This window comes from Camelus ferus, chromosome 36 (genome assembly GCF_009834535.1).
Source record: "Camelus ferus isolate YT-003-E chromosome 36, BCGSAC_Cfer_1.0, whole genome shotgun sequence".
Classification (NCBI taxonomy): Eukaryota; Metazoa; Chordata; class Mammalia; order Artiodactyla; family Camelidae; genus Camelus; species Camelus ferus.
The window spans coordinates 11,808,179-11,950,859 of NC_045731.1; the positions used below are offsets into that span (position 1 = coordinate 11,808,179).

The window sequence follows — 142,681 nt, forward strand, 5'->3', positions numbered from 1 at the left end:
GGGCCCTGCTGCTGTGAGAGCCTTCACGTCTGCGGGCCCCGCCCTTGGCTGGCATGTCACCCAGTGCCAGCAGCAAAGCACCCCAGCACTCAGTGGCTTCCAACAACCCTCCCCCTGCCCCTCGTGATTCTGAGTCAGCTGCCTGGGTGAGCCGGGCTGGGTGAGTGCTGGCGCGGGGCTGGGACACGTTTCCCCAGCAGGTTCCTTCCTTGGGATCCAAGAGTAGAAATACTGCTTGATCAAAGCAAGTTACTCCTGGTCCCCACCTGGCAGTGGGGGGCAGACTCCACCTCTTGACAGAGGGACAACAGAAACCACGTAGCCCTTTACAATCCGCCGCACAGGATGCTTTTCCTGAGCGGCTCCCTGTCTCCCCTCCTCCCGGGGCCTCTCCTCGCCCCCGTCCCCCACCTCACTGGGCCGCCACCTGGTTCCAGGTTCTTCCAGTCCTCACGCTCCCTTCTCACAGAGCAGGAACTTGTTAACTCTCATCTTCATCTTTTCTGCACAACGGGGGAGACAACCAAGTTCAGAAGCCGGGCGGTGCAGAACACTTCACTCGGCAACAAGCACTTGAGCAAAAATGATCTAAATAGAAGTGAGATTTTTTTTTTGTCTTTCCTGTCCAGACAAAAAAGTGAAAGATCTACTTTGTTAAGTTCAAGGGAGACAGTTACTTGAGGCTTTTCCAAGTTAATTAATTCAGAGCTTCAGTCTCCAACAAGAAGATACCATTAAAAAATTAACTTTTTCAAGATCACCCCAAACACAAATAATCCTTCAACCAAATCTGGTCAGTTATTTGTCAGGAAAGCTTACCCAGGATAAGGCTGGGGGGCCCGGGTCTCCCTGTCTGGAAGTGCAGGCGCACTCAGTGAGCAGCCCTGCCCATTAGGACCCGCGTACACGGGGTGGCTCTGGGCACCCACCGCTTCCAGCAGGGGCCAGGTGTGGCTGGACCGCCAGGATCAGGCCTGACCCCAACAACCCAGGTACAGAAGGTGGTGCTATAAAGAATAAATAACACTTTCCATATAGTCTACTCATAAAAAGACATCAAGGCATTAGAGTGTTTTCCATTTTATTTTTTAAGAATGACAGACCTACTCCAGCATTTTACTCATTTTATTTAAATAAGGATAAGGCTACTTGAAAGCCTTTACATACAAAAATGTACATTACAAGGTTAAACTTTCTGTACTGAGTTACAAAACTTGCACAAGCATTTAATAAAAGAGCACACTTGAAAACATTGACCATTTTGGAGCCTCTAAAAATGATGAAGTTCCACAGCAGTACGCAGAGGAAGCTCTGACACACATATGACTTAATCTACTGGCAGTTTTACTTAATGTAAGTTTTTAAAAGGTCGTTGCTATTGAATGAGTCTCTAGATCAGTTTCAGAATCATCCCTCAAAACTGAAGTCAACCAGAACACTGCTGCGAGCAATGATTACAGCTGTGAAGAACTTTAATACTAGCAGAAACGTGATGGGCTTCTAGTCGTGGGAACCAGCCTTGCCCAGTGCCGGCAGCCACCCGGAGCAGCAGGCCGCCCGGGAAGGCGCGGCGCTGCACAGCCCGGGGGCAGGCCAGCGCCCTGGTGCTACGGGGCTTCTGCAGACCCGCCGCGTCTGTGGTTCTGGCTCCAGCCCCAGGGAACCAGCGGGCCAAGGATTACAATCTGCAAACCTAGGCCTGGGGCTGAGGGTCTGCAGAGCAGACAGTGGAGGAAGGAGGGGAGCAGAGAGTGAGACCACAGGAAAGGGGATAGGAAAAGGGGGAACCGGGGACAAGAGGGAGCGGCAGGGAGGAAGGAGAGCACGGGCCACGGGAGGAAGGGACTCGATGGCCCCCCGCGCTCTGCCCCCAGGAGAGTCCAAGCAACCAGATCTGCCCACATCAGCAGGCGAGGAGCCGTCCGGGTGTTTGCTGCTCAGGTCGAGGCCTGGAATCTAAAGCCTGCAAAGCGACACGCGAGATGCCACCGTCTGCGGAGCCGTGTCCACGCCCCTGGCGGGTCGGTGCCCGGGCGCTGGAGTTCGTGACACAGCACTCGACACAGGCTTTTCCCACTCAGAATAGCTCGGGAAGGCGCTGCGTGAGCACTGACTGAGTGTTCATAGGATAAACTTCAATTTGAAGCAACGAGGTTACACAGTACAGCTGTTATTACCAACCTACTCTGTAAGTTAAATACGCAAATTAAAAATTAATTTCACTGAGTAACTAAAAATAATTTTCCACTGACTTAAAACCGTCAAATGGCTAACTCTCTCAACTAAGAGAGAAATGCAGATGGAAGAGAAAACTGAACAGAAAATACAATTCGGCATTCTGCCCTAAAACCTGCGCTTTTACAACCTTCTTCAGTGCACAGTATGTACAGGATGACGGCTGTCCTTCAAAAATGTTACAAACGCCAGCCCCGCAGACAGCCACACGTTTACCACTTCACCATCACATGAACAGTTTACACAGCCTTAGCGCCTGTCAGTTTTGTCTTAGGTGTACAGATTTACAGTCTGGATAAAGGCAGAGAAGCTAAAAACTGCAGGGTTAAAGTTTTAGTACAGTACTTACCTGCAAGGCTGAATTAACTTTTTGTAAGGCTATTCAATAGCTGAACCAAGAAGCTTGTTTTAACAAATCAAAGGCATGAATTGCTGTAAAAAGTACCTAGAAGCCAGACCCCAATGAGAAGAGCAACCACACAGGGAGGCATGCACGCTGCCCCCGCCCTTGGTTACAAACACCGGCAGAAAGGTGGGCACGGAACCCGTGAACACAAAGACCCTACTCCCCCAACTCTCATTGCCCAAGGGGGTGACGGCACATGACACAAACGACACCTCCTCGTGTGACAGTGCCGGAAGCCCGTCTGGCCGCGGGGATCTGACTCAGCACCCCCTCTTCGCCGAGTCCCCTCCCCGCCAGGATTCCTGGACTCTCCCGTCCCAGAATTCTACCCCCGTTCCTCTGCTGTGACCTCCCTGCCATCAGGGACCACCTCTAACGTGACTGCTTCACCTGGAGACTTTAAGGACAGCTTCACTCTGAAAAGGTTACGCTTCCAGGAGCTGAGGGAGCTCCCAGACGCGCAGGGGGCGCGGGCAGGGCAGGACCGTGTGGGGGCCGGTCTACTCTCAACAAGCCACCTCTGTTATGACTGGACAGAAGGAGCAATGGCAGGCACTGATGACCCCTTTGGATTTTTCTGGAAAGAAGGACGGGAGCACTTCGAGGACAGCAGCGCTGCCTGCCAGTCCTGCCTGGGCGACTGGCAGCACTACAAGCACGCTTCCTGTGGTGAGCCTCGAGGATGGGCTTGGCAGGATTTATTAAAATATTGCGATGAACTCTTATTTCTTTTGCATGGGAAACGAAAGAAAGCTTCTAAAAGATTTGATTTTTAAAAAAATCTCAAATTTCCCCAAAGACCAAAACAGACTAATGAAAATAATTCCTAGAATTCACTGAATGCTTTATACCAGACTAGCAGCTAATTATTAGACTGGAGTCAAATAAATGATTTCTACTAAACTGATTGTTTAAAAAGAAATTTTTTCCTAATCAAGGCATGAAAGGCAAGAATTTTTTCTTTTAAAGGAAGGAAGGGAGGGAGAAAGAGAAAGGAAAGGACTTTATTTTTTGAACCTAATTTAAACCTCTTAAGAAAATTCCACAATAATCAAGATCTCTGTAAATACTGTCAATATATGTGAACTTGTGTGAAAAACTACAGTTACAGTTATATTTACATTTTTGGAAACTTCCGCTCATGGCCACGTAACGTGCTGTATCTTCCTCTTTGCTTCTGGGGGCTTCAGGCTATTCTGAAAAGACATGAACAGAAATCAGCTTAGCCTTGCAGAAACGTCAGAGGATGCCCGAAGTGAACATTTTAAGTCACCAAGGCTGGCCACTCTGCACCTGGTGGGGCAGCTCCCGGAGAGAGGAAAAGGGGCCCAGCCCCACTCCCTTTTCCAGCTCTGGTTCCCAGATGTCTACACAGCGGACTCACCCAGGGCTGGGCGCTGATGATCATGCCCTGGCCGGGGCCTTCTCCCAGGGCCAGCCCAGTCAGCACCCACTGCAGGTGGCTGAGGGGCTCTGACCTCTGTTTGGGTTTTCTGGAAGCCCCCCCAGGTGAGCTAAGGTACAATCAGAGTTGAGAACCACTGACCACTCCCTCCCTGCCGAGCTCTCTTCTCCCCCAACTCACAACCTGAGACCTTAATACAAGACTTAAAAGGAAAAAAACCCACACCTCTGAAAGAGTAGTAATTTTCTAAGTAGAAAAATATGTTTTAAAGAGACTGGAAAAGAAAAAAAATCATGGAAACTCACTTCCAGCAATACTGGAGGTCTGGCCGGCTCCCGGCCCCCTCCTGCTCCCACAACCGTGACGATGCTGGACCAGTGTCACAATAAGGCTGCGCTCGGGGTCAGACAGGCCCGCACTCAACTGCAGACTGGCTGCTGCTAACCATGGAACCCGCGTGAGTTTATTTCAACAGCTAAGCTGCTGCTCCTGCACCCGTGAGGTGGGAGTGATGACTGTGCCCACTTGTGACGGTGGCGAAAGGAGTCACGGAGCTGCTGAGGGCCCTGGGCGGGCCACACACACAGGGGCTGCTGTTTTGAGTGTCTGAACCACTCTGAGTTGCAATTCCTCTGACACACAACTTGAAGATACTAGAGCGCACGGGCAGAGGGTCCGTGTCCCCTCAGACTCTTACGCTGAAACCTAACCCCTGAAGTGATGGTGTCTGGAGGTGGGGCCCTTGGGAGGCGATCAGGTCGTGAGGGTGGAGCCTCATGACGGGGATTACTGCCCTCATGAGGGACCCCAAGAGCGCCCCGCACCCCCTACCACGCGAGCACACAGTGAGAAGCAGGGGACCGTGACCCAGGAAGTGGGCCTTACCAGACCCTGACTCTGCCGGGGCCTTGGTTTTGGGCTTCTGGCCTCCAGAACTGTAGGAAATAAATGTATACTGTTTGAGCCATCCAGTCAACGGAATTTTCTGTTATACCAGCCTGAACAAACTAAGACAAGGAATAAAAGCTATAAAACTGCCGGGCGTTTAAAAGAGAAACACTTCTCTGAGAAACCCAGGGAAAGATTGAACACATACACACAATCTCATCATCAAAGCGAACCGTGGACCCACACGGGTCTGCGTGAGAGAGCTGAGCGCTGAAGTCTGTGGGCGCACGAGAGGGCCGCACCTGCAGAGCCGCCCCGTCCTCCCAGGTGGTGAGGGGCGCATGCTGAAGACCCCGGTGTGGCTTGGAGGGGAGTGCCAAACAGACAGACTCAAGGTCAAGCTGTAAAACACGACTTAATCCACGGGTGACCCTGGACACCTCAGTTAGCATTCTGAGCCTCACTAACAAAGGAATATTCCTTTCAGCTCCAAGACAGATAAAGGATCTCGATGAGGAAAACTGAGAAAAAGTGCCTAAGAGACTCTCTTTTTACACACTCTAGGCAGAAATAAACCGAGTGCACTTTAAAAAGTATTAGCATATCATCATGGATTTTAAATTCCAGGGCCTCAGTCACATGACAAACGAGAGGTAAAAATAAGAGACAGATTATTGAAGGCTTCGAGAACGGCGTGAGGCAGAGCGGACCGACGGGCCTCCGCCAACACATCTCCCGTTGGCATGGAAACCCGACACTCACCGCGGCCTCAGCATCCTCCCGAGGGGCAGCTGCTCGCTTTAACTTCACCGGGGTCGTTCCAACGGGCGACAAAGGTGGCGACTTCACGGGCCCCGGAGGGCTTTTCCTATGCGTTAAGTCATGGTTCTGCTTAGTGTCATTATTATTGTGTTCCAGTCTTATTGTTCGTAGGCAAATTGGAAGACAAAATTAGGGGTGAAACACTTGCAGAGGAATCTGACAATTTCCGAAAGGCACTGCTGGGGGCACGTGCCGGTGGCGGGGGCCTGGGCCGGCCGCTGTCCGTGTCCTCCGTCCTCCTCACCTTGATGCTCGCGCTCGTGGAGCTTCCCTCAAGCATGACAAGGGCTCTCTTTCGTAGACCATCGACGGTGCCACTCCTGAAACTGAAGAGATGTGTTCCTGAAAAATACCTGTCTGGGTGGTAAACCAGTCCCCTGGAACTCAAAAGCTAAAACAATGACCAGAACAGACTTCCTGGTGAGACTCAGCCACTGTAAGTAGGACCACTGGAAATAAAATTTTCCTGTGTTTACCCTAAATGAAATGATACTTGTCTAGTGCTCTGAAGTTTAAAATATTTATTTACAAGAAATTTAAAATTAGCTTTCATGTATACATAAGATGCAGGTACTTTTAAAACATCAATCCACCAACTAACCCCAAAACTTAAAACATGATTTCCTAGTAATTAAAAAGTTTTAATTTTTAAAAATCACCATTTATTGATAGGGTTATCCTGATGTATCAGTGATTACTTAGAGAAGGTAACAAACTATGAAACTATACCAAACTACTGTAGCAGCAGTCTGCAGACAATGAGACTAGGACACTCCATTCCATTCATTAAAGGCCTTTAAAGCCAAGGCATTTTCTAAACTAACTGTAACTGTAACATCTGTGTAATTTTAATTTTGAAATTTCCTGAAATTTAAAACTTTTAAACAGTGTACCGGAAACTGTATGACCTTTGTCTTCAATTCTGTTTTGTTCAAAGACCTCAGAGTCTTGCCTGACCCTACTTTTTTTCTCACAATTCAGTAAACTCTGTTGATTCTACCTCCAAAACATGTGCCACCCACTGCTTACCAAGTCCACTACCTCAGTTAGTCACCTCCGTCAACCGCCTGGGTTATAGCTCAGCCTCCCAAGTGGTTTCCCAACCTCAAACCACTTCTCAGTACAGCAGCCACAGTGTCATCACTCTGCTTAAAATCCTCCAGTGGCCTCTTGTCTCAGCACCATGCCAGGGTTCTTACAAGACGGACAATCCTCTGCACTCACTCCAGGCCACATCCTCCCAGACCCTCCCTTGATTCTCTCGCTAGGCCCTGGCGGCCTCTTTGCTGTTCCTGGTGGACCGTGTGGACGCGCTCCTGCCTGGGCGCCCGTGTTCCGCCAGGAGGGCCAGCTCACCCCCTCCTGCCTCAGGTCTGGCTGAAGTGTCCTTTCTCAGGGAGGTGGTCCCGGCCACTTCACCTAAAACTGTAACCCCTCTCCCTGTGTCACTTGTCTCCTTAGCACTGATCATAAGGTAACAGTACTATGTAGTTTACTTTTTAATTATGTTTCCCCCAATCAAAACATAAGCAGGGAACTTGTCAGTCTTACTCCTGCTGTAAGCACAGTGCCTGGTGCTCAGGAAATTGCGGCTGAGTAAATCAGTATTTTTACCTACATTTACCTGGGAAAAAAGGAAAGCAAAACTGTTCAGTCATGTAACATGATAATCAGAACCACCAAAAAGTACCTTTTAGTCTCATTTTTTGTCTCATGTTGTTCCCTTTTCTTTTCCATCATTTTCCCCCATCTGTTCTTTGGCAGATCTCTCCGAGGCAGTGGTATCGCGTGCTGAACGTAAAGATCAGTAAGGCTGTCTTTGTTTACTCTCACGTCATTTTCAACAGCTATGTTCTTCTGTGGAAAAGGAAACAAAAGTAATTTCAAAACAGCATCCTTCATTTTAGTAACGAACTCACGACCCACCTAACAGGGTAACAAATACTACTACTGAGACAAGCAGCATAGAGCACTCTCAGTGCTGGACACGAGCCTAGGATCCTACAGGAGACGGCAAGGAGCAGCGCTGTGAAGGGGCTGCGCTCTTCACACACTCAGTTCAGCCTCATCTTAAAGACAAGGCCACGTGTCCTCGGTATGACAAGGGCTGCTGTCCATCCTGCTCAGCCCACACACTGCGCACAAAGACTGTCTCCAGTAATGTCATCTTAAGATTTGGAGGGAAATAAAAATGGGGGAGGGTCTGGGGAGACCAGATAAAAGAAAGCGAATGATGACAATTACTACATTCTGTGAAAACCTTGCCTACAGTGCTGCCACCGCGACCAGGTGAATGGGCTGGGGACTCGCCCTGTACACTATTCCCCTTCCTCCCCCAACAGTGCTTCTTAAACTGAAGTTAACCACCCAGACTTCAAATAGCCCTGTGGATGGGAACTGACGACGGTCCTGACAGCAGCACATGGTCAGAACAAGCAGCCCCTCACATCTGTGCCGGCTCTTTCAAGGAACTTCCAGCCCTGCCCAACCACCCCTCTCTGCAACACTTCATTCCTCCTCATCTTCCAATTTGTTCTCAACGTAACAGAAGACATATAGCACAAGGCACAGGAGCAGTCACAGACATAATTTGGATTTGGGAAGGAAAATAAGGCTGGAAATGACATCATGGGCTCAAAAGCAATTCAGGAAGGTTGGAAACATTTACGTTCAGTACAACATAAGCAAATCAAATCCGCGTCCTATGATAAACTTAACCCTGTTCTTTTTATTCTTCAGAATTTAAAAGCACAAACTTGTTTGTTTCTGATACTGGACCATTCTTTGTTATCAATTTTCACCCTGTACTCACTCAGAGGTATGGGGAAGCCCCGGGGGTCCTCTTGGACAACAATCCTGGAGAATCCACAGGCACGTTAGTTTGGGAAGCACTGCTCCAGGACAGTGGCTCTCAAACTGTGGTTTCCAGGCTAGCAGCAAGAACTTGTTAAAAACTGGCAACTTTCAGGCCACACTCCAAAACTCTGGGGATGGAGCCCAGCAGTCTTGTTTTCACAAGCCCTGGGATGATTCTGATTTACTTAAAAAGTTTGAGAACCACAGAGTGAGAAAGGGAACATTCCCTATAATAATCTACTGGAGGGAGGGGTGCTTGAGGAAATCAGAGAAAGAGTACTGAGGCGAAAACACAAGGAAACCAACAAATATATGCCACCTAAAAGCCCCAAAAAGCGTTCAGTAATTCTCTACCACTTTAAACAGCACTTATCGCTGTTCTTGGTCGCATTTTCCGTCTGCTGTCAGAAGCCACATCGGCTTGAAAACGAGCAGACGCTGCATGGAGGGCCTGGAACCCCGAGCTGTCCTGCTGCACCCCCCTCGACGGTGCGGCCTCAGGTAGTCACCTCGCCGCTCCGGGGTTCAGCTTCCCCTCCTTGAATGCGGTGAGGGCGGAGGACGGGAGGCTTCTCCGAGGCCTCCCCCTTCATTCCTACCGCACGACCCTCCCTGGCCCCTCTCCTCCGCAGGCCCGTGCTCACAGCCAGGCCGCGGGGGTCGCCAGGGACGCCCCTGCCCGAGCCGTCAGGGCCCCAGCAGCTCCTGACCGTCTAAGGACGCGTCCTTCCTGGCTGATCGGCGGCGTGGGGCGGCCCGGCCGGTCCCCGCGCGCTTGGCAGCGGGCGTGTCCGGCGCCGCCGCCGATCACCCGGGCGAGCTCAAGTCCAAGCACCTCCGCCGAGCAGGCCCGTCGTCCCCGCGCGCCGCACCTGCTCCAGGGTGAGGAGAAGGAACTCCTGGGACAGCAGCTCCGGGTGCAGCAGGAGCTCCGAATCCGCGCAGCCGCGGCCCGCCACATCCCCCGCCATCGTCGTCGCCAGGAGACCCCGGCCAGCTACCCACAAGGCCCCGCGAGGAAGCGTCCCGGAAGTGACGCGCGCCGGGCGGGGTCCCGGGTGTGTCGTCACTCAGGTGCGCCACACGCCGGGGAGCACCCCGGGAGCGAAACAGGTAAAAGGGCTGTGTGCCGAAGACCGGATTGGCGTTTCAAGTCAGGCAGGAAGAGAGGGAAAGGCGACGTCCACCGAGCTGGCCACGATTGGTTGCGCCTGGTCGCGCCTCCTGTGACGTCAGGGGCAGAGACCAATGGGAGTCCCAGGACTGTCTCGCGGGAAGGAGGTGTGGGAGGCCGAGATACGTTACCTCAAATATATCGCTTGTCGCGTCTGGGAGCTTCTTGGTTTTTTCTTTTGAGCGTTTTATGGCTTATTTCCTAATCCTCCTTCGGTATGAAGTAAGGCCGGAGGCTCTGACTCCCTGACGCCCCGGCGCCTCGCACGTAGTAGGCCCTAAGGTGTGTGTTCCCTGAAATAAGACTCCGAGTGAACCTGCTCACGTAGGGAGATAGCGGCCAGCCGAGGAGCCGGCGACACGGCCGCTCTCTCGTTCGGTTCCGCACCTGCGACAGGAAGATGACAGCGCCCCTCCCAGTGCTTCGAGATGGGAGCCCAAGCAGGGGGCGGCCCCCCTGCTGCCAGTATCTGGGGGTTTGCGGTAGCTGTTGATGGTCCTCCAGGGAGAGAGGTGGCAAGATGGGGGGGCGGGGGGAAGAGCTCGTCAGAGCCTGGAAACGTGGCTCCCCGTCCTTGCTGTGTTCCTTCTCCCTGTGGTTTCCAGGACCAGTCACCTAACATGACGCCTCAAGCTCTTCATCACCAAAAATGTTTTGCGGCAGGTAAGATCTGTACTCCCCACCAACTCAGTATTTCCCAGTTTAAAACTAAAATCAGTTCCCTGCTTAAAACTAAATCCATGTAGATAATTCTTGGTGCCGCTGAAGCAAAATCTCAGGGTAGAGGCAGTGTCCCCTGGGCAGAAGAAAAAAATCAAAGAGTCAGAGAGGATGGAATAGAATAAGGTTCTGACAGCCCTCCCCACTCCAGGGGAAGGAGAGACTATGATTTCGGTAACGCCTACCCTCACTCCTTCCCAGGCAGTGCCTTGGAGAGTGGAGCCTCAGAGAATATGCGGTCTGCTGACTGTGTGTGCGGGTTTTTAAAATTTTTATTTTTATTGAAGTGTGGTTGATTTACAACGTTGTGTTTCAGGTGTACAGCAAAGTGATTCAGTTGTACATATGCATATATTTACTTACTCAGTTTCTTTTCCAATATAGATTATTACAAGATATTGACTATAGTTCCCTGTGCTATATAGTAGATCTTTGTTATTTATCTGTTTTATATACAATAGTGTGTATGTTAATCCCAAACTCCTAATGCTGACTATTTTAATCAGAGTTTCCAAGTAGGAAGTAGGGTGGGGGAGAATTTGCATTTCTAACCAGTTCCTGAGGTGATCTTTCAAATACGTCTAGGTAGAGAGGCCACCTCACAGAGACTCCTGCAACATGGAAGGACAAGAAAGACACAGACATCCCTGACCCTCAAGCCAGGCAGTGATCGGAGGGGCCAGGCTTGTCAGCACGGAAACCAAAAGACTGAAAACCAAACACCAGAGTGGACAAAGAACATCTCAGATTTTGTGTGGGGGCCAGTAATGTAAGGATCTGATGTCTCCTGCTTCTCCTCATCTTGGGACTTCAGAAGTTCCCTAATCTAAGCACAGCCCTGAGGAAAGGGGCTGGCCTCCACTGGTAAGATTATTGTCACTGTAGCGGAGTGGGGGCTAAAGTAGAATAAAGTTCAGTTACAGAAAAAAATTCTGTTACACATTTGAGTTTGTAGATTAAACTTTTTTCCTGCTACGGTATTACCTGTGAGTGTTATATAGTAACCATAAATGTTTATGTTTAATGATGCGAATTTTCCTTCACTCAAAGATCATGAGGTTTTTATTAACACTTTGATTTGGTGCCTGTAGTTGACAAGTCAAAGCTGAGGGAAACCAACAAAAACTGCCCTACCTGGCATCATCACCTCACTAGGTTATGAGTTCCTCTAGGACAGGGTCCGTACACTTCCTTTGAACCTCCCAGCTGGTCCCTAGCATGCCCCAAGCTTGCACTTAGTGCCTCAGTCAGTGTCTTGAATGAGAGAATCATGAACAAAATTTATACTGAGAACTTGGGTGTTGATTCTCCTAGTTGGTGGTGTAATATTTAAGATATTTATGTTCTGAATATTTTATCCGATATATTGTCAACAGTACATCTGAGCATAAATGAAATTAAGGAGCTTCAAAGTGAATATAATAATTTAGAAAACACTTCACATTTTGGACCCGTGTTTTTAGCTATTTAAAACTACAGTTCTGCTTTGAGTTTCAAATAATTACCTTCAGTACCATGATAGTATTTTTTGTTATTGTCATTTCTCATTCTTTTTACAATCAGATCATACTGAAGATGCATTTATGTACTTAAAATACTGGCTTTCTTGTGGAACCCATCTCAGAGCTCAACTCTGTGATGGACTCCTTGAAACAGTGTCTCTTTCATCTTCGGGTTCTCAGCACGTAGCGCCACACCTGGCACATAGTATAAGAATAGGAAGTGTGTGCTCACTGGATGTGAGTAAGCCTTTCCTGATCCTCAGACACGTCTGATTAAGGTGGGTATGTTTTCCACATATCTTATTAAATCACTGGTTCTCAAAATTGTGTGAGCATTAGAATTACCTGGAGAGCTTGCAAAAATAGTTTACTGGGCCCCACAACCCAAGTTTCTGACTTAGGAGGTTTGAAGTGGGGACACAGGAATTTGCATTTCGAACAAGTTTTAAGGTGATGTTGACACTGTTGATTTTGGAACATGCTTTCTAAACTACCGCACTAAATTAAGCTGCTTGAAGGCAGGGGCTGTGTTTTCCGCATTTCAGAATCTCAAGCAGCCTCTGCCCTGGTACCTGGTACATGGAGCTGCCCAAGAAGTGGTTGATTTGAATAACAGTTCCAAAAGCTTATTGAACTGACTCTAGATTACAAGTATATGAATATACGTGTATGTATTATTAAATGAGCTAATCTTCATAAAAGCTTTTAAAACATGGCACGTAATAAGATGTGTCTGCTTTAAAAGAAAAAAAAAACCAAATGTAACCTTTCTTTGCTTAACCTTATCTTGTAAAATGGTACCCAGATGTGCCAAATGTGTACTCTAAATAAAAGAGCTTATAAATTCAAGTAACAGAATCTTTGCATTAAAAGCTTCTTTTAAAGATGAGCTAGTTTATTGAGCATCAGAAATTTTAAAAAGTAGTTGAGTGCCTCCTATTTGCAGACAGACAGCAAGAACCTGAGGGACACACTTGTTGCCCTCGGGGGCTTAGAGCCACCAAGGAAGTGAGGAACCCAGTGTAAGTGTGAGGATGTTAAGTTTTAAGGTGGCAACTATTAAAGTGTTCTGTTGTATCTGTTCAGCTCTTAATCCTCATTAGTCTATTAGAACACACTTTTTCCATATTCTGTAAAATACTCTTAACAGGATTAGTATGGGCCCATGGGATATTTTAACAAATATTAATAAATAAAGTTAACTAATAATTCCTTTGAAAAACATGACTGATAATTCCTAAATGCAGCCAATTGAAACAACGAGGAACTTAGAAGCAGCCTGCTGCTGATCTTTGCATGTTTACAGAATAACGTGGAGGGTCCTGCCATGTGTGAAATAGACACCCCAGAAGGGTCAGCAAGAGAAATGTTTGTAGATGGAATAACATGCACAGGTGGGGTTTGCCATTTTAAGAATCTCACGGCAAATCCTTTCAGAAAGGAAATAGTTATTTCTGAATGATCTCCTGTCACTCCCCTTTTTGGTTAACACATTTTCACGCCTAGATTTTTAAAGCAGAACTCAAACGTGGTCATGAACCATGTGATCGATAGAACTTAACGTTATACGTGAAACATTTTACGGAGTTGTTGGGCTCTGGGTTCTTATCACTGCTCTGTTCTTACTACCGTGGAATTTGGCAGAAGTCTTTCCCTTCTTGACTCTGTTCGCCTGGGTACACGTGGGGGAATTAGTGGTGCCTACTTTGTAAGGCTACAGCAAGGTTTAAGTGAGATTACCGCTGTACGGCGCTCAGCCCGGTGTCCAACAGTCACTAGGTGTTAGCTTTGCAGCTAATCTCACGCCGGGGCATGGTAAAAAGTGCAGAGTGGATCCTAGGCCCAGCTGGCCAGTGATGACCTGACGGCCAGTCATGTATTCTCTGGGGCCTGGACAAGTGGGGAGACGGGGCTGAATTTACCCCGAGGTCCTCAGCTCCCTGGCTCCCTTGGCTGCCAGCCTCCTTAGACCTTAGTCGCAGGCCCCTGAAGCACAGGTAGCTCTACACTCAGGAACCCCGTTCCCTGCCCAGAGGCTGGGCAAGGGGCACAGGTCCTACTGGGTCAGAGCTGATGCACCATCTGGGGCTGGGTCACGTGTGTGGCCATGAACTCAGAAGGGAAGTGGGTAAAAGACAGGCCACGAAAGAGTAAATTCCTTCATTCAGCTTTTTTGGGGGGTCATTTCTTTTTCTGTCTTTGAGACAGAAGCCCACAGAGTAGACTCTGGTATCTGCCTCCGGGTGTGGGATGTCATCTTTGTTTTGTAAGCCCCAGGTGCAGGGGGAACCCTGAGGCCACAGGTGGGTTCCAAAGTCAGGGAAAATCATTGGGAAAAATAGGCTTTTTATGTGCTAATAATCGAGCTCTGACAGCTCTGGAGGGAGCTTTTGGGTTTTGACTGTATTGAAGCGAGGCTCATGGATTCACCCTGACTAGGACTTTTCGCTGCGGCTTGATCCAGGGGAATAGCTACCCACGGGTTTTCTTTCCTAGAAGGGGTAAAGCAGTGCCAGGCCTCGGCGCTTCAGAAAGGACCCCCGGATCCTGGGCCGCTGTGGGCCCAGGGGGCGGGGTGGCCGGACATCTCAGCTCCTCAGGGGCCACCAGCTGTCAGCTCCTTGTCCGACTGTGTCAGGCGGCAGCGCGGTCCAGCCCTTCCCAGGCCTGATGGACGCGGGGCCTCGTTCACTCGCTGGTTGGGCCGAGCTTCCCGAGCGCCGGCACTGCCCAGCGCGGCCGCGGTGCTGGAAGCGGGCGGGGAGCAGAAGGCACGGCCCGCGGGGGCCCCCCGGCCGCGTGACCGACCCCAGCGCGCGCCGGGCAGGCTTGCAGCGAGCGCGCGGCCGGATCGCCCCGGGCGGGAGCGCCAGGCCTCCGCAGATCGGGCCGTGCGGCCGGAGGAGCGCCCCGGGCTGGCCAGCCCAGGGCGGGGTCTCTAAACGACGCGGGGCCGCAGGCCGGACGGGGCCCGGCGCTCCCGCCCTCGGCCGCCCACGTGACGGGAAGCGGCGGGGCCGGGCCGGAGCTGGGGCCGGGGCCCAGGAGCGCGCGGCCCGGAGCGCCGGGCCCGGAGCGGCCGGAGCGCGGGCCGGTGAGTGCGGGCTGGGAGCGCGGAAGGGGCCGGAGGGCGGCGGCCTGCGGGCAGGTGCGCGGGCAGGTGCGCGGGCGCGGGCGACGAGGCAGGGACAGCGCCCGGAGGCCCGGCGGGGGCGCGGCGCGCGTGTGTTTGGGGCAGGGGAGACCGGGGACCTCGTCCCCACTGGGCTGGGCGTTTAGTGTTCTCGGGGAGGAGCTCAGAAGGACGGCACCCCGGGGCCCCTCGCCCCTCCACCCGTGTGCGGACCGGTTTTATCGCTGTGATCGACGTTTCCTAGAGCTCTCGGGATTGAAGAGCCGATTCCGGGTCACTTTCGGGCCTGAATATCTGGCCTGAGCTGGGAGACTGGGCAGGGTGTGACGGAAGCAGGGAAGAGCGCGCCCCTGTCCTCAGCCCAGGGGGCGGCGGACAGCTGTCTCCTCTGGCATGGAGGTGCGGGTGGAAGTTGGGTATTCCACCTGCCTCCCGAGTGTTAAAGGGATGATTTAAAGACCGAGGCTGTAGTCTGCCGTTGTGCGCACCTGTCATTGCTTCTGCCGGGGGCTGTTGGGTGACTCTCCCAAAGCCCCCCAGGCCCTACCTGGCTGCTGGAAGTGGGGGTTCACCCAGTGCTTCTTATTGCAAATGGACTGGGTCGGTGCCTGGGTCAGCACCTGTGGGATCAGGGTTAGTCCTGGCCCAGGTGCTGGCAGAGGGCAGGTAGTGGCACTAGGGCAGGGGAGGGCACTGGGAGCTGTGTGAGGGGCGTCTCTGCAGCGGGAGCTGGTCAGCCCGGGCTCAGAACCCAGGACTGGGGCCCTGCCGTATCTGCCAGCCCCTCCTCTGGCCACCTTTCTCTGTTGCTCAGCGAGAAACTCCAGCCCTGTGGTCCGATAGGAAGGAACATCTGGCCAGCTGCTTCCTTTTCTTTTTTCCTCCATTTCTGCCAGCCACGCAGCTCAACGGTCACTGAAGCGGCATCTGGCGTGTGGCCCTAGAAACAGTGCATTCTGGAACCCCCGAAGGTGTCTATCCTTTGCCTTCCCAGGCCCGGTTCCTCTGTGCTGCTCCGTGCTGGTGGTGTGGGTGAGCATGGAGCTGTGGGTTCAGACCCTGACCCGGCCCCTTTCTAGCTGTGAGCTGTGGGCAGTTTGCTGGACGCTCTGCGTCTCAATTTCCTCAATCAAAAGAGGGGAAAATACGAGAAAAGATAGATGCGTCCCTTTAAGAAAATGTGCACCTGGTGCAGGGCTGGGACTTCACAGGCGCTTGATGAATGATCGTTAATAAATACACTGAGGATGCAGGGCTGGCTGTAGCTCTCTCAGCCGTGAAGGCAGGGGTCTAGTGCTCCGAGTCACTGATAGCCCGGTGAGCGCTGTCCTCTGACGTTAGCCCCCTCGCGGGTTCTGAGCTCCAAGGCTGTGCGCATCTCTGTCTGCATTTTATGGAGACACAGCGGGAGAGGTGTGGTAGTTGCCCTCACCTGCAGGTATGCACTCTGCCTTTTCTCTTCCACTCAGGTGGTGGGCGGCAGTCCCCTGGGCCTGGAGTCGGGGGCTGCCTGTCCACCACTGTGGGCTCCCAGGACACCTCCACCTTTGCCTAGACCTCAAGCAACAGGGATGTGCGGGGGCCCATCTGCCCCCAGGCAGCCCTCGCTGACAGGCTTTGAAAGCTCCTAGCTCACTGTTTAAAAAATGCTCAGTCTGTGGGGTGGGTCTATCTCAGTGGTAGAGCACGTGCTTAGCATCCCTGAGGTCCTGGGTTCAATCCCTGCTACCTCCATTAAAAAAAAAAAAAAAAGCTACATTTTTCAGGCTTGATTTGCAGCTGCATTTCTGTTCAGAAAAAAAAAAAAAGAAAGAAAAGAAAAGTCATTATTTTGGCTTATTCCTTCATGCCGATATTAAAAATTTGTGATCCTTAAAGAAAACTCTAGGAAGTTTTATTTAATGGGTTAAACATCTTCATCTTGGTCCGAATCCAGTCCCCATTAGAAATACATTAAAGTGATTATTTGTGGCAGCCAGGTGTTTGGATACTGCCCAGTAATTTGGCCCAGACTTTACAGCTCATCTCCTCTGTGGCCACCCTGACTTGTCTTTATTTAAAAAAAATACTGTACTACTGAGCCTAGAAGTCACAAGTTAATTTGGGGCGCCCCAGCTGAGCTGGAGTGCTTCGTGCAGGAGAGCAGGAGCGGCCATGAGCGTGCTGTGAACTCCTGCAGGTGATTTGAGATCCAGGTCTTCTGGATAGTCAAGTAGCTGCTGTTGGGTGAATTAAAGATTTGAGAAAAATAACGGATGCAAAAGAGGACAATTGCCTAGCATCGAGTCTGCCCTCAATAATTCTTATGGCTGTTTGAGGGCCCAGTGTTGAGGAAGACGTTACAAAGGAAATGCCCTGGGGATGCATGCGCCCCTCTCCTCCCTGCCCACCTCCCCTGCCCTTCCCGAATCCTGGCTTCTGTTAGAACTGCTAATGTTGTTATTATCGGATGTGTGTAATATGTACAGAGCAACACACATACACCGTGTGCATGTATGTGGTGCATGTATACATGTGCTGTGTGTAAATGTGTGTATGTGTGTACAAGTACATACATGTGTATTTAAATAGTTCTGATTAGTAGCGCCCAAGAAAAGGGTACCAGCTCTGAACAGTTACCCACAGGTGTGTGCTAAGATCCAGATGACAGTATAGCTATGTATCGTTTCCTTCTTTTGTAAGATACTCTTTCAGGTCGTCAAAACAGGTTTGTGTGATGGAACTAGTCTTATGATGTCTGTCACGTGAGTGCAGAAGATGACATGAAATGGTTGTCCAGCAGTGTCTTAACTTGCAAAAGAGGGGAGAGCTGTCCTTGGTACAAGTCAGTGAGTGTGTGGTTGCTTCCTGGCTGAGTTCCAGGTTGAGTTGTCGAGCAGATGGCTGTGAGGACTTGGAGGAGAGCAGGGGTTGCCCGGGCTAGGGGGCCACGGATGTCACATAACGTGCTGCCTGCTTTGGTAAGATGGCCGGGTTAGGGGAGACGCATGTAGACATGTCACTCTCTAGCTGAAGTTCAGCGAGGCAGGGCTGACGCTGTGCTCCGTGAGAAGAAAGCGTTCATTTGTGGCAGAAGTTGTCTGTGGGGCGAGGGGAGGGGTAAGGCATTTTGGCAGCAGAGAAACCTAATGAGGCAGGACGAGTTTGGGTACCAGGCGTCCTTGTCTAGATTCAGGATGGAAAGTGGGGCCCTGCTGGTGACCAGGGCCGCTCGGGAGGAGCTGCAGGAGGACCTCGCCTGTGGGCCTCACACCGCAGGGCTCCCATGTTTGGAGCTGTTTGATTCTCATCAGGGATCTTAAATCACACTTGTCCCCTCATGTCGATGGAGTGGAAAGAACATGGTTCAGAAACAGAAGTTGAGGTCAGGTCCCCAGTTTCCTCACCTTGCGTCTGCGTAACCCTGAGCAGGCCACCCAAGGTCTCTGCGTGTCCACAATGATATCCACCCCTCAGAGCGAAGCATCCCACCACAGCCAGGGCCCAGGGGCTCTCAGAGAGGGCCGTGTCAGGGCCACAGTCAGTTGCATAGGCTCTCAGAGGCGGCCAGTGTCAGGGCCACAGTCAGTTGCATCCATCCTTCATCCATACCTGGAGCAGCCTGACCCCTGGGCAGGCAGTGGGCTCCGCAGTTAAGGGCCTGGCTGGACTCGCGCTGTCCATGGTCCTTGAGCCTGTCCAGAGCTCCGTTTCCCCAGAAAATGAGAACCCTTGACAGGGATCCTGGCACGGGAGGAGCCTTCCAGGATCCGTGGTTTCCCTGGGGTTGTGTTAGCACCACCCTGTCCTCCAGAGGAGCCAGAGGATAACAGAGGAAGCGTGTCATCCGCCTGGATTCCTGTTTACAAGGAGCAGACAGGCCGGGCCCAGAGGCTCTAAATGACTTGCCCGAGATCTTAAGCAGGGGACCAAGCCACCGGAGCTCCGGATGCCAGGTTAACAGGGTGGAGGTATACTCTGCCCTGCACCCACTCTCCCGGGGCTCGCCGAGTGGCCAGGTTCGCTCCGGGCCTGGCCCTTCCAGAGGGCACCGGGGAGGCCTGGGCTCTCCCCCGCTGGCCAGGGCTCCCCTGTCTGCTCCTGGGGCTTCCTGTGTGCGGCGGATCTGGGCCTGGAGGGAGTCAGCTCCTTCTGATCCCAGTGCAGCCTGAACCCATCTATGGGAAATACTTCAAATCGGCAGAAGTCCCCAACTCTCCTCCTTGAAATGCGTTCTCAGGAGGAAAGACTTAATTTGTAGGTATTGTTCATGCCTGTAATTTTAAGCTAGGATGCTCAAATTGAGAAAAATCACCTCCAAAAGTAACTCAATGAAGAAGGACCATAAAGTCGCTCCTGGGGCACTGAGTCAGCCAGCTGGGACCTCCCAGGGTCCGTCTTGTACGCCTCGGTGGCTGGGCTGACACTCAGACAGTTCTGAGCATCTCCCTTCCTGCTAGAAAAGGAGGTTCCCAGCTCCGCTTTCTCTTTTTGGTCACCGTAAGCGAGTTAATACAGCAATAAGCTGTGATAACATTTAACTTTTTATTGTAACTTTCTGTCTTGAGGTCAATGGCCTTACTGAAGAGTCATTAATACTGCAGCTCACAAAGGCCCCCACCCAGCCTCCCCTGTGATTAGGTTCCGTGTGACCACAGCACAGTGATCAGAACCATCACGGTAGCATCAGCACCACTGACCAAAGGCCCCGGGTCTCTGCTGGTGGGTTTTTTCACCACGTGCCACTGTCCTGCTTCTCACTCAGTCCCGCATGTGGCATCCAGGGCTGTGCCTGCATGGCCTCTGGTCTGTGACAGTCCTGTCTTCCCTCGATTTTTATGAGCATGACACCCTCAAGGAGAGGCAGGGTTTTATAGATGGTCCTCAGTTCGGGTTGGTCTGGCGTTTTCTCGCCATCAGGTTGTAGGGACAGGTTTTTGTCAAGGATGCCGTAGTGGCAACAGTGACATTTAATTTAATTTAATGTTGGAATGTGTTCCGTGTCCCCCCAGACAGCAGGAGCGCCTCTGAGGAAACTGCGCTGGATCCCAGTGGCTCTCGTGCTGGGGACGGTCGCTGGCCCGTCCACCCTGCGCCTGGGCCAGTGGTCCTCTTGTCCCCTGAGAGGGGTGCTTCCTCTCCCTTCCCCAGGCCCAGCCCCTAATTACCCAGTTATTTTACCTTGAAGAGTTAAGAGGGATTCCTTTTCCACCCTGGAGAGGCCAACTGCAGTTTAAACAACAAAAATTTCAGGGGCAGGGGGTTAATAGCTCCATGGTAGAGCACGTGCTTAGCACGCATGAGGTCCTGGGTTCAGTCCCTGGTACCTCCATTTAAAAAAAAAATTCGTCTTTCAGATGTGAACTAAGTTTGTGAGACACAGATGTTGTTTAAGAGTGTTATTCCTACAGCCCATGAAGGCCACGTCAGAGCGCCCATGGGGTCTCCCATAGGAACTAGAGGAATTGGACGTGGTCAGCAGCTTGCTTTCCGTAGAGGGACTACCATTAGCCTTTTATTTTGCTAGTTTACTACCAAGAAAGCCCCTGAAGGTAGCTTGCAGTGAAAGAACTTTTGCTGGCAAGGTTTGCCTCTTCATAGCCCAGAAAGAATTTTGAGGCTGTGATTTGGCTGTTCATTCATAGGACATAGAGGTTTCTGGGCCAAAGAATAAATGTGTGTCCAGTCACACCTACCTGTCCTCCTCTGTGCCTACCTGCAGGGTGGCCAGGGGAGCACGGGCCGGCGTGGGGTAGGGCCTGTGTAAGCCAGGAGATGGGGATGGTCAGAGCTGGTGTGTGGGGCCGAGGGGGTGCAAATACAGTGGCTGGACACTGGGCAGCAGGCCCCTTGGTAACTGGCCACGCTGTTTCTGCTTTATTTAGCAAGCTGACCTGAGTGGAGCTGATGCCAGGATGCACTCTCCATCTGACTGAGTCTATCCCTGACTTTCCCAGACTCCCCTGGTCCAGCACCTGCTCAGCCTTCAACGCTGGGTCTGGGAGAAAACCAGCCCCCGCACTTGCTTCTCAGTTTACCCAGGAAGTAAGGCGAGGTGTCTGCGGTGCTGACAGCACCCCTTTCTGTCCGGCCCCTGCCTCCCAGCCCCATCCTCCGGGCCCAGGCTTTCTCTCCTGACCCCGTGGAACCAACGTAATGCCCTGGTGACATGGAGCCAAAAACAACTGATTGAAGCAGGGGCGGTTCCGCGTCCCCCCAGCCCTGCCCAGGAGGGTGATGACTTCGTTAGTTCCCCTGTAGGCTTGGCTCTTAGAACTCACATTTTCGGTTTTCCCAAAGAGTTCCCCCGTCTTGGGTCCTGCTATCTGTCTGTGGCTTCAGGTCCTCCCTTTTGACTTTATGTCTGGGTGATCTGTTCATTGCTGACAGCAGGGTGTTGCGTCCCCTACTGTTACTGTCTCGTCTGTCTCTGCCTTCAGGTCTGTTTGTATTTACTTGTTGTATTTAGGTGCTCCAGTGTTGGGTGCACGTAGATTTACGGTTGTCACACCTTCTTGCTGTGGCACTTCATCATTCTACAAGGACCTTCTTTGTCTCTTGCTACTGTTTCTGGCATAAAGTGTATTTTGTCTGTTGTAAGTGCAGCTGCGCCCACTTTCTTTTGGTTTCCCTTTGCATGGAGTATCCTCTTCCATCCCTTCCCTTTGAGCTTGTATGTGTCTTTAACGCTGACGTGAGTCTCTTACAGGCAGCATATCGTTGGGTCTTGCTTTTCTAATCTGCGCAGCCATTCTGTGCCTTTTTACTGTGAATTCAGTCCGTTAACGTTTAGAGTCGCTGTTGATTTGGGGAGACTTCCTGATGTCATCTTACTAGTTGTTCTTTGGTGGTTGTGTATTTCCACTGTTTCCCCCTCTGTTTCTCGCTACCTGTGTACCGTGGAGGGGTTCTCTGTATCCCCTGTACCTTCTGTGCGTCTGCGCTTGGGTTTTGCTCTGAGGTTACCCTGTTGCTTACACAAGGCATCTCATAGATAAAACAGTCCATTTTAAGCTGATAGAAACTGAGATCGTCCCCAAAGCCTTACCCTTCACTCCCGCCTTTTTTATTTTTGATGCCTTTTTTTCCTTCTTTTTAATTGTATGTTAACACATTAGGGTAGCTGCATTTTTAATACTCTTTCCCTTCATACTCTAGTTAAGTGATTAACATACCTTCTATTCCTGCATTCCCCTTTCTGAGTCTGACCAGCCTTCTTCCCGTCTCCCGCAGACCAGCCGCAGCCATGATGAACACCAAGGCCTTCACCCTGGTCCCCGCTGTGGAGCGGGAGCTGCTGCAGGGCGACAAGGAGCGGGTCTCGCTGGAGTGCGTGGAGTGCTGTGGCAGGAACCTGTACCTGGGCACCAGCGACTGCTTTGTGCACCACTTCCTGCTGGAGGAGAAGGTCTTGCCCGCTGGCACGGCCACCTTCACGGCCACCAAGCAGCTGCACAGACACCTGGGTTTCAAGAAGCCGGTGAACGAGCTGCGGGCGGCGTCGGCGCTGAGCCGGCTGCTGGTGCTGTGCGACAGCTCCATCACCCTGGTCCACATGCTGAGCCTGGAGCCCGTGCCCTCGGGCGCCCGCATCAAGGGCGCCACAGCCTTCGCCTTGAACGAGAACCCGGTGAGCGGGGACCCATTCTGCGTGGAAGTCTGCATCATCTCCGTCAAGCGCAGGACCATCCAGGTGTTCCTGGTGTACGAGGACCGCGTGCAGATCGTCCGGGAGGTGTCCACGCCGGAGCAGCCCCTGGCCGTGGCGGTGGATGGCCACTTCCTGTGCCTGGCGCTCACCACCCAGTACATCATCCTCAACTACAGCACGGGCGCCGCCCAGGACCTGTTTCCCTACTGCGGGGAGGAGCGGCGGCCCATCGTCAAGAGGATAGGGAGACAGGAGTTCCTGCTGGCGGGCCCCGGGGGCCTGGGTGAGCAGGACACCGCGCTGCGAGTGCGAGCGGAGTCGGGGCGGCGGTGGGGGGGGCTGCTGGCGAAAACTGGGTTCTCGTGGGGGCGGCAGCCAGCGTTGAGGCGGGATGCGGGCGTGTTTCCTTCCTCTTCCTTGGATGGCTTTGAGTGTCGTCTTGTGGAACAAAGGAAGACGAGCATGGAATCACTTCCATGTTGAGCTGAAGAGGGGCCAGGAGATGGGTCCGGGGGAGAATTCCTCCAGGGGGTAACGACCGAAAGCAAGAATCTGTAAGGCTACTGGGTCAGATTCTGCCCGGTGGGCGGGCTTCTCACTGGGCGGCTTTCACTCTTCATTCTAAGAAGGAGCTGAGGCAGCTCACATAGACGTACTTTTCAAACGTGGAGGCGCCAGTGTCGTGTCCCCGATATTCTCTTACTGGCTGTGACTTCATTCCACCGAGTAGTGCCCCGCGGCCAGCTCCTCGGAGGGGCTTCGGCCGTCTGGTGTGGCCTTCCTGAGGCTCCACACCGGCTCAGAGCACTCGGAGCCGCTCACTTCCTCGGTGGCCTGTGGTCTGGGCAGTGCGCAGTGTGTGTGTCTGTGAAGTTCGGGGGCTGATGAGAGTGAGGCCCCCCAACACCCGCAGTCTTCAGCCGGGGAGAGTGTGTGTGTGGGCGTCTCATTTCACAGTGATGGCACATACGTATTTCTGAGAGTGACAAAAATTGACGTCATAAACTGGGTCCTGTACGCTTCTTTTTAAAACAAATTTTTTTAATTTACTTTTTGTTTTTTTGGGGGGGGGAATTGGATTTAATTATTATTTTTTATTTAATGGAGGTACTGGGGATCCAACCCTGTGCCTGCTAACCATGCACTCTACCATTGAACTACACCCTCCCTGCCTAGTGTGTACTTCTTGATTTTTATTTTTTAAATAGACTAGTTTCTAGAGCGGTTTTAGGGTCACAGCAGAACTGAGCAGAAAGTACAGAGTTCCCATGTCCCCCCCTCCCCAACACATGAGCACCCTTTGCGAGCAGCACACTTGTTACGGCTGTTGAATCCACACTGAGATGTTATGCTCTCCCCAGGTCTGCAGTTTACACCTGGAGTCACTCTTGCAGTGCCCATTCTGTGTGCCCGTTACTGCGATATCGTTCAGGGGGTTTCACTGCCCTGAAGCTCTCTGTTCTCCACCTGCTCACCGAGACCCCAGCCCAATCCCCGGCGACCACTGATGTGTCCGGAGCACACGTAGTGGGAATCACAAGGCGAGGCCTTTTCACGCTGGCTTCTTTCACTTAGTCGCGTGCATTTAAGGTTCCTCCATGTCTTTTCGTGGCTTGATAGCTCTGATTTTTACTTTTTGGGGAAAATAAAATTTATTCCACTTACCTTTTTCTTTAAAAAAAATTCCAGTTTTCATGAACATTTTTTATAATGGGAAACACGTATACATTTTTTAGCCTTGTGTCTAATCAGAAGGAGAGACAGGTCGACATCCTGGGGGAGGTGGTTCTCTTCAAAGAACAGTCACGCAGGGTCCTCACACACGTAGCATGTTATTACCTTGTCTCTCCCACCTTGAAATGCAATGAAGGGGGGTAGTGTTCTGCACCCAGACACATCTACAAAAAGAAACAAAAAGCAACCACGGCTGTGTAAGGCCCGCCTGACTTTCCTGTTTCGGCAGGCATGTTCGCCACGGTGGCCGGGATATCTCAGCGCGCCCCAGTGCACTGGTCGGAGAACGTGATCGGGGCGGCCGTCTGCTTCCCGTACGTCATCGCCCTGGATGACGAGTTCATCACGGTGCACAGCATGTTGGACCAGCAGCAGAAGCAGACCCTGCCCTTTAAGGAAGGACACATTCTACAGGATTTCGAAGGTACCCGTTTACACGGAATGTTAACCACTCTTAGCTGTCCATCTCTTGCGATGGTGTTTCTTTTCTTTTTTAAAAAATCTTTTTCCTTTTTGTTTTTATTTTTTTGAGAGGGAGGTAATTAGGTTTATTTACTTAATGGAGGTACTGGGGATTGAACCCAGGACCTCTTGCATGCTAAGCATGCACTCTATCCCTGAGCTACACCGTCTCCTCTTTTAAAGCTTTATATGGGGCAAATCCTCAATCTTACTGATAATTTTCCATGACTGAGCTCTCCAGCCTCACTGGACTCTACTGTGTATCTACTCAACTGGTTTTCCATTTATCAGCACTTTTGGGTAAAAAGAGGCAGAACATTTTTATATCTTATACTTTGGAAATGTGTGGAGAGTTCACCCTTCCCAGACAGTGGACTTCCTGGGAAGGAGAAGAGGGGAGTGTTAATGACGGCTGCAAGGGCTCTGAGTCGGGAGAGCGGTGCTGAAACTGGTCTGCGCACCAGCCCGTGCTCCCATTTGGGGTTCGCCATGTGTTTTCTCCCCTTTCCAACGGTGTTACATTTCTCCCCAGGAAGAGTGATTGTCGCCACAAGTAAAGGTGTTTACATCTTGGTTCCATTACCTCTGGAAAAACAGATTCAGGACCTTCTAGCCAGCCGCCGAGTGGAAGAGGCTCTGGTCCTGGCGAAAGGCGCCCGGAGGAACATTCCAAAGGAGAAATTTCAGGTGTGTAATCAGCCCGGCCCCAGGAAACGCACCTCCCTGCCACCAGTCAGAAAACGCCAGGGTCTGAGTGCACCAGCCCCTGCAGACTGCTTCGTGCTGGGTGTTCAGTTTCTCTGCCCGTCCACGTGGTTCAGGGAGGGAGGCAGGGGCAGCCCGTCGGTGGCTGGAGGAGTTCCCACTGCAGGCAGAGGTGAAGTCAGGTTTGGAGCCTCTGACATAATCCCGGGCTTAATTCTCCAAGTCGTATCTCTAATCAACGTTCCTCTTCCAGAGAAGAATCAGGGCTGGTTGTTACCAACCACAGGAGGAACCTCAGGTTCATTCATCTTCCAGTTAGGAATTTAGATTTGCTGGAATGCAGGTGAATTTTTAAAGTTCAGATTTGCATTATCTACAGGAAAAGCTTCGTGAACTATACCATCTCATATCGCTGGAATTAACTTCCCAGGGACAAAACTTCTTATGCATTTGAGAAGCACTAACCTGAATGGAGTTGGTATGAGAAATATAACCAATAAAACAACCTCAGAGTATTCTCATGTTTCCCTAAAAATCGCCCCTTGATCAGTCACAAGGTTAGTTCAGATCACGCTTTGTATCTGAGAATAGAAAACATAGTGTTGGTGTGTGCACACTTCAGATGGACATCTGAATTGATCATTAAAAGTTCTCATGAATTCAAAGAAAGAAGGAAAGAAGGAAGAAAAGAGGGGGGGGAAGGAAGGAGGAAGGAAGGGAGGAAGGAAGGATGGAAGGAAGAAAAAGGAAAATAAAGCTCTCATGAGCTCGTAGAGATTCCCTCATTGTTACCCGTTGGTCAGATTTTCACGACGTGTGACAGTTGCAGATGAAACCGTGCTTTCTGGCCTCCATGGGGGTAGATGTGGAAGCTGAGAGCAGTCGGGACGTGTAATTTATGGTCACAGGGTAGAAGCCGGTATCCCGTCTATATTTAAATATTGATAAATTTTGCATCTTTGTTCCTCACTTTTCAAAGTGAGATGATCTGTGAGCGCTCAGCAGAGGGCAGCATGAGCAAAAAGAAGAAACCAGTGGATTGAGAACCCCTTGTCTTCCGAGAGCCCCTCCTCCTGCGTGTTGTCCCTGCAGGGTGGGTGGGGGCCGAGCTGAGAAGGCCCAGGCCCACGAGAGGGGTCCGAGGGTCCCTGCTCTGCCTGGCGGGGGTGCTCCAGCCCCCTTGCCCCTCCTGTGAGTGGGCCCGGGAGCTGGATGTGTGGACCCTCCTTGCGCACCCACAGGCTTCCCTCAGGTGTGTCATATTTTCTTAAAGAAGCTGTCCGAGTTCTTTGCTTTTTTCCCCCCATTTTGCCAAGAGCAGACACGCAGTGGACATCAGATGATGTCAGTGGTCGACATGACCTCTTAGCTGACATCTCAGTGGGGTTTTTCCTTCTAACACACTCCCTGCCTTCCTTTGTTCCAAACTCCCACATCGGCCCTGGAGACACACCCCCAGTGTGGCCCTCGTTCTGGGTTCAAGGTCACGGGTGGCTGCTGGGGACCCTTCTCCTGTTTTGCCTGAACTGCTTTGACAGCCTCCTTTCGGTGTGTCTGTCGTCCACCCTCCACACTGCCACAGAGTGATCTTTCCAAAGTGTCCCCCGACCCTTAGTGGGCGCCTGGGTGCCTGCAGTCAAGCCTGCACCTGCAGCCTTTGTGGTCTGGCCCTGCCCGCTTCCCCAGCCTCTCCCACCGCCTCCAGTGCCCTGTAACCTGGGCCCGAGCTGCCGGCTGCCTCAGAGGGCGGAGGACCAAGGAAGCCCACAGCTCTGCGGCACTGCACTCTGCCAGGGTCTTAAGACATTTTTAATCCTCAAAACAAGTCAAAAATAACCATGGCCGCAGCCCAAAGACAGGAAGACACACAGCGGGGCTGGTTTGCCTCTGGGCATTCGCTGGGTAGATCCGGGCCAGGCCTCTGATGTGGTGCCCACCCCCCCCGCCCCCCGACCTCATCCCCACCACCGCCTCGTTTCACCCCCTCCCTGCCCTCCCTGTCTTGTCTACTGTTATTTACGTGCTTTCCCATCACTGGAGGGGACTTCCATCAAACACGGCTGCTCCTCCTCCTTGCTCAGACATGCCCTCTGCTGAGCCCTTCCCGCCCCTCCAGGCAGCCCCGGGCCCTCTGAGCTTCCTCGGTGTGTGTGAGCCCGTGACTCGCTCCGTCTACCCCTCTGCTCCTGTGTTCCCAGCCCGGTTCCTGGTGGTTGCCTCCTGTTTTCCCCCCGGCATCCTGCTCCTGCCTGGGGCTGGACCACGGAGGAGTGATGGATATGCAGTCAGAGCTTTGAACTGGTCTTCAAACGGAGCCGGGCCGTGTGAACCATGAAACAGGAAGGTGCTGTTTAAAATAGATCCGTAAGAGAGAAAGAAAGCAGTATTGACAAAAGAGGTTCAGAGATGACTTCTCATGCGTATGTATGAACATGTATGTGATTTTAAGGGTGAGATGTGACTCTTACAACCATCAGGTGCGTGGCTTATTTTACTTTAGGACGCTTGTGATGAGATGCTAGACCCCAGGCTCAGAAAGACCAGAAAAGCGGAGGAAAGAGACCAGACGTTCGGGAGACGGGCTTTCCACGGTTCGCCTTTCTCTACATTAGAGCAGGTGTTGGCTTTGCTTCACTGAGTTCTGAACTCGGGAGGGATTTGTCAGGAAGCCTCACCGTGGGGCTCGGATTAAAGGAGGGCACCTGTCCGCGTGCATCTGCCACGTCTACATGTAGCGCCCCTAGACCAGAGCACAGAAGGTGACCCCCAGTCATGGAAATCGGGCGTGTTAGCAGGAGTTTCTGTTCCCCTTTCGGAAGGGACGTGTAGGTGGCATCTGAGTCCTCCGGCCGTGAGGGAGTTGTCACCCAGCGGGTCTCTCCCTGCAAGCCTGGGTGTGGATGAGAGTTCTCCTCCCCACCGTGGGGGTCCCTTCCATCCTTCAAGCTGTGAGGTTGGCCTCTTGTCTCTCCTTTCAGACGCGGGACTGGCCTCTCTCCCGACTGATCTTCACCCCGCTCCGGTCTGCTCATTGCTCGCAGCATCGATAGGCCAGTTTTTAGGGGAGGAAAGTGATGAGCAAGCTGTGCCTCCCGAGGCCTCGCAGGGATTTCTTGGGGGCAGGGAGGCCCTGCTGGGCTTTCGAGAATGAGCCCCTTCGAAACTGAAGGGAGGGAGTGGCGTTCAGGTGCCCCCACACTCTCTAGCCCTTTTCTTCCCGGGGGAACAGCACGAGATCTGCCCGGCCCTGGACGGGCCTGTGGGTGGAAAGAATGAGGCTGTGGACTCAGAAAGATCTGGTTTCGATCCTGGCTCAACCACTTACACGTTAGTAACTTAGGGCTAGAAACCTTAGCCTCTCTGAGCAGAGGGTTCCTATCTGTAAAATGGGCGGAGCGAGTGACAGTGGAGGGGGTTTTTGTGAGACGGATCAGGTGTCTGAGAAGGACGGGTGTGAGCCCTTCATGGCACGTTTGGTGGGATCCCCAGTGAGGCCGTGTGGCCCTGGACCTCTGTCTGCAGGGAGGGTTTTTATTGCTGATTGTATTTCACTTCTGGTGACCGGTCTGTTCAAATGATCTATTTCTTCCTGATTCAGTTTTGGTGGACAGGATGTTTCTAGAAACTTGTCCATTTCTTCCAGGTTGTCCAATTTGTTGTCATAGAGTTGTTCATAGTATTCTTTTAAAAAAAAAAAAAAGGCCCAAATGAACTTATTTATAAAACAGAAACAGACTCACAAACATAGAAAACAAACTTATGGTTACCAGGGGGAAAGGGGGTGGGAAGGGATGAATTGGGGGGTTGAGATTTGCAGATACAAACTACTATATATAAAGTAGGTGAACAAGTTTATACTGCATAGCAGAGGGAACTGTATTCAATATCTTACAATAACCTACAATGGAAAAGAATATGAAAAGAATGTGTGTGTATCATGATGGCTGAAGCACTGTACTGTGCACCAGAAATTGATGAAACATTGTAAACTGACTAGACTTCAATTAAAAATTTTTTTAAAATAATAAAAATAGAAACAAAAAACAAAGCAAAAAAAAAGAAAATAATAAAGGCAGTTCGTTGCTTAAAAGTAAAACCTGACAGGTGGCTATTCAAGTCAGCAGCACTTGGTAAAGGGCAGGTGCCCTGCAGGGTGCGGGGGTCCTGGGGAGCATGCTGAGCTGGATGGTGGGCGTGCCTGGCCTTCAGGGAACTGGCGGCTTATAAAACAGCAGGCTGGGTTGGGAAGGGGAGGAACTGAAGACTGAGGGTCTTAAACACAATTGGAGTCTTTCATTGTGAGGCGATGAGGGCGTGGGCGGTGGTGATGGGAACCGGTGAGGACGGAGCAGAGACGGTGCACAAGGCCCCTCAGACAAAGGTGGACCAGGTCAGGCAGAGACAGGGAGCAGGTGGATTTAAAGACACCACAGGCATCTTCTGTAAGTGTGTTGCTATTTCTGGAAGTTCCCGGAGCAGAGGGCTCTGTGGTCAAGGTCATGTGGGTAGGACTGGACCAAACAGAGGCAAAGGGCACTCTCAGTGCCGGGCCTGTCGGATTGTCGGATCGGCGCGGGCTGCGCCTCTCAGGAGGGGTGGGAGGGGCGGCGCGGCTCCGGTGTGGGCAGGAAAGCCCGTTTCTTTTCCTGCTTGTTATTAAATGGGGTCGACCTTGAGCTCTGAGGGACACTCAGAAATGCTGCTGTGAAGATTCAGTTTCACGAGAGTGGCGAAGGGCGGGCAGCTTCTAGACTATACGAAACCGTGATGTTGTTAAAATCGACCTGAGCAGCCGGAGATGGAGGTGGCCCAGGAAGCCACTGGAATTCGAGAGGAGAATACGGATGGGACGTTGGGCGAATGCACACAGAAGCAGGAAGGCTAGTGCACAGGGGGCAGCTGTCTCCCAGGAGTGAGGGGTCGATGGCCATGCAGATGTGTGTACTGAAAACGCTTTCCTGTAAGCCTTGTTTTGGCCTTACCGTGGAACTTCAGGTTTGTGCATCATCATTAGCACGCAGCCTGGATGGCGGTGAGACCCTTAGCTGCTCCGCCATGATGGCTCTAAGGCACGTCCTGTCTTTCCTTGCAGGTGATGTACAGGAGGGTTCTGCAGCAGGCGGGCTTCATACAGTTTGCACAGCTTCAGTTCCTGGAAGCTAAGGAACTCTTCAGGTAATTGGAGGTGTGGGCGGCAAGCCTTCTGTTGTCCCTGTGGTCAGAGATGCATGGTTCTGCGGCGCCATGGTGGCGCAGCCGCAGCTGCTGTGCTCTGGGGAGAAGTGGTTGTGCCATGGGCCGGGGAACAGCACCAGCAGCAATGGCTGAGAGGCAGAAAACGTGCAAACGGACAAGATAATTAGTTAGAGCCGAGTATCTGGTGTGGACGGGGGTTTGACGCTGGGGTCGGAGGGTAGCTTGGGTTTGGTTTAGGAAGCATCTTGGAGGCCATGTTAAGAGGTGTGAAATTTATCCCATGGGTCACGTGGAACCTTTGAAGGTTGGGAAGGGCAAGGGTGTAAAGATGAAACGAAAGACCAGCGGCAGGAGTCTGGGCGTGCAGAGGAGAGACATCAGAGCTTCAAGGGGTGGAAGTGGGAACACCATGGGAAGCACAGATCCCTGTCCTGCCCCAGAGGTTCCCATTCGTGAGTCTGAGGGGCCCTGCCTCTGTTCCTTGAGAGGTTCGGTGCCTGGCTGGGCAGAGAGCTGGAGCTCAGAGATGCCACCACATCTGTGATCATGTCGAGAGGATGTGCAGGCTGGGCAGGAGGGGACAGGAGAGGGGCCAGCAGTGACTTGGAGGACGGACGTCCCTGAGGATGGCTTCCTGGGCCTTCCGAGGTTAGGACACCATGCTGGCCATTTGAGTTGCGTCCTCATGGATTGCCCAGAAACCCTGTCCCACTCGCCCCAGAAGAGACAGCACTGGTGGCTGTGTCTTTTGTAGGGTCACTGATGAGGAAATTGTCAGGTGCTCGAGTCCCTCCTTGCGGACCATTGAACAAATCTATAGATAGTGTCGTGCCAAGAAGAACGCTGGCCTCGGAAGGACCGGAGCCTGCCTTTGATCAGACTGGGCTGTGCTTTCCCTGGGTTTCCAGGGAATTGATGTGCCCTGAGCACCGGCTATGCGAGGCTTCCGGCTGCCGTGCCCCCATTCCATCTTGGGGCCGGGTGGTCGGCACCTGGGTCAGTGGTGTTGGCTGTGCGTGCAGCCATGGACGTGTGTGCAGTGCCCGCTCCCTGTGGGCGTGTGCAGGCATGCATGCCCGTCCGGTGGCGTCTTGTGTGCCTGCGTGCTCTCTCTCCATCTGCCGCATCTAGTCCGACACTGTAATTGCAGAAGCGGCCAGCTCGACGTGCGGGAGCTCATCTCCCTCTGCCCCTTCCTGCTGCCTGCCTCCTCGTCCTTCACCCGCTCCCACCCTCCCCTGCACGAGTTCGCAGACCTAAGCCAGCTGACCCAGGGCGACCAGGAGAAGGTGGCCAAGTGCAAGCGCTTCCTCATGAGCTACTTGAATGAGGTCCGCAGCACGGAGGTGGCCAACGGCTGCAGGGAGGACATCGACACGGCCCTGCTCAAGCTGTACGCGGAGGCCAACCACGAGAGCCTGCTGGACCTCCTGGTCACCGAGAACTTCTGCCTGCTCCCCGACAGCGCCGCCTGGCTGGAGAAGCACAAAAAGTGAGTGTCCTCCCCCCCGACGCCCCCGCCCCTCCTCTCCCTCTGAAGCTGATGTGCAGCTGACGGGCTAGCATGACGCCCGAGTCCCGGGGACCCGTCACGGGACAGCCGTGGCGCAGTGACCACCAGGCACCCAGGTTCTGCCAGCCTCATCACGGTCTGCAGACCAGCCGAGGGGTCTTGGGGGCACTGATTCTTGTACCAGTGCCTTCGTGATGGGACGTGTTCAGAGGCCTAGAGAGTCACGGGAGCGATCATTATATGTCCTTGTCCCCGTCTGGGTGGGATTCCCTGCGGGAGATGCCACGTGCGTGTTGGGAAAATGAATAGGGCACTTCAGCCACTGGCGACCAGGTCAAGTGGATGGATGGACATCGGATAAACAGACAGAAGGGGAGCCTTCTTGGTCTTGTCGATGAAAGGTTGCAGACTCAGACTCTGCCTTCCTCGCCCGAGTGAGCTGGTCGGCCCCCACCCCCTCGCCCGGGCACGTGGGCCGTCCGTCTGCAGGGATGGCTGGATGATACCCGGCCGCATCCTCCCGGCCAGTGGTCTGATCCTTCTAGGCCTTGGTGGGGGCGGGGGTCTTTAAAAATGAAGGGACTGGGTGCTCCCTGAACTCCACTGAGCAGTAAGACTCTGTCTGTGGTTTCATTACACATTCGACAGGGAGGAAGTGCCGGTGAAATCCCGCGGAGACCACGGGGGTTGCGGTCCAGACCCCCCTCAGATGCGTGTCGTCAGGGGCTTGTGGCCGGTCTCCGTGTGGGAAGTGGCTCCTTGAGCTGTTCCCCTCAGTTTCTCGAATGCACTATGGAGTTACTTATTTAGGAACCAGAAGAGACACTAAAAACGCAGTGACTGGGGTGGGCGGGTCAGTGTCACTGTCTGAGGGCTCCAGGAATAGTTCAGTGTCTGGAGAGTTTGCTCTCCAGGGGAGGAAACCTGACGTCCCCCTGGGGCAGCTTGCTCTTGTCACCTGCTGGGGAGCAGGGGTCTGGGAGAGGACACACCTGTTGCTGCCCAGGCAATGCCCGTGTTACCCTGATCCTTTCCACTTTTAAGTGAGGAATCAGGGCCAGGGAAGGTCATCTGCTTGCTCGAGGTCATACAGTCCGTAAGTAATGAAGCCTGAATTGAACCTTGGGGCCTAGACCTCGGGGTCCCCCCAACTCTGTTCTCTCTGATGCTGCAGACAGTGGCCTTTGTTGCCGTCCAGACTCCAGACTCCTTACCCCTTCTTCCTGCAGGGGCTCAGACAGCATCCCTCCTGAACCGTTCTTTTACTACCTCGTGAGGAGGTAATAATGGTTAACTGGAGAGAGATGAAAGTATACTGATATTTGAAGCAAATTGTAAAGCAATTCCAACTGTGATTTTCCATAGTATAATTACAGTTTTATTTTTTCAGCTGATCTCAGATTTGAAATATGCTCTTTTTTGGAAATCGAGAGAGCCTACATTTTAATACCAGAAGTGAATAAACAGAAACGAGGATCTTTGCGTGGCTTGAGACTTACTGCTGGGCTGAGTGAATAGAACACAGGGGGCCAGGGCTGAGGACGGTGCCGTGGGGGTGCCGCCCACAGTGCGGGTGGGGAGCGGGCACCCTTACCTCGTGCTTTCTTTCAGATACTTTGCCCTGGGACTGCTCTACCACTACAACCACCTGGACGCCGCAGCAGTTCAGGTGAGTTCCAGAGCATTCGATCATTATTTGCAAATCACTGCTACTTAATTCAGTGCCACTTAAAAAGAAATCACAAGTTGATAAGAGACCACTCTTGTCTGAACTACCACCTTTTTTTTACAGAATTTAAAAATAATACTGTTTTACAGAAACAGACTCATAGACATAGAGAACAAACTTACTGTTACCAGGGGGTAAAGGGGGTGGGAAGGGGTAAATTGGGAAGTTGAAAATCGCACGTCTTGGGGAGTGGTGGAAATGTTAGCTGTCTTCATTGTGGTGGTGGTTTCATGAGTGTAGACTTGGAGTCAAAGATAAAGTTTTTATTTCTTTTTTTTTTTTAATGGAGGGACTGGGGATTGAACCCAGGACCCATGCATGCTAAGCATGGGCTCTACCACTGAGCCATACCCTGCCCCCCAAATTTTTATTTCTTAAAACACCATGTTCTAAGAATGATATAAGGGTATTGATAATATTAGCCGAGCTGTAGAGAGAGATGTTTACAGAATTGAAATCATATGGAATAAATCTCTGAACGGGGCAGAATTTTTTTAAAAAAATGACACATTTCAGTGGTTGTGTGAATAGTTTGGGGAGTTCTGTGTTGAAAAACCTAGTACCATAAAAAAACATGCGTGTGCTCATATCAGAAGGCCAGTGTTTACACTGCCCGCCAGCTTCTTGGGCCGCCTGCTGGTGGTGCGGTTCAGAAGTGCCATGTGGATGGGTGGGCGAGGTCTGCAGCTCGGGGGATGATGGCAGACGGGCTCCTGGGCAGCTTCCATTTATTCTGCCCCGTCGTGATGCCGTCTCATCCAGAGGCTCCGAAAGTCAGCCTCGGTGACGCGGCAGGGAAGAGAGAGCAAAGGGCTTCCGCTGCCAGAGTCTGTCCTGAGCCCCTGGGCAGAGGGCAGCGGGGCCACCAGGAGACAGGACCCCAGAGCTTCTGAGAGCACATCAGACCATCAAGGTCCAGAAAGGTCTTCAGAATCAAGACGCCCGGTGCTGTGGGGATGCGGGTGCCTTTCTTCCGTGTCCACATGTTCCCAGTGATTTTTTTTTTTATTTCATGGAGACATTTTTAATACCTCCACGTCTTCCCAAATATTATATTTACTATTTGTATGACTGTGACCTCATTAAGAGGGAAAGAAAGAGAACTTTGTGCTCTATGTTCTTGATTTCCTGAACCATCACCTCCATATTATTTTTTTTTCTCTGAAAAAAATTAAAATAGATTTAAGCATTTAAATTTTGTCTTACTGGGGGGAGGGTACAGCTCAAGTGGTAGAGCACATGCTTAGCATGCATGAGGTCCTGGGTTCAATTAAAATAAGTAAACCTAATGACTTCCCCCGTGCCAAAAAATGGAAAAATAATTTTAGAAAATGTTGTTAATTTAAAAATAAATAATGGAATATTATTTAAAAAATTTTTTTGTTCTACCATGTTTGCATACTAAAAGGCCATAGAAGTAAAGCCGTGTGCCCTTTCTAAGTGAGTTCTCAAAGGTGTGTAGCCCTGCGTTTGTGCTCTGCCCTCGTCTGCAGCTCTGGGTGAACATTGTCAATGGGGACGTTCACGACGCCACCCGCTCAGACTTGTACGAGTACATCGTGGACTTCCTCACCTACAGCCTCGACCCAGAGCTGGTGTGGAAGTACGCCGACTGGGCCTTGCAGAAAAGTCAGGAGGTTTGTGCTGCCTAAACGGGTTCTTTTAGGGGCGGCAGTAAGGGGTGGGGAGGCTTGGTAAAAATGGGCAAAAAACTAGATTTTAGTGGGAAAACAAGTTACGTTCAGCCCCTCTCTCTGCCTTTTTGTCCCCGTCTTTCACAAGTGTCCCGAGCTGGCTGGATCCCAGCTCTCTGGGAGGCTCCGTGTCTCCGCGCGGGGCGGCAGCCTTTGAGGGGAGCAGACCGCCTTCCTGTACGCAGCGTCTGCACTGTTTTCTGTGTCCTCATGCTTTGGGCAGTGACGTTCCCGAAAGTGGACAGCACTCGGAGTGAACAGAAGACGGGGACTCTGAAAAGCACGATGACTAAATTGCTAACCCTTCTTCCAGGTTGGAGTTCAGGTTTTCACCAAGAGACCCTTGGACTCACAGCAGAGCAGCTTTAACCCGGCTGATGTTATCGCTTGCCTTAAGAAATACCCTCAGGCTCTGGTTAAGTACCTGGAGCATCTCGTCATGGACAGGAGGCTGCAGGTGAGCCCTCAGAGCGCAGGCTGCCACGTGCCACCATGACCAGAACTTGGCCGCGGGGCCGCCGTGACCTTCCATGTTCCCAGCGCTCTGTCTGCGCTGGGGCTTGTGGGTGGTCCGAGCAGGAGCTGGTGAAGGAGACCCCAGGCCCACGTAGTGACTTTTTCCATCTCTTGTCCCCTCAGCACACGTTCTTCTCTTTTCCTTCCTCATGATTATTCTTAAAGGAAATGAGAAAACGGTCCCTTTTGGGAGAATACCTAAGTTCCTTACTGCTCAAAATGACAAGTGACCCTTTCTGTTTTCCCGTGGATTGTAAATTAAGCTTCTCTGTGAGGTGGTTTCTGGAGCCATCGCTGCAGCCCATGCGTTCTGTCGTCATCCTGGGGTCCCCCCCCAAAACCTCACACATGTGGTCTGGCTGGGGAGATCTCCAGGCTCCCCCGTTGCAAATGCTGAGTGTCCGCTTGGTCCCTGTGTCCTGCAGAAGGAGGAGTACCACACGCACTTAGCTGTCCTCTACCTGGATGAGGTGCTGCAGCAGAAGCCCGGCGCCACCGGCCAGGGCACAGAGGTGACCGAGACTGCAGGCGAAGCTGCGACACCTGCTCCAGAAATCCGACCTGTACCGCGTCCACATTCTGCTAGGTGAGCGATGTCTCCGCAGCTCTGTCTGGATAAATGTCACCGGGGGCGGGAAGCGGGGCAGAGGGCTCGATTTGGGGGGTGGGGAGGGTGGTCCCTGAGCCTCTGCAGCATGAAGTCAGCCTCCTGGCGGGCGGACAGGGCTCCTCATCCGTCCTTCACCCTCTGGAAAAGGTCACGGGCCCTTCAGCTGATAACACAGAGGCCGCCCTGGGACATCTGAGTATCTGCTGGGCAGACCTTTGTCTGAACTTCCCTATTCGACTTCGAAGCACTCGGGTCAGTTCCTCCAGCTCTGATCACAGCTCCGCCCTCGCTTGGCCGTTCCAGACTCAGAGGAAAGCAGGCAGAGACCCGGAGCGGGTTCTGCTTTTCATTTCCCCCTAGGACAGAGACCACAGTTTCTATGTCATGTGAGGCCTGCTGAGCGGCACCCACTGGGGTCCGTGTGTCTCTTGCTCCCTCGGACCCCACAGACTTTCCTGGGGGTCCTTGCTGGGTTAATAACGTATTTCTCCTTAGGAGCATTGAACATTGCTTTCTGACCATTAGCTGCAGTCCATTCTCACTGGTCACAATAGTTACATCCTGTAAAGTCTCCACAAACTGCATCCAGGGACCCAGACCCATCACACCCAGAGAAATGCAGGGTCGGGTTCCTGAGAACCTCTGGTCACCACGTTTCTGTCGACTGATCAAAACGTAACCTTGTGGATGTGTTTCTGTTTAAAGACGCCTCATTTAATGTACATTGTTGACTTGCTGACCCCAGGCTCAAGGCCAGCAGCACAGGACTCAGGCCTGAATGACACTTGTGTGACACGTGTACTTTCTCTAAAAGGCACATCACAGCCCTTCCTGTGCTTAGGAACACGGGACGGCATGGCGGCCCCACACTTGGGGCCATCCCAAGTGGTGAAATCACCGCCGAAAAGCACAAATGCAGAAACGGGGCACCAGGGGTCCCACGAAAAGTACACTTGTTTACAGGATGAGCCCCGCCAGGAACACATGGCAGGCAGCTCACATTTCTCGCCACCGAGCACGTGTCCACAGGGACCACAGAAGCACCTGGAGTATGACTTCCAGGTTACAAATGAGCTTTGGCGAATCTGCGGACAGCGACCCTGAATGCTGAGGGTGGTCTGATCGCCAGGCACAGGTCACAGGGCTCAGCTGACATCCTGACTACTTCCTTTTGCAACAAGCCTGTGACCAAAGTCCTGTGATTTGTCACCATTTTCACAGGAAGGTGCATTGACGCCTGGGGAGTTGCATCCTGCCCCCGCCCCACAGCTCACGGGCTGTAAGGGGCAGGCTTGGCAGTGTGCCCAGACAGACACCCCCAGGCCACCTGACGGACCCAGGGTCAGCCATGAAATTGAAGTTGTAATCTGGACTAGAGGGGTTCAGCACACCTGGGGGGTAAGGTGCTGCTGTCTGAGTTTAATGAGTAGAGGGCTTTCTGCTTTCGTCAGAAGCTACCAGAATTCCTGGGAAGACAGCAGTAAGGGTGGGCCAGATGGGGGCCTGGAGCTGTGATGCTCAGTGACCCACCGCAGCCTCTGAGGTCGTGGTCATTGGTTTTACTTATTCTCCAAACTCCGTGTCGTGCACTCTGAGTTCTGGCCATGCCTGTGAGTGTTACTCACACCTAGAGGCGAAGCATGAAAATACAAGGAAGCCTCTTAATCGTCTGGGAGGCAGTTTTGGGGTGTTCGGGTGCCTGAGTTTGGGGGAGTCTGGGTACCCAGGAGGCAGAGCTTGGGGGTGTCTGGGTAGCCAGTCTTGCTCTGCTCACACTTAAGCTAAGGGCCCCTGGCAGGACTGACACTGGGTGGCGGGGGCCTGCTATTTCTAACTGGCGACTCCCCCGGCAGACAGGATCCGGGGTGCCGGGCTCCCCATGGAGCGGGCCATCCTGCACGGGAGGCTGGAGCAGCACGAGGAGGCGCTGCGCATCCTCGTGCACGAGCTGGGGGACTTCGCGGCGGCCGAGGACTACTGCCTGTGGCGCTCCGAGGACAGGGACCCGCCCTACCGCCGGCGGCTCTTCCACCTGCTGCTGGGCCTCTGCCTGCGGCCCGGCCCCTCCGCGCACGAGCTGGCCGTGGCCGCCGTGGACCTGCTGAACCGCCACGCCACCGAATTCGATGCCGCCCAGGTTCTGCAGCTGCTGCCCGGCACCTGGTCGGTGCAGCTGCTCCGCCCATTCCTGATGGGGGCGGTGAGGGACAGCGTGCACGCCCGGAGGAGCGCGCAGGTGGCCGTGGGGCTGGCCAGGTCTGAAAACTTGATCTACAAATATGACAAGGTGAGAGCCCGGCCCTCCCAGGAGAGACATTTTGTTTGAGGTTGACTTTTCCCGGGAAAAGATGCTCTGTCTGTTTTTTTCTGTTAAGTTCAGCACATCAGGTACGCGGTTCTGCTCATACAGAAGCAGGTCCAGAGCAGGGGTGGGAGCTGGGCGGCAGGTGTGACGTTGGAGCTGCCTCCCTCCCCTTTCAGACCCTGACGGTCTAGAGCGCGTATGAGAATGGCTGACCCTCACGAGGACGTGCCGGGTGCCAGGCGTTCCTGTGCATCATGACGCCACCGCGTCAGCACAGCAGTTTCCTGCAGAATCCGCTGCCGTTGTCTCCTCTCCCAGAAGAGGAAGCATTGGCACCGGGAGGTCACACAGAACGTGGAAGCACCCAGGTGTGAATCGTGGGCCAATTCAGAAACCATGGAGGGGAGGGGATAGCTCAGGAGTAGAGCGTGTGCTTAGCACGCACGAGGTCCTGGGTTCAGTCCCCAGTACCTCCATTAAAATTAATAATAAAAAGAGATAAATAAAAGTAAACCTAATTGCCCCCCCCCAAATAAAGAACTCCACATTCTTGGCCCCCGTCCCTGTAACAAATCCCGCAGGTCGGCAGGCTCAGACAATGCACGTCCAGTTCTCAGGGGCTGTGGGCTGGGAGCCAAAGGTCAAGGTGCTGGCTGAGTTCCCTACTCCTGGCCTGCAGTCAGCCCTCTTCTCACTGTGCTGGCACAGCCAGGAGTGCGCGCCGGCCTCCTCTGTGAGGGCCGTGATGCCATCACGGGGCCCTGCCTCATGACCTCCCCCAGCCCCACCTCTGGGTACCACCACGTGGGGCAGAGGATTAGGGCTTCCACATAGGAATTTGGGGGAGATACAGGCACTCAGTCTGTGACAGCCCCAGGCTCATCCAGAGGCTTCTCTCTGGTGAGGCCCGAGCTCCCCAAGGCCAGCAGACTGTCCTTCCAGAGCAGGAATCCGATGTGTTCCTTCCGCTCAGCCACCTTCCTTGACTTCCCCGTGGAGGAGTCCAGAGCCCTGGAAGAGCCAGCCTCCCTCCTCGGGCTGCCCCTGCCCCCCTCACTGCTCCCAGGATGTGCGGAACCTCCCAGGGACATGCCGTTTCACACGTACGGCCTTGTACCCACCTCTCCCTCTGCCAGAGACATTCCTACCGCCTCCTCTGTGCCTGGGGGATGCCTGTTCGAAACCCAGCCTGAGTCTCTTTGCCCTGTGAAACCTTCCCGTCCCTCTGAGCAGGCCGGCACCTCACTCACCCACCCACGTGCCGTGCGCACACAGCCGTGGTTGTCACCCTTCACCGTCAGGCTTTGGGATCTTGGAGGGCAGGAATTTCCTGTTTGTCTCAGTGTTCCTGAGCCAAGCCTGGCGTCTTAAGGGCATCGAATAAATGTTTGTTGAATGACTGAAGAAACTAATTAGGTGAATTGACCACACTTTGACCCTGCCCTGCTGATAGGCTGAGCTGCTGCGTTGACCAGGTCAATTGTGCAGAGAGGCTTTTAACTTGCAGAATTTCAGTCCCGTTTATCAGACAAGGAGGAATGGAGTTTGTTAGTTTCATCATTTACCTTTAAAGAAAGATTCTGTTTCCTGGGGCGTCAGGAATGGGCACCAATCGACCCCATGACTTTGACGAAGTCTCTTCTTGGTGCCTTACTTTTCTGGTTTGCAAACGAGGGGAGCAGGGAATGAGATGACCTGAGACGTCTGGTCAGCTCCGACCGGCGTGACTTTGTAACAGGTCGTGCCTGACGGCATCAGGGCTCCGTGAACGTCTGAGAGGGTCTCGGTGAGAAGTGCCGTGGCCAGGCCGCCATGACTTTTGTGAGAGAAGCAGGCAGTTTTGTAGCTGTTTTTTTTCACTTTTCCATTTCCTGAGGATGTTTCTGTTTATTTTCATGTCTCAGGGCCTGTTTCGAGAGGTCGATATCAAAACAGCCCCATCAGAAGTGATAACAGCTCTGAAAACCAGTGTCACTCACGTGACAGGTGTCCCATCTTTCTTTCTTTTCACAGATGAAACTGAAGGGAAGCTTCGTTCGGCTCTCAGACAAAAAGCTTTGCCAGATGTGCCAGAACCCCTTCTGTGAGCCCACGTTTGTCAGGTACCCGAACGGGGGTCTGGTCCACACCCACTGTGCGGCCGGCAGACACACGAACCCCAGCTCCCCCAGCCCTGGGACTCGGACTTGAAAAGACCAGCCGAGGGCTCTGACCCAGCCTGCCGGCTGCAGAGCGCGGGGACCATGGTGCCCACGTCGCTGTGGGAAAGGGACGGCACCTGGCACCAGGGGACCTCAGTCCATGGGGAATGACTCTTGGCGGCTGACCCCCTCCATCAGATGTAAGTGGACAGTCCCCAAAAGAGAGACAGGCCTGATTCAGGTACATCACAACCCGGAACAGAAGTCTACTCTGGAAGGAAACGGGCCTCCCTGTGCCACCCAGACGAAGTGGACCCCCACCCGGCGCCCTAGTCTGTAGGCGCACATTTGCACTGGAAACGTTTGCTTGGGGGGCGCCGGGGACCCTGTCCTAGTGGGTAAGTGGCCAGGGTGCGGGACCTCCTGAGTCCTCTGCCTCCTCCCGCGGAGGCGTTCTCTGACCTCACCACTCGGCCACCGGCCCCTGGGCCTCCGGCCACCCCATCATCTGGCGGGCTCTGCCTTTGTCCTTGGGGACACCGACCTTAGGAAGTATTGTTCCTTCCCACCTCCCGCCTGGCTCTCGACTCCTAAAAGATTCTGCCTTGGGGACCCAAGCACTCCCTTTCGGGTAAATTCATTCACTTCTGGCCACCTCTTGAGTGAAGACCTCGAGAAGCTGAGGTCGCGTGGGGATATGCTTCCGGCGTGTCTGGACATCCATGGCAGGGGACAGGGACCCGTGGCGCATGGTCTGTGGGGGTGAAACTGCAACACACATGTTCTCCGTTTTATTTGAAGTTACATCCTCTCAGTGATTTCTCTCTTGGTTGGAGATTCACCTGTCATGTTCCATTCGGGATGCTTCCTCCTGTTCAGACACATCCCCTGCTGAACACTCGGGAAATGAAAAGGGAAACAAACATTCCGGCCACAAGCGGACGTGTTCTCAGGGGCAGCGGGGGGCCACCTGCACCCTGGGCAGGGTGGACGGTGGGTGGCGGCTGCCCCCCACGCGAGGGAGACGGTACCCCTCCCCAGGGCAGGCCCGCGCCCCGCGGGGCGGCCCAGCCGGCGGCCTCACCGCCCGGCACTTGCCGCGCATGCGCCATGGTTTCCCGCGCACACAGGACGGGCGCCGCCCGGCACCCGAGACCCGCATCCCTTCTGCGTTTCTGCCCAGCAGCGCGGAGCAGCTGGCGCTGCTGTTACTTCACTGCCCTCTTCTGAACCTCCTCGTGGGGATTCCTGATTCTGTCAGGATCTAAGAAGAAAGACACTGTACCCCCCCCCCCCCCGTAAGACTTGCACCAGTTTGTGTGTGTGGCGGGAGGACCGGGGGTGCGCCCTGTCGCTCAGCCCGGAGCTCACCCTCCGTTCTGCAGAAACGTTTTCTGTACGAGTAACGGTCAGCGTGCTCCTTCCTCTTGTGATTCCAAGGGGGCCAGAAGCAAAGGCACCCGCACCCTTTCCTGCTGTGTCTCCATTTCTAAAGAATAAACGGTGAAGAGGTTCCCCCCGCTCGGCCGTGTGCTGTCAGCAGCTGAGTCCGAGCCGCGTGGGTGCCCCCTGCGGACGCCTGTGGACGGATGGGCGGTCGTGTTACCGAGTCCCTTCTCGTTACCACTTGGGAGTCTGGGTGCATTCCTCAGAGAACCGGCAACACACAAAACCGCACTTTTAAAAGCACTGTTTCTCTGCCCGAGGTGGGTGCAGTCCTGGAAAAGCCTTCTGACCGCTCCTTCCTAGCTTAGAGGCGCCAGCCTCTCTTTTCTCTAAACATTGTTCAGTATTTTGCAGTATTTGTTATCCTTTAGAAGAACGGGGACTGAAGTTGACCAGTTTTCTATCTCCACTGAATAACGTGGCGGAGTTCCGTGCCTTTGTGCAGGACTGCCTCCTGTGTTAAAAACCAGACCCTTCTCTAACCTTTCTCTAACTCCCTCAAGGCCCTTTTCTCAAATCGTATTTTTAAAAGGCTGTTTTGTGACCGAGCCGTTGAATAGAGCGATTAGAACTGCCGCTCAGCCCTTCCTCTCTCAGGAGGTTCCGTGTAACCGTCTGCGTTAAAACAGCAGGAACCAGACTCAGCTGATGTGACTATTCCAGGGTCAAATCTCAAACTCTCTGAGCTGTTGGTTTCTCCGGTGCCCATGTGGGCGCGTCCTGGGGCTGCGGATCCTCGGGCCTACGCTCAGAGCCCGAGCACCTGTGCCTGGGGCCCGGGAACGTGCTTCCCGGGGCTCTGCGGGCCGGGGCCGCACCCTCGAATTGCCGCCGCCACACAGCTTCCCTCCCTCGGAAACCTCTGTCCTCGTCTTTACCCTCTGCCCCTGGTCAGCTCCCAGATACACAAGATGTACAAATGTAAACTTGTTGATTTGATTAAAATTCTTTGCATTCTTTTTCTTGTAATTGTGTTTTTACATAAAAATTATCCAGGTGAGGTGATGGTTTCTGCTCGCAGGGCACTTCACCTAAGGTGTTCTAGAACTGAGTCGTTCAGACCTGGTGGTGCCTCCCAGCTCCTGCAGGGGCTTGGACCGGCCGCCCCTCGAATCCTTTGCTGTGACTGCACTAAATTTGAAACTATGTGCTTCTGACCCTCTGCTGCATCGCCCTAAGGTGACTCAGGCTACCTTCAGATGAATTCTGCCCTGTGGGGAATCTCCTTTAATGAAGGAGATTTCTGGTCACTTCTCGCATACGTCACCATTTAGCCAAATGTTCGGAAGGAAGACTGCCCCCCTCGGGTGTCTAGCCCCACATATACTCAAGGAACGTGACTTTGTTTACATCTCCCCTTCTCAATTTTAGTTCACCCCTTAGGACCTCGTTCACAGCAGGTCTTTTGAGAAACCCTGCCGAGTGAATCTCCCAGCCTTTTTTGTGTTCTTTCTTTCATTCCTGGGGCTGGACTAGCCGAGGGAGGGGTGCACACAGCTGAGAGCCCCGAACTCTTCTCACCCACTGTGCAAGCCATCGGGCAGGCCAGTCCCAAATATGTGTGGGTGACCCCAGTCTCAGGCTGGTGAGACCGGGGTGCAGATTGTTGGGGTGATTCTCGGGGAGTCTGAGTCTCACCAAGTCAGCTCTCTGGTCCCCATCTGCAGATTTCCCCGCCCATGTTGCGCCGACCATGAACAAAAGAGGAAGCTGGAAACCAGCCAGGGTGGCTGTGTTCAGACAGTCCAGAGCAGCAACTTCACTCTCCTTCTCGGTCCTGCATCGTTGGCCTGGACGGCTCGTCAGCACATTAGAGATTAAAGGGGGGCTTCAGCCGACAGACCCGATGGGAAGGAGAGGCTGTGAGAAGATGACAGGCCAAGGGGCGGAGAGAGACGGACGGGAGACTGATGTAGGATGTGTCGACGGGGGAGGTGAAGGAAGCCTGGCGCCCGACTCCACTAACCCGGCTCTGTATTGTCGCCCCCACGTTGACCATTTGCCCAGAGCAACTGGTGTGCACAGTGGGGTGAGGGTGGTCATTCCAGGCCATCGAAGCCAAGCTCCTGGCTTCAGACGATGCTGCATTCTTGTCAGCCGACCCTGAGCTCTTAAGACCTCACTTGTGGACAGTGAGCTTCTGACACATGTTTCCATCCTTGCCATCGAAGGAAACAGCTGGGTCGTCAGGCAGGCTGACAGCACGACTGAAGGTCGTTGCTGTGTGTGTCCAGCCCTCCCGCGGCCCAGGCACTCACCAGGTCCTCCTGTGCCCCCTTTCATGTGGTCCTCGCGGGGACTCGGGCTGGGGGTTTCCATCATTTAGGGGGCAGGGAGTCAGATGCAGAATCACTTGCTGGAATCCCACAGAGCAGGCGGCTGGGGCTGGGACGGCGCTGCCCGGATGCACGCATCCTTCTGCCCCGCATGGGCATTTCCAGGAGATCGGACACCTGAGCCCTGGGCACTCAGCGACCTCGGGCCCCGCAGGCTGGGCCGCCCATGGTGTGAACCAGCAGAGAAAGGACACCAGGGCTCCAAGTAGCCAGGTAGGGATGAATATAAATTTGTCTGCTAATGTCCTAGAAAACTTTCACTTTTATTTCACCCCACCAGCAGGGACCAAGATTCAACATGACAAGCTCGTAGGTTTTCCATGGTGGTCAGCATTAGGATGGCACTTCTGAGACTTACTGGGTCTCATTTTTCGGAGGCGAGTCTCTTCCCGTGGAGCCCGGGCGCCGGCCTCCAGGTTTGGGTGAACCCCAGGGCAAAAGAGAAGATGGAAACCAAACACGGAGAAGCGGTGGTTGCCTGTAGGCCTGAGTGGGGCGGGAACTTGGTATTTGCACCGTGTCTTGGGACCGAGAAGTTCTCCACGAGGCTGGAGACAATCAGGAAGGTGGCAAAGTGAAAGTCAGAGGTGGAGCTGGAGTCACTTAGCAGGGTCGGGAGGCTTTTAAAATGTGGGCGCCTTCTCCTGACCCCCACCCCTCAGTCTCCCTCTGTTTCACCTGTAACATCCTTCACTCATTGCAGCTCGGCGAGTGACTCAGGTTCTACGCTTCCCGAAGTGGTGGTGTCTTGGGAGGTGTTGGCCCCCAGGTTCTTGCCTTATTAGTCATGGCCTTGGTGCCAGTTTTGGCAAGAACACACTCTTACCCACCAAAAGAGCAATAATACTTTATTTAAAATATATACAAAATTATTACTTTGAAACATATATATTACTGTCCAACAGACATCATAGAACACTGATTGATGTAAATTTTGGTACCTTCATTCGTTCAGCTTTGTGATTTCTCTTCCACTCAAGGCTCCCAAAGAACATTGTCTTAAATGCCCACGGGAGGGGAGGCGCCCAGAGGCCCGCCCCCTTGGTGGCCTGGCTGTGCTCTTGGACACCACCGAGGCGGTGCAGCTCTGCCTCGGGGGAAGTGAAGGCAAACCCTGGCCTTGCTGGGGGCCCCGGGGACACAGGACGAGCGGGACCCACCTCCATCAATCACAGGCCATTCCTCCTCAGTCTGCCCCGGCTTATGGAAGTATATGCTGCCCCGGGCATATAAGGGTCTGGGGTGTCTGGGTCTGGGCATAAAAGGAGGGTGAAGGTGGTGAGAAATGGTGCCAATTATTTTCTGGAGAAGCCCTCCTTTGGGCTTAGATGAACGTAAATGATATTATGTTTCTTTCCTGCCTCTGGCACCGGAGGAGAATGGAGAGCTGGCCTCTTAATACAACCTTGGAAATGAGAGGAGGAACACCGGGGGCTTCTGGGCTCTGAGTTCTGATTACTCGGAGACAGTCAGACACCTGCCCTTGGGCACAGCCATGCCTCATCCTTCCCCCTTGTCCCCCAGCGCCCTGCACCACACAGGCACTTACTAAATGCTCATCTTGCGGATAAGCAAATGGAAACGGGAGATCTGGTGACTGTGAGGCATTCGCATTTTAGCATCGGAGTGTCTGAGAGACGGCAGGGACATCGGACACCATCCAGACCTGCGTCCTCGCTTGGCAAATGGGGAAACTGAGGCCCAGAGAAGTGGGGTGGCACGAGCGAGGTCCCTGACTGGTTCCTGATAGAGTTTAGTCTTAGAATCAGATTTTCTATATCTCCTTAAATTTCTCACTCTTCACATCGGAAACTGTAAAGAGAGCTCCGTGGACTCAGCCACGTGCCCCGAACTCAGGAGAGTCATGCCCAGCCCTGGAAGCTTCTGGGGGGTATGGTGGCCCTGGACACAGGCTGGGTGTCCTCGAGGCTGCTTCCCTCCCAGGGTCCCAGTCCTGCCTGGGCTGGGGGACCGAGGTCCCAGGAGGCAGCCCAGAGAGCAGTGCTCAGACTCACTTGGACCTGAGTGAGGTAGGAACACAGAGGTCAGTGCGGGCTGCCCGGCGGTGAGGGGTCTGTTCGGCCCCCGCTGCAAGGCAGGTCCCATGCTGGAGGGAGGGACGGTGCAGCTCGCTAAGACCCCGGTCTCAGGGCGTTGTGGGAAAAGTGTAAACAGAGCCCCCGACCACTTCTGAGACTGAAAGCAAGTCCTGAAAAGATGTATCACAGAAGGAGGAGTGTGGTTCCCGCCCACGGGGACAGGTGGAAAGAGGACAAGGGGGGCGGGGGACCAGTGGTGGGAAGGAGAGAAGGGGTGGGGGTGTCATAGCAGCCAGTGAGGTGCTAGGCTTCAGGGGAGGGTCCAGGTGGGTGCAGCCAGGGAGGAGGGTCCCGATGAGCACGGGCTGGCACGGGCCGGGGCTTCTGTTTCAGCTGAGCTGACCCAGAACATTCTCTGGGCTTCCAGCCATCAAGGCCTCCCACGTGTCACACAGGGAGCTGAATAGCACAGGGGCCCCTCTGCTTCCCAGTGCCACTTTGGCATCATCAGAAATGCACATCTGACCAACAGCAAGAACTCTGCCTGTGCCCACAATGCACGCCTCAAACAATGCCTCCAAATGCTGGAACCCAGTGCAGGGAACAGCCACCCACGAGATGAACCTACGGGTTTCTCTCCTCGGAATATGGCCAGTGGTGGGAAGAGACAGAGCCTTCCTCCTGCCCCACCTCAGCCCCCCTCTCTCCCTGCTCCCTCTCCTCCCTAACCTTCTGCTCAAATCCTCCATCACCACCCTATTTCCCCTTTTGTCTCGAGTGCCATCCAGTTTCCATCAGACACTGCCCTTCTGCAGCGAGAAACAAGGACAACCTGCCTTGCAAACTTGGGAGCCGCAGCTCACCTGGTAACAAACGAGTCCCTTTGTGCTTAAGAAGCCTGGATAAAGTGCCGCCGCCGCCTCCGGAGGTCCCGGAAGCGCAGCAGGGGGCGTGCGGGCACCTCCCCGCCCCTCCCGCCCGCGCCCTACACCGCAGACTGGTTTTCGGCGCACACGTACACCGTGCTCGGCTGGATTTTCCTCCGGATCCGCTCAGGCACTTTGGGGAGGATCTGGAAGGTCTGTGGCAGCAGCTCCAGGCAGGCCTCGCGGAACTTTTTGATCCTCCAGCAGTAGACGATGGGGTTGAAGACGGACTTGAGGTAGCTGAGCCACAGGACGCAGGAGCTGGTGGCGTAGAACGAGGGGCCGCAGTAGAAGCCGCGGCTGAACACGGACAGCAGGCTGTAGACCGAGTGCGGCAGCCAGCACAGCGAGAAGCCCACGAAGAGGGTGAGGATGGTGGTGAAGGCCTTGGTTTTGAAGCTCAGGTCCAGGCTGACCTGCTGCTGGCGCTGCAGGCGCCGCAGGGCGGCGCGGGGCAGGCGCCGCAGGTCCAGGCTGTCGGACTGGTTGTGCACGCGCACGGCGCTCTTGCGCACCGTGTGCAGGATGCACAGGTAGGAGCCCAGCATGACGCCGAAGGGCGCGAAGAAGGCGGCGGCCAGCAGCGTCAGCACGTAGGCGCGGCCGGCCGGCAGCTCGGTGTAGCCCAGCACGCACTGCGGGGCGCGCGCCGGCACCTCCACCAGCGCCCGGCCGGCCAGCGACGGCGCCGCCACGCAGAAGGACAGCGCCCAGGACGCGGCGATGATCACCTTGGCCCGGCGCGGGTTCAGCCGGTCCTGGCGCTGGACGATGATGAGGAAGCGGTCCACGCTGATGATCAGCAGGACGGCCACGCCCTCCAGGACGAAGAACCAGTAGAGCGCGGCCGAGAGCCGGCAGAAGTGATCCCCGAAGCGCCAGCGGACGGTGATGAGGGTGACGGCGGTAAAGGGCATGCAGCACACGGACAGCATGATGTCGGAGAAGGCCAGCGTGGCCAGCAGCAGGTTGATGGCGGAGCGCATGGCCGGCCGCTGGTACACGATGACGCAGACCACCGCGTTGCCCAGGAAGCCCACCACGACCATCAGAGCCATGATGACGGCCAGGGACATCCTGAGCGGGGCGGGCGGCGTGGGCGCCCCGGGGTCCACCCCGAGGCTCGCGTTCAGCAGCGCGTACCCGTGGGTCTCCAAGGACGTGCCGTTACAGGCCATGGCGGAGGGAGTCTGGGCGGCGGGACAGGTGGGACAGGCGGGGCCTCAGCGCTTGGGTGGCTGCCGCGTTCCGTCGGCGGGCTGCATCTTCCTCCGGGCTGTCTCGGATCTCGAGGGCACTGGGATGGCTGGGAGAAACGTCTTTCCTCGGGAGCCCTAGCCGGGTCCACGGCTGCCTACGTGGATGCTGTCTGTGGCCTGGAGCTAAGAAGGGCGTGAAAGAGAAGCAGTTAGACCTTGCAAGCACCTGTTAAATAGAGCACCTTTTGCCTTTTACAGGTATTTTAAACATCAGAGTGGAGATGACTGGCTTATTTACCATTTGGGACATAGCTTGAAATTCACAGATACAGTGAGCCTTGTCACGCAACCCTGGGAAACCCAGTCAGACCGCCTTGTGGGGGACCAGAAAGTGGAGACACCTCAGGGACACACCGGCTGCTGGGCTCCTCTTTAGAAGCCTTCCTCCTGCTTCCTTATCAATGCCTACGTCTTCCTCTGTGCTGTTCTGAGTTCTTTATAGTCAGTATCGTAGAGATCTCAAGTTGAAAGGATGGGGATGATGTAAAAATTCGGAAGGCCTCAGATCACCTAGTTGAAAGGCTCTGCGGGTGGCAGTGTCTCGGTGACATTACCTCAGCCCTCAGTGTTCCAGGTGACCCTGACTTGGCCACACACGCCCAGGACGGGCTCTGCTGTGGTGAGCAGTTATCCAAGCTCCTGGAGTCGGACTTGTATTATCAGAGATCCGGCGTGTTATTTCACAGCGAGAAATAGCTTTCTGCAGACCACAAATGCTTGTGTCAGCCTGATCCAGTCCTTCTGTGCCTCGATTTCCCATCTGTGAAATGGAGAGAATCACGTATCTGCCCCTGGAGTTGTAGAGACTTGTGCACGGCCTGGTACGAAGAAGGCCATTAACAAATCATTAGTCTATGAGTCGTTGATAAACTCACTTCGCATCCCGTGTTGTTTCAAGTTCCTGGATTTCCGTCTCCTGGATGAAAGGGCAGGAACCGGTACAGGCGTGTGTGAAGGGGACTGAGTTCCTCCTGGAGCAGAGACTAAAGGACCACCTAGTGAAAGTCATTCCCTTGTGGTCCAGATGCCTTTCAGCCCTGGCTGGTGCTCAGTCCTCCCGCGCCTCTCCATGCTGTAAGAGGGCACCTTCCGCACAAGAATTACAGGGACTGATTTCACGCTTAACTGAAGGAACAGATGGTGCGAGGAATTTTTTCTTTTTTAATATGTATCTTGAGGTTAAATCAGATTAAAATTGTTTGGGCTTCTGGGTGACAACTTGTCTCAGTTATTTTAATCGAGCGTTTTGGTCACAGTCTTGCTGTTAATACCCAGATCAACAGCACTTTCCTTGCCGAGAGCTCGGGCACATTGCAGACCAAAGCAGGAAGTGACAGGCGGTCAGGAAGGGTACTAGGGCCTTTCTTTAGTCTGAAGCACCACTCACTGCCTCTGCAGTGGTTTTCACTTAGAGGACTGACACCCGGGGTGGGAGAAGTAAACCGAGGAAGAAGCAAGTTGGGAGCAGAACCATTTCAAGGTATTGACTGTAGTTCCCAACCCAGCAATCCCACCTGGGAACTGGGAGGTCGTGCAGGTGTTAGAAAATGAACCAGCATCCTGAACTGAGGTTTAGTTAATGAGCTAAGGGAGGACAACCAGCCTGCGCACCGGCTGTGCCCTGGTGTGAGCAGAAGCCTGGTGACCCTGTCCTCAATAAGCTGCGTCTACAAAAAGTATACAAGGGGATTCTAACCACGAGCAGGGAGGAAACACCGCCATCCGTACATGAATTTACCACGGCATTTTCTAAAGCTCCTTCAGCCACCCCCTGGCCCTCCCACTCCACTCTGTGCAGGAAGCCGTCCCCTCTCGACATCCAGGTGGGCCTCTGACCTTCACGAAAGGAGTGCACAGTGGACAAGCCCTGAGACCAGGTTTCTGGTGCCGAGGCTCCAAAAGAGGGCCCATCTTTCAGGGGGCCACCCAAGGGGAGAGGTTCCAGTCCTCACTGAGCCCCTCAAGGATCTGAGCAGCCTAAGAAGGATGGTCCTGAAGCCAGAGATGAGTCCCTGAGAGGATGTCACCATCCGTGTTGCAAACTTGCAGATGTAGGTTACAGATCTCCTCCTGAGCTGGTGACATGTAGCTCTGAGTTGATGGGAAGGGACAAAGTCTGAACTGTTTTTTGTCCTATCTCATTTTCAAGGTCAGACATGAGAAAACCAGCCGGCCTGTAAGTTGACACGGAGACCGACAGAACCTGGGCGTTGGTAGGGGCAGGAAGGAAAGCAGTGTGCGGGCAGAGCCCCTGGTCCGAGCAGAGGGTGCCTGGGAGGACAGCTCTGCCGGGCAGCGGGGAGACCTGAGACCTGGAGGAGCAGGGAGGGCGGCGGGCAGTTTACAGGCTTAGAAGGAAGACCTCCTGGTCATCGGGGGCAGTGGGCACCGCTATGGCTTTTCAACGGGGGCTCACGTGTCCTTCCTCGTTGCCCCTACAACAGAGAGTCCGGAGGGCAGGTCTGGTGGAGACGGCCAACTGCCTTACCACGTGTCCAAGGTGGGTCCAGCCCAGAGAGCCTGCATCATGGTGGGTGCTGGGGAAAATAACTGACCCTTCCCACACGATGGCCACAGCAGTGGCTCCCCCATCCTCAGACCCCACTTGCTATCTCCCAGCAGCTCTCCAGCCACCTGCACCAATGGGATGGGCGCTCCCCTGCACCTCTGTGTCCTCTAAGCAAAGTGGGCACTGGCCTTCCTTGTGCCCGTGTCCTGGGTTCATGGAGAGTGTCCCTGGGGTGGGGTCACCACCCACTGCTGAGAACAAACCCTCAAAGCACTGCGCTGGGGAGCAAGCCCATCTTTGGGAACTGTTTTACAGAAACATTAAAAAAAGAGAAGTCAGGTGTTCACTACATCCAGGCACACCTACATTCTAATTCACAGACTGAGAGATACATGCATAAACTCAATAGCAAAAAAACAAAGAACCCAATCAAAAAATGAGCTGAAGAACTACATAGACATTTCTGTAAAGAAGACATCCAGATGGCCAACAGGCACAAGAAAAGATGCTCAGTGTTGCTAATTATTGGAGAAATGCACATCAAAACTACAATGAGGTATCACCTGACACTAGTCTGAATGACCATCATCAAAAAGTCCACAAATAATAAGTGCTGGAGAGGGGGTGGAGGAGAGAACCTTCCTACACTCCTGGTGGGAATGTAGTTTGGTGCAGCCATTATAGGAAACAGTATAGAGGTTCCTCAAAAGAGTGAAAACAGACTTACCCTATGATGCAGCAATCCCACTCCTGGGCATACATCCAGAGGGAACTTCAAACTTTAATTCAAAAAGACACATGCACCCCAGTGTTCACAGCAGCAAGACATGGAAACAACCTAAACATCCATCGACAGATGACTGTATAAAGAAGTTGTGGTATATTTATACAGTGGAATACTACTCAGCCATAAAAAATGCCATTTGCAGCAACATGGATGGACCTGGAGATTGTCATTCTAAGTGAAGTAAGCCAGAAAGAGAAAGAAAAATACCATGTGATATCACTTTTATGTAGAATCTAAAAAAGACACAAGTGAACTTATTTACAAACAGAAACAGACTCACAGACATAAAAAACAAACTTATAGTTACCAGGAGAGGAAGAGGGAAGGGAGGGATAAATTAGGAATCTGGGATTAGCAGATACAAACTACTGTATATAATAAAATAAACAAGGACCTACTGTACTGCACAGGGAACTGCACTCAACACCCTGTAGTAAACTGTAATGAAAAATAATATGTATACATGTATGTATAAATGAATCACTATGCTCTGTGCCAGAGACTAACACAACATTGTAAATCAACTATACTTCAGTTTTAAAAAATGGAGAAAAATAGATGCATATTCTCCAGCAGAATTTGCTGTTTCTGCTGGTTCTTCTCCAGCCAAAAGGTGTGAAACTTGAAGGACTCATTCTCCAAAGCTGTGGATATTGCTTTGGGTACCAATTGGTGTTTGTGATATTGGACTTCCAGTTCTTACGCCAGAAGAACACATGGTTCACAAATGCCAAATCTGAGGCATGAACTCAGTTCGGGCAGATGGAGAAGTTTGCCGTGGAAGCAGCTTGACTCTGTCATTACCCCCAGCCGTGTCACCTGTCTTTGATAAAACTCTCAAACAGATGGGATGTTTCAATTTCAGTAACTCTATTGGCAATGAAAAATATGCAAGGGCTGCCAGGGTTGATCCATCAGAAGCTGTGCCTAGGAGCAGGTGTGGGCCACATGTCTCAACTTCTAAGAAAAGTGAGCTGAGAAAGACCAGGTTGTTTTTTTTTTTTTAATTTCTCTTCTCAGGCAAGAGTCGTGGGGGACATTTTTCAAATAGAACAGAATCGGGAAGGCTTTTAACAAAGCACATCTTGATTGACTATTCTTAGCCATGCCTGCCATGTCCTGTGTGCTCATTACGGCAGGCCTCAGCCCTGTCATAGCTCAGTGGTTCTCTGAGCCTGCCTGGGCATCGCATAGAACTTGTTAAAAATGCAGATTATCCCGGCCACCCAGACCAAGTCAGAACCCTGGGGTAGGCCCAGCAGGCTGTGTTTTAACAAGGGCTCCAGGGGATTTTAAGTTCTCGTCTGTGAGAGCCACTGACATCACCATTTATCCCACTGAACCCCACTGCTGACTAGTTCTACAGACAGCAGCTCTTTGCCCAGAAAGTCCTAGAAAGAGACACCTGCACTAGGACCCAGGGGGTCTGGTTTGACCCCGGGTTGGGGAGGGTGGAGCTCAGTGGTAGAGCGTGTGCTCAGGATGCACGAGATCCTGGTTCCATCCCCAGGACTTCCACTAAATAAGTAAAAATAAACAAACCCTGGGCTGTGCCACTTCCATAAGAAGTAAGTGGGAGTGCACGCCTGACTTTTATGTTTGCAACAAGTTAGAGTTAGTATTTCAGAGCAAGAGCTACGGTGACTTTCAGCAAGAACGGAGGAGAAACGAGGAAGGTGGCTCAGAGACTCGGTAGGACCAGCGAGGGTCGGAGTGCAGTGGGGCCGCAGGCAGCCGCGGTCAGGCCCCCGGCCCCCAGCTGTCCTCGGGCACGGCTTACACTCACAGATGCTTCTGGAGAGAGGTGGCTGACAACTCCTTGCCCACTCCAAGTTAAAACCTGTCGGCTGCAGAGAAGGTAGGATTCTGTGCGAGATCCTGGAGACGCAGGGTAGCTCGAGGGTCCAGCCGCTGTCCAGTGTCTGTTCGAGCCACGGCGCTGCCCCCAGATCACATATGAAGAACATCCCCAGGGCCCAGTGGAGTGACCAGGCTCAGGGTCGGAGAGGGTTAAAGTACCCTGAGCCCATTCACTGCTCTGGGGCCAGGCACCCCTGTCGGGAAACTGGTCTCCGGTGCCAACTTTCAGGATTCTGCATAAGTACAGGATCCAATGCAGAAGACTGTTTTGGCCGGGGGTGGGGTCGGGGGGGAAGGAGGTAATTAGATTTATGTATTTATTTATTTTTAGAGGAGGGACTGGGGATTGAACCCAGCCTCACCCTCCCTCCCAGACGGAAGTTTTGCTCTGACCAAAGAAACAGTAGTAATATGTAGGCTTTCGATGAGACTTTAAAATATACAAAATGTTCCCCAAATGCGCTCTTTTTCCCTTCTCACGGCCGCTGGCCGGCACATCAGTATTCCCACTTACAGCTGGGGTGACGCGGGCGGAAGGGGAGGGACGGCACCCCCACCCTTCTCACCTCTCTCAGGCTCTGACCTCCTTTCTCTGTCCTGGGGGCCTGGTCAGCAGAGCCCACTCCGGGTGCAGGTGGGTTTCGTCGTGTGGACAAATTCCCTTCCACGGAGTCCGATGCTGACTCAGAGCCCCTGACTGCCCACCTCGCTCCAGCTTTGAGGGGGAACGGTGGGTGTTAGAAGCCCTTCTGAAAAGTCCGAGAACGCACCCAGCTTCACCAAAGGCCTGATTTTTGCATCTTCCTGTTAACTCTCTTTCTTTAAAGGAGGCTGACGCATGTGGCTCACTTAGGGACGCTGGGTTTCCAAGTGAATCCTTGGAAATTGTGTTTATGCATTTCACTGTTAAAAGCCAACATTTCCCCTCCTTTCTGAACGAGTTTAGAGGTACTGCAACTAAGGTGGGGTTTTTTAAGTCCCTGAACCAAATATGAAGATTTTGCTAGAGGCACAAAGCATATGGTACTTATTTAAAAATAGGTATAGTTTGATGTTTTAAAGAAATCCGAGACACTGAGCACTTTTTCAAGATGCTAAAAAGCTGAGACCTGCCAATGTCCTGTTTCTCCAGGTAGAATATGTGATGTCGCAAGCAGACGGCCCCTGGGGCTCCCAGTGCAGCTGTGGCCCCTTTAAATCTGAGAAACCCTGATGCCCCTCATTGCATCCCTGCTGCTTTGCGAAACCTTTTTCCTTCTCCAAAATCACATCTGAAGGTGCCCTTCCCTCTGCTCTAACTTGTCTTCCTCAGATACTATTTTTAAACTCCTTTGGTCACCTTTGCAATTTTTCTAACATTTTACGCCCCTAATTTGAAAAAAAAAAAGAAAACCCTAAATCTGGTAAGAATATGCTTTTTCATTTGTAATAAGGAAGTCAGACACAGGTGATGTATTTAATTCAAATGATGTTTGATGATATTTTAATGTTTTTAACAGCTCTACTGATGGCCATCCTGACTGCTGAGAGGTGATACCTTATCGCAGTTTTGATTTGCATTTCTCTGATAATTAGTGATGCTGAGCACCTTTTCATGTGCCTGTTGGCCATCTGGATGTGTTCATTTACTGTGCTGTCTTCCAGAGACTAACACAACATTGTAAGTCGACTATACTTTAATTAAAAAAAACCCACGGCTTTATTGAAACAAAATTTATATATCACAAAGCCTGCCCAGTGTAAGTCTACAATTCACTGATTTTTAGTCAATTTATAATGTTGTACCTCGGTCACCACTTTTAGGATGTTTCCATCACCCCAAAGAGGACTCCTTGTGTCTGTTTGCAGTCAGCTGATTGAATTTTTAATAGTGTTTTTAATTTATTTTCCAAAAAAGAGTCCCTAACACCACCTAAGAACTTGACAGTTGGATGGAGGGCTGTTCATGCAGCAGCCCCCACCTCCTCACCTTCCTACTTGGGCCCTGAGTGAGGAGGGAAGTGGTACTGAAGAGGCTCCACTTGTAATAAAGATGAAATGTCACTTGAATCATTTTGGCCCTCCAGCCCTGGCCTTGATGTAAGTGACTCCGAATTCATCAGTGTTAGTTGGGCAGGGAACAGGGCAAGCTTAACTCATTGACCCTGTCCTCCACCAAACTACCACCCGACCAACATAAAGTCACGATGGACCTGTGAAATTCAGGAGGCCTGGGAGCCGGAAGGAGATGGTCAGGGAACTCCAAAGATCCAAACCCCAGTCCTGGCCCTGCTTCTCAGCCTTGAAACGTGAACATTTGCAACTTTCCAGCCTCCATTTCCTTTGTGGCACCAACCCCACAGGATGGTGGAGAGCAGCACCTTGCAAATCATGAGGCGTGGTTAGGAAGGGGCCCCGCCAGGGCCGAGGGCAAGGTCAGTTCCAGTCACGCAATTGTGCTGGGCTTGGGGATGGTCGGAGCCAACAGTGGGGACAGGGGTGCTCCGGGGTACTGTCCCAAGCTTTGGCTTCTGAATATGCTAGAGTTTAAATGGGTGGCATCTCGTGCCCTGGGGAACTTTCTTGATCCCGTTGCCAGGGCTGCTCAACTCGCACAGAGTACACGCAGGGATGCTGGCGCGCCCTGGGCCGGCCTTCTGAACTTCCCGCAAGCTGGACTTTGGGACTCTTCTTAGGAGTGGAGGAGATGCAGGCCTGCAGGGGCAGCTCTTGGGTTAAATGTTGACTCTGCTGTTCAGTGAGCCCCTGGCCCCGGGTTTCCTCTTCTGAAAACTGTGCAGGTTCCTCTCTAACTTGGCTGGGACCAGCACAGCCCCTGCCACGGGCACCGGGCACAGCTCCCTCTGCGTCCGTCTGCTTCCCTGTGACGCCCGACAGCAGGGCCATGTCAGGCAGCAAATCAACCCTGCAGATGGACGTCCGCTGGCTCGCAAAGACGTTCATGAGACACCAGGGGAAAACGAAGGTGAGGGAAGAGCTTACGGAATTTGACCCTCACTAAAAAATGCACATGTTAAAAATGAATGTGGACACGAATGAACTTACTTACAAACCAGAAACAGACTCACAGACACAGAAAACAAACTTGTGGTTACCAGGGGAAACGAGGGTGGGAAGGGATAAATTGGGAGTTTGAGATTTGCAGATACTAACTACTATATATAAAATAGATGAACAGTAAGGTCCTACTGTATAGCACAGGGAACTATGTTTAATATCCTATAATAAACCATAATGAAAAAGATAGGAAAAAGAATATATATATGTATGTATAATTGAATCACTTGCTGTACATCTGAAACTAACACAACGCTGTAAATCAACTAGACTTTAAAAAAAAAAAAAGGATTCTCCGATGCGCTGGGCAGGGATGGAAAATGGACAATGAGATGGAAGGAAGGGGAGGGGACAGGCAGAATCTGCTATTTCCGGCCATTTCTTTGGCAGCAAGAAAATCCTTTGCTGAATCAAGGGGCTAGAATTTAATACAATTCCTTATCAAGAAAGGCGACTTACTAATTTAAACCTAAGGCCAAACTATTTCAATACCAGCTGCTCCGAGTTCTAATAATTCCCAACATACTTTGATTGCGCAGGATTTTAATAACATCAAACATGTCTTCTCCGGCATGAGGAACACATTTAGTTCAAACACAGCCACGATGGAAAACATGTGAAGCACCCAGTCAAGCCACAGGGGCGACCGGCCCGCAGGTCAGCGATTTCCATGTGGGTTTCCCCCCAGATCAGCCAGGAGAGCTTCGTTGGCCATAATGGAGACTCGGTTCAGGTTTCTTGAGATCGTGTTTAACAATGCACTCAAAGACACAAGCCTGTTCTGTGTTAACCTCGCTGAGTAGCATTATCCAAAGGTCTGGAGTGTGCACAAAACGATGCCTTGGTTCTTTGTTGGAGACAAAGATGGTACAAGAGCAGGGGCGGTGGGTGTCCCGGGCTCTGACTTCGCTGTTCTCACACATTCTCCCTAAGAGGTCACTTCTTTTCCAAGATTTCAAACACCCCCAAGATGCTGCTCAGACCCAATTCCACAAGCCAAACCCAGCTCCCTTTCTTGAATTCCGAAGTCCACGGACATCAGCTCTTGGTTAGTTTCCACCCAACATGCCCGAATCGAAACTCAGCATCTCCACCCCAGTGAGACCCTCCCCCATTGCCCCATCTCAACAACCGGTCTCACTGCCCCCCTAGTTTCTGAAGCAGCATGCTGGGGTCATCCTTGACCTCTCCCTCCCCTCGCTCCATGCCTCCAGTCTATCCTGTCTTAAGAATCTCCAAAATCAACCCACTTCTCTCTGGTGACTGTTGCATCACACCCCTGTGTGTGTCCTGAGTTGTAAGATGCATTCCTTACTGCGCACTGTTGTGAAGACACGGTTGAAAAATGCTGATGGACAAGACCATTCGTGAGCCAGGCCCTGGCTGACCCCCAGGCCCCTCCTCCTCCCCCCTTGCAAGTTTCTCTAGTCACCTGCAGCATCTCCAGCACCCATCTGCCTGCTACCTCCGGCCCTTTGCACATGCTTGCCCCGCCCAGTCTTGCATGCCTCATCCTCACTCTTCAGATCTCAGCTGAACTGTCCCTTCCTCATGGAAGCCTTCCTTGACCCCTAGGCAGGGATAGGCCCACCTGCCTTATGTCCCCAAATCGCCCTGTCTGAGCCCTTGTGGCACACATCACAGGGTAGTATGGTGCAGTGGTTTGTGTCTGCTGTCCCGCTGCTGGCTCCACTGGGGAGGGGATTACATCTGTCATTTTCCCTCTGAATCCCTGGCATGTAGCGGAGTGTCCGACCTAGAGCGGGCGCTCAGGGGCCGCGTGCTGAGTGAGTGCACGAGCTCATTCATCAGCTCAAGGCTGCTGAATCAAGGGCTGCTTGAGCCCCTCTGCTGCACAAGACCCTGCAGTCATACGGAGACAAACAAGGAAACATCGCTGCCTGGAATTCAGAGGTGATATTCCCTGACTTCCGCAGCGGGCCTGCTGCTCCCCTGAGGATGGGCAAGTTCAGGACCAGAGCATCCCATGGGATGAGGAAGAGGATGGAGGAAGATTCTTTTGTGCCCAAAATAAATCAAGCAAACCCTTCCCCAGCTCGCACGCTGGACTTCAGCGTGTGACTTCCAGCACGGAAATCTTATGTTTCACATAAAATTGTTATATGAAAATTACATTTATATTTACATTCCATATAAAATTTCATATGGAATAGATATGAAGCCCGTAGTTTACTCAGAACTTTGATATTTGGGGGCAATGACTAGGTGTCATTGCTTATGCCCAAGCTGGACACGGGGACTTTGCCAAGTCCCCACTGCGTCCACCTGGGGGAGAAGGAACACATGATACGTGCCAGCCATTCACACCTCATCGCTTCATTCATTCACATTCACTCCGGATTAATCCTGTCTGAAATAAAATGATGTTGGGCAGACAGGGGAGGAACCCGGGGTCAACCCCTGAGACCAGGGCGGAGGGAGAGGATGAGGTGGGCAGGAGAGATGTCCTCCTGCACCTGCTGGGTCCCACCCTTGCCCCGACCCTGCCTGCCTGAGTCGCCACAGTCAGGGCTCCGAGTCTTCCAGAATCACGTTTATTTACCTACAAAGAGAGGCGGTAACGTCTTCGCCTGAGCTTGTTGGAAGGATGAAGACAAACAGAACTTCGAGGTCAACTCCGCGGGTTCCGGATGCAGGAGCTGCAGTGAGGAGGCTACTGAGGGGACACCCTGAGTGGCCATGAGGGCGGGAGGTGGGGTCACTAAAATAGGGGGTCCTCCCACCCCAGGAGCCTTCACCTGGGGACCCCAGTGGGGGTGGGCAGCCAGGACAGGGGAGCCTCACAAACCCGGGGCTGACAGGGGGTTACCAGGGACGCTAGACACCCAGGCCCAGGGGGCTAACAGGACTTGTTAACGTCATGAAGCCACGAGATGCACTTCCTGCCCTGGCTTCATTGTCTTTTTCCCTTCTGTACCTGTGAGCCTCTGTGTCCAGCAGACGTCCCCCCGCCCCCGGCAATACAGTGCCTTCCTTGGTGACCATGTCAGTTTGAGGAACCACTTAAAGGAGGGAGCGACTCCTGCCTGGCTGCTCCCTCTCTGCCTCCGAGTCCCGCTTGTCTGAGTGAATGTGCCGGGAGCACCCCAGGCCTGGGGGGTCCCCGTCTCCCAGGAAGGAAACGAGGCCCCTGGACCCAGGGAAATCCAACACCCCCTCTCTGTTCAGAGTCACGGTGACCAGTGGAGGCTGGAGAAAGCTAATACAGACCACGCGAGGGAGGCTGTGTGTCCTCAGGAGTTTAATAGGGAACATGCACGAGACAGCCGTTGGGCTTTGAAAGAAAGGTGGTTTGTTTTCCTTGAAGAAAGCTGGAGGGCAGATTCTCAGGGAGTTTCTCAAAGACATTTGTGAAAGTGAGGAAAATGAGGGCCCCATCTGGCCTTCCTTCCCACTTTGGGGTGAAGGTGGGTCAGACCATCCTGGGGCGGGGGGGGCAGGTCTTCCTTCCGATTCACCGATGCAGGTGTGAGGGTGGATTTTGTGTCAACCTGGTGTTGACCACACCCCCCCGATGTTGGTCGAACATTGTTCTAGATGTCTGTGAAGGTTTTTGTTTTTTTTTTTCAATTTTAGTTTTTATTGAAGTGTAGTTGATTTACAAGGTTAGTTTCAGGCGTACAGCAGTGATTCAATTATACACATACGTACATACATACGTGTGTATATATATGTATTTTTCAGATTCTTTTCCATTATAGCTCCCTGTGCTGTATAGTAGGTCCTTGTTGTTTACCTATTTTATATACAGTAGTGTGTGTCTGTTAGCATTAGTAGGAATAATAATAATAGTAATAATAATAATAATATAAAAACAACAAGAATAACTAGAACCCAAAGACCTAAACATAAGACCATAAACCATTCAACTCCTAAAAGGAAGCAGAGAAGGAAGGGTTCCCGACCGTGAGCCAGGCAGTGACTTGCTGGCTATGACACCCGAAGCACAGGCAACGGACATTCGTGCAGCGAAGGAAACAGTCGACGGAGTGACAAGGCAGCCTACGCGATGGGGGAAAATACTTGCAAATCAAACATCTGGTAAGCAGTTAGTATCCAAATACACAAGGACTTTTACAGCTCAGCAGCACCACCAACAAAAACCAGACTGAAAACGGGCAAAGGTCTTGAAGAGACACTTCTCCAAAGAAGACATATAAACGGCCAAGGAGCACACGAAAGGGCGGTCCACACCACTCACCATCAGGGAAATGCAAATCAGAACCACAGTGAGGCATCACCTCATACCCATTAGAATGGCTGTTATCAACAATAAACCAAAGAAAACGAAATAGAAAAGGCCCAGCTTTGGTGAGGATGTGGAGAAACCGGAACTGCGCTGTCGGCGGGATGTGGAATGGTCTCCACGGACAGGAGCACGGAGGCTCCTCAAAAAATTAAAAATACAATTACCGTATGATCCAGCAAGCCTCCTCCTAGGTGTGTACCCACAAGAAATTGAAAGCGAGATCTTGAAGAGATATTTGCACACCCATGTTTATTGCAATATTATTTACAATTGTCAAAAGATAGATGCCACCCAAATGTCTATCGACAAGTGAATGAATAAAGAAAATACGGTATAAACAGACAACGGAATGTAATCAAGCCTTAAAAAAAAAAAGGAAATCCTGACTGACAGGCTACAACATGGATGAACCTCGAGGACATTATGCTCAGTGACGTAAACCAGTCACAACAAGACAAATGCTACCCATTTACATCAAGTAACTCAAATAATCAAACTCAAGGGAACAGGAAGCAGCCCGGGGGGGGCCACGGCTGTGGAGGTGGGGGGTGGGGAGCGGTTTGGTGGGCATGGACCCACGATTCTGCCGGGTGAAGATGGTTCTGGAGACGCGCTGCACAAAGTGTGAGTGTATTTGACACAGTTGGACCATGCACTTTAAAATGCGACTTGATAAATTCTGTGTTCTATGTTTTTTACCACCATTAAAATTAAAACAAAAAAATTTAAACCAAAAAAAAGAAAAGAAAAAAACCCCAAAAGCCTACTATCATTTATGGATCGCTGCGCCAGGCGCTGGGCTAAGCTCCTGACAGCTATTCTTTCATGTGATCTGCCCAGCAAGTCCGGCTGAGATGGGGACAGTGAGTTAACATGTTTTGCAAAGGAAGTAACTAAAGCGGGGTCGCAGGCTTAGAGGGCGGAGCATCGTGCCCTAAGTGGCCCAGCGAGCGAGCGACACAGCGGGGGTGAGGTCTCCCTCCAGGCCCATTCCTGTCACCTCCCCATCGCCTTGCGGGGTGGTGGGGGAAGCTGGGCTGGGGTGACATTCTCCCACCTGCAGGGGGGCTCAGGCCTCGGGCACGGCCGGCAGGTGAGCCGGGTGCTGGGAAGGGGCCGGCTGCAAGACTGGTAGTTTGGTACGAGGGCTGAGGGACGGTTCTGTGGATGGAGGTGGGGGCGTGGTATGTTTCTAAGTCAATGCAAAACGTTTGGGAGAAGTTTGTGGGTCCTGAGGGGCCCAGTTTCCAGAAACAACAAACCAGACGTCGCTTCCCTCGGCCCCATCATCTGAGCGGCCAGTATTGAATCACTAAGAGCAGGGAGGGGAACGCAGCGTTCAAGTCGGGAAACTAAGTCTAGAGCGTGTGCTGGGGGTGTGCCAACCTCACTGAGGCTCCTGGCAAGTCGGGACTCGTCGAGGGGCCGTGGCTGGGAAGGGAAGCCCTGGGACCAGCCCGAGAGTCTGGGATGCGGGGCTCTCACTGCAATTCCTGACCCAGACTCCAGGCGCCCGACCACCTCTTCCCCGTCCACTCAGCTGCCGTCTCTCCTAGAACCAAGTCTGGTCATTTCCTCGCCATCCCTGAGCTGCGTGTCTTGCTTCTTACTTAATGTTAGCAGAAGTGATGGACGAGGGCCTCCCTGGGCAGGCCCCGAGCCCACAGTGCTCACTGTGTCTGTTCCCCATGGCTGACCCGTCCGCAGTCCCGAGGCCACCCCTCCCCGTGACAGGACATCATCCAGCAAATCTCCTTTCTGTCTCTTGCACTTCCCTTCACTCCAGCAAAACTGTGGGGGTTGGTGGGGGTTGGTCAGTGACCTCCACAGAGAGGAGTTCCTGACATCACACCTGAGGGGACTGATTTTAACAGTCCCTAATTCAGCATCCGCGCAGGGGGGCGGGGCCTGGTTCCAGGACACATGACCCAGTCCGGGCCAACGTGATGCAAGGAGAGTTGCTCGTGGGAAAGACCTGTGCTCCCGTCTAAACGAAGGGAGGGACCCAGCCATTCTGTCTTGAGACGGCACAGGACTGAACAACCAGACGGGCCCCTCGGAGCAGAGGGACCACTTGTCCAGCCCGACTGTCTCTACTGCTAAAGCCGCCTTTGGCTCCGTTTCCTCTTCCTTGAAGCCAAGCGTGTAGCAACAGGCAGGCCCACAAAGCAAGAGCTCTTGGTGGTGCTGTCACGGACGTCACCGCCTGCGGGGCCGCTGGTTTCTCCAGCCCGACATCCTTGTTTAACATATGAGGACCTGCGGTCCAGGAGTGGAATGCCCTGCCCGAGTGCCTTGCTGGTTAGCAGAAGAGCTACTTTGATGGTTTACGGTGCAGGGACCGCCCACATCCAATCTTGCAGCCCATCCAGTAAGCTCTGTGCTTCAGCCAAGCCAGCACACCCCAAAGGACAGGAAGTCCTCCTGGTTTGTGCCTGTCTGAACCCACCCTTCCTCCCGGCTCCCTTGGTGCCCTCGCTCCACCCGGTCTTAGAGGTCAGCATGCAAATAAATTAATTCTCCCTGGGGCGGTGGGGACTTCTGAGTTACCACTGATGCTTCAGAAGAGGCAAGTGCAAAGCTCAGGATAAAAGGAGTAACTTTCCTGAAGCAGGATTTCAGGGCATTTGTTCAAACCCCACAACATCAGGTCCTGCTGACTCTGCCTTTGACCTGCCAAGGGCAGCTTCCCCAGCCAGTTCACTTTCTTCCTGGACGTAGAGAAGGCAGGACCATCCTGTGCCTTCCGAGCACAGACTTGGCCGCTGTTACCACAAAGTGCTAAGAGGAGCCCCAGAGATTCAGCCGCCTGGCCGTCTGCTCACACTGGCCACTCAGAGCGGAAACAGTGCTTGGATACGCCAGGACCTGGGCCAGTGTTCTCATAAACCAGCCCATTTGCTCCTGTACTACATGGAAGAAACTCAGACAATCAATGCTTCTTGTAAGGAAGGCTCAGGTTTCCTAAGGAAACAAGGTGAGAGTCATCCTGGGACAACCAGGAGACAGACTCCAGCCTGGAAACGGGTACCAGGCTCAGAATGACACAGATGTGCACCCTTTCCCCCCAGCGTGTTGAACATAAACACAGTCACAGCCAGAGCTGTCCACCTGCTGCTCTGTTCTCCTTCCAGGGGACACTGATGCCACTGGTGGCAAGAGCATGAGCCTGTCCCCTCCCCTAGCTCCTGTGACTCTGTCCTCTGCTCCTCAATCCCAGAAAGCCCACACGGAGGGACTGGGGCCAGGGGCTTCCTCCTTTCTACTCTGTCCAGTAACCACCCAACAAAACACGCACCGCCCCCCACCAACCCAGAGAAACCGAGGAAGATAATCAATGCTTGCCCTTGTTTGAAACCATTAAACTTGAAAGATGGGATATACAAACAGACAGAATTCTGTTCCCCAAACGCTGCCACCACCAACGGGTTTCCAACCAGGAAACAGAGCTGCACCCTTGGCAGCAATCAGCCCAGAACAGTCAGGACTTGGTCAGTAACTGCCAGTTTCCCTATTTTTTGCCTCTGCTTCCAACTCAGGACCAACTAACAGATCCCCCAACCAGTCACATAATAAGATGCACTGCTTGGAGCTGGCCTACCTCCAGCATCGCTAGGCCAAGTACCTCCCATCAGAACAGACCTGGAGCCTTCCTTTCCTTCACTATAAATTTTTGCCACTCCCCTGCCTGCCTCTGAGTCTCTGCCAGACACAAAGTGATGGTGGCTGTACTATTAGTAATTTTAAACAATCTAATGATAACAAGATAAAACATTGTTACGTAAGTGGCATGAAAATTTACAAAATACCGTGGGAGAACTCTTAATGTTCCAAAAAAAAAAAAACCAAAAAAACCATGCTCCCCTACCACTGGGAGCTACCCCGACCTCAACAAGATGGACGTGGAGGTGGACATTCTGCCTGTGGCAGGAGCACGTGCCACTCTAGTGAAAGCAGGGCCATCCTGGGTGGTCACCGGGGCCACCTGGCAGGAGGCAGTCGGGCAGCTGGAAATATTTGCTGCAGAAGCAGGTTCATGCCGTCACCTCCACGGAGACACTGACGCCACTGGGAGGCAAATTTCTCACCAAAGATAACGTTCTCTGTGTCTTTTTCACTCCCCTTCATCCCTGCCCAGCTCTGAAATGCAGCCGGGGCTCCAACGTCTTGCTTAACAGAGACACTCAAAGTCAGACTCACAAGATGGGATGAGAGGCTGTTGGAACGGCAGCTGAGATCAGGGGTGGGACACGGGAAGACCCTTTCTGCGGGCATCTGTGCCATCAGGCTGGTGCGGGCAGTGGGCACCACCAGCGGCCCCACTGACATGATGGACCATGGCTGTGTGCGTCTCTGAAGCACTTTCCCAGCAGAAAGTCTCCGTCGAAGCTCTATTCAAACATCCCCACAAGTGGGGTGACCAGTGAGCAGTAGGGTAGGGACCAGCATCTCCACTGACGACGAGGACAGTGAAGCCCAGGGCGGCTGGCACACAGTCAGCGAGAGAAGAGAAAAAACTAGACTGATGTGCGCTGAGTTTACTGAAGGACCACTGTGTTCCGGACCCCTGACAGTGCCGCACCGCCTTGGTTTCCTTGTCTGTAAAATGGGGCTGACAGTGGGGCCTTCTGGCAGCAGAGATTATGACTCGCTGAGGGCTCAGGTGACGATTAGTATGTTTTAGCAATAAGGTATTTTTAAAATAGAAGTATACATATTGTCTCTTTAGACATAACGCTAGTGCACACTGAATTGACTATAGTATCGTGTAACTATAACTGTTATATGCACTGGAAAACCAAAAAATTCATGTGACCCATTTTATTGCAATATTTGCTTTATTGTGGTGGTCTGGACCCCAAGCCGCGGTATCTTGGAGGTGGGCTTGTATCTAAATCAGCTTCTTCTCATTTCAAAATCGACCACAGATTTTCCATGATGATAGCAAAACACAGTAATGTGCTCTATCTAATTCTCCCTGTTAGATGAAATAAAATACTTGGCAGCCTGACAACAGAAACCCCAGGAAAAGACCGAGTCAGTAAGGTCCCCTTCCTCAGAAGCGCATTAGAAGTACAGTGATCAGGGTCGTGTTGTTGGATCACCTTAGATGAAAAGGGTGCACATCCAATTACTTCACGTGATAACAAGTTCAAATCATTAGAAATCTGTCCCTGATAAGAGTCTTTGAACTTTCTGGAAAAGCTAATATAAGCATCTCGGTGTTTTCTCAGGCTGCCATTCAGAGTTGAGACTGACTTCCACCCATGATTGCACTCCGGTATTTTAATTCCTCAATTTCAGAGTCCAGGGCAGTGAACCAGTTATCAGTGAGGTAGGTGGCCTTACATATAAATGGAAGTGTTTCAAAAGAGATAAAAACCAAACCCTTCAAATCAGAGAGGACAGAGGGAAACAAAATATGAAACTGTTACCAGTTCATATACAAAAGGAAAAAACTGGAACATGCAAAAGAAAATAAAATATTTAAAATTTCTAAATAAAAAAAAAAACTTTAACATGCCTATTACAATTTTTAAAATTTGCCGAGACTGTAGCTCCAGTGAAATTACATTCACCTGGTCTCCTAGTCGCCAATGACTGACTTCCTTCCCAATTAGTGCTGTGGTTCTCAAACTTTAGGGAGTATCTGTGTCGCCTGGACGGATGGGTCCCCGTCAGAAGTTCAGACTCGGAGTCAGTTTCAGATTCAGGAGGCCTGGAGTGGAGCACAAGAACCTGCATTTCTAAATCCCCAGGTGCTGCTGCTGGTCTGGGGACCCCACTCTGAGAAACACCACCAGAGACCATCACTAGTCCTCACCTTACCTAACTTCTCATCTCCATGACACTGGGGACCACTGCCTAGACCTCTGAACATGCACTTCTCTTGCTTCCTCTGCTGCGTCTCCTCTTCTCCATTCTAGCATCCTGATGTTCCTCGAGAGGTTTTATCCTCAGCGTCTGCACTTTCACTGAAATCGTACCAGGCGACCTCCCTCACTCTGACGCCTTCAGTCACCACGTACACCTGGGCGGCCCCAGGCTGCAGCTCCACCTGATAAAATGTGGGCTTCACAAGGGCCTGGTTCAGCGTCTTGGCCACAGTAGCACCCCAGGTGGCCAGAGCACGCCTGGCATATAGAATGTGCTGGATAAATATTGGTTACAACTTCCTGGTAGATAGTTCTATCCAAATGTCTCCCAAGCTAACTGGCAAACTGAAATTAACAACAAAATATATGTAAAAAATGATTTTATAAACTAGATTTCCCCCTCCTATTTCCATTGGTACCAGCATCCACCCATTTTGTCAGATCTAAGAAACCTAAGGGTCTTAGGTGTTTGAGGAGTCTTAAACTCCGGGAATGAGAGCAGCTGCTCGGGGGTCCGCAGTATGCTAGCCATGATCACTTCCTTCTTCCGGAACTGGAGGGACAGGACACGGCGAACCAAACCACTGCCCTGGTCAATTGCCCTGCAATCCTGACTTGGGGACAACAGAATTTTCCAAGCATGTCAAGAAATTTAGAATTATCTAGTTGCCTATCTTGGGTGAGAACACAAAAAGTGGACATCCAAGGTTCATTTCTAACCAGTAGGCAAAGATGCAGGGGACCCAGGCGCCTGTTTCCTGGAAGTTACTTTACATAAGGGGAAGGTCCCCTGTGCTGCTCACTTTGGGCTTCCTAGCCGTCCTAACTGAAAGCATCCCTGCCACGTTGGTCTGACTGTGCCCCTTTTCCTGATGGGAAAACGGAGGTCGCTAACTGGCAACGGACAGACGACTGAACGTCCCCTGCAGACGCGTTTATTCCTAATTTGAGGTAATCCACCGCTTTTTCAAAGTATTACCCATGAAAAGGAAATGATCTGATAAAGTTGGCGTTACACAGAGAAACGAGGAGGTGAGGATGGAGCGAGCTGGGCTGGGCGACGGTCAGCGATGGGGATGGGGTTGGTGTTGGTGATGGTGATGGTGAAGGAGATGGTGGTGGTGGTGGTGGTGGTGGTGACGCTGACGCTGGCCAGCTCCTCTCCTGTTTCTTCACCACTGCCTGTCCTCTGCCTCCTGCGTCCCCGCGTGGCCTCTGCCCGGAGAAACAGCCGACAGGATTTGCACCCAAGTCGCACGTCCGCGGGCGCTAGGTTGCGGCGCCCAGCGAAGCGGCACCGCGACTCCGAGCGCGGCGGCTCCGCGTCCCCCGCGCCCCCTCCGGGCCCCGCGCTCCTCTCGGCGCCCCCCGCGCGCCGCGCACAACCGCGCCCCGGAGGACTGGGCCGGCCCGCATGGCCCGCATGCCCCGCAGGGAACGCCCGCGACCCCGGCCCGCTCCCCGCCGAGCCCCACCGCCCGGCCGCCGGTCACTTACACCTGCGATGGGCCCGCCGCCCCGCGGCCCGAGACAAAGACTGCGCGGCCGCTGCGCCGCCGGCTGCTCCTGGAGCGGCGGCTGCGGGGACCCGGAGGAGGATGGGGCGGAGGAGACGGGGGAGGGGGAGGGGGCCGCGGGGGAGGGGCCGCCGCGCCGCCGGCCACCCAGCTGGGGCCGCCCAGACCCGAGCCCTCCTCCCGGACGCCGTTCTACCGAGTGCTCGGCCGAAAACCTCCCCCCAGGGACCAGGGTACCGCCCCTCGGAGGGCGGAGTGAGAGGAAGAGGAAGGGAAGGAGGGAGACTGCGTGCGTGTGTGTGTTCCTCCTTCCTAATCACGATCCTCTCCATCCACCCCCGCGTCTCCAGCGAGCTGCGGAAAATGCCAGACTGTCTCCCCTGGGCAACCCTGGAGGCGCTCCCACCCACCACCTTTGCAGCGCGCGCCTCTCCCTCTGACTGGCCATTTCACTGAGAGCAAAACTGAGGCCGGGAAGGTTAAATGCGCGAAGACGCAGGGCGGGGGAGAGGCTCGCTGTGGGCAGAAGGCCAGGGGCGCGAGGGCGGGATCCACCTTTTACATGTGTTCCTTCCCAAAGCCCGGCACCTGGAGACCCCGCAAGGTTGGAAGGTGGGGACTGGGTACTCACTCCTCCTGCGCCCGCAGGGAGAGGGGCAGGCGTCCCTTTTTGGGAAAAGTAACACTTGCACTTGGCTCAGTTATTTGCCTCTTGCTATGAATAGTAACTTTGATTTATTTCTATTTTTAAAACTTTTTTTTTTATCATAGAGTGTTAAAAAGCAAAAGAAAACAGTACTGGAGCGCACAGGTACCCAGTGCCAGCCTGAAAGACGGTCAGCATTTTCTCCTCTTTTCACCTGCCCCCCCCCCCCGCTGCCCGAGGCTAAGGACTTTCAGAAACAAGATCACAATATCATTATCACGTGTTACAAAGGTAAGAATAATTCCTCAGTATCATTGACTATGATTTATTAACAGCTGATGGTTGTGATCTGCCAGGTCTGTTCAGTGCTTTCCCCACGCGGCTCAGCCTGGCGGGCCCTGACTTCTGCTAAAGCTGGTGGCACAGCAGGCGAGCCCACGTTGCTGGCCTGCAGTAGCTGACGGAGCAGGAATTACAGAGCCCTGACCCCCCCCACCCCTGCCCCCAGCAAGGCTTAGACTCTCCTTCCTGTGTCCTGACCTTTTGAAAATTCTGATTGAAGGCTACCTTTCCAGAAAAATGCACACACAGAATTTTAATTTAAATTCCAGGAGGTCCAACCCCATCTTCAGAGTCTGTCTGAACCCAGGGGCAGGTTGCCAAGTGCAGAGCTGCGTGGAGGTGGCCCTCGAAGCCACTTGGAGACCGTGACAGGGTCCTGAGGATTTTGGGAGACTGGGGTCCTCTCATTTGCTCAGAGTTCTAGGCCCCAAGCCCAGCAGGAGAGTCGGGCTAGAGTGTGGGACCTTTCTCCCCTGGGAGGAGGCGTGGTATTTAAGTCCCCTGCAAGCCTGGGATGGAAATGGATTCTCAGCTGTACCTCTGAGGAGCATCCTTCCAGGGTGAAGAGCCCTGAGCCGTGCCGAGGGCACCGGGACACAGCTTACCTGAACCCCCCACGGCAGAGAGGAGGTGAGCCCCGTGGTCCCCAGCTTAGGGAGCACTGTCCAGGGGTAGAGACCGCCAGGTTGCAGGCTCTGACTCAGACAGCCTGGCTTTGAATCCTCCACGTCTTGCTAGCCTGATGACCTTGGGCCACGTGCTTGACAGCTCTGTGCCTGTCTCCTCATCGGGAAAGGATGGGGCTGTCATTTGATGCTGTCTGGTTGGGCTGCCGGGCACGCCGATGCCTGCATTCTGACTGCTTGTACCCTCTGAGTGGGAGAAACACAGTGGTCTAAATCCAGAAGGACCACGGCTCCAAAAAATTTGTAGCCTGAATCAAAGCCAAGAGGAAGGGTCCATGCCTGCTCAGTGCTGCGCAGATGTAGCCTACACATACGACAAGCGCAAAGTGCATCTTCTCTCTTCGACAGAGGCCGGGGTGGGGAGGGGGTGCAGGTGCCTGCCTGCAGGCTCCAGTGGAGTCCCTCCCTAAGTGCCATGGGCGTCCGCCTGGACACAGCTCCAGGAAATGATCTTCGAGATGCTGAAAGGATGTGTTCATTCTCTACTACCCGCCCCAGCCAAACTGGTCCCCGTTAATGGACCATGACATTCCCTCTCCTGTCTCTCCCACCCTCACCTCCTCTGTGAGGTGGCCTGATAGCCTCTGGCAGAGGGCGGTGTCCCCAGTCTGAGCTCCTGGGGACGGGCCTGCATCAGTGACTAGAGCTGTGGGTCGCCGTGCGTGAGAGATGTCAGCCCGTCTGGACCACACTGAGAGTGGGGATTGTAATCAGTGGTCTCAGCGTTCCCCAGAAGTCTGTCCACCTCCCCATCAGCACTGGTGCTCGGAGTGCTTCCTCTGATATGCATGCAGATCACAGGCCATCCTCCCAAGATGCTTCGGCCCTGGCCAGGACCATCAAGTCCTGCAGGCAGCCCAGCCTCTAGCCCAGGTGACTCAAACCTGCTCACCGTCCGGCCCTTCCCTGGGCGGGGGCGTCCCGCTCTCCCTGGCGGGGACTCTCTGCTCCCAACGCTTCATCTCCTGGTTGCTCGGTATTCCCACCCCTGAAGCAGGGTTGCTTCCCCTGTGTGGCGCTAGGTGTCAGTGACTTTTGGGGGGGGGCAAGGAAGAGCTAATTAGGTTTATTTATTTGTTTTTTAAAATGGAGGCGCTGGGGACTGAACCCAGGACCTGGAGCATGCTAAGCACGAGCTTTGCCACTGAGCTGCACCCTCCCCCCTCAGTGACCTTTTTCTGAAGAGCACCCACCTCTCTTTTTCCCTCTGTGCCTCCCCCGTCCTCACTCCCCTCCCCTCCCTCACCACTCTCTGTTGTCCTTTCCTATCTCATAACGTGCCTCATGCTGACTTTTAAAACCGTTGATGTTCTTTGCCTATATCACTTCCGGACGACAGAGGCGAACGAACTCAAGACTAAAGCTCTGGTAGAATGTGATGGACAAAGACAGACGGCGTCCAGCTCTACTGGGGGAACCGCCCAGTGACGGTCTTCACGCAGAATGAGGACCTTTCAGGGATGCTCAGGCCTTACGTGTCTCATTGGGAATAAATTTAGTGGAGAGCCCCAAGTTGGAGATAAAACACCACAGAGAGCATTACTGGCACCTGTCTATTCTTTGTGGACAAGCTGACCCTCTGTGCCAGCTCGAAGAAAGAACTATAAAGATGACAAAGGACTTCAGGCATGGTGCAGAAATGAGCTCGGCTTAGTGAGATGGAAGACCATAGTGACGTGTAAGGACAGCTCTCGGTGACAAGTGGGTTCCACAGCCATAAGGATCAACTTACAGAAGGTCAACAGACGGGGGATGTATCTTATCTGGGCGTCTGGCTGTTGTGAAACACTGAACTTAGTGATGCTGAAGATAAGCTTAGTTAGATAAAGGACATGCAGTCCAAGATGGAGAGAAAATACTTGAAAATAAGCCTGATGCTGGCACTAAATTAAGGCAGTAAATGTACCTGTGGTTTCCGCCCTCTGACTGTCACAGAGACCACTGGACCACCATGATGAACAGCAGGTTACTGACCACAAGGGCTCAGCGCATCACAAGGAGCCGTGATGCTGACTCTCCCGCTTCAAGGGACACCCAGCTGTCCCGACAAGGAAGCTTTCAAACCCTCGCTGGAAACTAAGAAAACGGAGCTGATCACATGGGGTGAGGTGTGGTCCACGTCCCCTCCCATTAAATCTGGGTGGGCTTGGGGCTGTTTTGGCCAATCAGAAATGGCGGAAGTGTCCATCTGTGCTCTTCTGGGACTGGATCTTAAGAGGCATGCAGCTTCCCTCGAGGTGGTTTGGAGTGCCCAGCCCCCCAGGGCTCCCTCTTGGGATAAGCCCACTCAGAGCCCAGCCACCAGGCTGGGAGAGGTCCCAGCCACACAGAGGGGTCGCAGAGAGGTGCCCGGGTCAACAGTCCTAGCCCTTGAGCCCCCTCAGCCCAGGTACCAGTCCTGTGAATGGAGACACCGCCCAGCGATCCCAGAACCCAGCCTTCCAGTTCCCTCCAGATTTCCATCCCAGACCTCAGACCTCGTGAAGAAGAGATTAGTTATCCTCTCCGGCTTCTGCCCAAACTCCTGACCCAAAGAATCTGAACATAACGGAATCTTGTTTACTGCCACTAAGTCTGGTCGTTGTCGTACAGCGACAGGTTGCAGGACTATCAAACAATACGCCAGATGCACTGAGCTAGGGTCTGTCTCCATAAAGCTCACAGTTGTAGCAGGAGCTGGGGGTGTAAGAGGAACAGGAAGGCTGGGGCTCCCTGAATCCTGTGCCCTTCCTGGCTGTGTGGCCCTGGGGACAGACCATCTCTGTGCTCCGCATGCGTGTCCATAAAACAAAGGTAACAATGTTATCTGCTTCACAGGTGGGGTGTGAAGGGAGAACGCACCTGAAGCACGTGCAGCAAGGTCAACACTCCATGAGTCATGCTGTCTCGCCCGGGGCAGGAGACCACGCCTCTGAACCTGGCCGTGGCCTCAGGGGACCTCTGTGTCCAGGAGAGCAGGCTCCTCGAGTGGATTTGACTAACAAGCTCTCTGGTTTTATAACGAATTCACCACGGCTTCCTTTAGATCAGTTTTACAATCTCTTTTGGCCTATGACCTATGGTAAAAAAAACACAAACCATTTCCTACTGTGAACAAGACACGCCGGCATCCACCTCTATGAAACCACATTAACACGTCTGTGAGACCAGACTTGCCCTTGTTCTGTGCGAGACACTGATGCATTCTATTCTGTCCTATTAGTTTTTCAGAATCCACTAAATTGATCTCACAACCTGCTAAACGGTTGACATTTACAATTTGAATAGCAGCGCCTTAAATAATAATTTTTATATGGTTTCCTTGTCCTAAACCTTTTGCTGTTTTTCCCTTTGCTCATCTAACTCATTCTCCGCTTTCTGGACATGGCCCCCGTCCAGGGCGCCCACCCACTGTGTCTCCATCCTGATTGGCTGTTCTGAGTTCTGGTGGAGCCGGGGGTCTGTCGGGCGTGGTGACCCTGGACCTCGTGCTGCATGCGGTCCCTCAGGTGCTGGCGCCCGCTGGCGCGTCGTGGGTGCAGGCAAGGACTTTTAAATTGGTCTTAGAACAGCGATATTGATTTTATTTTTCTGCTCGTGTTTCCTGTATGCTAAGCACGGAGCCGGTTCTCAGATGATGTAGAATTCAATGTCATTGATGGTGACACAGTGTGTGTCAGAGAGGAGAGATCTGGCCAGCATCCCTTCCTCGGGTGTCCTGAACCGACAGAGATGCAGAGCACGAGGGCGCCAGGGCTCTGGCCAGGTTAGCGGACCTTCCTGGGGCTGCCCCTTCCTCCTCCTCTGCCCAGTCCTTTCCCCTCCCTGCACACGTCTTTGAGTGAGTCACCTTCAGCTGCCACGACATTGTGCCCCGGTCGGGGGGCTTGAACCACGGAAGTGCATTTCCTCCCAGTCCTGCAGGCTGGACGTCCAAGATCAAGGTGTCGGCAGGGCTGGTTTCTTACCAAGCGGCATCTCTTGCCGAGAGTAAGCTCTGTTAGGAAACCTACTAAACACTCTGAGCTGTGAAGCAGATAGACGGCTTTACTTTGCTAAGGTTCCCTTAGACGGCTTGTTTGTTTACACATGTACTACCTGCGTGAGTGGCCCTGTGGGGACCCGGGCAGTGACCTGTGGTTCCACCTGTGTTACCCTGTACCAAAGTCCTTAATGAGAAATCGCCCCCACAACTCTGTTCTCCACATGTCCCAAAAAGACTGTTTCCACCAGGAGAGAAAACAAGGCCTCTCTCCTTGGCTCAGAGATGCCCGTCTTCCTCCTGTGTCTCCATGTCATCTTCTCTCTGAGTCTGCCTCTTAATCTCCTTTCCTTACAAGGACCCTGAGTTGTGTCAGACTAGGTTCCACCCTAATAGCTTCATTTGAACCTAGTCACCTCTGTAAAGCCCTGTCTCCAAATGAAGTCACATTCCGAGGTGTTAGGAGCTAGGGCTTCAACCTGCACATATTGGGGGGCATGATTCAGCAATCTCTAGTGAACACCTCGCACCCCAATTCCCATCTCAGCATCTGCTTCTGGGAGACCCAGGCTGGCGCCCACGGCAACACCCTAAGCCCCGATTCCCAGTGTTGACAGCCTCAGCCCAACGAGTCCGATGGGTCTTCCCTTCGGTCCACCAGCCTCGTTTAACACACCAGCCACACCCCTGCATGTGCCCCTCCACTTTTGTGTAAAAGCCACGAACTCCTGGAGCCAACCCAGAGCCACTTGTCACAGCGGGACTGTTGCGCGTGCATCTGTGTTACCCGATGTGCCCACGAGGGCAGACTGGTTATAATTCAGTAATTGTCCTGGGCAGACTCCAGGGTGGCCCCCAGGACCCCCGCCTCCTGGGGTAGCATCTGGTGCCCTGAGTGTGGCTGGAACCCAAGCCAACAACCGGAGGCAGGTTGGCCAGGAGGGAAAGACCCAACGGGCATCCTTCAGACCCGTGCAAAGCGCTCATCCCCAGGGTGAAGCTCCCTTCCCAGATCTCAGCAGCACAGACCCTCGCTCTAAGGTGAAGAGCAGTTTGGGAGCACAGAGCACCCAGGGTGCCCAGGGAGGGGGCAGTGCTGGCTTCCCTTGCTTTGGGGAAGAGGGTGAGAAGTGGGTGGGCTCAGGGGGGCTGTCTGTGTGCAGTCTGGAGTCCTTCTTCCGGTCCCCCAGGGCCGGATGTCGGCTAAGGAGCGTGGTCTGGAACCCGGGAGCAGCCTACGCTCTCCCAGTTAGATACTTACCCTGGGACTTGTTTATTTTGTCTGAATTGAATCCCCAGAGTATTAAACGTCCACATAATCAAATGTAAGTACAAGCCCACATTTGAAAGTCAAGTATAAAGGACTTCTGAATTGGTATCATTTTGCGTTATCCAGCCTTCTGCTTTCGTCCCTGGGGATGAATAATAAGTGTTGTCAGAGACCAAAATAATTTTCTGGGCAAACTGGGATAAATGCGTTAAAATGAAGGGAAAAAAAAAAATCCTCTGAAGATGAAAAGGTTTTCACCCATGGCTGAGCCGGGAAAGATGGTAATCTGCCCGTTACTTTCGATTTCCATCATGCGGCCTTTTGTTATCATGGTAATAATCTGGCAGCACAGGACATCGCGGAGGGAGGGGACCAGAACCACGTCTGCCAGGGAGCCCGCCCGGCGCTCAGGGCTCGGACCTCGAAAACATTCGCCTCTCATTAGCTGTCCTCCAGGACCTTGTCAGTTTCTTTTATGAAAATCAAATTTCTTTTGATAACTTAATTAATATTTTCAGAGGAAGCCTGAGAAAGCCACCCACTTAAGACCCCAAGTGAGCTGGATGTTAATTCAAATGAGGGAGATTCTGCAGTTCGCTTCCATTTTCCATTATTAGAAAAGAGTAGACAATTTCATAGCTCGAGGAATTTTTGAAGCCTTCTAAATTGAGGAGAGAGAAATTATTAGGAAGCTGTTTCTCTGCTGACAACTTGGTATTTCTCATCTTGGCTTATCTAAGACGACTTCTCCATATCCTCAAAAATGCTGTTCTGGATAACATTTATGTAAGAATTAGTTCTGTTTTAAGTTACATTCGTGTCTCCCCTTGTCAAATATAATAGGCACTTTGGTTAGAGAAATGGAATGAGTGGATGGAAACAGCATTTCTAAATGGGCCACTTGGATTTCTGCTGCTTCTCTGAAAACAGACGGTGGTGCACTTTTTATTGTGAGACAGAACATCCGTACATAAGTGCGAGTGTGAAGGATAATCCTAGACTGAACTCTGGGCGTAACCACTTCTGAGACCGAGAAAGAGGGCACTGCCAGTACCCCAAGCCCAGCCATGCTGGCGCCCCGACCCGCAGCCCCGACTTCAGCCTCCTCGGCTTGCTTTTCTTTCTACGTGTACCACAGACCCCCAAATTCAGACAAGCTTCTCTCTCCCCCTAGATTTTTTTTTATTCATTATTTTATAGTCATGATTCTTCTGGGTGCTCAGAACGTCCTGACTGGACCAGAGGAAGCTCATCATTGTAAACTGACTATCCTTCAACATCCTTGGACAGCCACCTTCAGTCTTTAAAAATCAAAGTTCGCTGCAATATTATTTACAGAAAACAAAGTGCCCTGTGGTAACGGTTTTGACAGTTTTGACAAAGGCTCACACCTGTGTGACCACCACCAGCCACACAGACGCTCTATCATCAGGTGAAGCTTCCTCCTGCCTTTTCAGGCGGCTCTGCACCCTTGCGACCCCGGAGAGCAGTTTCACTTTCTCAGACTTCACATGAATGCAGTCAGACGGCATGTGTTCTTGCATATGGCATTTTTTCACTCACGTAATGTGTCTGAGGCTTATCCGTGATGCTGGGCGCGTCCGTGGAGGATCCCCTGTTATTTCTGGGTAGTGCTGCCGGCTCCCCACAACTCCTGTCTAATCTTACATTCCTCAGCAAACACTGTTGTGACGTCTGTTATCAAAAGAAGAAACTTTTATTTTTAATTGAAGTATAGTTGATTTATAATGTTGTGTTAGTTTCAGGTGTACAGCAATGGGATTCAGTTATACATAAATATATACACATACAGTCTTTTTCCGATTCTTTTCCATTATAGGTTACTACAAGACACTGAATATAGTTCCCTGTGCTGTAGAGTAGGACCATGCTGTTTAATTGTTTTATGTACAGTAATGTGTGTATGTTAATCCCCAAATCCTAGTATTTTTGACAAGGTACCAAAGCAATTTATGGAGGAAGACAGTCTTTCTGATAAATGATGCCGGAAAATCTGGACACCGACAGGCAAAACAATGACCCTCGACTCAACACTTGACCTTATACAATGAAAATTTCAAATTGAATCAGATTATTTAAAAAAAAGTATATGTAAAAATGTAAAATTATAAAACATTTAGGGAAAAAAGAAGGTCTCTGGGATCTAAGGTTGGGAGAAGTGTTCTTAGACTTGACGCTAAGAGCTGGGTCCATCAAAGGAAAACAACCTCGTCAAAACGGACGACCTCTGCTCAGTGAAAGATCCTCTTAAGAGGATGAAAAGACGAGACACTGAGTGCGAGAAAATGTGAACAAAGCACACATCTGATAAAGGACTTGCACCTGGGACAAAGAACTCTTAACACTCAGCAGTGAGGAGCGAACAATCCAACTAGAAAATGGGCAAAGAGACGCTGGAATGGAGACAGGACGTGCCTTCACGGAGAAGGGTACACAGCCAGCAAACAAGCACATGGAAGGATGTCACCGTCGTCTGCCGTCAGGGACACGCAAATCAAAGCCACTGAGAGGACGCTGCACACCCTGAGAACGGCTGAAATAAAAAACGGTGACACCACCAAATGCCAGTGAGGATGCAGAGAAATACACCCTCACCCACGGCTGGAGGGAACATAAAATGGTCCAGCCGCCCTGGCAAACCAAGCAGGCAACGACCTCAGAACTTGTCCAGAGACATGAAGACTTGGGTTCACACAAAAACAAGTACACAGTTTCTCAGAGCTGTTGGATTTGATCTCAAACTGGAGAAAAGATGTTTTAAGTCAGAGAAACAATGAAAGATTAGCTATATTCATCAGTGCTTACCAGAATAACCCCCCTCCTGCCACGTAACAAAATAAAGTCGCCTTAAAAATGCCTTTGATGACATTCGTTCCTGCTTTGTAGTGGATGCAAATCAGTGGGTAATCAGGAAAAGGTTTGGGATGATAAAAGGGTAAGTTTTCAATTTAAATAATTAATATTCTGAGATTTTCTAACTCCTGAGATGACTTTGGAGACGCAGAAGTGGAGAGAAATCCCTCAGGTTTAAGTGCAGGGGTCCTGCCAGGCCCGCCAGGAGCAGCAGCCCTTCTCCTCAACAACGTCCTAATGCCTCTTATCGTTTAGATGAATCGTCGGAAATTGCTGCTCAGCTTTATTCCTTGCCTTTCTCACTAGAAAAACCCATGCACTTTATATTTTACTTATGCTAATGTTTTGTGCAAACTTTGCTATCTTATTTGCATAATATCAACATATTGTTTGACATCTTACATTCATCTTAGTTAATTTCACACTCAGAGATGGGTGAGTGGGGAGATGAGTGAAAACTGCCCGTGCCTGCGAACCCCTCCACGCTGTGCAGCCCCGGCCCCTCCGCCCGAGACCTGTCACCGTAACCGCGCACAATGCTCACGAAGGGTCTCCAAGGCAGCCTGTGTGTTACTCCTTCCGGAACTGGTGTCCCTCCCGCGATTTAGTGCTGAATTGGAGGCTCACACAACCATGACGTGCCAGGCAGTGTCCTAAGCATTTATACACGTTGATCACTTCCTTATAACCAGCCGTCCTAGGAAGCAAATACTACGGTTTTCCCAATCACAGATTAGGGAAGTGAGGCCCTGGGAGGCGAAGGTCACACAAATGGGTGACCGAGGCAGGACTCACACTAAGCCGCTCGGAGCTGGACCCTTAATTAGCTGCCTCCCAGAGACAGTGGATGGACAGAGGGACAAAGGGGTGGATGGGGTTGGGGGGTCACTGACTCCCATCCCTCTCACTCAAGTCTTGGGGACAGGGGAGCGGAATGCAGCCCTGAACCCGTTGGTCTGGAGTCTCAGTCTCTTTATATTTGTCTTCCACTATTTTGAGTTAAATTCTCTCTACCTTGCTCCTTTTTGGTAGACTAACATTTAGAGAGCTCATTAACACTCAAAACATATAGATTTACATACTGAAATGGCAACTAGACGTCAGTGGGCAGCCAGTCCATGTGGGGGCAGCAGCTGGGGGTGGAGGTGGAGGCAGGGGTCCGGACTTCAGTCTGCAGGAATCTTCCTTCAGTATAAGAGCCGTGGCCAAGTACTCCGACTGCGGCTTCTGGTTTCTTCGACAATCTACCTTCCATAAGAATAATCCCATTTATCTCATCACAAGAAAACGGGGTTTTTTTGTGACTCTGTATGGTGACAGATGTTAACCTAGGGGATCACTGTGCTTTACACAGGCAGACCTTGGAGACACAGTGGGTTGGGTTCCAGACGCCACAATACAGTGAATGTCACAGTGAAGCCAGTCACACGGAGTTTCTGGTCTCCCAGTGCATGTGAAGTTGTGTTTACACTGTACGGTAGTCTATTCGTGCGCAAGGCATCATGTCCAAAGAAACAATGTACGTATGTACCTTAATTAAAAAATACTTGATTGCTAAAATATGCTAACTATCATTTGAGCCCTCAGAGGGTCATAATCTTGTTGCTGCTGGAGGATCCTGCCTGGATGCTGACAGCTGCTGACTGGTCATGGGGTGGCTGCTGAAGGCTGGGGTGGCCGTGACCATTTCTCAAAACAAGACAGCAACAGAGTTGGCTGCACTGACTGAGTCCTCCTTTCATGCATGGCTCCTCCTGTAGCATCAGTGCTGTTCGACAGCATTTGACCCACAGTAGACCGTCTTCCGAAGTTAGAGTCAGTCCCCGTGAATCCTGCCACTGGGTTTGGCAGCTAAGTTCACCTGATACTCAGAAGCCTTTGTCGTCATTTCAACGGTCTTCCCAGCATCTCCACCAGGAGATTCCATTTCAAGAAACCGCTTTCTTTGCTCATCCATGAGCAGCAGCTCCTCGTCTGTTCAGGTTTCATCCCGAGACGCAACGGCACAGTCCCGTCTTCAGGCTCCACGCCGAATTCCAGTTCTCTTGACGTTTCCACCACGTCTGCAGTGGCTTCCTCCACTGGAAGGCTCGAACCCCTCAAAGTCATCCAGGAGAGTTGGAGTCAACTTCGTCCAAACTCCTGTGAATGTGAGTATTTTGACTTCTTCCCATGAATCAGGAATGTTCTTAAACGGGATCTAGAATGGTGACTCTTCCCAGAAGGTTTTCAGTGGACTCTGCCCACATCCATCAGGGGAATCCCCACCTGCAGCAGCCACAGCCTTAGGAAACGTACTCCTTAAATAATGAGGCTTGAAAGTCGAAATGACTCCTGGGTCCGTGGGCTGCAGAGTGGATGCTGTGTCACCAGGCATGAGAACAACACGGACCTCCTTGTCCGTCCCCCTCAGAGCTCTCGGGGGACCAGGTGCCCTGACAAGGGGCAGTGATGCTGCAGAAGGAACCTTTGTTTCTGGGCAGTAGGTCTCAACAGTGGGATTAAGAATATCCAGTAACCGTGTTGTAAACAGATGTGCTGTCGTGCAGGCCCTGCTGTTCCACTTACAGACACAGGCAGAGCAGGTTTAGCCTCATTCTTCAGGGTCCCAGGACTTCCGGATGGTAAATGAGCACTGGCTTCAGCTCCACATCATCAGCTGCACTAGCTCCTTCCCTCACAGTCCCTGAAGCCGGGCACTGACTCCTCTCTGGCTGTGGAAGTCCTGGGTGGCATCGGCTTCCCACAGAGGCTGCTGCTTCGTCTGCACTGGGAATCTGCTGTGCAGCTGCGACCACCGCCGTGAGTGATCTGAGCCGGGTCTCCCGGGGAACCTGCCGCGGCCTCCCCACCCGCACCGGCTGCGCCTCCCACGCTGTGACGTCACGAGGGCGGCGTCCCCCCTGGAGCCTCGTGAACCAGCCTCAGCCTCTGCTGCCTTCACACTCTTCCTCCTCAGCTTCCTCACCTCTCAGCCTTCACGGACTCGAAGAGAGTCGGGACTTCGCTCCAGATTAGACTTTGGCTAAAAGGAACGCTGTGGCTGGTTGACCTCTCCAGGCACTAACACTTTCTCCGCATCAGCAAGAAGGCTGTTTCACTTTCGTCTCATTCCCGTGTTCACTGGAGCAGCACTTTTAGTTTCCTTCAAGACTTTCCCTTCGCAGCCGTGACTTGGCTAATTGACACAAGAGGCCCAGCTCCCAGCCTGTCTCGGCTTTCGACAGCCTTCCTCACGAAGCTTAATCGTTTCTAGCTTTTTTTTTCACCATTTAAATCTCATTTATATATATATTTGTTATTGAAGTACAAGCAGCTGACAATGCTGCGTGAATTGCCGGTGCACAGCACTGATTTAAGGTGAGAGACGTGTGGCTCTTCCTTCCACCTGAACACTCAGAGGTCATTCACTGCAGGGCTATTAACTGGCCTGGTTTCAATACTGTTGTGTCTCAGGGGACAGGGAGGCCCGAGGGGAGGCAGAGACGGGGACCAGCCGTCGGTGGAGCAGTTGGAACACACAACATTGATGGTTGAAGCTCACTGTCTCATGCGGGTGTGATTCGTGCGTGACGGCCCGAAACAATCACAGTACAGCGACATCAACGATCTCTGATGACAGATCACTGTAACAAACGTCATGATGATGGAAAAGGTTGGATACTTCGAGAATTACCAAAACGTGACACAGAGACACAAAAACAGCAAATGCTGCTGGAAAAATGGCGCTGACAGCTTTCCTTGCCACAGGACTGGCACAAACCTTCAATTTATAAGAAGTGCAGCGTCTGCGAAGCACAATACAACGTGGCGTGTCTGTATATAAATATCAACTTGTTATGTTGTACACGTGAAACTAATATAATAGAAAGGACTCGATTTAACAAGTGAAATAATTAAAGTTCAAGTGTAAAGCACATGAAAAACAGATGAGAATTGAGAGACTCATTTGCCGTAGGTGGATTCAAAAGTGCAACCAGCACGCCTGGTGTTTTCAAGGTGCATTTCAACACGCGTTCCCCCCGTTCTGGGCATTCAGTTGCTCATTTGGTTGTCAACTGCTCCACCTTGTGGTCAGACAAGGGTACTCATCGCTAGAAGTCTGGACTCTTCGCAGCAAAAATCACTATTTTCTGCTATAAAAGTTATGAACGAGCTTTAAAAAGTTCAAGCCACGCCTAAAAGGAGAGAGCAAAACATTATCAATAATTTCACTGCCTACAGATAAGAAGACGCAACCAGACTGCGTAAGTCGAATCCAGGCACAAGTAAGTGAACGTTCTCTGATGGAGAAATGGTTACCGTTTGCCTTTTTCACTTCGAGTGAGTCACGCTCTCAGCACAATTCAGGATGAGCGCCAGGCAATGTCCGACGACGTCCGCAGGCTGGAATAAAAGCTCAGCGCACTTTCACAGCAGTTAGGGTAACCCCACCTCCGCGGGCCGCGGCGTCGCCCTCTGTTCACGGGCAGGGGTGGGTGTCGGAGGCTGCACAGCAGTGGGACCCCGAGTCTGGCCCCTGACCGCCTGGTGCCCCGGGTCTGACCATCCGGCACGTGTACGTCGTCTCCCGGGGAGGCATCCGGTTCACAGCAGCTGGGCTAACCGGTCCCTAAGTCACCCTCTACTTGAGACGTGAGGATGCTGTCCCTCTCCGGGAAGACTCCAGAGCTGGAGCGAGTGCTTCCCAGCACGTGGTCCTTGGACCAGCAGCATCACCGGAACTGGCTAGAAATGCAAACTCAGCTAGAGATGCCCACTCTCCTGAAGAAACTCCAGGGAGGGGATGGGACGGGGGCTCTCATGTCTTCAGCTTTCCAGGCGACCCTGGTGTGCGGCTGAGAATCACTGGAGTATCGACGAAAACATCCCATTCTTCCTTCTTTCCTTGCCTTTCACCTCGCTATTTACTTTCAAAATTTCCCCTCCACGTGGGATCAGGCTACTGCAGTTCAACTGACCACAACACGGGTGAGGATGCCAACTGGGCGGGCAGCCACCCCAGTTCCCCCTCCCAGAGCGAGGCCCACGACTCTGGCCCAGGAAGGCTCATCAAGAAAAGAAACCTTCACTTTCCTGGTTTTAATTTCAGATTCACACATCACAGAATCTGCTTCTGAGCGTCAGTCAGTCTTCACTGGCAGGGCCACCGGACGGCGTGAAACTGCCCACATGGGCTCTCCCCCCAGGTACTGGCCGCAGAAACGTCCTGAGAGGAGGCTGACCCCTGAGCTTCATTTGGGATTCGAAGTGCAGATCTTTTCCAGAAGCCCCAGCCTCCTGGGACCCTGGGCTGTGCGGCTGGGGCGGAGGTGTAACTGGGTGGCTCGTGTGGGGTCGGCCATGGGGATGGCTGGCAGGGGGGCTGCAGGCGGGGGGAGTGAGCCTGGAGAGGAGGGTGGAGGCCAACATTCACTCATGGTAAGGGACCCCCAACATCTGCAGCGAAGAGACCACTCTCTACAGGCCTATAGTGACCCGGGCCTGACCCTGGGGCACGAGGTCCTTTTCTGTGCCACCTCCCACCTTCACAGGTTGGCCCTGTGGTCTCCCGGGACTGTCCCTTCTCCTGCTCCAACCACAGCTCCCAGGGGACCGGCCCTCGTTCCAACAGGACCCTGGCTCCCAGAGCCAATTCCCGGCCCCAGGAGCCATTTCCTGGCATCTGTGGGAAGAACCCAGTGAGACGGTGGATTTGGGACCTGAGCTTCAGGGGACCCGAGATGCCGCTCCCTTCCTGCAGGAGGGTTCCCCGGCTCCCTCTAGTAGGTCAGGTACCCCTGACAGCTCCTCCTTTTCAGTTTAGAGACAGCCCAGGTTTGGGGCTTTTGAAACCTGCAAGTGGAAGGGTCCCAATACAGCTGAGTAGAACCGACTGACACGCCGTCATCCGCTTCCTTGATTCCTCTATTAAACACCAACATGAAAAAAAAAACCCCCTCCACTGCCTCCTCCCCTCACTTCAAAGCAAAATCCTGAAATTACAAAAGAAAAGTGCAGCCTGATAGCGGGGGCCGAGGGAAAGAGCGTGCTCCACGGTGAAGACGGATGGGTCCCTGCGGAGGCCGCTACGGGAAGGTCTCAGGAATCCTTCATTCCTGACACGGACAGAGACCTCACACTGTGAGGCTGGCTCCCTGGGGAGGTTTCAATCTTTTGTAGGAGAAGTACAATCAAGTCTTGGGAAAATGAAAAAAGAACACGTTTGGCATTCTCGTGGAGTTTTCACACAAGATCCAAATGTGGCCCTAACTGTCATTAAAGCGTAAGTAGCACTGATTTCATGAATAGTTAAGAATTGATCACGTTAATAAAAAGGGTCTCCTCCCATCCCTTAGAGAAAATTTCCTGGAAGGAACTAGTCTGGTGGGTAGTTACGACTTGATAAACGAGCGTGTGATGAGTGAAATCCAAGTAACAGAGCGCGCTACCACGGCGGGGGAGACCGCCCCTGCTGTACGACCCTCTGCTCTGCCGCGGCAGGAGGGGCCCGGGAGGCAGAGGGCCTGGTCAACTAACAGGTCGGGGAACAATTGCGCCCAAAGGACAGTCTGTTCCTTGCAGTTCCCAAGGGAGAGGGCCACGCGGGGAAGCGCCAGGGTGGGTCAGGAGGCAGGTGGAAGGGTGAGAGGGACCTTCGCTGTGGGTTCCGAGGGAAGCGCAGGTGAGCAGGGCGCAGGCTCAGGACCGGCTGGTTTAGCACCTTCGGCTGGCTCCAGGACATGAGGTGGCCACGAGCTGTCTGGTGCTCTGGGCGGTCAGGGCAGGTGGACGGGGCCTGGGGCGTGAGAGCCCGGAGAGGGCGTTGGGGCACTGCCCTGGCTGCTCTGCGCTGTGAAGGGAGGCGGCAGGCACGTGGCTGACCAGCTCCTGGGACTGGCTCACCTGGGAGGGGCTGCCCTCCAGACAGCAAGGCCCTGAGATGTCAAAGCTTCAGAAACGCAGTTAATACAGGTCTTCACTCCATGAATGGTGATCTTCAAGTGTCTTCGAATTCTAATGAAATGCCTAATTCTACCTATGGTTCCTTTTAAAAATATGTAATATGAATTTTATTATTTCATTTAAAAAGCTAACTAGCTAGTGGCCGGTGTTGAAGTAACAGTGACACGACTTGAATTCTTCTCTTAGAACATTTTTTTTCACATTTTGCACCTCAGTAGTCATTTATATTTTCTGAGAAATGACAGAAAAAATTCTGACAAGATTTGCTCAGTGCTGAAGCTCAACAGTTTCTGCAGCTTAGTGATCAAAGATTACTTTCAGTTTTAGTCATAAGTTTATTGTGTTTTAACCAAAAGGTTTAGATTAAGAGGAAGATGTTCTGTAGCCCACGAAGCTGTTCACCCAAGAGGCAGTGTTGTTGTGAGATGATGGTGACGGTGGTGTTTATTTTCACGGCTCCTGACTGTTGATTTGGGGGAAGGTGCCACAGCCTTCCCACAGAGGCACGTGACCTCAACGCCTGTGGAACACAACGTGCCGGCCCTCCTCGCTGGCTGCCTCCTCCCTGCTCTGTGAGAGGCTGGGACGCTCCGTGTCCATGGGCTGCCGGGCTGGATCCCACCCTGACGTCTCAGCGGGCAGGGAAACCCTTGGTCCGCAACATCCCACTTCTCCCCCTCTATCACCGTGTCTGCTTTTTCTGGGCAGTCGAGTCAATGAGCTGCATTTACTTCGAGGAAACTGCCTGTTCGCACCGTCACCCCCACTCCTCCCTTCTCCCAAACTTGCATCGCTGTGCACTGGGTTTAACCAATGACAGAGGCTGAGGAGGGGCTTCTCGGTGAGGATCACAACCAGCACAGACAGGGCCCTTCCCAGGGGGTCGGTGGTTCCTGTGCCATGAGTGACCGATGCTGTGCTCCCCGCCTCAAGCGGGACGTCCCGGCGGAGGGAGGGCAGCCTGCCCGAGGTCGCACGGGAGCCCACGTCCTGCCTCAGGAGGCTTTTCACCCACTTTTATCGTAAGATGGTTCAAAATAAAAACCACCTACCACGTCTGAAAGGTCCAGTGAGTTAAACACTCATGCACCCACCTCCCAGGACACAACCCCCTGGACCCGCTCCCCTGGATCAGACCCTCTCACCGCAGTGTCCCCTTCACCTGCTGCATCCAGACTCACTGTCCTTAAAAAAGCAAAAGACAAAACACCCTCCTCAGACTCGTGGTTCTTAGTGTCATAGGAAGGGATCCCCGGGCATCTTGTGGGGGCAGCGGAACCACGCAGCCCAGGAAACCCTACACACATACAGAACTCAGGAAAGCAGCGCACGCTTTCACAGCTGCGCCGAAGCTGGATCCTCAGAGCCACCTGCTCCCGTAACCGCCAGTTCGCAGCCTGGGGCGTACTCTGCGAAGTGAAATAAGCCCGACGGAGAAAGGTGGACACTGCATAGGTTATCACCTGTGTGCAGAATCTTAAACAAAAAGTCGACTCACAGAAGCAGAAAGCAGGATGGTGCTGCCGGGGCCGGGGAGCGGCCTGGCCCGCTGCCGCAAGCAGCCACCCGGACTCCCGGCAGCCCGGGCCCACGGGCTCGCCCAGCTCCGCCCAGACGCCGCCCCTCCTTCCTTCTGCTGAACAAGCGGCCTTATCCCTCGATTCTGAGAGACTGCTCCCAGGGGAAACAACAGGACCAGGAGGAGCACGTCTAGTTTCGTTATCAAATGAGCAACGTGGCTCTGGCAGGTCGGGTCTTCGGGGCTGGGCCTTCTCATCCATGAAATGAGGGTTTGCCGATCGCTCCTTTCAGGTCAAATGTGGCGCGATTCCATGAGCTGTGCTAATAAAACTACCTTCTGAAGAAGTTTAAGAAATGAAGCAGCAGAACCAAGGGAAATATTTTAAAACATTATTAAAAGGTAACCTCTACAAAGCAGCATTTGGAATGAATTGCCCCACACCCCCGACGCCCGGGCCCGCGTCTCCCGGGAGCGTCTCCCGGAGCCAGCTGCGCTCCGCGCGGGGATACTCAGCGCTTCTTCCAGGTGAACTTCCTGCGGGCTCCCTCCTGGCCCGGCTTCTTCCGTTCTCTGACCCGCGGGTCGGCGGTCAGCAGTCCAGCTGCGGCAGAAACACAGATGCCCGGATGAGCCCCGAGCAGGAGGGCAGTGGGCCGCGCGGACAGATGGGGCCGTGGGTGGGGAGGGACCGGGGGAGGAGACCGCGGCCGGTCACCGCCGGGTACCGGCTCCGCGCCAGCCCTGCGGTCCACTCTCACCGCTCTGGGTTACCCTCCCAGCTTCTGAGACAAACACCAGGGCCTCATCTGAGTCTGCGCTCCTTACCCCATGACAACTAGGATTCCTTTTTGGTCTTGAAACTCATTCAACTTAAGGCTGTGCTTGTGTGGTCAGTCACTTCTCACCGCAAGGGACTTGCCCCCCCCGCCCGATTCCAGACGTGAAGGTTTTACGGGAGACAAGGGGTGGAAAAGGAACACTTACTGATGGCGAGGCATGCAGAATTACGCACACACCACGGTAACAGCACACGTGAGCCCACACGTACGTAATGCGTAATACTTATCAAACATATCTGAGAAAAAACCTTACTCTGACTTGTGTGATAATAACATCTCTTGGTATTTTGTTTCAGAAGCTAAAAACTAAGTTCTAGGGCTGTGGTCCTAGGACGAGTCATTTATTCTAGGCAATTACAGTCAGTTCAGACAAGAAGCTTCCGCTCCCCCCACCACCAGGAGCCACTATGATGTCTGGGCTGCCGAGCTGCTCTCAGCATAAGGCCCTCGGGGAGGCGCCCAGGAGCGGTCTGGGCCACGCAGCGGCCATCACGACCTCAGAAAACGCGTGACAGGAAAACTCCTGAACCGTGTTTACAAGCATGTAGACAGATGGCAGCTTCTCCCTGACTCTTCCTCTCACGCGGCTCTCCGTTCACTGCACGCGGGGCTTACGTGCTGTGTCTGGGTGCTCTTCTGTCCTTACGGCCCCACGTGCTCACCGTGTGCCTGTGGTTTCTACACCTGCTTGCACTTAAGGGGCTAAGACAACAGTATTTTGGACAGAATGCAAACAAGACCTGTCTAAATTCTAAGTAATGATGCTTTATTACTTTTCAATAAGCACAGAAACCCAAACTAGCAGAACTGTTAAGAGAGGTCCTGCTAAGATATCTGATGACTAGATAAGAATCCCGCAACATGGTGAATTGTTCATAAGCAAGTGGATTTTTAAGAGACTTAAAAAATTAATGAGGCTGAGCCACAGGCAGTGCAGGGGAGGGCGGGGCACAGAGACCACCTCACCAGCCCAGAGAGGCTCCAGGACCTGGAGGTGCCGGGGGACCTTCAGGCTGCGCTGGCAGTTGGAAGACTACCCTGACTGACCACAGAGGCCAATGTGGCGCCCGGACAGGTGCATTAATTGCGTATTATTTCTTGCACTGTGCAGACTCCGGACCTCACGAATAGGCAACAGGGTCACAGAGTGAGTAGAGGAAAATTGCAATGGAAAAATAAATATCCAATAACTTTGGAAATACCTTAAGGGTTTCATCATTAAATCAAATAATGATTACAAATTTCTGAGATGAAGCAAAACCCACCATTCATCTGTGACACACGCGGAGGAAGCAGACAGACATCAAGGACAAACACATGAGGACGACCCCCCACCCCCTCCCGCAGCTCATACCTTGTCTCATCCACTCGACCTCGTCCTCAGTGGCAAAGCTGCACAGGGCCCTCGCCAGCGCCAGGCGGATGGCCCCAGCCTGCGCCGACCGCCCGCCGCCCGACACCGTGCAGGTCACGTCGTGGTCGCCGAGGCGGCCGAGGAACTGGAACGGGAACATCAGCTGCACCCTGCGGCACATCACGGGGGCGGGTCAGCCTGCGACACGGACAGACCCTGCGCTGCGCTCACACTCACAGCACTTACAGAAACTATCTCACACACCAGCGTTCACACTTGATCAACCCACCAGGAGGAGCAACCCAGCGTTCCCGGGACGCAGACACTCCGTGGACTCGGCAGCACCCCCACTTCACTGCCTGCTCGCCCATCATCTCGTAAGGGCGCAAAATAACCGCGTAAAGTCGTCGTCAAGCTGGGGAAACTCCTTTAATCAAATGAAGCCAAGCTCTCTGGATTCCATGATCAAATATGATATAAAAAGGCCTTTCCAAGCAACTATCAAATGACACTTGGGTCCACGCTGTATCCGTAGGACCTCCGTGCTCATCCTGAACTTGCTGACGCCGCCCTGGATGTCTTCCCACTGCAACACGCAAGCCTCCTGCACTACTCTCACCGCAGGGTCCTGCTGGCTGACCCCGCAAGACCCTGACCAGGTCCTCCCCACTCTGGGGCCAGTGAGTGCCCACGTGCTGCTGGCAGGGCTGAGGCCCGGAGGCTGGGGCGGACGGATGGGCCCTGGGGCTTCTTCTTGCTCACGATCGAGGGTTTCCAGGCGCGATGCTCATCAGCACCTCTGCCAGCTCTCCGACCTCGCTGTTTTGCCTTGATGTCTCTTCTGAGTTTTTATTTAGAGAAGTCTATGCTGATGCTCATCTGGTCTGACGCCGCAGCTTTCTGGACCCCAAACAAAGCTTACTGTAACCCCATGACACTGAGAGATGGCCCCGCGGTGTCCCTCCTTGGACTACCCCAGTGAGACAACCCCCAGCAGATGTGCATGGACGGGACAAAGCCCCAGAAGGCAGACTGAACTGGAATTGTAACCACACTATTTCAACAGGGATGTTTTTCCGATGGAAATGAAACAACCCCAACAGCAGAAAACAAGTGAGAAATGACATAAATCTGTATGTTTTTTTGAACAAATGTTTCAAAGCAGCCAAATAAAAAATTGGAATGTTACAAAAATACTACTCCAACTGACCTCTGAACAACACTGGTCTGAACTGCATGGTCCACTTACACGTGGATTTTCCAACAGTAAGTACGACAGAACCACAGGAACCCAGCTGGTCGGATCCACGAATGCGGGACCTCAGACGCAGAGGAACTGCCATACAAGGGCCGACTGGGAGGTCACACTCGGATTTCAACGTGCCGGGTGGGTGCCTCCAGCCTCCACTGTTCAAGAGTTAACTGTAAGTAATCGCCATATTGTAATAGCTAAAGAAAACTCAGAGACCGATAGATGCCACCGCTTCCAGTGAGGAGAGCGGTCGAGGTGGAATCCGTGGGACTGACATAAGCACATGTCACAGGTCTGCGCCGCCTGACATGGGCAGGAGGTTAGTGACGCAGGTGACACTACTGAGAGAAGCTCTGGTCGCCTACTTGTTTGGGGGCTTAAACATTTATCTGTTTTAATTCCTGAAATTTTAAGATTCTCTCACAAATGCATATATAAAGAAATAGGCTGAAATTCAGAAAAAAATTATAATTTACTCAAGACACATCAGAGTCCTTGAGTCAGGGTGGTCAAGGTCGTCTGGACAGGGGGACGCTGGTCACACTGAGTACAGCATTAACATATATACAGGTAAAACAGCACCCACAGGCCACAGCTGAAACGGTTACACGGCAACGATTCTGATCCGGACTGCAGACGGGGCCGCACAGAAGCAGCTCCGTGGCGTGAACACGTTTCCTCTCCTCTCAGGGATCTCACATGACATCCTCAGCTAAAAGAATCAGCTGGGTTTTGTTGTTACATAACAAAATGACTAAAAAAAAAAACCCTCATTTCTGTCTTCTCTGAATGCCACCCCCACGGCACCAGTTCTTAGCACACTGGCCAATCACGGGCTCAGCTTTTATTTTTCTGTAACTGTGTAAAATGCTAACCTTATCTCCTCTATTACGTGGTTAGTGCTGTGTGGGCAACGTATCTCTTTTGTACTGATGATCAGTTAAGAGCTGCCTTCCTTACTGGCTGAGTGACACAGCAAAGGCCTCTCCGAATTAGAACGGCTGTTAGTCTCTGTGTCCACAGTCCCAGCACACAGCGGTGAACGTGTGGGGGCGAGGGAGCGAACACAGAATTTCGGTGAGCTAGGAAGAACGCACAGGCGACATTCCCAGTTACCTGTTTGCTCTGTTTGTGTAAAAACAGCCTAAAGAAAGGACTCGGAAACGTAAGTCAGCATTTCAAACGGTCTCAGGCAAGCACCCTGGAGGTCACCAAGGTCAACGCCTCCCGTTCGGGAAGTGACCCGTAAGTGGGGTAAGTGACCTGTAAGCGCTGTGGCCAAGGTCACACAGCTTGGAAACAGAACTAGAACCAAGATCACTGGACCCCTGGCTCAGCGGTCACCTCCCTGCTGGCCTGGAAGCTCTGGAGCTGCGCCTGCGACTGGCTGGGGCCGATCCATGGGTGGCATGGCTGCCCAGCTGCCCACAGCCACTTAAGAGACGCGAGCCACTCTGGGTGCCCCCGCCCCCAACCCGACTAGCCTCAGGTCCCAGTCAGACAGGAAGTTCCTTGTTGATAGAAATCACATCTTAAGTAGCTCAGATGTCTTCAAGTGCCCAGAACAGGACACACAATGCTTGGAAAACACCCACTGAGTCAAACAGAAGACTAAATTCTAAGAACACAAATTAACTGTGAGATAAAGCCCCAATGGAGTGTGGAGACTTGCTCTTAAACCATCAGGAGTTACATCTGAAAACAGACTGACAGGTTACAGACAGAACGCCACTGCTCACATCAGCCCCCACGCAGAAGTCCAAGTCTCTGGCTTGGTAAGGGAAGTAGGGTTCCCTCCACCCGTCTCCCTGAGACAGGCAGCAGGATCAGTCAGGTTTGCATTAATCGGCGTCAGACGGGGCTACCTTGTGACACAGACACACACAGAGAAATAAAACACACACACCTTTCCTGAAGTGATTATTCTGTCCAGAAGCTGACACTAAGTTAGCAGGGGCCTCTCTCCTTAAGTAAGCACTGGGATCGTAAGGGCTTTAACCCTTCTGACCCTAAATACCACCAGAAGAAACAGGAGGAAGACTGGGAGGGAGGGGCTCCTCACACAGAACTTCGGTGATGGCGACGGCAGCGACTGGGAAAGTAACACATCTCAACAGGAGGCCTTTGTGCAGGGCTCCCAGAGACCCAAGACAAGTGCACTCGGCGGGTCCGGGCTGTAATCCCCACTTAGGACGAAGGTCTATTTCTCATGGGTACGAAGCTCAGACTAAAGCGGCTGCATCCGGCCGTGGGAACTACGCAAAGCCTGAGGGGCTCCTCCTTTAGGGCATAAACGACAGGGTCCTTTTGCTCGCTCAATATATACGTAATCAAAGAGAAATAATCATGCAAATATAACCAGAAAATCACAAGCCTCAGTTGATCGTGATGATTATAAAGTGTATTAAGAACCAAAAGCAAACCCAAAACAGAGACCGCACCTGTCCTGCATCACTGGGAAGTAGAACAGGTAGTCGACCCCGTTCACGCGGATCTCCCCGCTTCCGCTTCCATACACGACCACGTCCGCCCTCGCGCTCTTCCTTTTACCTTTGAAAACAGAAAACGTCTCTCTTACTACACATCCTCAAGGGCAGTGCTCCAAGGCGGGCGAAGCTACATTAAATGTGTCTCCCCAGAATAACAACACATAACGCTGTATGACAAGTCAGACAAAAATGAAACAGGCAGACTAGACCTGATGTAATAAAGCTTCTCATCAGACAATTGCGTTTCTCAATTCCACTCTGGAAACACTACAGTGATTTTAAGTTAGTTTCAACAAGGTAGTTCATACTTATTTTTATTACTTAAAAAATCAACCAATTTACACAGTCTTCTTTTAAAATCAGTAAGAATATATCTAATCATGTAATTTTTAAAATATATGACTAGTATAATAAAGTGTAATTGGTAGAAATAAAATGAATCCTCAGGGAAGGTCATACCTCTTAGAAAACATTAGCTGAAAAAAGGACAAAGGGATGATGTTAAGTTTTCAGAGCTGCAGATACATCATTTAATAAGTCAATTCTTTCAAGTTACATGATGTCAAATGTCTTTCCACAAGGAAGATGCAGGTTGAGGGTCTAACGTTTTCATGTTTCACAGTTTTAGCACGTGACATGCAGATTCACCGAACATTTTCTTTTATGGAAGACACCTGTATTATAAATATTTCGTTGTTTCCACCAGTTGAAAATGTGAAAATGAAAAGATTTAATATAAATGTGTGAAAATAAAAAGTGTGAACGTGACGGTGTAGGTATGTGTCCACATTTCTTCTTGGGACATTGTAAGGGGCAGTTTTTAAAAATGTCAACAGAATCTTCAAAATGAGGACATCTGACCAGCAGCAGCAAATCAAACAAACAACACGAAGGGCGGAGAGCAGGAGCGGGCAGGAGTCCCGCGGCCCGCTCCCCAGTGGCCCGCTCCCCGGCGGGTACCTGCGCCGGTGCTGAAGGCCGTGCCCTGCTCTGTGTGCTGCAGCGGCTCCATCAGCTGTCTCCTGGACGGCACGGTCACGCTCCTGCGGAACCTGCTCACGAACTCTTCCTCGGCCTCCCTGCACGGCAGTGCCAACAACCTTTCCAGCAGCCGAATGAACTGTGCGTACTGCAGACAATAAAAATTCATTAGGAGATGCAAGTGTAATTGCATTTGCTAAATTTCTTCTATTTTTATATACTTGATCTTTCCCATGTTGCTTTTCTTGATGAAGTTTGACAGGATGACACTTCCGCACCTTCACGCTGCTTTTAAGTCAGCGTGCAGATGCAGCCCTGTGTCTTTAGGGCTTCACCTTTTCAAGAAACAAAGAGATTTATCATTCAAACAAAAATCCACTTCTCTGTCTTATGAGTACATGAGAGTGAGATTTAAATTCATTTCCCAAAATTATTTAGATGATCTTCAAGTGTGATTTCTACCCCTCTATTAGAACTGCATCAAGAAGGGGCTTCATAAGTAATTTCCAGCAAGTTACGTACAGTAAAATGCGGAGAGTGTGATTTTGAGAAAATGTATCTCTTAAATTATATTTCATAATACATTTGGCAAATATATCTTTAGCTGTTCAAGCTGTGTTACTTTAATGTTTATGATTTCCTTTAAAACCGAACAATCAAGCTATTTAAAAATTCAAGAGATACTTGACTTAAAGGGCAACCTCTTGAAATAGATTATCCTTGCTACTCTGTGCATTTTTTTTAATAGTTCTTGAACATGTGATTAGAAAGTAAACAACTTGGTATTAACCCCTTAACATTAGAAGCCAGAATAATCGCTCTAAAGTGTTTATGCAAAAGGAAACAACACTTGAGATCCTTCGTTAACAGGGAGTGGGAGACCCAGCTTTTGATAACCTTATTTGTGTTACTGCCAACCCTAAAAATCATACTCGTCTTTGTTTGCCTTTATAGTGAAAATCTGCTGTTAATAATGTGAAATATAAAAAAAATCTCAGCAGTAAGATTAAAAGGACTGCTTCAATTACTGCTCCCTGTGATGTTACAGTAAGAGAAGGCGACTGTCTCGGTCAAGGTGAAGCTCTTGGCCACCCATGGTACTGGGAGAGCTCCACCCTCCATTCACAGGCCTCTGTCCTCCCTCGGCTGCTCTCAGTCCCGCCACTCAGGCCGTGATGCCTTCGAACCTCTGGGGACTCATGAGTGGGGATGGTCAAGATGTCACTGACTGCCCTGCCTCCCTCATCTTGATACCAGTGAAATGTGTTCAATGAAGGAGCAAAGAGAGATGTTCCAGTTGATCCAAGTGCAGCAATACTGACTCGGCAGTTAGGACGTCAGGAATTAACTCCAGGTCCACTGCTCACCAATGCCCGACACCCTGGTTAAGCAAACTGCAACTTCCCCCCAAACGTTAATTCCTCCCACACGTCACGTGAGGAGAAGAGCGATATAAGGGCGTGACTTAAATCCCCACAGCGGCAAGGCTGATGATGGCAGCCAGTGCCACGGGAGAGAAACCTTTCCTGGAACAATTTGTGAGATTCACCTACACTCCAAATTTCCAGAAAGAATCTAAATTTAGAACACCCCATTTCCTCTGATCAGACCATTCAGAAAACTAAGGATCTGACTAGGACCTGCAGCAGGGTCACAATCTTCTTGGGCTGCAGCGTGCCCTGGGGGAGCTTGCTGAGAATGTGGATTCCCGGGGCACAGCCGCAGAGTTCTGAGCAGGCTCTGCGTCTCGGGAAAGTACATTTTGCAAGCAGCACTCCATGTGACTCTGATACAGGCGGTCCTGCAGATTCTGAGACGGACTTGCTGGCCCTGGGCCCCTGCACGGAGGGAAGCCAGGAGCAGAAAGGTTTTGCCCCTTTCCCGCTGAGCCGGTGCTGGCCCCCCATACCGTCACCTGCTTGACCCCCACAGGGCCAGGCTCCCCTGGGAAGACTGGAGAGGACACGAGGGCGCCCACACAGGGGTGTCGGGAGACCGGGCACGCTGCCCACCAGGCCCTCCCGGGCACAGGTCAGCTAGACATGTTCTAAAAGGAAAACTGTCTTAGCAACACCTGCCTCTGAGGAACCTGACTGTTAGGGCCCGAAATACAGCAACTGTCTGTAATCCTACGGCACAGGTCCCCTTAAATTAAAAAGATTAATTACTCACATCTTGATCTGACAGTTTTTCCACTACCATCTCTTCCAGTTCCTCCTTAATCAGCCATCTGCTGCCAATCGGATCTCTGTCAAAACAGCGCAGACACTCTCTTCAGTTAACCATGTAACTCCAGTCCTGTCACAGAAGACCCCACAGGTGGCGGCAGGGACTCCTGACCGGGAAACACAGTTTTGTATTACACGGCTGTAAAATTCAGCCCAGGACAGGACTTCTGAGACACAGTGTCTCATCTCCTCAACCTACTTAAGAAAAGATACCCAGGCTAGCAAACGTTTCATCTGCAGAGTTAAACACGGCCTCGTGGAACCCATTTGATATTAAAGTCACCAGATTTCTCAAAAATTACAACTGTGCTTGTTTTTCACAATTTACTTTAAAGGAGATGTTACGGCCACACAGTTAATCTGCCAATGGACTAAAAACAGTAATGAAATGCAAACTCAGGGCTGGTGTAGTATTTACAACTTAAACTAGGTGTGTTCAAAGACTCGGGTCTTTTGTACAAGAAGCACTACGTGAATAACCAGGCCAAACCTTAAAACTGGGCGCTCAGGTTGGCAAGTCTAACCTCTAACCTAGCACTGCTTGCTAAGTGGAAGCACAAACTTTCAAACGTAAGCTACGTTCACAAAAAGTCTGAGGACACGTAAAAGCCAAATACAATAATTAAGTGCCACTTAATACATAAATCTGGAATAACATAAAAATTACCTTAATATTTATATCCTCCCAAACAAAACAAAACAAAATTAGTGTTGTTTGGAATTTGAATGATTAATGCTGACACATGAACACATTTTTTAGGCTTTAGGTATTGCCTAAAAATACACCAATAATAAGTGGTATTTTCTAGTTAATTTTTTCACATATTTTAATGCAGAAAAGAACTTACTTGGTTTTAGTTTTTTCTGAAAACAGACCTTTGGCTTTCAACTGGTTTTGATGTTTTTCTACATCTAGTAGCTTTCCATATGCTTCCTGTGGCAAACAAAACACACATGCTAAACCACGAGACGGGGCATGACCACCGCACCTCCCACGTCCCCTGAGTCCCCCTCATCTCAGAAGCACCCTCTTCAAGTCACAGCTGCACAGCAAGTTATTACTGAAAGGCTTCAACACTACCATCTCCCATTCAGACTGAAGAGTCATACAGTAAGTTCAGCGAGAATTTAGTACCATATATAGCAGCACACTTAACTTCAACGGATTTTTAAATAACTCTATAAAAAGTTTACATTTAGTGAGGTTCGTAAAAACAAAGTTACAAACTATTTTTCTTAGAGTTCCACAAACAGGATAAAACATTTCCCTTAAGAGAATCATAATTTATACAGCAATATGCCTTTAAACTTAAGAGACTTATGAGTGAGAGTTATGGTATTTACAACTGAACCACTTACCTAATATTTAACATTTATATAGTATTTAAGTCCTCACCATGAAGTTTGTATCTTAAGAACAGGTTTTCTACTAATGTTTATTTTTCATTATTTGATTTCTTTCTATTAATTTACTTTCTAACAAAGTCTGTGAATGTTACTGTTTAATTGTAACACAAGTAGGGGAAAACTTGCCATTTTGTTAGAATTTATAAAAAAGCAAAAACCTGGCAATAAAGGTTATCACTGAAATACATTTTCCAGGAAATGAGTTTACAACAAGCAGAAAAAGACAACTGTCTCCCGCATTTCTGACCGAGCAAACCTGAGGGCTCACGTCCAGTCTATGTGTATTCATTTGTAGTTTACACATAACCTGCCACACTAATACTAGGAACAGACATGTTCAAAGGATGTGCTAGCGTTGATACTGGTGACATTTTTTCTTGCTAAATCACGACTGTCCAATATCATTAACTTGGATAAGAAGACACAATTTGTTACTGATAGGAGCGTCTTCCCCTATTTCAAACAGTCTTAATAACTCCCAGTTTGGGGGGACAGCCTCTTGTGGGCGCTGATCAGGCCACCCCGTCACTGAGAACAGGAGGGGCGGCCCCTGCTCCCGCCTGGGCACTGACCAGAGCTTGCGTTTTATTATCATCTTCACTCTGCAGCCTCTTTACAGGAATCCTCTTTATGAGAATCTGGGGAAAAAGAATGTTTAAAAAAAAAAAAAAAGGAAGAAAGAAAGAGAAAGCAAAAAGGCTGTAAAGATTGCGGCTTTGCGCTTCATAAACACAGAAGCAGGTGAGAAGAGCTGAGATGAGGCTCCAAGGACCAGGACTTCTTGGTGAAATGAGGATGTAAAAGTTCACCTCCTGGGGCTGGGGCACTCGGAGCAGCGTGTTTTGTTTCGCTTGTTTTCAATAACGGTAGCAGAACTGCTAACTGAGCAGCAGGGACAATGAGAGGCAGCAGCCCTCAGAACATCTCTGCCGGGTGAAAGTCACTCCCGAGGCCAGGGGCCGCGAGCTCAGCTCGCAGCGGGCGGGGAAGCAGTAGCAGCAGCTCCTCCAGGACCCAGGTCAGAACCGCAACGCCCCAGGCTCCGGCCCAGGCTTTCTGAGTCGGAACCTCTGGGGTGGGGCCCAGTGATCCGCTTCAACGACTCCCCGAGCGCTGCACTCTAAGGCCTGGATCTAACACGGGAACCACGGGACGAATTAAGCTGATTCAGTTCCAGAGTCCACACTAACTTCCTCTACAACTCTGTTCAACGTACAAACCAGCCACCTGTGCAGAAGCACGTGTCCGACAACTGAAACCAAACCGTCTACACGAAGAGAGCAAGAACCAGCGTGGACCATCTGCACTGAGAACACGCACCTGCTACTCAACTTCAAGTGCTGTTACCTCCCAAGGATTGGTAATCCTATTTGACCGTGGCTAGGGAACTTTAAATTCACATTTAAAGGCCAAGAGGGTGGGATGGCAACCCCAACTGCATAGTGTATCAGAAACATTTCTATGAACCTGTTTCTAGAGAGCAATTCTCAAGTGCTCTGAGCAGGTAAAACAGAGGAAGAAAACCAAACACAAAGTGAGTCCTCCCCCACTTGTATGAAGTGGACGGACGCGTGCAGACAGAATCTCCCTGCGCACTGCCTGGCAGGCCGACCCCGGGCGCCCGCTCCAGCCGGGACTGCGGCCGGAGGAGGGTCTCTTGTCTCCAGGCTCCAGAGTCTTGAGCTTCCCACAGTCACAAGTCAGAGATGTTGCATCTTTTAAACCTACTAAAAAAATAGGAATGCAAGAGGACACCAACAACAGTAGTAAGACACCCTACCCAGCTTAGGAGGGTCTATTAATTTCCTTTCTGAAATAACCAAGACAACTAAAATAACAATAACTGACCTGCTTCACAGGTAAGTTTCAGGTCAACGTCCGGGCTGCTAAATTTGTCACCATTTTCCAGTGGCTTTGGAGCAACTTTAACTTTAAGTCCACATTTTTCTTGGAAATTTTTCACTACGCTACTGTCTTTGTGTGTTGTACTTAGCGCTGTAACAGTGTACAAACAGTGTAAGTAACATCGTCGGAAAGCTGTGGGATGTGAGATGACCACCCATGGAGACTGCACGTCTAATCTCAAATATGCTGGGTTCTATGCCTTTACTGACGGTGGAACCCTTCAAGTGATGCAAGGCTGGGTAAGCCCCTCACACACTTCTTCAAATAGGAAATACATGTAAGTACTCAGCGCGGTGTTTGACCGCCAGTGATGGTCAAGGAACGATATGGGGTAAGGGACAGCATTCTGGAGTCAAATAACCCAAATGGTTTCACTGGGGCACCACGGCCATTTTTCTTTTTCTGCTGGATGATAAAACCACTCCTGAGGGTCTATCTTGGTTAGTTGGAGACAACAGTCCTCTAGAAAGTACTTTCTATAGCTTCAACTCCCTGAAGAGACTGTACTAATTTACATCAAAAAAATCCTTGAGGGGAGAAAATATGCCAGGAAGTGTCAACATCACAGATGATCGGCGCTAGCTTCTGGTATATTGTTAAATTCCCACTTGATTTTTCAGGGACACCAGAGAATTAGCATGACCCCACCCACACTAAGTTTATATTACTGTATTTAATAGTATAATTTTCAAATATGACAGGAATAACCCAGATGTGAAATGCTGAATCATTAATCACAGCTATAATTAATATTTCATAAAATCAAAGCAAGTCTATCCACCCCTCGTGCCATCAGATTTCCATAATGTATGAGTCAAATTTAGAAGGTGCCTAATTTGAAAATACCAGATGCTCAGGTTGTAGAAAAGAAATGTTTAAACTAAACTCTTTCAAGAGCATGAGCAGTAGGATTTTTAATCTAAAAATCTGGTTTTAGTCTTCCAAAATCTGTCCTGGTTACTTTACTCACGTAGAGATTCTGACATTAGGAAGGGTAAAAAAAAAAACATTTCTTAGAGGGGTGGTACGGAAAAAGCCACCTGATTTTGATAAACAAAACATACAGTAACAAACTGACAGTAATTATCATCTTATATACGAGTTCAACACAGAATAGTGACTTCATATATGTTTGTTAAAAAAAAAATCACAGAAACTAAATTTCCTAAATAACAATCTTCTCAACTTTTCAGCTATTGGCATATACAAAACTGAATGTTACATGTTTATAACTTTATCACGGTTTTTATCACGCTATTTATCTAAAGTTCCAAGGGACGCACCCCTACTGCAGACGCGGGCTGTCACTCTGTAAATACCATGTGCTCTTGTAGTCTGTACTTCACGTAATGCTGTCCAACATAAAAAAGGAAACAGTCTCACACACAGGGCACACAGACAAGTACTCTGGGAAGGTACACGCCCAGGAGTAATTTACATACAAGTGCTTGTGACTCAGATACCGTATATTTTAAAGCTCCATCATATATTATAAAAACAATTATATCACTAAAATAGAAGTAATCTGATGAAAATCAGCCCGGGCAATAAGCTAAATCAGGTGTTAAAAATTAAATTTCCTAAGTGTTATACTTAGGACAAGATATACAAGGGTAATTATTCACATATGAGGAAAATGTATATTAAGGATAATTCTAGAACAGCAGTTTCTACTGCTGAATTAATTACTGAGCTAACTCCTGCTGTCAGAAAAGGTCTCAAAATCGCACACAGCACAGTGCACGTGTCAGCATCGGTCCTCGCCTTCGGAAAACAGGCACTCCGCCTCGCTGTATGTCCTAACACCTCATGGTGGGAAGGGTCGCTACTTTAATTCCACTTTTAGAGAGCACTGCTTAAAAAGTTTTAAATATTCACCCCAAGGTGACAAAGTGGACGAAGTAAGAACTCTGTGACACGAAGTCCCTGGACTTCTCGCTTTCCGAGTCTGGACCCTGCGTGCAGTGAGCCGCGCCCCCCCACCCCCTGCCCCGGGGCCGCTGTTTGGTTCTCACGCCCCAGGAACACAGAAGGTACTCAAGTCATGTAAAACACACTGGAGGACTTCTAAGTAAGCCAGGGGCTTCCTTCAAGAGGTAAATGAATCCTGTTTATACACCAGCATTTGAATCATTTACTTTTCTTTCATATTTTAAACTTTCAAACAATTCAGTGGAACTGTTTAAGTATATAATGATTTACTTATTCCTTAATTTTATACCTTTTAGGCTAAAAATTTCATCTGCGGCCAAGTAATTTCTTCAATTTATAGAAATAGTCTGAAAATACTCCAAAGCTTACTGTAAAACTAGTCCTAAAATACAAGTGAGGTTCTGCGAGACGCTGAACCCCCAGTGGAGAGCTTAGGACCCTGTCGTAAAGACTAGGGCGGGGGAGCCGATGTAAAATTTCAATAAATGCATCGTGCACGTGACGACTTACGGTGTCTTCAGTATTTCACACCGCCTTTCCTGAGCTCTGGTTCCAGGGGGTGTTAAAAGGTGCTCTGGGCAGAAAGGGTTCCGCGACTGACACCTCTGAGTGGGGAGTTAACAAGTTTCCTGGCCGCAGGGCTGCACAGTGCGTGCGTCGTGCTGAGATCTCCCTGCACACCAGATGCAGCATTCCCAAACGAACTTCATTTCAGACCTTTTCTTGAAGATTTTATAACCTGGGTTTCTCCAAAAGCACTTTGGGAAAGGCTACGTTATAGCCGTGCCCTGTCTTAATCAACAGTATTTCACAGAAGGGTTCCCCCTTCAGAGTCAATCACCTCCCACAAAGAGTTTTGAATAGTTTTCAATTCACTTTTAGTGAGTGCATTTCAAAACTGTCAGGAACGTATGTTATAACAGAGCGTGAATGGAGTTGACACATGTCATACAATGGGAGACCCGCGTACGGCCCACCATGCACCCAGGCTGGGAACCTCTGCCTGCCCGCCGGGCTGCGAGGGCAGCTCCCGCTGCGGAGACAGGGTGCCGGGGCCGGCTGGGACCCCCAGGGCACCCCCGCCAGCCCGTCCCTCAGCCACGCTGGCAGGTCTCCTCCCGCACCCAGTCGCAGGCTCCCCCAGATCAGCTCTTCCATGGAACAGCACCTGCTTCATCGCAGACACATGTGACCGTCCTCTTACAAATTCTTCCCTCTCCTTTATACTTCCGCTCATCTGTTTCAGGACACTTTCATTCTCTTTCTTCATTCTGCTCCTGAAAACCCTGACCTGAAATTCTACCCACGTCCGAGGAGCACACAGCTCTGGTTCTGTGGCTGTCTGGGGTGGGAGTGCCACCCAGCGTGGGCGGAAAAAGACGGGTGAGCGGTACTGTCCAGAACGGAGCCTTCTCAGTCCTCAAGGACCCTTTGAGAAACTCCGTAAGGCTTACTCCTTCTTGCCTAGACTACTCACCACTGAGGACTAACCTGTGAGTCCTGTGTCACATGTCACTACTACATATGTGCATCCCATCAGCTATCTTGTAAAATAAATGGGTTTTATAGACTTTCCCAGGAAACTCGTGCATGGCTGTGCCTGCGGGGAGCGGGCGTCCAACTAACCTGTGAAGGAGCCTCTGGGATGTGACACTCACAAGGTCCGAGACCCGCTTGGGTCGGCGGACTTTCCTTCACTTTCCACTTTCCTGTCAGGCTTCATTCCTGGGCAGGAACAACAAATTGCTTCTTCCTTCTCACGCTCCTCTTCCCTTAGCCCCACCCCAATCTCCACCAAAACGGGAGGGACTAATCACCGGCACTGGGAAGAGCACCCACCAAGGCCGGCGCACGGGCCTGGCTGTGAGCTGAACCACACTCACCCTCTGTTTGTTGCTGTCATGTAACATACAACCTGCAAACAGCGGCCAAACACTAAAAAGAGCTTCGACACGATTACAGGAGATAAAAAGGTTAATGGACATCAGAAAGGTCTCCCGAACCACTGCACACATGCTCGAGATCCGTGCTTTTCTGTCTAACAGCCTGGCGGATGACGGCCATGTCTCTCACAAGTACAGCAGGCCCAGGACATGGGAGAAACAGACTTGGGCTTAGCGTCCTTCCCTCTGTCACAGGGGAAGAAATTACACCCACAGAAAGAAATGGCAGCACAACAATTCACTTCCCGCCCACCTGCCAGTCTCCGGGGGGCCGTCCCCACCATGCTGCAGCAGGGGGACCCCCTCCCACAGACTGAGCGGGCACCCCCACCCCCCGACCAGGAAGTGGCAAGACAAAGGAGGGAGCAAATGTGAAGCAGCTTCAGGTTTACCGCCTTATTTTATATGCAACGCCTGACTTCACCACAAAACCACTGTAAACCCAACAGTGAATACGGGGCCACACACTGCTCCAGAGTCAGACTGTCCCCAGTGTGACGCTGACCTGCCTTATCCAGGAAACGAGACTGCAGTGACCACAGCTGTGATCAGTAACATTTGCCATTCACGATGCCCAAGTGATCAGCATAGATTTAGAAAAACATTTGTCCTTTTATACATACCTGTAATTAAAATTCCAAAAAATGAGTTTAAAAACCTTTCTGGTTAATGGAGGTACTGGGGATATAACCCGGGGCCTTGTGCATGCTGAGCACTGCCACTGAGCTATGACCTGCACCACAAAACATATTTTTGAAAACACAAGGTTTTATTATCTGAATTAATAGGCTCAAGTTAAGCCAAAACATCTGTAATTCATATGTGTAAACTCTTCTGCTGAGCAACAAAACAAATACCAAACCCAGTGTTTGAGGGTCAAAATATACAACAGCCCAACCTAAATGACTGAATTTAACTAAAACACAGAAGCCTGAAGAACTCTCTTATATGCAACAGAACTACGACTCAGAAAGGAAGACCGTTTATTAGCTGGATGTAATGTGACGTTTCCGTCCGAGTGGGGTAGTCTTTTATCCACCGAGAATCCGATGAGTTTCTCAAGCACTACCTTTTAAAACATACTCACTAAAAATGAAGTTAGGGCTCTTATACCATGTGTAATTTGTGCATGATGATGGAATGCCACAAAGTACCTTGCCCTGGGGTTGCTCAGTTTCAGCCCAAACAAATGCAAATGGCTTGTCAGATGACAGCTGTTTGATAAGGCCCCTCTACAAGACCCGCATGCTTTACTTTCTTCCGTGAAACTTGGGATGAAAGGCAGAAGGCAGGAAGAGAATTAATGTAGCATACAGTATAAAGGCAATGCTACAACCGTGATTAAGTAGAAAAGTTAAAAGGCACAGATTTTCACAGCTTCGCTGCGTGCAGCCCATCCATGTAACAAGCTGACAGGCCCAGCGCCTCGCTCCATCATCCGCTCCGACAGCTAAACGCAGCGCTGCACCCCTTTCCAGGGGAAATGTGCGTCTGCACCATGAAGCGTTGTACATTATTTCTCAGCACTGCAGGGGGCTCAAGTCCATATGGAACCTTCACAAATATTACCACAGATCAAACCGGCGGCCTTGGGAGGCAGATTTGACATACCTATTTAAATGAGCAGCGGGGGTCCCGGGCGGCCGCGGGCTGTGCGTGGAGAGCTGCCGGGCTCCATTACTCAGCAAAGACACACTCTGCATTTATCATTCATTTCATTTCTGCCAGGGCAAGAAGCTCATTTGCCCAAGGTCACCAAAAAGTGAAAAGGAGGCTTTCTTTTTTGTTCCCCCCAAGAAATAAATGTACCTGACAAGTGGGGATTCTGTCCTCTGGGTTGGTGGAGCACAAATAAACACCGGAGGGCTCTAAAAAAGCAGAGGGACCCTGTGCCAGTGACGCCAGCAACCTGAGCGTGGACTGTGGACGGGGAGGCCCAGGGAGTAACTGGTGAAAATCATATAACGAATAAAACAAAACTGGGCATCATCTTCTAAAATAAAGTGGGTTCTGCCGTTTAACAAGACTGGCTGTCAGAGGCCAGCCTTTCCCCTCTGTGACCAGGAGCTGTCGTGTGCTCACCATCAAACACGTCCAGCTCCAGGAGACAGAAAACCTGTTCCCAGAACACGCAAATGCAGCCGGGAGTCAAAGTGGAATCGAATCATTTCTTAGATCTTTCTTGGTCCCAAATTCCAGACTCATACACTGCACGGGCCTATGAAAGGCAGAAACCGTACGTGGTAACAATGCAGCAGAGAGAAGCACTGACTTTCTCCAGGTGAGTGCCTGGTGGCTCTGGTGCCTGCCTGGTTCAGGTTTCACCTGGGATGCGACCACACACGGTCACTGAGCTGAGCATCCGTCTCCCAACACGACCTCCACTCGGTGCAAAAGCGTTTTAAGGACAAACCACCCTGACAGAGATTCCACAATGCTCCCCTTCAGCAAAAGTGAATCAATAAAACATAAAGCCTTTCAACTTACTGTTTTACCTCTAGAAGTCTTGTTTTTGTCCATTGTGAGACAGACCAAGTAAATTCTGAAGCTGGGAGAAAACTCTGGTATCATTAGTTACTTAGCTTACAGTTTGTATTATTTACCACAAATGTAATATACTTACGTGCATTAATGAATAATACGATTGCTTGCCAGTATAAAAGAGAAAATGAAATGGGCGGCCATCTTCTCCCCACTGGACCACTAAAAAAACAGATAAAAACAAGTAAAAATAAAAATAAAGACGGAGGGGGATTAAGTACTGTATTTAATTGTAATTTGATACCTGTTTATAATTACAATTAAGTTTCAAAATAACAAAAAAGTATTTATATTTAGAATTTTAAGTCTGGAATGTTTAACATGTAAATATTTAGAATATTTAATATTTCATATGCATTAACACACAATGTTTACATTTGATAAAACATTCCTAAATATTTCACCATGAGAATTTTTATGATTTGTTTTAAGTAAACACACAAAACACCAAAATCATCTTGCTAGAAAAAAAAAATTTAGGTTTGGCTGTAAATACAAGGCACTCCCATAATCTTAAAAGGAAAGCTGATTAAGTCAGTTACATGTATACTGAGGAAATCAGAAACAGGTTTTGTAACAAAGAGAAAAACCAAATGGATTTTTCTGTGCCTCGTTATTTGTTTCAACTCTGTGCTGACGCACCTGAGAGTTCAAAATGTCTACAACAGAAGGGGTCCACCCAGGTGTTCCGTGGGACCCCTTTTGAAGTGCAGGTGGTCATTCGCATCTAATATACACCAGACAGACAGAAACGGAGCTGCTGCAGGAAGTAAGTAAGCCAACACTAACTCCACGTCCTCTTCCTGGATTTGTACTGAGCTGCTTCCCTGCTAACGACCTGTAAGAACTCCAACCAGTAAGACGACACTCCTCTGTCTATCAAATGAGTGGTAAACTCTTTTCTCCCAACCTGTCACTTGCCTTTTAATTTTGTTTGTGGCATCTTTCGTAATCAAGAAGTTTAAAGTGCGTACGTGCAGCAGAAGCTGTCATTTTTCCTCTGTGGCAGTGTCTCTCAACTGTTCTTTCATTATCGTCCCTACTAAGGAATCTTTTTAGACACTTTCTCCCTAACTGCCTCTCACCCCATGAAATTTTAATGCCGCAGATACACGGCGCATGGGCTGATGCAAGCTGTGGCCCTTTGGAGGGCCACAAACATCATGATAGCTTTTTTTCACCTCCTATGAACCAATTTACACCCCCTTGGGGGCAATATCACCCCCATGGAGAAAACCTGTTTTAAGTCTTTGAGCTTTCTAAAAAACTATTTTCCTGTATTTTCTTCTCTCTGGAAGTTCTGCATGCTTTCGTGATCAGAAGTTTAACTTATCTGGAATTTATTGTGAGGCAGAAATTCAATATGTATTATTTTGTCCAACAAAAAAAGAGTCATTTCATTACAGGTTTTTGAATAATACACTCTTTTCTTTCAAAATACCACCTGTACAATATGTAGGTTATCTTTCTCTTCTGGGATAAGTGGCATTACACACAGGCCACTTTAAGTCAATACACTTAAAATGAAGACCAAAATTTCATAATAAATGGTAGAAAATAATTTAGATATGGAACTTGGCTTAAAAAATAAAAACAGATTCTTATTTACCAATGACGTATGGGATGATTTGTTTCTCCAAATCACTTGCAAATACTTCATGAAATCCCGCTTATTTTCCAGTATTTATTAACTACTATGCACTTTTCACTACAGCACAAAAGCAGTCAGTCAGAAACGGATCTTCTGACAAACATCCTGGTTGCAGGTAAGACCTACTGGAAGCTTGGAAGGGTTTCTGAGTTGGGTCTCATCCCATGTGTGTGAGTAGGAGCCTGTGTGTACTTGATTTCACAATGGACGTTTACGTGTGTGTGTGCATGTGTGAACACATGACTTCACTTGAGCTAAGACATCTCAGATTTTAAGATGCTCCACCATGTATTCTACAAAGAAGGAAAGAAAAAACGCTAACAGCACACAATAGTTTACATTAATTGTAAAATGAATACTGCTTTCTAAAGATGGTAAAATTTGAAAAACTGTGCCTTAGAACTCAGGAAATACTGGTGTAAACAAACATACACAGCCTTAATCTGGACTTTCCAGCCTCCAGAACTGTGGGAAATACACTTCTGTTGTTTGTAAGACACCCAGCATAGGGTAACTTGAAGGACTGAGACAGTTCTAACCATTTTCACTTGCTATTCCCACACAACAACACGTCCCTCTGTACTAATGCAGGCAGAGCTGTCTCACTCTTTTTCTCACCTGCGTATTTTTCCACGGGATTCTCTGACACTTTATTAACTGTCCTGTTGATGAACATTCACATTGTTTCTGGTTTTTTGCTGACACATGGTATTTGCAGTTTCCAGTCTGTGAGTAATAATGATCTCCTGTCCTATTTGACTAAAATTATTTACCTACTTTTATTTTCCTGATTTATGAATTAACCTACTTTCCCTTCTGCCCATTTTTCTTTACAAGTAATTTACTCTAGGTATCAGACTTCTGCTGTGTTTTAAAATTTTCCCCAGTCTGTTGCTTATTATTTTAAATTTGTAGTATCTTTTTTTTTGGAGACAAGTTTTAGATTCTGAAATACATGATTTATTGTTCTTTGCCCTCTTTGTGACTTAAGGGCATAATATCATATGTTATTTAAAAAACACTGGTAGCTGTATGATTATCTTTCAAGGGCATAATATCATATGTTATTTAAAAAACACCGGTAGCTGTATGATTATCTTTCAATTAGCCACCTTATTTGATTCTACTTTAGAGTTTCAATCACTTAATTCCAAAATCATAATGTACTTTTAAATCCTGACCTAACTCTATCATCTTCTGGATACAATCTACTTTTAAAATTCCATTATGTAGATTAAGAAATAAGAGAGTTCTGTCCACAGAAATGCAGAAGCATGTTTCCACCATTTTTAAAAAGGCTGCTACAAATTTAACACAGAAAATGAGAATCTAAATATTCCACTGATGAGAATGCATCCTCACCAAAACCAGTGGTGAAACAGAAGGAAACTGAAATGCTATACTGCAAACTGCATTAAATATCCTCAAACCACCATTTGGGGTTATTAGAGAACACTCAGAATGAAAAGTTCAAAAACTGAAAACATAACGGATGAAAAAAACTCAAAGAAATGAAACAACTTGATTAAACTCAGGAGAGAAATAGAAAAAAAAAAAGTTAAAATCATCAGAAATGTAGACTAACTTACAAGTAACTCCCAAAAGAACAGATTAAAAACAAATAAAGGACATAAAAAAGTTAGGGAAACACCTTAAAAGATGAAAATGAGATTAAAGGAAGAAATAAAAAGACTCAGAGAGATAATGACTGATGTGGAAGAAAATCAAAGAAGGAATAACATTTCTATAATTGAATCCCAAGGAACAAAGACAAAAAGGGGAACAGAACTAATATTTATAACATTTTTATACAAAAAAGTTATATTCACTTTTTTAGTTACACATATATACACAACTAATGAACAAAAAAATATATAACTAAGTTATACATATATATGATTTTTAATAAAACTATATTCTGATGTAAGAATTTGAACCTACATCTTGAAAGGGCTCACTGGCACCTATAAACTGACCCTTAATAATCAGCTCAATGTCATATTTTCACTAAGCTACTACACAGCTTTAGATAGATTAAGAATCCTTAGGACCACCACGGGGGAAGATTTAATAATGTAAAAGGAAAGATAACGAGACTGGCATAAGACTTCCAAAACCAGACAGAAAAGCCAGGCCACCGTGGAGCCACAGCCTCAAGAAACTCAAGAAAGTATGAACCAGACTTTTTCCTCCAGCCAAGTTGTCCTTCAAGCATCAAGGCTATAAGAACACAATTTTAAAAACATAAGGACTCAAGCAACTTATATCTATGAGCCCTTTTTGAAGAATCTACTAGAAAATGAATTCCATTCAAACTAGAGATAATCAGGGAAACCTTAGCAAAAGGAGTACGGACAGCATTTACTAACCTAACTGTAGATCTAAAACCAGAACAAAGATGAGCAAGGAGTATACAGAATAAAGTGCTGGAAAAAAATAGGAGACACACACACACCTATGTGTGTCTGTGTGTGTGTGTAGGTGTGTATCTGTACAACTGGAAATCAATGTTTCTAAAGTGGTTCTTGTCCAGGAAAAAGACAGAAAGGCAGAGAAAGATCACAATTTGTTTGTTACCAAGGAGACCACCATGTACTTAGGTCATCATTAAGCTCCATCCCACACTGGTTTCCTTGTGTGAATCTGGCCACCGTGTTGTTGTCCACTGGCAGGAGGCTCACAGGACCTCTGTGTGACTAGCATTTCAGATTCTCCTATACTCTGGCATGTTTTCATAAAAGAGTCCCTTTAAAAAATTTCAGAACAATTCATAGCTTGAATGTTTCCAGTATTCAGACATCCAAATAAGGCTACTCTGCTGAAATTCTAATGCAGTTTATGTTTTATGGTTTTATACTTTCTAAGTGGGCACTCATAACATCTGTGAATACTAACTGATTTATTCCTAATTTCTTTGCTTTTTTAAATCACACTGGTTAAGAGTTTCGAGGCAACACAGAAAACCAGGGGCAAGTGAGGGCACACTTGTCTTATTCCTAAACTTAGTATGAGGAGTCCAATGATACGTTTTTTAATTTGATGTGTTTCTGTTTCTCATGACAGCCTTTCTCAAACTAAGAATGTCTCTTTTTATTTCTAGTTTAAGAGCTTTTTACCAAAATATAAATTGTGTTAATGACTTTTTATTCATCTTTGGAAGTATTTTCCCCTGAATCAATCAACACTGAGAATTACATTAATAAATTCCTCATGTTAAACCATCCTTATATTCCTGGGGGAAAAAGATCCTCTGGTATATTCCTTTAATATAATGCTTTATTTGATTTGCTATCATTTAATTTAGTGAGAATAGAGTATAGGTTTCTTTTTTATGCAATTCGTGTCCAGATTTGATAATTTTCTGAGTCTTTAAAGAGTATTTGAAAGCTTACATTACTTTTCCTCTGCTCTGGCAGAAGGTTACATGAAATAAAAGTTACAAACTTTTTCAAGGTATGACAGACCTCAGGGACAAAACTATAAACTCAGCTGCGGCTTTAAATTTGATGAGCACTTTTAATTCAGCCTTCATTTACTATTTTCCCAAAAGCTACTAATTCCACTGAAGTTATAGTTTATCATCAAACTCATCTGAGAATTCAGATAAAATTTATAAAAACATTCAAAATATTTATAGCAAGATTCAAAATAAAAGTTATCATTTAAGGAATGAAGTAGAGCAGAAGCACGACAACTTTGAACAAAGGGAAAGCTCAGCAAAAACACCAGTGCAAACAAAACAAACAGACTTTTAATAAAAATACTTGCTCTCTTGCTGATCTCTACTGAATCGACCCTAAAACATCCTGACTCGGGCCGCCTGCAAACAGCACTCGGCCAGCAGGCTCCCTCCAGCAACCCACACATTCCTGCTGCTGCGCTACACGCTGACAAGGCGCCAGCGGTGTTTACTGCAGTGGTCCTTACTTCTACAATCACATGAATTAAGTATGACATAAAAAGATGAAACGTGGGGGAAAACAGAAAAGACAGCTGCCACTTCTATGGAAACTAAGTTGAATGCTGAAGAAAGATTCAAAGGCAAGTTACTTTAAAAAGAGTGTTTAACTTCAGTGTGGTTGGGGGAAAATTTGTAGGAACACAAAATATTCTGCACTTGGATTTCTTAGGAAATTTCAGGTCTTTGCTCCACTGTAAGGAAATCAAACTAACAAGCTCTGATGAGGCACTGGAGGTAGGCAGAGTCACACAAAGGCAACAGGGAGGGATGGGCACGTTCTCAGAGGACGAAACCTGCAGGGTTACGGAGTCTCCAGCAGATCTCTACTAAACTCTCCTTCAAAAAAGCATATCAGAATGCAAATAATCTGATTTGCGTACAGGCATAAACTCTAACCTGATCTAATTTTAACATTATTTAGTTAAAAAGAAACAGTTCGTAAACTTCAGGCATTATTAGTTACGACTACCACGACACAGGAGTGCCCCTCCCTAACACAGGGGTGACTGCACACCACCGCTGGAAAGACAGGCCCGTCCACTTCACCCGAACAAACTTACCTCTTTGTTTTGGAAAAATCTCTTCAGGATGCTGTAAAATAAATTAAAAATGCTTTAGATAATTGCTGTAACATATGAACCTGAGTGAAATCTGTAAAAATATGAAGATAACTACCTTCATTATCGGCCTGGCTCGCTTCTCAAACAGACCACTGGGGAACAGGTAAGTGATGGCTCTCTGAAAACACACAAAAGGGTAATCAACAACCGCCACGAAACACGGTCACGCTGTGACTCGCAGCCGAGCACTTACTCAGTGCCGAGTCAACCAGGAGTTTTCTTATCTCACATCATAACCCTTTAAATGGGAAAGTAACATCACCACACACATCGCCCAGAAGAGAAAACGTGTAACTGTTGAGCTGGGTGTTAACAATTTTCCAGTGGCGGCGTCAGACATGAAGGCGACACTACAAACAACTGCTCTCTTTTTTGAAGGAAACGGCAGGAGCCCGTCCACAAGTGCAGGCCCTGCAGCCCCGGGGGTGGGCGGACGTCCAGACAGAGACGGAAAAGAACAGGCTCCGCACCCCCCACCCCCACACAACGCCCCTCTCTGAACTCCCCCCGGGCTCAGGCCAACACAGTGCTGCTAGTTAGGGAGCTGTTCTCCCCACACGGTACACGTGCTGCACCAGACCCGCCCCTGGAAGCAGGGGCTGGTAATTCTGGCGAATACGTTCAGTTATATTAGGGAGCCCAGCTGTGTCTCTGGGTCACTCATTCAGCAATAAAACTGACACCAAACAAAAACAAAACTTGGATCAAATGTCAGAGTGTTAATTTTGTGAATTTTTTTCTTTTTGAAAAACTGGGGACTCCTCTCCCTTCCTTCTCTGAAAGAGAGCAGGTGGATTTTTTATTTAATAAGTCATGTTGAGAACTGATTACCATTTGAAAAAGGATAAAAATGGATGCAAACTTCACACCATATACCAGAATAAAGTCCAAATGAGTCAGAGAGTCAAACACAGGAAATGAAATCAAACAAGTACCAGAAGGCAACATGCATGAATTCATTCACAACCTAGACATGGGAAACTCTTTCTTAACTATAACCCAAAATTCAGAGGCAAGGGGAAAAAAACTGACCAATTAAACTACATTAAAAAAAAAAAAGAAAAATATGGCTCAAATGTATTCATAATACAAAAGGTACAATGAAAACTACTGAGATAGTACCTCTCATCTAACGGGATGAGCTAAAATTCCAAAGTGCAACGGCGCACTGTTGGTGAGGGCGAGACACTCCGACGTCCTGCGTGAAGCCCTCCATGCTGGGGGTGGGGTACAGGGGTAAGAGTGAGTCTTCTCTGGGTGTATGTTTTTATACACTGAACTCCTAAACATGTAAATGTTTTATATATTAAAGACTAAAAATTTTAAAAGAAACTAAAACCTAATACAAACGGAAACAAATCTAACCTCTAAAGACAAAAAGTAACCGCAAAGGAATCTTCAACTTTACCTGGTAGGCTTATTGTTAGTAGCAATATTGCTATTATGACTTTGAAATATTCTGGGTACATTGGAGCATAAAGCAAGTTAGTAAACATACTAATTTTATGGTGACCAAAATTTTATTGTAGGAGATACAAATATAAAAGAAATGTAATGTTGAGTAAAGTTAAGTCTGAATTAGACAAATATAAACTCATGATCCTTAAAAAATTATTTCTTATATTATTCTTACTATATTTTAAAAATATTATTTAGAGATATAGGAAGTATGACAAATGTTAAGAACTGCAAATTTGTGGAAGGTGTATGTGTATATGTGTGTGTGTGTGTGTGTGGTTGTATTCACTGAATATTGAAATTTTCTGGAAATTTAAAATTTTTAAAATAAAAGATAGAAGAAAGTGTTAAAAATTTTAAAGTAAGTAAATACAGTCTCCCCAGACCCAACCTGTCTCAACAGGGCCACCAGGTGCCCACAGCCCCCGGGGGGCAGCTCGACTTCAGGCCCAGTTCTCAGTCACACACGCACCTCCAAGGCTGGTCAGACGTCTGAGCAGAGGGGCTACTGAGACCCAGAGGTGATGAGAACATGAGACAGCGTGGAAAACTAAGTCGTCACCTTGGAGCGAGACCACCACAATTACAAGAAGTCCAACCGACTTCCCATCAGTTTCAAGCTGTCACTGGCATCATTTCCAAACATGAAAATTACTGTTACCTCAGGTGACCACAAGATAGAGTCCTAGAGGGAGACGAGAATGGGAGGAATTCTACCCCACAGCTGGATTTCTCCTAAAAATGAAGACTTAGAAAAGTCACAGGGAAATTGCCTGGTAGACCCTGAAAAGAAACCATCAATGGCAAAGGATGTCGGCCTCACATCTTAAGACAACGAAAGCCAGCTTACAGAGAATGTGACAGAAGTATCCAGAAATTTAACTGAAGAATCAGGAAAAGCGGCTCTGTCTTAAAAACAAAAAACAAACAAAAAAAAAAAAACAAAACTTTGCTAGAAGTAAATTAACACCTATTTACTAGTTTACAATTCCTCACTATTTGAGGTTGTAACACAGCCAACTCCATTACAGGGCACTAACTACATTACACTGTATGATGTATTACTAGTCATGGATACAGTATAACAACGTATGATGCTGTACTGTACCAGCTATATCAGGTGTTGTGCCAAGTACCGCTGCAGAAGGGCCACAGAGCAAAAGCTATCATGTCAGATAAACGGCAAAGTCTCAAATCAGTGAGAACCATGAAAAATAAAGGATGGAAGAAAAAGGAATGAAAAAGAGAACGGTAAATAAGACAAATCAGTTAACAGCCAAATTAACAAAACCCAAAAATTAGAACGGCGCCTTCCCAGCCCGCTGCCCACCGTCTAGCGTGTGGGCGGGGGCACAGCATGCCCTAAGCCCTTACTTCCACTTATCTCCCGTGGCCACTCTGAACAGATTTCCTACAGCTCCTGAAGCAAACAAAGGAATACCTGAGTTTTACAAAAAACATAATTTTGTTGCTCTCTGTGTTAGCTCAATTTCCAGTTAACACACACAGCTGTTAAAACTCAAGTAGGTGAATACCGTTGTGAAACAAACAGTAAACATAAGAACGAGAGAATTCTACATGTTGGCAGTTAAGATTAACAGCAGATAGGTATGTTTTGGGCAGAGCATTTGGGCTATAAACCCCTTCTTTCACTGCCTTTCAGAATTCAGAAGGGAGTGGTGAACATGAAAACAGGATGAAATAACATATAATCCTTATTGTATCTTTTAACCCTAAACATAGTGTCCAAGTACCACCAGTCCCAGTGACTCTGATCTGTAAGGACATCAAGTTTACCCATTATTGTGACGATTAAATAAGGTACAGCCACCCCCCTCCCTATCCGCAGTTTCGCTTTCCGTGGCTTGTTACTCGCGGTCAACACTCCAAAAACATTAGGCGGAAAATTTCAAAAGATAAAACAGTAAGTTTCACATCATGCGCCGATGTGAGTCACGTAGCGAGATGCTGAGCTGCCCGCACCACGCCGGCAGGACACGCACCAGCCCCCTGGCCACTCACTCCCGTGCTGGTCCCTCAGTGGCTGACCGACGTGGTTATGGACGGGCCGCTCAGGCAGCGCAGTGCTTGTGTGCAAGTGACCCTGATTTTACTCAGTGAGGCCTCCACAGAGCAAGAGCAGTGATGCTGGCAAAACCAACTCTTCAGGTATTTTGGATCATTTCAGCGGCAGGCAATATAAAAATAAAATTGCAGAGTATCACTTATACTTCCAAAGGGTGCTCCTTCTTTTAAATAGCAGAAGGCAACAAATACAAACTCCTAATTATTCGGAGGGGGGAGGGAAGCGATGGAGCCATCCTCTAGCCAATACTGTCCAACAAACTTCCTCTGGTGACGGGAACAGTCCTCATCTGTGCTGTCCAACACGACAGCCGGAAACCAGTGTGGCCACCCGGTATGTGGCCAGCGCTACTGATGAACTGCATTTTAATTCAATACTAATTACCTTTAATTCACATAATCCCACACAGCTAGTGGTAACACACAGCTCTAGACTACTTTAACCAGAGCCTCATGCAGTGTAGTAGCTTCCCTGCTTCTTCCAGGGAAAAAAAAGTGGAGTATACATTTAATTTATTAGACTGTGGCATGGTTTACCTGACTCCAAGACAAAGAAAGTCCTGACAAAAATAAAAACGTAAATTAAAAAAAAATCATCCAAGTAAGTCAGAGTAGAGTAATTCTCATTTGTAAACATGTTTCTTACATCTTTGGATTTTAACTAGAATACCAGTAAATTCAAGTGTCCCTAAAATGAAGGCAAAGCATTTAACTATATTCCCAGGCTGATGTCAAAGTGTAAAAGAATTGCAGGCTCAACCCAGGAGAAGGACGCACTGGGTCAGGAATGCACTCTATTAATTAGGCATCCCAGCTGGACAGTGGGTTTGCAGCTGTTAACTTGATCAATGACTTACCTAAATGTCATCTCTACTGATTCGCTTATAAATTACCAGCAAGTGAGACTAATGTACAGGTGCTAATTTATTTAAACTGTTCTCTACAGTTCTACACAGCTTTCGAAACTGCATCTGGCACCTAATGTTAGCTGTCAGTTGTACTTAGACATGCTTGTCCTAACGACTCTGTTCATTAGAAGTGAGCACAAATTATGAAATATTGTGAAAAATGATACATCAAATGGAATGGGCACAGCAAATCAATTAGAGAAACTTCACATAGCATATCCACACTTAGGAGAATAAAACATTCAGGTTTCGGAATGAGGTCTATAATACCAATTAAAAAGTAATTGGTAGACTTCAGCAGTATTATGTATCAATTTGCTGGCTTCTTTCCTGAAATTCGAGAGTAATGCAGAACTTAACTTTTAATTCCCAAATAAAGACATTAGCAAATGCAAGTGCCATTCTGTACTCATAACATTTAATATAACTGAACTGTCTCCAACTTAAGATTTGTAACTGATACTGCTTAATTCAAAAAGGAAAACTCAAGTATCAGTGGCCCTCACCTGTTTTGTGTGTTTACAGTATGATGTTGAGAAGAATTTTTGATGGTACACATGGAAGGATTAAAAGCAGCAGCAATAGCCAACAGCAGCACGTGACAATGTCCCCACGGTGCCAGGTCCCTGCCCGCACCGCTCAGCTGGCCGGTCTCTAGTCCTGGGTCACGACTGGAGGAAAACCCTTCCTGGCCCACCCCGTTATACACTATGGGGCTATTCCTTTACAGTTTTCATATACAGAGACCAAACCACAACTGCTTTCCATTGAATTACAAAACCCATTCAGCTCAACGTTCATCTGAGACTCCTCTCTACAGTAATGAATACTATCACAGACAAAAATACTTTTTACACACTGATCAACGTTCGATCACCCATGGAAGACTTATGGAACAGGAGGCGGCATTAAGATCTATCTTCAAAATATTTAGGATGCACGTCCGTACTTTCTGGAAAATGCCATACACCACACTGCTTGGCAGAGGGACCTGTTTTCCCTCCTATCGGGTCTTCAGACGGTTACCAGCAGCACCATCGTGATTCAGGGGGAAGGAGCAGGTGGCGGTTTCTACCCTTTCAATATAACATAAGAAATTAGGCAAAAATTAAACTTCTGAAATTGAGAAAATCTATACCTGCCTAATTTCTTTTTAATTAATTTGTTATTTCACCAACTAAAAGTAGTAATTTTTCATATAAGTTTAATATCTTGATTGAGCATTAAATACTTTGCAAAACAATTCCTAGCAGATATACAATGCTGTAGCGTTAATAATCTTAAAAAAATCGTCTAAATGACATAATCTTAAAGTAAATACCAACAGCGACAAGCAGAACGATTTTTATTTGCAGATCCTGTCTGTCACACTCCTTCCTATGCACTGACCCACATCAGCGCTCTCAGCCGAAGGCCTGTTAGATGACGGAGGCCCTGGCAGGTGAGATGGGCTGATGCAGGTTTCACACCTGAGTTCCATGCGCTGCACTCAGCCAGGCCAGGGGCCAGACTGCAATTCAAGCTCAATCTTCTGGAATAAAGTTGTAAACCTAGAAATCAGTGGCAAAGCCTTTGAGGAGCTGAAGCAGCGGACGTGAATTCATGGTCTCACTCAGTAGGAAGGGCACATGGGTCCTCATGCCCAGGCCAGTGGCTCCTGATTTTAATATACCCGCTGAACGACTTCAGTTATACTGGAAGGTGGGGGGCACAGCAGGGCGGCCCGGCAACAGCGCAGGCAGGGCTCCGGCGGGACAGGAGGGGCAGGAGGCGGAGCGGCAGAGCCAGGCCGGTGGGTTGGGGCAGGGGCCCCCAGCCGGCACTCACACGGGGCACCACAGTGCAACGACCACACACAGGCAAATCCGAAGGCTCTGCAACGGCACATCACACTCACTATCCTCTACTAAACAAGGCCAGGGGGACCACAACTTATTATAGAAAATGTTAACGAGAAATTTGGTCTTTGAAAGTGTGAGAAAAACAGACCCTGGACACAGAAAGACCTTGCGCAGCCTTGGTCCCCCCAACAATAAAGCTCTACCCCATACAGTGTTCATTAGGACTAAACATGGGAGTGTTGGAATGTTATCAGGTTCCCAGAGAGCTTTCTGCGCATATATGGGAGGTTTTCAGCAAGTGGTGGTATCTTTCATTACAAAAAACAATTAAAAATAATTTTCTCTCATCTGGGGAATTCCTTCTGTAGAATATCGAACTTCCTGATCATATCACTAAGAGAAAAATTAAAGTACCTAGTTTTAATTTCTATATTAAAAGCCAAAATATTATAAAAAGCATTTATGACAGCTAAATATATAACAGCAATCACAATGTTCTTCTGAAGATTATCTGAAAGCTTAAAATATTTTCTTGATTTTGGATATCAAGTTATTTATTTTTGTCTTTAGAAATAACTAAGCATTTTATCAGTAAGGAAATGCTAAATAAGACTCATCAGCTGCACTGTCTCTCAGGTTACAGACAGAGCCAAGCCTCTTACAAAAATAATAGTTTCAGAAACATAAATGAAAACAGGAACCATAAAGCTATAAATTCCTACACAATTTCGACGCTTTGGTAACAGATGGTTGTCACTGTCCTCTCCTGCCTTTACATCTACTCAGATGCCAAAGAAAGGCAACTAAATTTAATAAAATGCCAAAAGAGTTAAGTGGCATGAAATGAGACTTGGGGAAGCAGAGCCAGCACTCGCAGGAGAGTCTAGCACAACCTTGTCACCGTGTCAAGGAAAGCGGCCCACACTGCGCACAGGGGCTCAGACAGCGAACCGGGAGAGACGAAGCATCGCCTACAACACAGTCATCTCTGGCTTAGGTCCCTCAGTGACAAACCAACATGCTCAAAGGGACTGCAGACCATCCTTCGCACACTCCATCTCGGGGGCCCAGAAGATTTGTGTGACAACGGCAGTTAGGAAACTAGTGGCCGACTCAAGTTACGGGTATTTTACTAATCACAGTTAACAGCAGCGAGACCTGTAACATGGTCATTCACCTCCTGCTCCTCAGCGCTGCCCTGAGGTGGGCAGGCAGGTATCATTACTTTAGAGACGAGAAAACCATGGCGCAGTGCCGTGCCTTGCTGAACATCACAACACAAGCTGTGACACGGCAAGGAGGCTCCCGATCCCACGTTCTGCGTCTTGCTATAATGTCACTTCAACTATATGAAACTGACCTTTTAAAAGAGATTAACTTAACAACCAAGTCCTACATGTTCTGCATCTGTTGTTCCTCACGAGAAACTCAGCTTCATTTTTAAACGATGCTACACATTTTAAAGAAGCAATTGGATGTTTTTTTATATTAATTCATGATTTCATTACTTTATTGGCTAAATCTAAGGAAGATTATGTTCTAATTAGCACAATGACACAACATCGACTTACTTCCACCATACATACACACACAGTTTTAAAAGTACAGAAAAGCTATCACTTCTCACATTTACAGAGTGATGCTAAACGTATCTTCTCTAGAAAACAGTATTTTAAGGACCAGAACTAAACATATTGTTTCTACCGGACTGAATGACAGAATCTTCTAGATTTCTTTAAACAATATAAAAAGGATATTCTAGATGGAGACAGTAATATATCTGTCACAAGTATGTTATCAAAAAAATTAAAGATATTTTAATATGTGAAAAAATCTGTTTTAAATGTACAATATTTTTGCCAATACGCATTTCATAAATGATTTCAGATATCATTATTTTAGCAATTGGTTAAGGAGTAAGGAAAAACCAGTTTCTAAAATACATAAAATAACAAGTGGTTTAATCTGAATACAATGACACTTCATTTACCTACGTGAAAATTATACAGTGAGCCTGGACTTTTAACTAGGCAACTGAATGACATTATAGGTCGTGTCTACTCTAAAACTTACATCCTCATGAAATAATTTTAACATCCCAAACTAACATTCTGACTAAACATTCAAGCAATGAACTAACCACTCTAAACAATGTAATTCATTTGGAATACTTATGTTGTGAAAATGTTCATCCCTTCAACAGGATTACAGAACTACTGAAAGACTTTGTTTCTGTCAGTGACCAAAACATGCTTCGCCTGCATCTGAAAAGGTAGTAAAGAGATGCTAAAAAATGCTGCCATGGCAGCGGGAGTGTCCCGTTACTGAGAACAGTTACTCAGGACACATGGATCACAAGCAGAAAGGGGAGGACAATTTTTAAAGGCAAACAGTAATTATAAGGAAACAAAAACAAAAACACACATATACACACAAAAACCCCAGGCCCAGATGGCTTCACAGATGAAGTCAACCAAACATTTAAGGAAGAATTAATACCAATTTTTCACAAACTATTCCAAAAATAGAAGAGGGGAGAACTTCCCAACTCACTCTATGAGACTAGTATTACTCTGGTAATCAGACAAAGACATGACAAGAAAAGAAAAATACACAGCAGTATCCATTACATACAAAAATCCACAGCAAAATGCTAGCAAACCAAATCCAGAACACATAAAAAAGATGACCCACCACCCCGACAAAGCGGGATTTATTCCAGGAACACAAGGTTGGTTTGACGTCCAAATCAATTAATACCCAAAGATAATAAATAAATAAATAACCTGTATCCTTTAAAGTATCAGTCAAGTTTGACAGAGGTAAGATCTCTGATTCTTCTGGGTCTTAACTGGTATCTAACACTGTTAGTTCTAGGTCATATTAAAGGCTTTGCTATTCATAAGTAATGTTTCACTGAACAATGTTAACAAACAAACAAAACTCTGCATTTGCTCCCATGATTCCCAGAGCAAATCTACAGGTAAAATGAGGTTGTCCTTTATGACTGACTTTGTGATTTATTATGTCATAAATGTTTTTTTTGTTTGTGTCTGTTTAGTCCTAAGAATAACATGGAGGTAGTCATTACTATTTTAATTTAATAAAGATAAAGAAAAGTTAAAAAAAATCAATTAATGTGATATATCACACCAATAAAAGCAAAAAAGAGCATCTGACAATTTCCAACACTTCTTTATGATAAAAACGTTCAACAAACTAGGTATGGGAAGGAACCTCCAGGATCTGATAAAGAGCTACAAAAACCCACAGCTAACATCACTCCTGACGGCGAAAGACCGAATGCTTTTCTCTAAGACCAGGAACAAGATGAGAAAGCCCGCACTCACTATTTCTAGCCAACAACACTGCTGGCATAGCCGGGGGAATCAGCCAGAAAAAGAAATAAAAGGCATCCAGACTGGAAAGAAAGAAGTAAAACTATTTCTATTCGCTGGTGACAACATTTTACATATGGAAAATCCTAAGATATCCACCCCAAAACTATAAAAAAATTTGATTTACAATAGAATAAAAATGCAATTAATGCTCAGAAATAAACTTAAGAGAAATGCCAAACTCTGAAAACTGTAAAACATCATTGAAAGAAATTAAAGAATATCTAAATAAACACAAAGACATCCCATACTCACAGAGCAGAGGACTTAAGATGATAAATACTCCCCAAATTGATCTAGAGATTGAACACAATCCCTAGCAAAATCCTAGCTGGCTCTCTGCAGAAGCACGCAACCTCGCCCTAAAATTTATATGGAAATTCAAGGGGCAGAGAATAGACAAAATGACCTTGAAGAAAAGGAACAAAGTAGGAGTCCTAGCACTTTCCAATTTCAAAACTTACCAGAAAACTACCGTAATCAAAACAGGTCACACAGCGTAACAATGAACATGAAGGTCAGTGAAATATAACTAAGAGTCCAGAAATCAACCTCCATGTTTACAGCCAACTGACTTTGTGTTAGGGTGACAAAACAATTCAACGAAGAAATGACAGCCCTTTCAACAAATGATGCCGGGACAACTGGGTATTCTGTCTCACATCACATACAAAAACCACCTCAAGAGGAATCAAAGACTGAAATGTAAGAGCTAAAACTATAAAACTCTCAGAAGAAAACTTCAGTGTAAATCTTCATGGCCTTGGATTAGCAATGGCTTCTTAGGTATATACACGAGAGGAACGAAAGCACAAAGACCTTACAAGCATGTTCATAAAAGCATTATCCATAATAACCACAATGGAGATAATCCAGATGCTCGTTAGCTGATGAATGGATTAAAAAGAAATGCAGTGGACCCCGTACAACGGGGATTTACTCGGCAATAAAAAGGAATCAACTACTAATACATGATACGACATGGTTGAATCTTGAAAACAGCGTGCTAAGTGAAAGAAGCCAGTCACAAAGGCCACATGTTTTATAAGTCTGTTCACATAAAATGTCCTGAATAGGCACCTAAATAGAGGTGGAAAGTAGAAACAGCTGCCTGGAGCCAGAGGGTTTGGGGGGGGGGAGGGGACTGGCGAGGAGCTGCTACAGGGTATGGAGGTTCCTGACCAGCGAGGGAGACGTCCTGCAGGCAGAATGCCATGACCACGCACAGCTCTGCGAACAGACTGAAAACCAGTGAACTGCAGGCAATCTTCAGACGGTATGTGAATTACAGCTCAATAAAACAGCTACCAAAAAATAAATGGAAACAGCCAAAGAAGTTGTCTCAGAGAGACGATTTCGGGCAGCAGAGGTTATATACTATCTGGAGAACAAAAATCTACAGTATGACATTGTACTAAGATGCTCATTATTCCATATTTTTATAAAGGACACATATTATGAAACGGGGAAGGAAAAGATCTTGTTTTGTTTTTTGTCCTTTTCCCCAAGTTTTCCTTAAAAAATCATAACTTTTTGAGTATGCAACTGTCTAGCTAAAACATCATGTAATACGTTCTGGATCCTGTCAGGTGTCTACTGTTTATAAAGTATACACAATGAGGCAGATATGAGGAAAGAACACTAGGTTCGATGTTTAACATGCTGGAGCTTTTCTGTTTCCCACACTTACATATTTAAACATGATGCTTATTCTTTCTGTGCCTCAGTCTCGTTGTCTAAAAATGGAGCAATATCTATACTACCTATGATAAAATTAGTGTTACTAAAAATGTAGTTTTCTTAATATCCCCCAGTACTGTCCAGATTACCATAAGATTCAAAAACAGGACAGCAGCTATAAGGTCAATAACTCCAATTCGTCTAGACCAGAGGGGCAGTAAGAAATTCTTTTGGTTTAATCAAAAATGTTGGTATGGTACCTTACAGAGATACTGAAGTACCATTTACAAATAATTAGGAAAGGTATACAAAAAGATGGGAATTAAACTAAAATGGATAAAGTTATAAAATGATTACAAGAATAACATTTAAAGTCATATAAAATAATAAATCTATATGAAGATGTTATTCCTTGGGGAAATATAAAACACCACGCGATATGTTTCTTCTTTAAAAATTAGACAAGCTTCAGAGTGGTTAAATTTATGTTCCTTTGCTAGCCACTCTGGGATATCTAGCAAAAAGTATTATTATTACTACTTTATCAGGATTATAATAATTCAAGAGTCAAACAGGAATAGAATTCTAACCCTACCTCAAATCACTTAGGGCATGCCCTGCTTTGAAAATACAGAAATATAATTATTTTGATAAAAACTCTGGGCTTGGGGTTACTTACGGGATTTCCTATAGACTTACCATTTGTTTTATCATTTTGTAAAAAAGCTGAGTTTAAGACACACAACAGGATAAATGTTTCTAAATCATGTGCAAGCATTCACAGTGGCTCCTGTGACCCGGAATCAAGGAAACGCATCCATTTCTAGTTAAAATCTAAAACTCACTCTACTTTACAATGCTTCAAGTAGAGTAGCATCTCTTTCTGAAACCATGGTTCCAACTTGCAGATCGTGGCATTTCCTTTATTTATTCCTTTATTCTGACAGTCTGATTAAAATTTACACAGAACTAAAGGCTCAGGCTGAAGACAAGAGCTTTCAGTGTCTACAACTCTACAGTGATGACTTTTCCAACAGAGTAACTGTACTTACATCAATATCCTCTTGGGTAAAAGTTTCTGGATCTTCTCCCATCATGTTGGCTAAGTGTCTCTTTCCTAAGTTGAATTCTTCAATCTGCTTTTTAATAAAATCCATTGTGTAAGTTTCACGTCTTAAGGCTGCAACATTTTTCTTTGTTGTCACAGCTGTGGTGTGTCTTAGCCTTAATATCTAGCAGAAAAAACAAATTGAAAGAAAAGATTTCAACATAACATAAATGAGGCTTAAAAATATTTGTAAAATTTTTTTTAATGCTGTTCATTTAGAAGTGGCTTTAAAAAAAAGTCCTCAATTTGCTATTTTCCATAAAATCTCTTTAAGCTCTTTTCAAAGACATTTGTAACACTGCTTAAGATTTTGACATCCTGAAAATTCATAGTATGTATTAAAGCTACAGGCCCTCACAGCATCAGTACCAGGCTACTGAATATACTTATTAAATGTTCTGAACTATTCCAGCAATAAATTCAGACAAAAATATTTACATTCTAAGGAGTCCATTATTCATTAGTACAACCCACTAAGATGAGACTGAGTGTGAAACAACCAGCTCTCTAGTTAAGAACAGTAAGAATTCCTGGAGAGAGTCTGCTTGGCCCCTGCTAGATACAATTCCTAACATTTTCTAGGTTCTATTTCCAGCTGAAAAGTTGTGACAGAGAATTTTCCTAATTTTGCTTTTATGGAATGGTATAGATATAACTTGACAAATCTGTCTTGTGAAAGATAATCAGTGGCTCAGACAACTATAATTTCAAGCAAGCAGGTTCCCAAAGAAGCCGAATGCCAGTGCTACACACTCTGAAATGGTATTCAGGAGTATTAAGGAGTTTCCTTTTTGTTCAACTGGACAAAAATGAAACAAAGAAGAAACTGCTGCTAATTTGAATAGAAAAGCAAAAAAAAAAAAAAAACTTTGGGATATAAAAGAAAAGGTAAAGACTGAAGTCAGACTACAGAAAATGTGGATAGAAAGAAACAGTATAAGGATTCCATGAGAGTGATTACAGTAACCCTTTTGGATGGCTTTTTACCTTTATCAGCTAGAGGTCTCTGGATGCAAGCAAGAAACTGACTTTGCCTTACTTAAACAAAAGGGACATTTCTTAGAAGGCTAACAGGGCCCCCCCACCAGGACTATACTTGAAAGGAGGCAGGGTCCAAAGCAACTCTGGCAGTTACAAAGCAGGAACCCCAAATATCGACGGCACGTTCAACAAAGTCAGAACGTGGCCATTAAGCTAAAAAGGTATATTCAAACCGTCCTCGTCTCTTTGCTCCGGATCTCAAGGGAGCGAATACCTACGGGGGCTACCTTGAGTCAGGTGCCCCAGATTACAGCCCTTCTGGACTGTACCCAGTAGGAAGAACTCATTCCTCCCTGAGAGAACCAGAAACACCCTCCAGGGCGGCCCCGCGCCTCTATCACCTCAGCCCTCTCCCGGGCGCCTGAGACCCCAGGGGCCCCTGGCAGCGCCGGCGCCACATCCTTGTGCTACAGGGGCCAGCGCACCTCCTTCCCCAGGTCCTACCTGGCACTGGGTACTTGTCTGCAACTCAGCAGCCACGGCTTTCCAGAGGCCTTGTCTCCGGGCAAAGCCAACCCTACCCGCAAGAAAGAGCCGGTAGGAAGCGGCTGCGCCGCAGGACACACAGGGAGCCGCCATGTTGGCTGCGGGGTACCCGGACAGGAGGGTGAAGGGGCGGGGCCTGCCGACTGCGCAGGCGCCGAGGCAGCCGGGTCCCAGAGGCTGTCGGGAAGAGGCTGTGGAGCAGGGGGCGTGTCCTGCCGCCCGCTACCGCTCGTCGCTGATTGGGTGCTTGGGTCCGCGGGGCGTGTCCGACCCCGCCCCGGGTCCGCTTCCTGGCGTCGTTACCCAGCTGCTCATCTTGAGGTCCGTCGTCCATGGTGTCTCCTTGGAGCCGCTTCCACGTGGCTGTGTCTGCAGCCCTCTCGTCTTGCGCCCTGCGCCGCCTGTCTCCGCCTGCATCACCCAGCTCCTCCCGCTCGGCAGGGACCGGCTCCGCGCTTCCCTCTCTGCTGACCCCCTCCTGGCCTGGGTTTCACCCCATCTCCTCCCTTCCACGTGCAACGGGTCCAGGGGCTCCCCTACCCCGGCGGCTGGAGCCCCCGCTTCCTAAGTGCAAGACGCTGAGGCCAGCCCTCCAGCCGCGGAGGACAGGCCCTTTCAGGTCACCCCCGTGCTGTCGGGGCTCAGCACCCCCTGGAAATCCAGCCAGGACTAAATAATCAGGTGTCCAATGCAGATGAGGACGCCTCCCCTTCTGAGGCCCCTGTGCTCCGACAGTAACTCCCAGCCTGCTTTCTACGAAATACGTGTAAAATGATACAGTAAACCGTTCCGAAAGGGTTTTCAAACACAGATTTGAAGGATCAGTAAAATTAATACACAAATACACACACACACACACACACACTCACACACACACACACACACACACACACGGAAATTCTGAGACCAAGCTCTCAAGCAAATAAATGCCATCTACTATCACCATTATTTCTTAAAACACAGAAAACACTTTAGCATTAAGAAAGTAGAAGTAACATTATCTGGGAATGAAGTGCGGTCCTTCAGATGGAGTGCGTTTAGTTGTATGCAAAGCTCGCTCCGCTGTCCTTTTTGTTATTACCTTTTAGGCTAGGGAAACTTTTATCAGATGTGCCCATGAACTAGCATTTGGGAACCAAGACTTTATAGCTCATTAAAATAGATGTTTTTAAACTGCAGTTCCCACACATTGTAAAAAAAATTTTTTAACTTAATTGTGGAAATTTAACCAAGTGTAAAACAATCAAATAAGTATATAGAAGCAGAATTTATATCATTGTTAAAATATGACACAGGGCATATAAAAACTACATAAGTACTAAATTCAGATTAATAATTGTGGAGGTTTTTACTTTTATTTTTTCTCTGAAACTCACGTTAGCATCTTTTACTAGATTACGGTAAAGCAAGTGTAATAACATCTTCCACCTCTAGGGGCAGCCCTTGGACTGCTGCGTTGAATTCCCTGTGTAGCCTTAAGTTTGGGAACAAATACACAACTGTGGGTTGACGTTAGTTGCATCATTTGGAGACAGAAGGAAAGATTGGAATCAAGGAATGTGCTGATCAGCATTTAAAATATGAAAAAAAAAATCTGTAATTGTACCAAACAGCTAAAGTTTAGATTCATTCATTTAATTTTTCTCTCATTTACTGAGCACCTGTTATGTCGGAGGCATCCGGCATCCCAGGTCCCACATCAGGATCATAAAGTCCCAGCAGTCCAACATGGAGGAGTCGCATCTAATGAGAGGGTTTGGTTCTAAAGTCAGCATATTTTGTGTGTGTTACAAAGATTCTTTTTAACAATTTTTTCTTTATTGAAGTATGGTCTTTATCTAATCATCTGTCAATGGACATTTAGGTTGCTTCCATGTCTTGGCTATTGTAAACAATGCTGCTGTGAACATTGAGGTGCATGTATCTTTTCAAATTAGAGTCCCCTCCAGATATATGTTCAGGAGTGGGGTTGCTGGATCATAGGGTAAGTCTATTTTTAGATTTTTGAGGAATCTCCATACTGTTTTCCATAGTGGCTGCACCAAACTACATTCCCCACCAACAGCGTAGGAGGGTTCCCTGTTCTCTACACCCTCTCCAGCATTTATCGTTTGTAGACTTTTTAATGATGGCCATTCTGCAAAGTCAGCTTCAAAAGTGACTATCAGGAGAGTTGAAACATTGCTGAGGAGTGAAGCAGCACACGGAGCTGTTAGATGCAGCTGCTGAGAATGTCAATTGACACCGTTTTCCTGAAATCAATGAATCAATGATCTGAAGTTAGGACGTGCGCACCCTACAATCTGTCAATTACATTTCTGGATGTATATCCTGCAGAAGTTCTTGCACAGTGCATCAGGATCCATGTATAAAAATGTTCATGGCATCGATTCTTTTGTAACAACACACAGAAAACCCTCCCTGTTGACCGGAGAATGGATGGAGAAGGACCCTACAGCAGTGACAATAGATGAACCACAACTACACTAGAGAATGTGGATGAGTTTCAGCAGGTTGAGGGAAAAATGGAAAGTCACCTACATACCCATAGGATGATTCCATTTACATGAAGTTCAAAGGCAGACAGAACTAAGTAAGATACTTTTGAAGGGTTTATTCCTGTGTTGTGAAACCACGAAGAAAAGCAAAAGAGTAATAAGCAGGAATTTTAGGATATTACAACCCGCAGGGAGAAGAGAGAGGAATGTCAGGAGCAGGGCACAGAGGGGTGTCAGTGCTCCTGTCTGTGTTCTTTCCCTGCAGGTGACTGGTAGATACACGGGTGTTCATTATATTATTATTCTTGAATTTCTAAAAATATCTAAAAGTTGTGAATACACGTAGCGGGAAGCATTGATATTCATCTGCAATAAAAATTTCTCTACTTCAATAAAAAAACTCTAGTTTTATAGACCACTCCCAGGTAAATAAACAGTATGTATGGCGTGTGGAAATGAGTAATGTACATTTCACTAAAGTTTAAAAGTATTTATAAGAGGTAGAGGTAGTCTAAGTACATAATATCTATCTATGCATCCATCCAACCATCTGTATAATCTACCTACCTAACTACCTACCTATCTATTTATCTATCTATCTATCTATCTATCTATCTATCTATCTATCTATCTAGGCTTCCTGAACAGTTTAAAACCTGAATCTGTCTCAGGCCACAAGTAAATCTCTTCTCCCAAGATGCATCTATTTTATTATATGAATGGAATTTTAATAAATAAGAAATAGAACAAATGCCTTCTTTGCTTTCTTACCCCACTGTGTTCAATGCAAACCCAATCCTACAGAGCTACAGACGCTCTTTACCTACAAGCTGTCAATTACGTTTGCTATGAAAGAGACAGCACTCAGGGAGCTGTCAGTCAGGGCTGTTGTGATGCTTCAAGGATCCTTCCTCCAGGCTTCGTCATCAAAAATAAAACAAATTTACATGGAGCATAAAGGCGGATTGATCACACCATTTGCTGTGCATTGACAATGACTTCAAACACACACAAGTTCAAGGAGCAGTGTGCGTAGGCCAATGTCCCCTTGACCACGTTTGTAGTTACTTGTCGTAGATTAAGCCATCCTTTTAAAGTGCGTTTAGACAGTGGAAGGAGTTATCCTCACAGAGTGCTGGGATCATGAGCGGTTCCTCTATTTGAAATAACAGTGTATAGAAAATGTTCTGTGACTATTTCACCCACGTCTTAAGCATGGATTTGGGCTTAGTCGAGACTCCCCTGTGAAGGATGCTGAGTGGAGGTAAAGGAGATCTGAAAAAAAGGAACTACATAAAAAAGATTATAGACTGGATATAGTCAACAGGCTAGTTCTTGCGGAGTGGAATAGAATTGGAGTCAATAAAATCACTAAGGGCATGGCTAAAATAAACAGGCTGAATCATCAAATTCCAAAAAACTGGAACTAAAGTGAACATCTTGAGGCATAAAAGAGACTGTTTTAGGACCCATAGAGGAAGTACCACTTTACACAGCAGGGGGGCAACTTAAAAAGTGCATTGCTCCTAAATGGTTGATGCAGCCTGAAAATGTAAATAAGTAAAAGATTGTGATCTGAAAAATGAGAACGTTCTCATTCAAAAACATACTGAAGTGTAATTTTCACTCTTCCTCTTCTGCAGAAGTAAAGGAAAGAGCAAATCTCTACTGCCTCCATCAGAGAAAATGTATGGATTTAGATGGAGCATGGGATGCAGTTCTTAGAAATACAGAAGAGAATTATGTAAATTATACATGCATGTACACAGGAACACACATGTATGGAAAACAATTGAAAGAGAATTATAAAATGCAACATGGAATGAAGTGAGCACTGCTCTAAGCTTTCTCTCATGGAATCGGAACGGCCACATGAAGGAGACACTTTTATCCTCATGTGAGGCGTAAGGATGTTGAAGTGTGGACATGCAAGATGGCTTGTTCAGGTCCCACAACCAGGAAGAGATGGAGCCAGGAGACATGGCTGGAGCCCACGCTTGTCTGTGTTACGCCCGTCCCGGGCAGGACCGTGAGTTAACCAGAGTGGCTTTAGAGCCTCGTTCTTGCCTTTCTCCAATCCACCTGCTCACTGCTTCCATTCTCTTCAGGGACCAGCCCACTTGTCCTCCTGCTTCAGCACCGACCACGGAGCTCTGCCTGCTGCTCACCCATCCCCTCCTCCTCCTAGGTAAGGGTGTGAGGTTACATCTGCTCGGTTGTGCCTCAGAGGTTGAAAACTGGCTGCCCGTCAGACACATGTTCTCTGGCTTGCACAGCAATGTTTGGGAAATTTAAACGTGGGTGCTTTCATTTGGTCACACACCCTGCATCCGTGTCCTGCCCCATTCTCAGTGGTCTGCTCCTGGTTGCTCCCGGGGTCTTGTTGCATCCCTGACTTCTCCAGTGCCCACTGTGAGCACTGCACCTACATCCTTGATAGATGCTTCCCCATTCAAACATGAACCCCCAAACGACTCAGATTTTGTCTACTCAAAGATAGCTAGGGGTGTTCGGGCTCTAGGATCGAGAGGATTCTTCCAAAAGGCCAACCTTTTCAGAAAACTGAATATTTCATGACTTGGAGACATGGAAAACCTGCCCAACATTTCTGCTGACTTTGCTGCCCAGCTGGAAAGTGGAATTATGGAACTTAAATTATTTATTATCATTTTTTTAATGGGCGTACTGGGAATTGAACCCAGGTCCTCGTGCGTGCTAAGCATGTGCTCTACCATTTGAGCTACACCCTCCCCTTGGTCCTTTATGAATTATAGTAAGAAGTGAATCTACACAAAGACTTTTATCTTTATCACCCATTATTTATTGAGACATACTTTGCAAGGCTCTGTGATTGGAAGCATCTGGGTATTAAGATGGTACCTGTCTTTCAGGAGCTTATCAACTTCGAGCGGGAAAAAGATACTTGCACAAATCTGATCATTCTGGAAAGACTGTGACATAGTCATGAAAGAACTGCAAAGTAATTTGGGAGTTTGAGAAGGAAAACATTACTTCCTGCCAAATGGATCAAGATGGTTTTATTTCCTAAATGTTTTATAGAGTTGCAAATCAAAATAAGGAAATCGTCGAACTCATTTCTTTACCATTATGCAGAACCACTTTTGAACTCTCTCTGAAGGCAATTAACCCACCCCATTTTATAAATCCTACAAAGTGAAATTTTCTATCTCAATTTATCAAATCAGGCGATTAAAAATTATTCTTCAGTACCCTTAAATGACTCTCAAGCATTTGCATGCCACCTTTGCTATTTCCACCGAGGAAACATTCCTGGCCCATTTTCCAAGTGTTTTCCAAAATCAAGTATCATAACTGAAATCTGAAATTGTGTCCAATTTCAGTGAACAGATCACAGCCTAGTGTGTGATTAAACTGTCGACATCTCTTTCTGAATAAAGTTTGCTGTGATTAGATTGTACACACCTGCGTGCTGTTATTTTAACTTTAGACTCAAATGAACACTTTACTCTGGGAAATGCAGATTCCTGAAATAAGCATGTCAATTTTCAAACGAAGCTGTTAGGGTTACATTCTTAATAACCTTGAAACTTAGAAATATTTATGCTTATATGGTGAATCCATGATTTCCTGTCATTTTATAAATGTGTCCGACAGTCTTTGGTGTAGGTTAGTGACCTCAGGGTCCACACTTGTCAAATAGTCATGTTCTTTATAACTTCGAATCAGAGCAATGTGTCTCCATGCAGTCAGAATCAAGAGTTCAATTTAACAATTCAACAACTCATGCAGTTTATAACAGGGAAATAAAATGGATAGTACGAGTCTGAGTGACTTCCAGATTTTAATTTTTATACATTTGATCTATTGTTGGAAAGAGAAAGCAGTAGAAAAGAAATGAGATTTTGGTTTTCAGCTTCTGTTTTTGGTACTTGTATAGTCAATATTGTAGGTTCACTCTTTCTGAGCATCAGGGAGGGATTCCTGCTAAACCACGGGCACAAGTTGGGTTACTAACATTGTATCAGTTTGTGCTCAGTGGTAGCTGGGATGTTTTAGCTGGCATTAACTAACTTACAACATCACTGAAAGGGAAGGTGGGTCAAGCTGTAGCTGAACTTGGAGGAACATCTCCCGAGAATTCCACTGGCACTGCTGTGATGTGTACCAGCCCAAGGGGTGCCCCATGCCTCACCCATCTGTATATGCTTATGAAATGAATTTGAAGTCTTTTTCGAATCCTTTGAGGGCAGAGTCCACGTCGGTTTGGATCATATTGTATCCCCAGCTCGACTGTGCTGGTCTGATTTTAGGCGATCAATAAATTCTTGTTGGTTGAATGAATAAATATGTAAAATATAAGTTGTCGTTTTCTCCTGTCTCCTCCGTTCTTCAGCAGTCAAGATTCATAAGCTGATTGTTCTCCAGTTTCTGTTCGATGTCATATCGTCATTGTGTTTGCTAATTTTGTTGCTTGATTTCCTTTCCCTAAATCGAGTGGGTATGAGTGCAGGATTTCTGAGCGTGTTTGCGGACCCCTGCTCTCCCTGCTGTCAGCTGAATTTGCTTTGATGCTCGCTTAACTCAGAGTAAGACTGGCCGCTATAGTAACGGTACTGTTGTCTACTGGGTCCTTTCCTGTTTCTATTGCACAGAAAATATTGAGGATTTTTACCCCTGCAGAAGATGTCTGCCTTCTATCCTTAGAAAATAGCGTCTTAGCTCTCGAAGCAAGGGAAATGTAAACTGATTAATCAGAAAATAATGACGATCATATCAGTGCCCCCAAAGCATGTCCTTGCTGTGGCTTATTTCTGTGGCTGGGGTTGGGGGGGAGGGTAATAAAGTGGACTGCCGGGGGTTTGGCACATGCCCCCCTCCCTATTCCCGCACTCAGAAGAGGGCTTTTCTATTTATTTTGAGGCAAGAGGGAGATAATTACGTATGTGTGTGTGTATGTATGTATTTTATGGAGGTACTGGGGATTGAACCCAGGACCTGGTGCGTGCTAAGCATTGAGCTATACTCTCCGCCCTCTATTTATTCTTTTTATTTCTTATTTTTAAAACTGGTTTTTTCTTTCAATAAAAAATCATTGGTGTTACACTTTCCGTTCAAATATCTGTAGAAACCTCCATTTTATTTTACGAGCAGACCCAGTGCCTGCATATTTCTATAAATGAAGTATTATGATGATTATTTAATCCAAAAACCCAAAGTTCAGCACCTTGAGGAATTAATTAAAGTGAATTTATTGCACATTATACACAACTCTATGTTTTATTTTTTAAACAAATTTCCACTTCATAAGACTTGTTCTTTCCAAAATTAGATTTATAACCATATCTACAATAAAATGTATACCTTATATTTATTCAGTAATTTATTTATAAAGCATTTTTACATATTTTACCTCATTTGATACTCACAACAACCTAATTGTATTTTAAGCATACTAGAAACTATGTCAAGGCTGAATACACTGGCTTGAATATTTTAAATGCTAAAAGCAAGTATTAACAATGGAAAAGTGTTATTTTATCTTTAGAAAGAAAAAAAACACCTTTTAATTCCATGAAAATAACATAATTCAAAGGAAAAATAAAACATTATCTTGGTAGATCAGTTCTGAAAATAGAATTACCTCTTAAATTTCTTATGTTCTTAATTTCTACACACAAACAGAGGACAAAAAAAAATTATCCTCAATACGACAAAAAAAATCCTTTAGTGATTTTTGAAATAACTTCATCACCACAGATACTGATTTGCCCTAAATATTGATATCCACGTTTCATGAAATATTCCCTTGGCCCAGGGTTCAAGCTTACTCTCCGAATTCAGAGTAAGAGTGAGTCAACGAGGGTTCAGAGGATAGTCGGTGGAGATGTCGCTTCCATCCCTGACTTGCCATTTCCTTCAGTGACTTACTGTACTCTCCACGTAGACCTTTTCCTTCCTAGCTTGTTAGTGACATTTCTTTTCTTCTCTTTGTGGTAAAACACACAAAACATACAATTTTTCATCTGGACTAGTTGAAATCTACAGCTCATTTGTATTATGTGTGACCATCACCACCATCCACCTCCAGAACTCTTTTCATCTTGCAAAACTGAAACTCACAGAACAGTAACTCTCCACTCCTCTTTTCCCCAACCACCATTTAATTTATTTTTTCTTTATAAATTTGACTGCTCAAGGAGCCTCATGTAGGTGGAATCATACAGCTTGACTTTTTGTGATCAGCTTATCTCACATAGCACGAGATCCTCATGGCTCATCCACGTTATAGCATGTGTCAGAGCTTCCTCCCTTTCTAAGGTGGAGTTGTACAGATACACCACATTCTGTTTACTCATTCATCTGTCAGTGTATGCTTGGATTGCTTCTCCATCGTAGCTATTATGAATAATGCTGCTAGTTTGTTACTATTTGCGTGGAATATCTTCTTCCATCTTTTCTCTTCAACCTATTAGTGTCTTCCATCTAAAGAGAGTCTCTCATAGACAGCATCTAGTTGGGTCATGTGTATGCAGTCTGCTGATCTCTGCCTTTTGATTGGAGAGTTTAATCCATTTACACTTAAAGTAATTACTGATAAGGAGAGGCTTACTTCTGTCATTTTGCTATTTGTTTTCCATATGCCTTTTAGATTTTTGTTCCTCATTTTTTCACATTACTGTCTTTTCAGTGTTTGGTTGACTTTTTTTTTTTTTTTGCAGTGAAGTATTTTCATTCTCTTCTCATTTCGTTTTGTGTATATTCTATAGATATTTTATTTGTGGTTACCATGGGGATGACATGTAACATCCTAAATTTGTAACGCTCTAATTTGAATTTATACCAGCTTAACTTCAGTAACATACAGATCTGTCCTTGCCCCCTTTCAGTTATTGATGTCACAAAATTGCATCCTTATACATTGTGTCTAAAAACATAAATAGCTGTATTTTTATTTTTTTAAAATTATTTATTGGGCTTTTTATTTGCCCACAGCTATCACACCGTGACTACTGGTATCTCCACCTATTAGGGAACAGCACTGACAGCAAAATGTTTTCATGTATTCAATTATCAGCAGAGATGGGTCTCTATATTCTGCCAGTATGACTTAACCAGGCAGACTTCTACAAACAGACCCTCCCTAATTCAAACCTTTGGCCATCAGCACAGGACAAATTATGACATACCCACACAGGAACATGGTACACTGAAAGTCTGAGCAGGCAAGGCTTTTCCTCCATTCTTGGAAAGAAAAATTGGGTTACTTTTAAGTAGGTCGTGCTGGTTCAAGAATCATTTTCAGATCACGTGCAGATGGAAAGATATGGTGAATTCAACCTAATTTCAGCTCCAGAAAGTACTTCTCTGATGGACATTCATTTTTTCACTTAAGGCTGCAACCCTGGCAAAAATGCTAGATCAAGGTCAAAAGTGACTTGAACCTTCTCATAAGAGGTCGTCTCTCTAGCCTGGAATTAAGGGCGTAGCAGCACGAGGCAGTTCTTTCCTGAGCACATGGATTTTGAGACTGAAGAAACGGCTGCATTTTCCAGACCTGTCAGTCTGATGCTTTTTTCGACAATTAGATTTACTAAAGAATTGTATAGAGAAAAAAAAAAAGAGAAATTAAGCAAAAATGTCCAGATGTCATCTGTTAAAAATGTTTTATTGAGACAATAAACAAATAACATCAACGAGTACTAAAATTTTAATTAAAATATGATTTACAATGTTGCTCTGCACCACCCGAAGCTTCCTTATTGATGGAAAATAAGATTGCACTGCTTGTGGCCTTAGGACACTCCAATGTCCCATTTGACTTTGTGGGGCTCCCCCAAGTAGTGCGTTCTCATAATCTCTTTTCCGTGCCCGTGAGCGTGAGAATGTTCTCTGACACTTGACAATACAATGGCAGTATCAATCCTTCCCTCTCCTCTCTGGCTATATCACTAAATAGATGGATATTATGTTCTCTTGCCTTCTGCTCAGAAAAATCTGAGTATTGCATTTCTGTCAATCCATTGATTGAAGAGCTTCCCCCTCAGAATGTTGACAGCTGCTTCAGAAGTTTATAAAATAACTCGAGTGACAGCTGCCAGGGTATCGGCTAAAGGAGACCTGGAACCATGTAATTAGCATTCATCACATGCACACACTTCCATTGACAAACCTCTTCTTGGCTCAAAGTTGACTATCAGGAAACTGATGACTCTTGTTAAGTTCAGAACAGCCCTTGATAATGCTTAACTCCCCATGAGCTGATTTTTTATTCTGTTGAAGGTACTGGGAATTGGGAATTGAACCCAGGACCTCATGCATGATAAGCATGTGCTCTACCACTGAGCTCTACCCTCCCCTCCATTAGCTGATTTTAAATGGAGCGTGTTAATACATTTACTATTGAGTAAGTTCATATTGAATGCTATCTGTAAAAATTGCTGCTTTAATTTTTTTGTTCTTTATCCATCAGACAAACATCTATGTGAGAACCGTCTCCTAATGACATACTGCACTGATACATCCCTCGTATTTGAGCAGATCTAATTCCCAGATCTAAAGTGGAAATAAACCCAGTCACCTAATTAATTACCTTTACGGACATAAAAATTATTCTTTGAAGTAAACAACACCAATATGTATTGTAGTCACCACAATGTTAAAGAGTGCATTAAAATCCTTGAAGTAAACACCAAAATATTAACAGTGGATGTTCAGAGTGGCATGGCTGTGGGAGACTTTTTTCCTTCTTCTCTTATGTTGTAAATATTTTCTTTACCCTTGCCATTCTTATATAATTGAAAAAAAAGAACGTTATATTAAAATGCTTTGAGCACTTAAAGGAAGCTATTATTAAATGTACCTTCAGAGCCAAAGGGAACACTTGTTTTTCTTAACTATCTTGAAAGGACCTGGGTTTAAAAAGAACTTCTCTAGGGACGAGGTTCCTATAGATACATGAACAGGCACACTGCAGTGCCTGTGAAAGGACTAGCATCCTACGAAGAATGAGGACGCTCAAATGTAGGCTCATGTTAAAAAATACAGGGTTACATTTGATTAGTGGTAGGACCACAGATCTGAATACCCCTGGAGCGAAGCTTATGCCACCCAGAGGATGGATGTTGCTCTGAAAGCCCGTCCCCATCCGTGTGTTTGTTCAGTCAGTCTATCAGGTGTTCATTCTCCTTCTATTTCAGTCTCTTGGGGTTCATTTTGAACGTTGCTTCTTGCCGACCTTGTCCCTCATTGCAGGAAGAGGTCAGCATTCTCCTCCTTGACCCCGCCTGCCCTCTGTGACCTGCTTTAACATGCAGACTTGCCTTGGCTTCACCCTGTCTTCTAGACCAGGAGGGGACCTCCTGTCGAGTCCGTCCTCAAGGACGAGTTGTGTCAGGCAGAAACAGTTCCTTTATCACCCACCACAACTATAATCTTGTTGATTTTGGTATGGGATGCATGTGTTTAATTTCTAACCCGACAATGGTGATGAATATTTTTCTTTTTCTAGTTTTACTGAGATACAAATGACATACACAAACTACACCTATTTAAAGTGTCATTTGATAAAATTTGACAGATGTCTCCATCTCTGAAACCATCAACACCATCACCATAGTGGACAGACCTATCAGGACCAAAAGTCTCCTTGTGCCCTTTTGCCATCTTTCCCTCCAGCCCTGGCACCAGGCAACCACTGAGCTGTTTTCTGTCATAATGGATGAGTCTGAATTTTCTAGAATTTTGTATTGATGGGATTATGTGGTACACGCCCTTTTTTTCAGAGGCAAGGTTCTGGTTGCTTTCGCTCAGATGCATCCATATACTTTTTGTATCAATAGTTCATTTGTTTTTATATCTAAGTAGCATTCCTTGATATAGATTAATCATAATTGATTTACCTGTTCACTAGTTAGTGAGCACTTGGGTTGTTTCCAGTTTTCGGTTATTATGAATAAAGCTACTGTGAACACATGTGTGCAGGTTCTTGTGCAGACAAGTGCTTTCATGTCCCCTCATTAGATAAATAACCTAGGAGTGGAAGGGCTGGGTCACATGGTAGATGTATGTTTAACTTTTTAAGAAAACACCCAACTGTTTTCCCAAGTGGTGGTGACATTGTATCTGTCTACCGGCAGTCAGTGAGGGCTGCTCTGCCACCTGACCAGCAACTGGTGCGGTTCATCCTTCCACTTCGAGCCATTCTAGTGGGCTTGTAGGGGTGTCTCATGGTTTTGATTCAAAATTCCCTAATAATGATGTTGAGCATCTTTGCATGTGCTTACTTGCCATCTGTATATCTTATCTGGCTAAGTGCCTGTTCAATCTTTCATCTGCTTAAAAAATTGGTTTATCTTCTTATTCTCGAGTTGTAAGAGTTCTTTATACACACAAGCCCTTGGTGGAATATGTGTTTTGCAAATCACTTCTTCCAGTGTGTAGCTTGCTTTCTCATTTTCTCAACGTTGTCTTTTGAAGAGCAGAAGGTTTTAATTTGGATGCGGTCCAATTGTTTTGATTTTTCTTTTTGTGCTTCATACTTTCAGTGCCACATTTAAGAACGCTTTGTTGAATTCAAGGTCACAAAGTTTTCACTTGTTTTTTATTCTGGGTGCTTTTAGTTTTTTGCTCTTTTATGTAGCTAAATGATCCATTTAAAGTCATTTTTTTTTTTAGGTGGTGTGAAGTCAAGCTCGAGGTTATTTTTTTGCATATGGTTATCCAATTGTTCCAGCACGGTCTGGTGACAAGATTTTCCTTCCCCTGATGAATTGCTTTGATGCTTTTGTTGAAAAATGAGTTTACCATTTATGTGTGAATCTATGTCTACAATCCGTTCTATTGGTCTGTTTGTTTAACACCAATACCACACTATCTCGATTGCTGTGGCTTGACTATTATAAAGCTAAAAACAGATAGTTTAAGTCTATCATCTTTGTTCTTTCAATATCACATTCTAGGCCCCACGCATTTCCATGTAAATGTTACAAGGAGTTTTTCCATTTCTGTGACAGGTAGAAATTTCGACTATTTTGTTGATTCTATACATCAATTCTGAAGAGTTTTTTTTATATCTTAGTAATTTCAGCTCTTCTGACCTATGACCATGATCTATTTTCTCATTCATCTGGCATTTTTGATTTCTCTCTAAAGTGCACAAATCTTTTTTTTCCCTTGGACATGTCGGGATGTCCTTCAATTTTTTTTCTTGGGTTATATCATGGGCTAGAACCTCTAGTGTGATACTGAATAGAAGGATTGAGACTGGACGTCCTCGAAGTTTCTGATACCAGGGGAAAGCACCCTGTCTCTCACGTTAGCAGCAGACTGTTCACAGAGGCGTCGAACCAGGCTGAGGAAGTTCCCTTCCACCTCCAGTCTTCAGAGACTTTATCAGGAATGGATGTTGGATTCTTTCAAGTCCTTTTCCTTCATCTATGGAAACGTTCATATGGTTTTCCATCTTAGTTGGATAGCATGCTGAATTAGATTGGCTTTTGGCTTTTCAACCATCCTTATTTTCCTGTGTTAAACTCCAGTTGGTCATGAGATAGATAGAAGCTGTATTCAATTTTCTAAAAAAAATTGTCTGGAAGTTTTCACTCTACAATCACAAAGGGTTTTGATCTTAGCTTTCTTGTGATGTTTTTGTCTGGTCTGGCATCAGGGTAATCCTGGCCTCATAGAATGTGTTGATAAGTATCCCTTCCTCTTTACTTTCTGGAATAATTCATTTTAAACTGGTGCTATTTTGTCCCTAAATGTTTGGGAGTTTTCACCAAAATTGAAGGCATCTGGGCCTGGAGGTTTTAACCTCAAACATAATTTCTTTAGTTTTTAAAGAGGTCGCTCCTGATATTGGTTTTTTTTTTGTTGTTGTTGCTGTTGTTGTTTGTTTTTTGTCTTCTGTCTTTTCGTCCTGATTAGTCTGGCTAAAGGTTTATCAGTTTAATCAAAGAGTTAGTTCTGGTCTGCAGGTTAGACACCGGCTGCACCTTACATTGAACATCGTTACTGCAGCAAATGAAGGTGCTGTTTCCGAAGGCGGGGGATGGGGAAGCCAGAGGACTGCCTTTCCCTCACATAAGCTGGCAAAGTCTTGCATCTCAGGTTCTAACAGTATCCCTCGTATTATTTTGTGTGCCTTCTTTTGAAGAAATTTGGACAAATTCCCTTTAAATGGTGACTAAAAGAATAATGAGTGGCATTGCACACAAAAATATTTAAGGCTCCACACAAGATTGCCCTCAGTTTTGATACCAACTGCAAGTTTGGGGAAGTTTCCAAGACCACCCTCAGGTTTGAAATTCACTAAAAAGATACACAGAACTGGCCACAAGCTTGTATTTGCAGTTGGTTTACTTCACAGAGAGGGTACCGATTAGAATCAACCAACGGGAAGAGCACACAGGGCAGAGTCCAGGAAAGGTGCAGGACTTCTTTCCATGGAGTCAGGACACTCTCCCACGCAGACTCCATGAGCCACAGTGTGTGTGCAGCTTTGCCCACCAGAGACACTCAGCTGGGCTCCGATGTCCAGAGTCCCCACTGGGTCTTCATCACAGAGGTGTGGTTGATTGACTACCCATGGGATTGACCTCAGTCTTCAGGTCAGCTGATACTGTGTGACTGCAGTCCAGGAGGAGGGAGTAAGGACTTCAGAAGGAGGGGTAGGTAACGCAGTATCTTTAATATCTTATGCAGTTGGGGTGGGGTCATTTCTAGCTTTGCTCTGCAGTTGGGTAATTCATGTATTGATCATGCTTTATCAGATAATTGAATATTTAAAATATAAAAGTGTGTATATTTGTAAAACAATTTTTTTTTAATGAGCACAAATAAAGCTACTAGTTAGTCCTTTGGAAAACAAAAAACAAAAACCAAAAAACTTGAAGTTATAGATGTGTTACTGACCGTAAGTTCCCTGAACACTTCTTTATTTCTCCCTGCTTTCTTTTCATCTCAGTATAGCATTTCATCATAACTTTCTTTTTCTTTTTTTGAATATAGTTCCCTGTGTTACACAGTAGGGCCTGGTTGTTTATCTATTTTATGTATAGTAGTTAGTATCTGCAAATCCCAAACCCCAATTTATCCCTTCCCCACCTCCCCCTGGTAACCATGAGTTTGTTTTCTATGTCTGTGACTTTTTCTTATGCCATTGAGGACATGATTTTTTTCACCCTAATAAAGATGCCTAATTGTTAATTAAACTTTCTTCTGATTTCTATAGTAAGTCATCTTCAGAAACAGGTTTTCCTTGTAATTTTTCAAAATGATGTTCGCCGTCTCCTGATGAGCAATAAAAAAATGTGTTCGGACACACACATTCTAGGAGGAAGCATTTAATGTACACACGTGTGTGTACACAAAACGTATGTGTGTGTTCTTCTTCCTAGAATGGGAAAGAATCCATTCAAGAGCTGGTTTCTGCCTATTAACAGGGTGTGTGGATTTCCCAGCCCCCAGGCTTTGATTATGTCTGTTTTGCTAGAATAGTAGTCTCAGCCCATATTCTGGAGTGAAAAACTTTACTTTTTACATTTAAGTCTGAGATCCACCTGTAGCTCTTTCTAAGGGTAAGTGAATTT

General features: G+C 48.6%; 4 protein-coding genes and 1 long non-coding RNA gene across 10 annotated transcripts; 2 read left to right on the forward strand and 3 right to left on the reverse strand.

Annotated features, from left to right (window-relative positions):
* Window positions 1-1,107: 1,107 nt before the first annotated feature.
* Window positions 1,108-9,750, reverse strand: C36H2orf49 (chromosome 36 C2orf49 homolog). Its single transcript, XM_032474239.1, is given in 5 exon segments — window positions 1,108-3,837; window positions 5,697-5,852; window positions 5,854-6,076; window positions 7,447-7,613; window positions 9,485-9,750. Coding segments are annotated over 5 exon segments (702 nt in total). The 5' UTR covers window positions 9,584-9,750; the 3' UTR covers window positions 1,108-3,780.
* Window positions 9,751-9,914: 164 nt separating this feature from the next.
* TGFBRAP1 (transforming growth factor beta receptor associated protein 1) lies at window positions 9,915-43,781 on the forward strand. The gene is given in 14 exon segments (XM_032474238.1): window positions 9,915-10,068; window positions 10,392-10,449; window positions 22,354-23,054; window positions 24,735-24,929; window positions 25,500-25,654; window positions 30,765-30,847; window positions 32,019-32,360; window positions 33,993-34,050; window positions 35,604-35,747; window positions 36,118-36,261; window positions 36,746-36,844; window positions 36,846-36,906; window positions 38,784-39,217; window positions 41,249-43,781. Coding segments are annotated over 13 exon segments (2,607 nt in total). The 5' UTR covers window positions 9,915-10,068; window positions 10,392-10,435; the 3' UTR covers window positions 41,426-43,781.
* A 2,218-nt stretch (window positions 43,782-45,999) lies between these two features.
* On the reverse strand, window positions 46,000-77,972 carry GPR45 (G protein-coupled receptor 45). Of its 4 annotated transcripts, XM_032474343.1 has the most exons (3): window positions 76,155-76,169; window positions 73,774-73,988; window positions 46,000-49,505 (listed from the first exon to the last, which is right to left on the reverse strand). In XM_032474343.1, exon 3 carries the CDS (start codon window positions 49,299-49,301, stop codon window positions 48,183-48,185), a length of 1,119 nt encoding a protein of 372 aa, XP_032330234.1. In that variant the 5' UTR covers window positions 49,302-49,505; window positions 73,774-73,988; window positions 76,155-76,169; the 3' UTR covers window positions 46,000-48,182. The 4 variants fall into 4 exon arrangements, 3 of the variants coding, with proteins under 3 accessions (XP_032330234.1, XP_032330235.1, XP_032330233.1); XM_032474344.1 differs by lacking the exons at window positions 73,774-73,988; window positions 76,155-76,169 and adding an exon at window positions 77,727-77,972; XM_032474342.1 differs by lacking the exons at window positions 73,774-73,988; window positions 76,155-76,169 and adding an exon at window positions 69,239-69,499.
* Window positions 69,566-73,886, forward strand: LOC116661788. 3 transcript variants are annotated; one of them, XR_004317753.1, is made up of 4 exons: window positions 69,566-69,870; window positions 70,030-70,195; window positions 72,868-73,035; window positions 73,750-73,886. It is a non-coding gene; the product is annotated as an uncharacterized LOC116661788 (long non-coding RNA). The 3 variants fall into 3 exon arrangements; XR_004317755.1 differs by having other exon boundaries at window positions 69,566-69,862; XR_004317754.1 differs by lacking the exons at window positions 69,566-69,870; window positions 70,030-70,195 and adding an exon at window positions 70,208-71,805 and having other exon boundaries at window positions 72,272-73,035.
* A 9,907-nt stretch (window positions 77,973-87,879) lies between the features above and the next one.
* MRPS9 (mitochondrial ribosomal protein S9) lies at window positions 87,880-126,748 on the reverse strand. The gene is made up of 11 exons (XM_006173386.3): window positions 126,571-126,748; window positions 125,030-125,209; window positions 112,663-112,725; window positions 112,548-112,578; window positions 106,458-106,537; window positions 97,496-97,581; window positions 96,592-96,667; window positions 94,399-94,567; window positions 93,391-93,499; window positions 89,698-89,867; window positions 87,880-88,105 (listed from the first exon to the last, which is right to left on the reverse strand). The coding sequence occupies exons 1-11, from the start codon at window positions 126,703-126,705 to the stop codon at window positions 88,014-88,016; spliced, it is 1,191 nt and encodes a 396-aa protein (XP_006173448.1). The 5' UTR covers window positions 126,706-126,748; the 3' UTR covers window positions 87,880-88,013.
* Between the last annotated feature and the right edge of the window lie 15,933 nt (window positions 126,749-142,681).

What these genes read in the sequence shown, in the direction of transcription:
- GPR45 (XM_032474344.1), bottom strand. Translation starts at nt 49,301, where the DNA reads ATGGCCTGTAACGGCACGTCCTTGGAGACCCACGGGTACGCGCTGCTG.
- MRPS9 (XM_006173386.3), bottom strand. Translation starts at nt 126,705, where the DNA reads ATGGCGGCTCCCTGTGTGTCCTGCGGCGCAGCCGCTTCCTACCGGCTC. An exon ending in AGACAAGTACCCAGTGCCAG is followed by an intron (nt 125,210 to 126,570) that starts GTAGGACCTGGG and finishes TTTTTCTGCTAG; the next exon opens with ATATTAAGGCTAAGACACAC. An exon ending in AAAAACTGTCAGATCAAGAT is followed by an intron (nt 94,568 to 96,591) that starts GTGAGTAATTAA and finishes TATTGTCTGCAG; the next exon opens with TACGCACAGTTCATTCGGCT.